This window comes from Rhinatrema bivittatum, chromosome 1, assembly GCF_901001135.1.
Source record: "Rhinatrema bivittatum chromosome 1, aRhiBiv1.1, whole genome shotgun sequence".
Lineage (NCBI taxonomy): Eukaryota > Metazoa > Chordata > Amphibia > Gymnophiona > Rhinatrematidae > Rhinatrema > Rhinatrema bivittatum.
The window spans coordinates 94,363,043-94,507,221 of record NC_042615.1 but is presented as its reverse complement, the minus strand read 5'-3'; the positions used below and the strand labels follow the sequence as shown (position 1 = coordinate 94,507,221).

The 144,179-nt window shown below is 43.0% G+C and overlaps 1 protein-coding gene and 2 long non-coding RNA genes across 4 annotated transcripts; 2 read left to right on the top strand and 1 right to left on the bottom strand.

The window, feature by feature from the left end:
- Positions 1-45,006: 45,006 nt before the first annotated feature.
- Positions 45,007-48,421, bottom strand: LOC115075671. Its single transcript, XR_003852576.1, has 3 exons — positions 48,135-48,421; positions 47,738-47,853; positions 45,007-45,299 (listed from the first exon to the last, which is right to left on the bottom strand). It is a non-coding gene; the product is annotated as an uncharacterized LOC115075671 (long non-coding RNA).
- HAND2 (heart and neural crest derivatives expressed 2) lies at positions 46,018-49,497 on the top strand. Of its 2 annotated transcripts, XM_029576201.1 has the most exons (3): positions 46,018-46,224; positions 46,555-47,261; positions 48,772-49,497. In XM_029576201.1, exons 2-3 carry the CDS (start codon positions 46,737-46,739, stop codon positions 48,868-48,870), a joined length of 624 nt encoding a protein of 207 aa, XP_029432061.1. In that variant the 5' UTR covers positions 46,018-46,224; positions 46,555-46,736; the 3' UTR covers positions 48,871-49,497. The 2 variants fall into 2 exon arrangements, with proteins under 2 accessions (XP_029432061.1, XP_029431979.1); XM_029576119.1 differs by having other exon boundaries at positions 46,018-47,261.
- A 7,497-nt stretch (positions 49,498-56,994) lies between these two features.
- Positions 56,995-126,569, top strand: LOC115080014. Its single transcript, XR_003853484.1, has 3 exons — positions 56,995-57,421; positions 101,329-101,479; positions 126,469-126,569. It is a non-coding gene; the product is annotated as an uncharacterized LOC115080014 (long non-coding RNA).
- Positions 126,570-144,179: the final 17,610 nt, after the last annotated feature.

Here is a 144,179-nt window from a genome sequence, read left to right as displayed (position 1 = left end):
TGCAGCAGCTAACCGCAGCCAGATAGCCGAATAAATCCATACTTAACCGGCTAAGGGGGTCATTTATCAAAGTGCTATAATGGCGTTTTTGCATGCAAAAAACACCATTAACGCATGCAAAAGCACCATAACGCATGGTGTGATACAAATAAGAAAAAGGGGAGGATATTGGGGAGGGATTTTTGGCCAAGTGGGCTGGGCTCACAGTTTTGCAAAGCCCTATCGCACAGCTTTAACGCGAATTTTAATTAAGTACACCTTTTTCATTTGCGTAAAGCTGTGCGATAGGAATTTGCAAAACTGTGAGCCCACAAATCCTTCCCTCTTTGTTATTTGCATCGCATCATGTGTTATGGTGCTTTTGCATGTGTTAATGGCATTTTTTGCATGCAAAAACACTATTATAGCACTTTGATAAATGACCCCCTAAGTGACAGCAACCACTGCCACTTAACCAGATAATTATGGACTTATCCGGCTATCTGGCCACAGTTAGTCACTGTCACTAAGCTGGATAAGTAATGTCTATGTCCGGCGATACATGTTTCAAGGGACTTCCTCCCTCCTTCCCAAGTCAAATTGTGTGTTTGGCCTGTGCTGAATGCATATTTGCCAGTCAATGTGCTTTTTTTAAACTCCTGATGCATTAGCATAGCATTAACTTACTGCATCTGGGGTTTAAAAAAATTTAAATCTGTGCCTTCCATCTGTCTGCTGAAATCCAGCACACAGTTTCTTAATACACAGATTAATTATTGCATCAGCCTATGAGAAGTCACTTTGCATCTCAGTGGCTTCATGGTGGCCAGGAAACATTCTTCAGTGCAAAAACACCATTTGGGGATATTTGTCATAATAAGCTGCTGGGGAGATGGGGGGAGGGGGTGGTTCAGGTGAAACAGAGAGAGAAAAAGTTACCAGGGAAAGTGAAAGACTTAACCCAACCTCAAACCACAAAATAAAGCATGAGGCTCTCAATCAGGCACATGCAATATCGGCATGCGTTAAACGGGCGCTCATGATTGAGCGCCCAGTCTCTTACTGCGCGCCAATTCACCTCTCCCAGGTGCCTGATTGAATATTTAAATGGGCTGCCGCGGTAAAAAGGAGGCGCTAGGGTAAATTGTGTGTGCCTAGTATCTCCTCGGCATCAGGCGCCCATGAGAGGTGGCTGTCAACGAGTTAGGAAAACGGACGCTGGCTTTTATGAGCATCCGTTTTCCTAACCTGTGTACAGCCACAAGTTAGGAAAATGGATGCTTGTTAATTGAGTATCCGTTTTCCTAACCTGAACGCCAGAGACACTTTTTTTTTCGGTTCCTTCAACTTAATATCGCCACCATATTAAGACAGAGGAACAACAGAAAAGCAGTATTTTCTGCTTTTCTGTAAACTTTTAGGGTTCCTCAAGAATTAATGCCTGCTCCAAGGCGCACAATTTTTATTTTTGCTTTGGGGTGTAATAGGTAATAGCCTCAACAACGTGAATTTGCTTGTGATGAGCGCTATTAGCCTCATGCTGGTTTGGAAATGCGTGAGGGGTTTTTGAGTGCGCGTCCAAGCACCTGTAAAGCCGTACGCTCTGCCGAGCGCACTATACATTGCATCGGCCTGAATATGCCCATGGGCTTCCTTGCAGCGTGCTCAGGGCAGGCGATGAGGTAGGAGCCAGGGATGAGGGGGGAGGGGGGGTTCTGTGCATCTGATGCCTTCTCCCGGGTCCCTGGAGCAGCAGCAGCAGCAGCCTGACGGAGCCCCTGTGTGGAAGGATGGAAGGGACTCTGCAGGCAAGATGGGCCGCCCCGCTAGCAGCTTAGCCAAAAAGGCAACCAGTAATTACAAAGCAAACAAGGATGAAATATTGGATCGTTCGGGACTGTGACAAGCTCGACGCTGTTCTCGCTGCCGAGTTGTTTGTGCAGCTATACTTAAAGGCACTTGATTGAGGAAATGTTGAAAATCGCAGTTAGGTTTTCCCTAATGAGTCCTCTAGAGAGGAAAGCGGCAGCATTTAGGGGCTCAGGCAGGGCCAGAGGGGATGGACGAGACGCAGTTAACCCCTGAAAAGCCTCGACTTCCAGCTTAAGCAGAAATGTCTGAGGCTGCACGAAGCTGTGTTTCAAGTTTATAGAAATAGTCACAGCTAGCTGTAGTTCAGGCATTTCTAAATGGTCTCTTCAGATCCTTTAAAAAGATGCTAAATTACACTTTTTTTCTAAAGTATCATTTTGTTGTAGCTCTAAACTTTCTTCTAAAATGATTAATAAACAATGTAAAAAAAATGAATGATGTCATTCAGGGCTTCCCTGTCAGCAAACGGCTTCGTTTCTACACATTTGGCCACAAATACAAGCAAGAGTCTTAAAGAAGGTTTGATAGACAACTGAATGGAAATTAAGGGATACAGAGGTTGACTGATGATAAGGTAAAATGAGATAATGAGGACAATTTCAAAATGCACTTATTCTGGTCAATAGATATTTCTCCAGGTGGAGTGCCCTGGCAGAAACTTGTCCCTTTTGGAGGTTGAGTATGCCTGAACTCTCTCAAGGCGGTCGATTTTAAAAGCATTGCTCACACTAAAATTCCAACATATGCTTATATGCGGGCCATGCATGATCAACACGTGTTTTAAAAGCTGTGATTTACTCATGTAGATGTGTGAGCAAAAAATAACAGGGTGGAAAAGGGGTGGGCATGGACTGGTCATGGTAATTTCAGGGTGGGGCCAACTGTTATGTGCAAAATTCTGTATTTTAAAACCAGAGGCCGCAGCGTACAGCGGCTTGTTAGCTGTGTAACTTTACTGCTGCTCCTGATGAGGAGCAAGCCTGCAGTTCTTGTGTTTTTTGGCTTACATGACAGGGTGAGGCTTCTGGGGGGCATGCAGGATGAAGAATCAGAGGGGTCTAGATGACCTCGAGATTGACCTTGCAAACTGGCGGACTAACTGGAAAAAACTGGAAATCTCCCTCACGGGAACATGTTTTAAAATCTGCTTACATAGGTGTGTTAAAGCTGGCAAAGTCCTATGGAAGATATGCAAAGTTGGTTTGCTCGAGTAACTGCATGGGGGCTGTCGTGATAGGTGTATTTTAAATCATACACATACAAGTGCACGCATGATTTAAAATTCAAGTATATCTCTACTCTTGCGTGTATGGGAGCAAGCACATTAGTTTTCAAAGTAGCCTGTCAGAGCGAGGTTAAAAAGAGGGCCTTCCTTGGGATGTATGTAGGTTAGGGGATGGGAAATTGTGCTCATAGATTTGATTTCAGATGAAGATCCATTGCTTTACCCCCTCCCCACAAAGCATGTCTGCCATTTGAGTGCATGGACTCTCACCTCAGTTTCAAAGGGATACTATTGGAGTAGTTTCCCTTTGAAAAACAGCCACAAGGTTTAACCATACAAAAGGGTGTGAGTGCCTTGCAAATAGGCAGACTATTGAGAACTGCCCCCCCACCCTCACTCCCACCCAAAACAAAAAGCAAACACATCACAAAAAAGTTAATACAACTCCTTTATATGCAGGTGAAGAAATTCTGCAATAATTATTACTCAAGCTTGATCAGGGGAGTAAGGAATCAGACCCATTAACTTGACCTCTGCTCTTCACCTGAGCAAGTGTAAATAGCAGAAGTAATGTAGATTATAAACTGTGTAGAAAGCTCAGTGAGATTCTGAGTAATTTATTGCCTGGAGCCCAGGATATTAATCTCCCAGAAGTGAAGTTTCAATAATTTAACTGCGTACAACATCCCCATCTACATAGCTTCTGCTGACAATGAGTATGACAAAAATAAATACTTAAAAGTGGGCATGGGAAAAATGATTGCTGCCGAGGACCACAATCCTGCTGGGTAGGGAAGGAGGATCCAAGATGGCATTTTAAGGAGAGGCTGTGCTTGAAGATCTATGGAGCCTCAGTTACTGTCTCTTGTGATTTTCTTTCTGTTTCATTAGAATTTTTTAAGCAGAATGCAAGATACGTTGGGTTCCCCTGTACCTTCTTCAGCAGGTCTTAATCAGTAGCCTAAAATAGGTATCCTCTTTGCATAAACAGCAATGGGAGCATCCCATGCTGTGTGTGAGGGAGTGATTCCACAGTTGGACCTGGAGACCTCCTTGAGTCTGGGCACCTCTACAGTTCCTGTACCTCTGCATGGCAAGATGTTGGACGAGTAGCTCGGTCACTCCAGATGATGTGCAGGAAGAAGTGACATGGGAGTTGATGTCTGGAGAAGAGCTCTTGTCTACCCTTGTGGGAGTTCCAGGTGGTCAATTGGTGTGTGGAGAGAATGGACTGCAGTGAGGGCTCGCCAATTCGAGCTGTGCAGGAAGGAGTGGAAGGGATTAGTTTCCCACCTTGGAAGAGCTGTTTCAGAGACTTTGTATGGTTTGGTAGTAACAACCCCTCCCCCACCCCCAGGTTAAGCTGACTGTTATCACAATGGATTCCCTGTGGAATATTCTGGTGTCATTAGAGCATGCGGTGGCATTAAATGTGGATATAAATCAGAAATTGCAGTCCAATTAAATATCCCTTAATTTACAGAAGGAGAAAGTTGTGAATGTAGAATGGCATGTGGAATGTATGTCTTCTGTTCCGATAAGAGTTGTTGCAAAGAACCTTGATTTCAGCATGTGAGATTGAAAACCTTGAACCTTTTACCAGACATTTGAATATTCGGGCTATAAATTTCCCTAGAACAGCTTCCAACACTCTCTTGGTATTTTTAGGAATATTTATTGGAACTATTACATATCCTGTCTAAAGCTGTGTCGCCTATAGGCAAGGCTTTTTTCCTCCCATCTGATGGAATGAGTGGAGGGCAAGTTCAAAGAGTCTCCCAGGAAGAGAGTCGTCTTTCTCTTGGTAGTCTAAACATCACTGACATTTTGGAGAAGTCTGTCAGTAAAGAAGAAACTCATGGGGAGGGACTCTTCTCATTACTTTTGTCTTCCCTTAAGAGAGAGATAGTGTTATGAAATTATTCTTCTGCAACAGGTCAATCTTGTTCGATGGACACAAAGTATGGTTATTTCCAGACATACTTAAACTATGCAAGAACATAGGAAGAAATTGCTGGCAATGCACGAGGAAGCTTTGGCTTTGGGCACAATGCTTGTAGCTCGTTTCCCATGCAAATACATTTTGTTATTAAATAATATGAAGTAGGTATTTTTTTAACCATCCCAGCTTTGCTTTCTCTTATCTAAGAAACCAAAGGGATTCTAAAGAACAGAGAGTCCAGTCTGGTACCATCTTATAAAGTAAGATTCGCTGATTTTCTCTTTTGGGTTAGTTTTCTTGGATAATGAATTCTTAATTTGTTTATGCTCCAGACCTAATTGTATCTGTGCAGCAAGGGGTACTGAACCAAGCACAAGTCTCTAGAACATGTGATCTTGCTGAAGGCTGCACAGCTTACCTGGTTTCTGTTCTAATTTAATATAACTTTATTCTTTATTTTTCCAATATATTTTGCTTTATCCCTGCTGTTTTGAATTTATTCTTGTAGGTGGCAGGAATATTGTTTTCCAATAGACAATGATTATTTATCCTGTCTGCTTCTGTCTTGTGTGTGTGGCTGTATAATATTTAAAAAAAAAAACAAAAAACTTTTCTCCAAAATACAGCGTTCTATTTCTGCAAGTTCTTACTCTGTCTTGTGTGTTAGGGTATTATATTGCTAGATAGTATTCTAAATTCTCTGTATGCAGACATTCTGGGTGTGGTATAATCAGTTGCATGCAAAGGTTATTGAAGCAAACACAAGTCTCTTGTACATGTGATCAATACTCCTGGGGGAATTCTGCGCACAAAAACTTAAAATTCTGCAAACTTTATATTGGTCAAAATAACACAACTTACATGACAGTCTTTAAGTAATTTTTAAATTTTCTAATTTTTTAGTTTTCAAAACAAAAACCCATTATCCATATACCAGGTATGGGAATGATAGACCTTCAAACCATCCCACGGTTTCTTGGACATATCTGCTCCATGTTTAAACCACTAACGGGATCATCTTTAATCATTGGTCTTTACTCAACTGATATTTGTTTTTCCTTTTATGTTTTTTTTCAAAAGTTTTTGTTAATATAAAATATATTCAAAATGATTCTCTCAAACAAATGTTGAAATTCTTTTATTATTTTGCTCAAAAGAGGTAAGTTCAGGATACTTTCCTTTAGCTGATAACAGAGTACAGTTTGACGTGATCACGTTTCACGTCCCAGCTGCCTCAGGAATCTCTCTGGTATCGGGTTCACTCTCCGCTGCTAATGGAATAGGGTTGTTCTTTGTTTCATGTGCAGGTTATTAAATCCGCAAGCGTTTTCATTACGTCATTACGTGCGGGAGATACCTTCATGACCCCCAAAGAGAGAATTTGAAAAGAAGTTGGCTGTAGAGGCAAAATCTCACAGTAAAATCTTTTTTTAAATATATCCGAAGCAGAAAGCCTGTGAGGAGGTCAGTTGGACCGTTAGATGATTGAGGGATTAAAGGGGCACTTAGAGAAGATAAGGCCATTGCAGAAAGATTAAATGATTTCTTTGCTTCAGTGTTTACTGAAGAGGATGTTGGGAAGGTACCCAAACTGGAGAAGGTTTTCATGGCTAATGATTCAGATGGACTGAACTAAATCACGGTGAACCTAGAAGATGTGGTAAGCCTGATTGACAAACTGAAGAGTAGTAAATCACCTGGACCGGTTGGTATATACCCCAGAGTTCTGAAGGAACTCAAAAATGAAATTTCAGACCTATTAGTAAAAATGTTTAACCTATCATTAAAATCATCCATTGTACCTGTAGACTGGAGGATAGCCAATGTAATCCCAATATTTAAAAAGGGCTCCAGGGGTAATCCAGGAAAATACAGACTGGTTAGCCTGACTTCAGTGCCAGGAAAAATAGTGGAAAGAGTTCTAAATATCAAAATCACAGAACATATAGAAAGACATGGCTTTACCCAAGGCAAGTCTTGCCTCACAAATCTGCTTCACTTTTTTGAAGGAGTTAATAAACATGTGGATAAAGGTGAATCAGTAGATGTAGTGTACTTGGATTTTCAGAAGGCATTTCACAAAGTTCCTCATGAGAGGTTTCTAGGAATAGTAAAAAGTCATGGGATAGGTGGTGATGTCCTTTCGTAGATTATAAACTGGCTAAAAGACAGGAAACAGAGAGTAGGAGTAAATGGACAATTTTCTCAGTGGAAGGGAGTGACCAGTGGAGTGCCTCAGGGATCTGTATTGGGACCCTTATTTTTCAAAATATTTATAAGTGATCTGGAAAGAAATACGACTAGTGAGGTAATCAAATATGCAGATGATACACAATTGTTCAAAGTAGTTAAATCACAAGCAGATTGTGATAAATTACAGGAAGACCTTGTGAGACTGGAAAATGGCAGATGAAATTTAATGTGGATAAGTGCAAGGTGATGCATATAGGGAAAAATAACCCATGCTATAGTTACATAATGTTAGGTTCCATATTAGGTGCTACAACCCAAGAAAGAGATCTAGGCGTCATAGTGGATAACACATTGAAATTGTCGGTTCAGTGTGCTGCGGCAGTCAAAAAAGCAAACAGAATGTTGGGAATTATTAGAAAGGGAATGGTGAATAAAACAGAAAATGTCATAATGCCTCTGTATCGCTCCATGGTGAGACCACACCATACAATTCTGGTCACCGCATCTCAAAAAAGATATAATTGCGATGGAGAAGGTACAGAGAAGGGTGACCAAAATGATAAGGGGAATGGAACAGCTCCCCTATGAGGAAAGACTAAAGAGGTTAGGACTTTTCAGCTTGGAGAAGAGACAGCTGAGGGGGATATGATAGAGGTGTTTAAAATCATGAGAGGTCTAGAACGGGTAGATGTGAATTGGTTATTTACTCTTTCAGATAATAGAAAGACTAGGGGGTACTCCATGAAATTAGCATGTGGCACATTTAAAACTAATCAGAGAAAGTTCTTTTTCACTCAACATACAATTAAACTCTGGAATCTGTTGCCAGAGGATGTGGTTAGTGCAGTTAGTATAGCTGTGTTTAAAAAAGGATTGGATAAGTTCTTGGAGGAGAAGTCCATTACCTGCTATTAATTAAGTTGACTTAGAAAATAGCCACTGCTATTACTAGCAACAGTAATATGGAATAGACTTAGTTTTTGGGTACTTGCCAGGTTCTTATGGCTTGGGTTGGCCACTGTTGGAAACAGGATGCTGGGCTTGATGGACCCTTGGTCTGACCCAGTATGGCATGTTCTTATGTTCTTAAATACTATCACTGCATTCTGCTAATTTAAGTGAGCTGAGAGAAAGAGCGATTTCAATCGCCAGACCCAAGCTATGGAATTCAATGCCAGATAAATTATGTGTTCAGAAGGACATAAAGCTGTTCAAGAAAGATTTAAAACCATGGCTATTTGGTCTTGCATATGCTGGCTAGGAGAAAGAGAGCAAATCAGAAGTATAGGAATCCATCGCTGGAGAATTGTTCTATGTATAATTAAATTTTACCAGCAATAGTGATTTTGTGATTTTGTAAAATGCTATTGTAATTACTGTTTTATTGATGTATTTTATTGTGAACCACCATGATTGTCTACAGAACGATGGTATATAAATATGAATAAATAAATAAATGTCATAAAAGAAAGCTGCTTCTCCTGAGAGACTTAGTCATGAGAGGTACCAGTTTGGGAACTCAATTTGATGGGGAAGCATTGGTTAAAAGTCTTCCAGGATCCTCAGCTAATAGAAATGCAAACCAGGTGGTCAATGCAATTATAGAAGAAAGTAAGAACTCTGATATCAATGTCATCCATCTGGGGACCAATGATCTCACTAGAAACTGTGTCCACAAAGTACACAAAGATTTCCAAATTCTAAGGAAGAAGATTAGAGTCATGGCAAAGACCTTTGCCTTTTCAGAAGTATTATCTGTTTATGGAAAGGGAACGTAAAGGTTATGCCATATAGATAATTTTAATATCTGGCTCTAAACCTCGTATAAGGAAAATGGTTTTGGATACATTGGAGGCTGGGGCTGTCTATGGAGCAATAAAAGACTGTATGGTAATGATGGCCTCCATTTGTCTGTGGCAGGAAAGAGGATGCTAAATGAAAAATTCAGATCATACATTATGAGGCATTTAAACTAGGGAGCAGGGTAGCAGGAGGTGGCCATTAAATTTGGCATGTCACCCCCAAGCAAAACAGGAAGAGGGAACAAACAGTAACAGAATCAATCAGTTCAATAAAGCATAAAAGGTGACTAGGAAGAACAGCTAGAAAGCTTTGAATAGAAATGCTCATAGTTTGGTCAACAAAATCCCAGACCTGCAGGCCCTAATAGTGGAGGCAGACTTGGGCATTGTTGCTGTAATGAAGACATAGTTCATGAAGTCTCATGATTATGATATGGCCATCCCGGGCCTTAACTTATTAAGAAAGGACAGAGAGGACAGAAAAGGGGGAGGAGTAGTTCTTTATGTCAAAAATAATATCCAAGCAACTGAATTGCAAGGGACGAGGGGTAGAAAAGAAGTATCATGGACCGTCCTAAAAAAAAGAAAATGGTGCTTCCATTTTTACTGGAGTGATCTACAGGCCACTGACTCAAACAGAAGAAATGGACAGAGAATTCAACTGTAAAGCTGAAAAGTCTGTACTGGACGAGACGGAGTCCTGGAGACCCAGGCGCCAAGAGGATCGAAAGTCTGACAAGGGGTGCCCAAGCAAGAACAGGCCAAAGCCTGAAAGGCCAAGTCCAGGACGAGAGCAATGGAGGCGTCGTAGAGCAGGCTGAAGTCAGGGCAGGCGGCTATCAAGAAGTGGTGACAAGGCAAGGCTGAGGTCAAGTCCAGGAGTGGAATGATTGCGTAATCAAGCGAAGCAGAAGTCTGGACTAGGAGATGATCCATAGCATGGTCAAACAAAGCAAAGGTCTGGACTAAGAGATGATCAGTAGCATCGTCAAGCAAAGCGGAGGTCTGGACTAAGAGATGATCAGTAGCGAGGTCAGGCAAAGTAGTGGTCTGGACAAGGAAATGATCCATAGTGTGGTCAGGCAAAGCAGTGGTCGGGTCCAGGAGACGATCAATAGCGTAGTCAGGCAAAGCAGTGGTCAGGTCCAGGAGAAGATCAATAGTGTAGTCAGGCAAAGCAATGGTCGGGTCCAGGAGAAGATCAATTGCGTAGTCAGGTATAGCAGTGGTTGGATCCAGGAGAAGATCAATAGCGTAGTCAGGCAAAGCAGTGGTTGGGTCAAGGAGAAGATCAATAGTGTAGTCAGGCAAAGCAGTGGTCGAGTCCAGGAGAAAGTCAATCCGTAGGGAAGCTGGGTAACACGAACACAGGAATGATGAAGATAAACCAGGAACAGGAACTTGAAGGGATCACCAGGAGGCAACAAAGTGCACGACCAGCATGGAGACCTGTTGCAAAGGTGACTAACAGAAGCTGAGCCTGGCCTTATATACCAGAGCTTCAGCGACGTCATCATCCAGGGCCGCAGCCAAGTTCCCACCGTGGGCCCTTTAAAAGACACAGTGATGCGCGCGCCTAGGGAGGGATGCAGCACTGGATGGTGGCATCTCTCCGTGGGCCGCACGGAGAGGCCCGCCACAGAACACAAGCGTTCGTCATAGTATCAGGAGCACCGGGGTTGGCCCGAGGATGGAGCCGGCAACCTACCGCCACGAGGGAAGTGGAGCCAGATGCTGGACTAGGATGTAGAGGGTAAGAGGGCTTGGCCGCAGGCCTGCCTCGGCTGGTACACACAACTGAAAAAGAAACTGATTTGGTTCTCTAAGGAGGAAGCTGAAAAATAAATGCAAAAAAAAACAAGACGTATAAAAGATCCCAAAAAAGTGAACACAGGGAAGAATATCTGTTAAAACTGAGGAGATAAAGAAAGAAATAAGGAAAGCAAAAGGTCAAGTGGGAAGAAAGGATTGCTAAAGAGGTAAAGCAAGGTGACAAAGCATTTGTCAGATATGTCAGAGAAAGAAGGGAGGCCAGAAATGGTATATTGAAATTGAAAGGTGACAAGGAACAATGTGTGGAAAAAAACCAAATAAATGGTGGAAATATTAAACAAATACTTCAGTTCGGTGTTCACTAAAGAAGACCCTGGAAATGAACCGTTGCTGGTTGACAAGACTATACATGGGGATGGGATAGATGAAACTCTGTTTACAGAAGAGAATATATGGGAAGAGCTAGGCAAACTGAAAGTGGGCAAGGCCACGGGGCCAGATGAGATACATCCCAGGATACTAAGAGAGCTCAGAGATGTGCTGGCTGGTTCGCTGAAGGACCTATTCAATAGATCCCTGAAAACAGAAGTGGTTCCACAGAATTGATGGTCCTGCTTCACAAGAGTGGTAGCAGAGGAAGCTGGAAACCTCAGGCTGGTTAACCTCAATTCAGTCGTGGGAAAATTAATGGAAACTCTGCTGAAGGAAAGGATAGTGAGCTATCTAAATTCTGGTGGGTTGCTGGACCCCAAGCAGCATGGATTTACCAGGATAAGGTCCTGTCAGAGAAATCTGATTAATTTTTTTGATTGGGTGATTAGAGAATTGGACCGAGGAAGAGTGCTCAATGTGATCTACTTGGATTTCTCAAAGCTTTTGATACGATCCCACATAGGAGGCTAGTGAATAAAATGAGAAGCTTGGGAGTGAGTACCAAGGTGGTGGCATGGAATATAAACGGTTGACTGATAGGTGACAGCATGTAATGGTAAATGGAACCTACTCTGAAAAAAGAACCGTGTTAATTGGAGTGCCACAGGGATCAGTGCTGGGACCAATTCTGTTTAATATTTTTATAAGCAACATTGCAAAAGGAATAGAAGGTAAAATGTGTCTATTTGCGGATAATGCTAAGATCTGCAACAGAGTGGACATGCCTGAAGGAGAATACAGAATGAAAAGTGATTTAAGAAAGTTTGAAGAGTGATCAAAGATTTGGCAACTGGGATTCATTGTCAAGAAGTGCAGAGTCATGCATCTGGGGTGCAGTCCAAAAAGCTTTATGTGATGGGGGGTGAACATCTGATGTGCACGGACCAAGAGAGGGATCTTGGGGTGATAGTATCTGGTGATCTGAAGGTGACAAAGCAATGTGACAAGGCAATAGCTAAAGCCAGAAGAATGCTGGGCTGCATAGAGAGAGGAATAACCAGTAAGGAAAAGGAGGTGATAATGCCCTTGAACAAGTCCTTAGTGAGGCCTCACCTGGAGTACTGTGTTCAGTTCTGGATCTCATATCTCAAAAAGGATAGAGATAGGAAGGAAGTGGTCCTGAGAAGGGCAACCAAAATGGTGTGGGGTCTGTATTGGAAGACTTCTGAGAAGAGGTTGAAGGATCTGAATATGTATACTCTGGAAGAGAGGAGGTGCAGGGGAGATATGATATAGACCTTCAGATACCTAAAGATTTTTAATGATGCATGATCTTTCAACCTTTTCCATTGGAAAGAAAACAATTGAACCGGGCACACAAAATGAAACTAACATCAGGAAATATTTCATAATGGAGAGGGTGGTAATACCTGGAATGCACTTCCAGATGCAGTGGTGAAGACAAAAACAGTCAAAGAATTCAAAGGAGCATGGGATAAATACTGTGGATCTCTACAAGGCTAGAGGATGGAAATGAAGAAATACATGCAGGAGAGTTACTTGCTGGTGCGGTACTACCCTTAGCAGAAAGCAAGGAGATTACCACCCTTAACCAATAAGCCTTGATACTTTTAATTCAATTGCAACATCGCTCCCCGCTTTGATGGCAGGGGGAAAAGGGGAATTGGATTCAGACAATAACCAAGAGGGCCCCGACTTCTATTGTCTGGGTTACTGATACACAGACATAAGGGAAAAATCATAGGACTTCTTCTACGGCTTAGTCCTAAAGAAAATTAAGAAAGTGTGCAGAGAGGTAACTTGGTGCAGCAGTTACTACCCTTAGTATAAGGCATGGAGATTACTAACCTTAACCAATAAGCCTTGAACCATTTAATGCAACTTCAACTTTGCTTGATGACTAGGTTGAGAGAACATTGCACAAATCTCATCTTTGGGTGAGTTTCCTCACTCGAAGGTCATCAAATCTTCAAAAGAGAGCAGTGTTCTGTCCGTACGTCTCACTTTGAATGTCAAAGTGGCCCCTAACCCCCTACACTAATACCTAAACCTCACCTCGAGTTACTAGGTGGGCCTCCCATAGAGATATAAATATCTCTCTCTCTCTCTCTCTCTCTCTCTCTCTCTCTCTCTCTCTCTCTCTCTCTCTCTCTCTCTCTCTCTCTCTCTCTCTCTCTCTCTCTCTCTCTCTCTCTCTCTCTCTCTCTCTCTCTCTCTCTCTCTCTCTCTCTCTCTCTCTCCTGCCCACCTTACCTTGTTGGTGACTCCCTTTGGGGTTGATGGAAGGCTAGCTGCTGCAGTGGCTCAATGCTGCAAGCCGCCATGTTGACCAGATGCCTAAGGGCACATGCATCCCAACTGATGTACCAGTGTTGGCACATACCTCAGGGGCATCCCCCTGAGATGATGTCACCAGCTTCAGATATTTAAGGTCTCAGTTTTCGCTAACAAGACAAGTTAGCAAGGGTTCCCTTCCTCCTGGTCACTGCGGATGGGATTCGTTCTCCACAAACCCAGCTACTCAGACTTCACTAGAGGTACTCGCTTTCTCTTTTTCTTTGCAGGTCACAGTCTGGAACCGGTACTCGCTCCTCGCCATGTTGACCAGATGCCTAAGGGCACGCGCGCACGCGTGGCCCGAATGATGTACCAGCATTGGCGCGTACCTCAGGAGCGTCTTCCTGAGATGACGTCACCACCTCCAGATATTTAAGGTCTCAGTTTTCGCTAACAAAACGAGTTAGCAAGGGTTTGCTTCCTCCTGATCGCTGCGGATGGGATTCGCTCTCCGCAAACCCAGCTACTCTGCCTCCTTGGACTTCACTAGAGGTACCCGCTCCTTGGGGGCCTCGCTCTCTCTTTTTCTTTGGAGGTCGCAGTCCAGAACCGGTACTCGCTCCTCGAGGGCCCACGTCCTGGACTTGCTCCTGAATACCACTTCTGTTAAGAAGTCATCGCTGCTTACAACATTGTGAGTTTCCATCTATCTCTCAGAGCTTTCCCTGGGTCCAGGTACTAGCTCCTCAAGGGCCTAATGCATACCATCTCCTGGGCTACCTTAATATTGTATGAGTGTTACCATCAAGGACTTGTTCCAGAACTCTGCATATACTGCCTACTCACTTTCTTAGTTTCTCTACAGCTCAGCCACCTGGGGATCGCTGGTCCAGTACCTGAGGGTCTACAGCCCAGCCGGGTGCTTCCAGCTCACTACTGCCACCTCCGGTGGTTTACTATATTGTCTAATAAAAGAACTAGTGTGTGTCTGTCTCATACACTAGCCTGACCAGTGGTCCCTCTCGGGATTTCCCCTGAGGTCGTGGTCACCTGCCACTGGTCCAAGGATCCACCGACAATTATTCTAAATAACTACAGATTGCTAAATACCAGCTTTAACAACAGAGCTTTCTGACAGATTGCTAACTCCCAGCTTTCTCTACAGAGCTTTGTTAACAGATTGACAACAGATTACTAACTCCTCACGGAGAACACATCAGATTGCTAACTCCTCACGGAGAACACATCTCTCTCTCTCTCTCTCTCTCTCTCTCTCTCTCTCTCTCTCTCTCTCTCTCTCTCAATAGTTTGCACTTCACATACGTATTAGCACAAATTGTGAAAAACTGCCTTATTATCATAAAACACACCCCTTTTCCTATCACATGCAATATTTAGTGCATTTTGATAAATCCAGGCCTTAGATAGATAATTATTAAGTTATCCATCTAAATGAATTTTGAATATGGACCTCAAGCAGCTTAAAGTGGGGACATTAGTCATTGTTTCATCTGAGAATCTGTTCTTCCATGGTTCCTCATCAGTACTTAAAAGGTGCTTTCATTTTTAGTCCAAATAAGTAGAAATAAATTTCAATCAAAATGCTGGTGATGCCCTTTTATTAGAATAAGTTAATACGTTTGTGACTAACTTTCCAGAATTAAACTCCATCAAGGAGACATTTTAACAGGACTCACACTACCACATTGTTTTACTCAAGATGGCATATACCACATAAAGGGCCTGATTTACTAAGAATTATTCCCATAGACACAGAAGAGAGAAAAGCCTTAGTAAATCAGGCTCAAAGTTTAGTAAACAAGCAAATGAATATTCTCAATGAAAACAAATAAGGAACTGACAGGTCTTGAGCATCCTGCATCCCTCCCTTGTGCTCGTAGACTTGCTCTTGCTTCTTCTCAGTAACCACACTTCCAGCTTTCAATGTAAGCAGGTCTTTTCCTTATTTTTGTCCCGCTTACACAGGGACAAACAGGAATCAAGACATAAACAAAAAGAAAAGCCTAACTCTATTCAAGTTTAGTCTACACTCTTGGCCATGATCGCTGCCTTTTATGCTCATTAACAACAAGAAGTTTGCCCCCAAGCAATAACCAGTCTGACAAATATCCTGGCCAGGAAACCAGAGCGGATTTTGGTTCCTCATAGACCAAAATCCGCTCTCCCCTCCAAGCCAGGCTTCCTTCTCCCAGATATTCCTCTCCTCTAGGTTTCTCCAGCCTCCCTGCTCCTCCTGAGCTGGATGCCCCTGCTTCTTGCCTGTGCTAGGTTTTCCACGTTTACCCTAGATGGAGTTGGAGCCCGGTTCTTCTCGTTCTCAGAGCTCCATCCAATGACAACCCACCCCACCCCCACCCATCCCCCCCGCCACCTTTGCCTGCTTCCAAACTTTTCTTTCAGTTGGTCGACTTTATTCAGCCTGCTTTGTCCCTGGGCTAGCCTTGTCCAAATTTCAGTTGCTTCTTTTTCTCCCCCTGTTGTTATGATCCCAGGGAGAGTACAGTTACCCCAACACAAGGCAGACAGTTCTGAAAACTAGTCACACATGTTTTAATCTAATTTAGATAAATCACATACATCTGTACTTACAAACTCTGTACTAAACAAATTGTGAATTGGAGTAACAATTATGTCCTCAGACAGAGCATTTATAGTTATTTGTTTTCCCATAGAACATGACATGCCATACTGGATCAGACCAAGGGTCCATCAAGCCCAACATCCTGTTTTCAACAGTGGCCAATGAAGTCACAAGAACCTGGCAAATACCCAAACATTAAATAGATCTCAAGCTACTATTCCTTATTGGTTAATAGCAGTTTATGGTCTTCTACTCTAGGAACTTATCCAAACCTTTTTTAAATCCAGTTACACTAACTGCTGTAACCACATCCTCTGGCAATGAATTCCAGAGCTGAAATATGTATTGACTGAAAAATAATTTTCTTCGATTTGTTTTAAATGAGCTACTTGCTAACTTCCTGGAGTGCCCCCTAATCCTTTTATTGTCTGCGAGAGTAAATAACTGATTTACATGGTGATGGAGACCAAGATGGCTGCCATATAAGGAAGCTGTGCGAGAGCGCTGTGTTTCCCTGATGCTTTCTTTTACCTTTTTTTCCTTTATCTCGATGCCACACACAAAGCAGAAGGGGTAAGGGAGATTTCTTTCAATTCTCCCTTACTGGACTTACATCAGCCATGGATCGAGGGATTTCTCATGCCAACGCCAACTCCTCTTCCGGGAGTGAGTGCCATGGCAGGTGGAGCTGTAGAGCGGATGCCGAACCCGCTGGCCCACTGGCCCTCTTTGAGCCCCAGAGTGCCGACCACACCTTCTCCTCCCCATTGGGGGCTGACAGATCACCTAATGTCTCTGTCGTCTTCGCCGGGGGGTGAGTCCGTTGATGCTGGCATTAGAGGTAACAGTCGAGGAAGACGTTGGAGGTCCTGTATTATCCTCCACAGCAGCGGATTATGTTCCTGCTGGAGAGAAGAGCCCCCCCCCCCCTTGGTGGGGCTGTCTGGAACAGTTGGCCCTCCAGCAGGAGCCTCGACGCCGGCCCCTTTTGAGAACTTGGGGGCAGGTCCCTGCACTGAGTCTAGGGGATGTGGTGCAGGGAACCCTAGCTGTGAAACCTCAAAGCCCTCTGTTATAACACTCGATGTGCTTTGGAATGCTCTGGTCTCTCTTGAAATTTCTATTTCTTCACTAACCAAGATTTCTTTGGATATTAATCACTGGATTCTTGCTATGGAAAAACAAGACCACTCTCACAGTGGGAAAATGGACATTCTGGAATCTCATATTGCCTCAGTTGAAAAAATTCAAAGTGGCTTGGCTCAATCTGATTTTATTTATACTAAAATGTTTGAAAATATTGAAAATTCCCTGAGAAGTTTGAACTTGAGAGTTCTAAATTTTCCCTTTACTAAATTGATTTCACCTTTAGAATTGTTCAAGAATTATTTATCTCCTGTTCGCAAGATAGCTGCAGTTGCAATGCCTGTTATTGCAAAGGCATATTTTTTGCCAAAAGTTTAAGAAGTTGCCAGTGGAAATCAGTCTCAAGATTTAACCCTTGATTTGACTAATATCTTTGAATCATGGTAAGAGCTTGAGATTACTAATAGAGCCACATTGTTGGTGTCTTTTGCTTTTCTGGTTGATAGAAATATTGTGTTTAGATATTATCTTCGTAATAGATTACTTACATTTATGATCAGAAATTGTGGATTTATCCTGATATAACTAGGTTGACTCAGGATCGAAGGAAAAAAAATTGTGTCTATAAGATCAGAGGTTTGATCAAAGGGCACCCAGTTTATCTTACGATATCCTTGCAAGTATCTGATTAAATATCTTAATGCTAATTATGATTTCTTTGAACCTTCACAGCTTCGGGGTCTCTTAACTCCCAAAGCTAGAAGATACTCTTGCATGTATCGACTTATTGATATATAGCGGTGATTGCTTTCTCATGTACTTTTTTTTATTTTTCATGTTTTTCCGCTTCTTTTTTTTTCCTTGGCTTCCCATTTTTTTCCTTTAATACCAAGGGGAATGTATAGATATAACAATTTCCTTTTCTTTTATTGTTTATTGGTAATGTATTTACCTCCTATACACTTCTTTATCTGAAACAAGAGATTCTTGTGTGTTATATGTAAATTGCAGAAAAATAAAATAAATAACTGATTTTCATTTAAATGTTCAAGTCCTTGCATGATTTTGCAGTCCTCTATCATATTCCCCCCTCAGCTGTCTCTTCTCCAGGCTGAATAGCACTAACTTTTCTAGCCTTTCCTCATAAGGGAACCATTCCATGTCCTTTATCATTTTGGTTGCCCTTCTCTGGTCGTTATCCCCATGTTTCTCCAGTGGAACTATGACGGCCCGATTTTAAATGGCCGGCGCACGTAAAAAACGGAGGTTAAGTGCGTGGCTGGGCCTTGCGCACACCGTGGTAGATTTTCAAAGGGTTACGCGCATAATATACGCGCGTAACCATTTAAATCCCCCTCTGCGCACACAGAGCCTATTTTGCATAGGTTCGGTGGCGCGCGCAAGCCCTGGGACGCGTGTATGTCCCGGGGCTTTGAAAAAGGGGCGGGAAGGAGGCAGGGTTGGGCGCGGGGCAGCGGTCTGAGGGCTATCCCGAGTCCTCCAGCACAGCAGCCGTGCCGGGGGATGGCTGCTTCGGGCAGGTGTAATTTAGAGAACAAAGGTAGGGGGGGGAATTAGGTAGGGCTGGGAGGTGGGTTAGATAGGGGAAGGGAGGGGAAGGTGGGGGGAGCGAAAGGAAAGTTCCCTCCGAGGCCGCTCCGACTTCGCAGCGGCCTCAGAGGGAAAGGGAAAAGCCATCGGGCCTCTCCTAGGGCTCGGCGCGCACAGGTGCACAAATGTGCACCCTCTTGCATGCGCTGACCCCGGATTTTATAACATGCATGCACAAATGTACCCCACGCGTGCTACTTTAAAAATCTGCCCCACCACACGCATTTTAGAAGAGGCCTGGCCACACACATAACCCACGTTACTTGCACAAGAGCCAGGCCTCTTCCAAGGGGCGGTCCCAGAGGCGGGGAGGGGGGCAGGCCAGGACAGCATCATTCATCGTTGTCCCAGACCCTCGCACGCCAGCCGCCTCCTTCTAAAGCCCCTCCCCTTTCACAAAATATCACCCACCCTTCAATCTAATCCCTGTCAGTTCCAACCCCCACCTACGATCATCCTTCCCAATTCTGACTCCTCCCCGGACCCCTGCCTTCCTTAGTAGTCTAGTAGAACCTTCCCTATCCTATCCCATGCCCTGGATCTTCTCATACTTTTCAATAGTGCCCTAGTGGTCTATTGGGTATCCATGGTATCTATTGGGGCCCAGAGTGCCCCCTAGGCTCTTATATGATTGATGCCATCTTTCAAAATGGGGCTGGCCAGCATTTGCCCCATCACAAGGACTCCCACTTGTCTACCAGGGCTTTATCTAAGCTATAGGGGAGATTTTGGGGAGGGCTAGGGTGGTTTCATCTCTATGCCCCACTAGTGAAATCCAAAGATGGACTGGATGTCCAGGAATAGTGAAGGTAATGGTAGTATCCTTTTGATGTCCACCTCCCTGCAAAGGTGAGACAGAAAAGTATATTTGCCATTCAAAAGAAGTTACCTCAATACCATTTACGTAAGGGTATGGAATTTGTAGAAGAAAGACGCCACCCGACCTCCATGCCTCCACTGAAACCTTCCTAGGCTTGTGCCACTGAGCTATGATGGAAACCTCAGGGGCGTCCCCGAGTGATGACATCACAAGCTGGGGTTTATAAGCACCTCCCTGGCCCTACCCTAATTGACTTGGCAACGAGTTCCTTCGCTACTGGTGCTAGTTCCTATTTATTTAGATTTATTTAGATGGTTTTATATACCGACAACCGTTCGCACATCATGTCGGTTTACAAGTAACTTACAACTAATTGTATATATAGACATGGCCTTTACAAAGAACAGTGAAACAGTAAAAGCAGTAACAGATAAATAATAACTAGATAAAACTAGAGGAGGGGGGGATTAACTGGGGGTGACATGGGGAGGGGCAGGGAAAGGGTAAACTGTGACAACAGGGGGGGGCAGGGGAGGGGTAAAATTGGGGCACTGGGGAGGGGGGCAGGGAAGGGGCAAACTGTGAAAACAGGGGGGAAAGATTAAGCACTGGGTTTGGCGAAAAACATTTGTTATGTTCAGGTTATATACATGGTAATAGAACCCTGTATATGACCTGTCTCCTTGGACGTCGGTGTCAGACTTGAATCTCTACCTAAGGTTCTGGACTCTGGCTTGGGTACCCACTCCTCGGGACCCTTCGTGCGCTTCCTGGGAGACATGTCTCCAGACCTCCCCGCTCCTTGGGGTGGTCCCTGTGCCTCCCCAGAGGTCCTGCCTGCTGGTCTCTCCGTTCCTCGGGGTTGCCTTGAGAACTGCCTTGCACCAGTGACTTGCCTTGCACTTCGCCGCTCCTCGGGGCAGTGTCTATGTCTCCACATCAGTGACTTGCTCCGCACTTCCATGCTCCTCGGGGCAGTGCCTACGTCACTACTGCCATGACTGACTGCGCTTTCCCGCTCCTCAGGACAGCCTACGTCACTACAGCCAAGATTGACTCTGCACTTCCCCGCTCCTCAGGGCAGCCCCTACGTCATCATACCAGAGACTCTGATCACTACGCTGTCCTGCCCCTCGGGACAGTCTCTGCAACTCACCTACAGGAGATCCTGTCCTTGTGCTCCCCGCTCTTAGGGGTCTGCGTCACGGCACAGCTCTGGGATTGTCTGTGATCACGTGGTATTGACGCAGGACATTCTCTCTACTGCACTATTACCTTGTTCACTGCTACAGCTGACCTCACCTCCCGACGGTGTGGGCCTGTGGAGGCTCCACCCCTCAGGCTGTACCAAACATCACCTCGGGCCAAGGGCCCATGAAACCCACGAATCCTAACACCTGGTTTAGAAGAGAGGTGCTTCAAGGAGTATCCTGTCCCCAATATTTAAAAAGGGCTCCAGGGGCGATCCGGGTAACTACAGACTAGTGAGCCTGACTTCAGTGCCAGGAAAAATAGTGGAGACTATTCTAAAGACCAAAATCGTAGAAGCATATAGAAAGACATGGTTTAATGGAATGCAGTCAACATGGATTTACACAAGGGAAATCTTGCCTAACAATCTGCTTCATTTTTGAAGGGGTTCATAAACATGTGGATAAAGGTGAACCGGTAGATGTAGTGTATTTGGATTTTCAGAAGGCTTCTAAGGAAACTAAAACATCATGGGATAGGAGGCAATGTCCTTTCATGGATTACAAACTGGTTAAAAAACAGGAAACAGAGAGTAGGATTAAATGGTCAATTTTCTCAGTGGAAAAGGGTAAACAGTGGAGTGCCTCAGGGATCTGTACTTGGACCGGTGCTTTTCAATATATATATAAATGATCTGCAAAGGAATACGACGAGTGAGGTTATCAAATTTTCGGACAATACAAATTATTCAAAGTAGTTAAATCACAAGCGGATTGTGATACATTATAGGAAGACCTTGCAAGTCTGGAAAACTGGGCATCCAAATGGCAGTTGAAATTTAATGTGGACAAGTGGAAGGTGTTGCACATAGGGGGAAAAAAACCCTTGCTGTAGTTATACGATGTTAGGTTCCATATTAGGAGCTACCACTCAGGAAAAAGATCTAGGCATCATAGTAGATAATACTTTAAAATTGTCGGCTCAGTGTGCTGCAGCAGTCAAAAAAGCAAACAGAATGTTAGGAATTATTAGGAAGGGACTGGTTAATAAAATGGAAAATTCATAATGCCTCTGTATCGCTCCATGGTGAGACCGCACCTTGAATACTGTGTACAATTCTGGTCGCCACATCTCAAAAAAGATATAGTTACGATGGAGTAGGTACAGAGAAGGGTGACTAAAATGATAAAGGGGATGGAACAGCTCCCCTATGAGGAAAGGCTGAGGAGGTTAGGGCTGTTCAGTTTGGAGAAGAGACGGCTGAGGGGGGATATGATAGAGGTCTTTAAGATCATGAGAGGTCTTGAACGAGTAGATGTGAATCAGATATTTACACTTTCGGGTAATAGAAGGACTAGGGGCGTTCCATGAGGTTAGCAAGTAGCACATTTAAGACTAATCGGATAAAATTATTTTTCTCATAATGCACAATTAAACTCTGGAATTTGTTGCCAGAGGATGTGGTTAGTGCAGTTAGTATAGCTGGGTTCAAAAAAGGTTTGGATAAGTTCTTGGAGGAGAAGTCCATTAACTGCTATTAATCAAGTTTACTTAGGGAATAGCCACTGCTATTAATTGCATCACTAGCATGGGATCTTCTTGGTATTTGGGTAATTGCCAGATTCTTGTGCTTGGTTTGGCCTCTGTTGGAAACAGGATGCTGGGCTTGATGGACCCTTGGTCTGACCTAGCATGGTCGTTTCTTATGTTCTTATGTTCTTAAGTTTAGGAGACAACTGGAGTTTTTCTTTAGTAAATTAATGTTGGAGGAACTGCCTTTTACTGGCTATGATGTAAAAGCTGTTCTATTCTTCTTAGTTATTTTCTTTACTAGGGAAGAAAGTTGATGTTAAGGAGCTATGAGGAGATACAACCAACCAAGAAGAGTGAGGATGCTATTTAATGTCAGGCATTTACCAACACTTCTTTTTTCTCTTTGGGAGCAGTGTGATTGTATAAAGATTTATTTTCTGTGTGTGTGAAAAATAAGGATTATATTTGCCAGTTACAGCAGGTTGCCACAACTAGTTACCCTCACCTCTCAAGTTTGAGATGCCAACGCCTTGCTGCCATGCTGCTTTCCCAGTCCCTCCTTAGGCACACATGCATGGCACATAATGTATCTATAGGCCCTATGGTGGGAAAGACACTTGGATGCTCTGTGATGACATCAGTGCGGTTGGGTATTTAAACTCCAGGCACATTCCAAACAAAGGTTCCAGCAATGGGTCCCGTACCTAGCCAGCAGATTGTGTTGCCACATCCAGTCTAGACTCATCCAGCCTTGCTTCATCCAACCTGTCCTGCTTGCCACATCCATCCTTGCTCTGTTCCATGCCCTGTCTCTTGTTGCCTCCCCCTGTCTACATGCCTTGTCCTTGTCCTCGGAGACTTCATTGCTTGTCTATCTTGTCCTGTCTTGTCCCTCTTTGTCTTGACTGTCTTGGTCTGATCCTTTGGTTCTGACCTCAGTTACAGACTGATTACTCCCTTACTTGCTTCTTGGAGCTGACTCTTCTTGTATCCTGACTCCATCCTGTTTGCTGCCTGCCTTGACTCTTGACCCATCTATGTAGTATAGTAGGTCTCTGCTCTCAGAGGAAGAGAAACTGAGCCAAAGACAACATAACCTCTGTCTCTATTGTACCATGCAGGGGCATTTCGCTAGCCACTGCCCCGAAACGTCCAGAAACATTCTTAACCAGCTTCCTCTCTGCAGCTGGTGGTACCTGTGTGCCTCACTTTCAGGAAGCACACTGATCAGACCAAGGCATTATTTGATTCCGGAGCGGAGGCAATTTTATCCAGGAATCACTGCTGCACCAGCATGGCTGGCCTACCACCACCTTGACCACAGCCCGCAGCATTTCTTTAGTCTATGGTGAGCCCCAGCCTGGCTACATGACCTTGGCCATCTTACATATTACCGTGCAGATCGGTTCACATCAAGAAAGCCTCAAGTTCTATGTATTACCCAAGGCAGTTATCCTGGCTCAGACTCCACCAACCTTCTACATTGCAGATTATCCATTGGGGCCCCTCCTGCCAAGAGCATTGTGCCATTTGGAACCTGCCCCTGGTTGCAGTGGCTCGGACCACCTTGCCTGATCTGGCTACCTATATCCCAAAGGATTTATTTTAAGGCACTTAAAATAAGCATTTTATGTTGCTTCACATCCCTTAGCTGGAAAATTGAAATGGTATAGGCCTATACACTCGTTGAGATCATGCACTCAACTGTTATTGCATGTGCCATCTTTAAGTTTATGTCACCTCCATACAATAAGAACAAGAGCATTCTCTGCTGCAATTCCAGTTGAGTGGAATGTATTATCTATAGAACTGTGGGAAGAACAAGATTATCTAGTGGTTCATAAGCAATTGAAAGCAGTTTTATTTTGCCAACCTTATAACAACATGATACTTTAGTGTTCAGTTTAGTTGCAGAGATAAAGTACTATACATGTTTAATTTTATATAATGTTCCTGTGTTTTAGAGTAATAACTGTTTTAATTTGTTTTATTTTGCTTCAATGTTTTCTGTGTATTGTAATTGTTACATTATAATCTGGTTTCTGTGTATTTTAATTGTAATATTGTAAAATGCATTGAACAATGTTGATTCGCAAGATATAAGATGTTTAAATAAATAAATAAACATGTACTAAGGAACAAAGCAAAAAAAAAGTTGTCAAAAAAATTCAGAAAACCATCAGCCACACTCTTGGGCTCTTTTACAATTCCTCAGTGATAATGCTACTAAAGAAACACAATTTTGGAACCCAGGGCTGAAAATGAAAAGAATATTTAACAGAGATCTAATAATTTACATATTTATTTATTTGTTTGTTTTATTTCTTGCACATATCAACCACACTACTGTGAAGAACCAAGGCGATGCAATTTGTGAGCTAACTGGGAAGCTTCCTGGTGCAACATAATTTTAATATTTCTACCAAGGCACACCAAGATGTACTGAAAAAAAACGTGCTAGCCAAATCCTCTTTGTCAATCAATAAGTTCCTCAAATTTGAAAAAAAATGTGTTCTTTTCAACATTTCAGATATGCCCTACAAACATGTCTACTTGGGACAGGTGTATAAGCGTCCTATCATTTCAGATATTGGTGGAAACTCTCTGTTTTCCCATTGATCACCCATCTGCAGCACTGATACTAATACCAGTGCTATTTGTGGCACAGGCATCTGATCCAGCTCCTTCTGTTTATGCAGTGATTGCCCCACATATAATTAATTTCTCCCACCTGTATAAATTGCTGACACTAAGGAATAAATATTCAAAAGGGTTTCACAAGTAAAAATGTCTTTTATGCACATACATTGAACATAAATGTACACTTGTAATTTTAAAAGCAATATCAGTACCCATGCATGCATGTACACAAGTGGTCACAAGAAACAGTGAGCGTGTGCAATGTGGTCTTGTTTGAGATGTATCAGGCATGGTTTAGAGGTTTGTGTTTACCTTGGTATTTTATAATGAACATCAGGAATAAACCAGTTCATCACCTCATTATGTATAAGGAGAAAACACATCAGTATATATTCTTCCAACATAACAGACAGCAACAACAGCAAATTATGACAGACTTCTACAAAATGGAAAGTTTCCACTTGGTTTTAGGGGTTATTGATTGTGCACATGTGGCTCTTAGGACACTTGCTGGGAATAAGGCCACATTTTGAGATTGCAAGGCCTCCCAATACCTCAACATGCAGGTAGTCTGCAATGCCAAGGGTATCATTAGGAACATAGCACCCAGGTTTCCAGGATCCTGCCATGATGCCTACATTCTCTCGTCAGAAATTAATGATGGCTTCCAGATTGGCTATATCACTTCTAGGTATGTATGCTACTCTCACAACAATTATTTGAAACTAGCCTCTCTCTCTTTCTCTAGATGCTTTGGGCCAGGAGGATTACACCAGCCTCTACCATGGGCCAGTCACACAGCAAAACACCTAGGGATTTCTCACTTTCTCCACAGGTGATAGAGGATAGCCACTCAAAAGCTGGCTCATTATACCCCTTGCATACCTGAGACTGAGGCAGATGAATGCTCTAACAGGTCCACAGGCAGACTAGAGCTGCATTAGATAGAATTTTTGGCCTACTCAAAACACATTTCCATTGCCTGGACAAACCAAGGGGATATCTTCTCTACAACCCTACAAATGTCTGTGACATATGTTTAGTTTGTTGCATGCTCCATAATCTTGCCAAAATCCATGGCCAGCCTTCTTCTGAGGGTGATGATGACTCCCCAATGATGAGAAGAAGGCGGCAAATAACATGAGCGAGGAGGAAATACAATATAAGACTCATTACCAGGCTGTGTATGACAGAAGCACTTTGATACAATGAAATTTTCAAGGTGAATGTGCATTTATTAACAACTGAATGTACATTTATTAGCAAGCCACTGGATCTCCACTAAAGCTGTACATATCAGCCAAAGGAGTTCCTCCTAAAGGCTTCCTGCTACTAATCTCCCTCCCTTCAAAAGCCCTATACCCTTGACTATCAAGGCAAAACAAATGCTGTTATAGACTGTTGTAAAGATATGCAAGAAGGTTCATACCATGCATACAAAGAGCGTTTATCTTGTCTGATTCTTGATCATGAGATGTCTTGCTGTCCAGCCTCCCTTGCACTGCAGCCTCTGCAATGGTGCTCAAGACCATCCATTCAGCAGATGTAAAAGTTATCTGGTTGAAGGGCCCCTCTGACCTCATCTTGGCTTGTTTTTCCTTCACCTCTGGAATATCTCCACTTATAGCTAAGTCTTGCATATATCTCTTGCTATGGAATATGGAATTCACTTTGTATTGGAGTTTCTCCAATATCTGTTATTTGCAATAAGAATGCACTTTCCTTGAGGCCTTCCCATAAAGTATGTTTCGTACTTTCATCACCTCCCTGTTAGGATTTGTGAGTTCAGTGGACCCTTGGCCCGAAGTGAGAGTTGTTATAGCCTGAGGGGAGAAGCCCCACAGATCCTCACCATCGGGAGGTGTGATCAGCAGTAGTAGAACACACAACTGTAGTATAGCATGGTAACAGAGTCTCTGGTGTAATGATGTAGGGACTGCCCTGGGGAATGGGGAAGCACGGAGTCAGTCCTAGCAGCAGTGATGTAGGCTGCCCCGAGAAGCGGGGAAGTGCAGGGTCAGATAGAAGAAGTAATGGAGACTACCCCAAGAAGCAGGAAAGCAGGAACAAAGTCACTTGAGCAGAGATGTAGACGCAGCCCTGAGGAGCGGGGAGGCATGCAGGTTGCTGATGTAGCGATGTAGGCCCTACCTCAAGGAACAGGGGAGAGAGGAGCAAGTCGCTGATGTGGAGATGTAGACACGGCCCCGAGGAGCGGGGAGTGTAGACCAAGTTGCTGGCATAGGCGTAGGCACTGCCCCGAGGAGCTGGGAAGTGCAAAGCCAGTTGCAGATGTAGAAACATAGGCACTGCCCAGAGGAACGGGAAAGTGCAGCGTCAGTTGCTAATGTAGAGATGAAGACACTGGCATAGACATGGCCCCGAGGAGTGGGGAAGTGTGGAGCAAGAGTCTCTGTAAGGTAATTCCAGAGCGACCCCGAGGAGCAGGGAGGCAAACAGGCAGGACCTCTGGAGAGGCACAGGAACTACCCCGAGAAGTGGGGAGGTCTAGAGACAAGTCTCCCGTGTAGTGCACACAGGCCCCCGAGGAGCGGGTACCCGAGCCAGAGTCCAGCAACCGAGGAAGCGATCCAAGCAGGAACAAACGTCCGGGCAGACAGGCACAAGCACCAGTAGTGAAGGAACTCGTTGCCAAGTCGATTAGTGCAGGCCCCGGGCAGTGCTTAAGAATCCCGGCTGATGATGTCATCAATAGGAGACGCCCCTGAGGTTCTCGCCATAGCATCATTAAAGATAGAGTCAGTGGCGTGCGCGTGTGCCTAGGAAGGCCCAGAGGAGGCATGGAGGTCAGCGTGACCCAGCCACCATGAGAAATCCCAGGAGATAGGCAGCATGCGTCGGGAGTGGCTTGCCACAGCCGCGAGTTCGCCTGGACAGGAGAGCAAGCAGCACACATGAGTTTGGTCAGCCATGGCTGCCCACGGCCGATGGCCATAACAGTACCCCCCCCCCCCCCCTCCTAGAGCCCCCCCACCGGGGGTTTGGGTTTTTGAGAATGTGTGGCATGGAACTGCCTGATAAGATCCTTGGTCGAGGCTCCCATCTGTTCTCTTCTGGTCCAAAACCCTCACAAGATAGAAGGTACTCCCACCTTTTTCCATGTTTCCTCACATCAAGGACAACTTAAACTTGGTATGTCACGTCAGCCTCCAATGACAGTGGTTAGGAGGCTGGCGGTTTCTTAGAGAAGTCAGACAATACCAAGGGTTTCAACAATGAAATGTGGAAGGCATTGTGGATTTTGAGAGAGGAGGGCAATTGGAGTTTGTAGATGTGAATCGGTTATTTACTCTTTTGGATAGTAGAAAGACTAGGGGACACTCCATGAAGTTAGCATGGGGCACATTTAAAACTAATCGGAGAAAGTTCTTTTTTACTCAACGCACAATTAAACTCTGGAATTTGTTGCCAGAGAATGTGGTTCGTGCAGTTAGTATAGCTGTGTTTAAAAAAGGATTGGATAAGTTCTTGGAGGAGAAGTCCATTACCTGCTATTAAGTTCACTTAGAGAATAGCCACTGCCATTAGCAATGGTTACATGGAATAGACTTAGTTTTTGGGTACTTGCCAGGTTCTTATGGCCTGGATTGGCCACTGTTGGAAACAGGATGCTGGGCTTGATGGACCCTTGGTCTGACCCAGTATGGCATTTTCTTATGTTCTTATGTTCTTATGTAGGTTACCGGACCCAACCAGTGGAGCATCGGGAAAGGGCCAATGTATCTGGGAGCAAAGTGAGACGATGGCAGTTTCAGTTGGATAAACCAGGTGCTGAGCCACACCTTGTCACCCGGTTTAAACTGGGGAGCTTCACGATAGTGCGCATCAAAGAATTTCTTTGACCTTTGGGCTGCTTGTTGTAGTAGCTGTTTTATGGTATTCCACAACTGATGCAGTTCCTGGGCGGTCGACTGGGATGTTGGGGAAGGAATGGACAGTGGAAGTGGAAGCGGTGGCAGAGGCTGACATCCGTAAACCACTTGGAACAGGGATGAGCCGGTGGATGCGAACTGATGAGAATTTAGGGTGAACTCTGCCCAGGGCAGAAGGTCAGCCCAATAATTCTGCCGTAGATTCATTTATGCCTGTAGAAATTGTTTCAAGGTCCTATTGGTTCTCTCTGTTTGTCCATTGGCTTGAGGATGATAAGCCGAAGTGATCTCCAAAACTGGATAGTAAATTGGACTCCACTGTCCGAGAGGATATGTTTAGGAAGCCCGTGGAGATGGAACATGTGGCGGATAAACAAGTTCACCAGCTGCGGTGCTGAAGGAAGTCCAGGTAGAGCCATGAAATGGGCCATCTTTGAAAAATGGTTGACAGTGACCCAAATGGTGTTGCTACTACCAGAGGAAGGTAGATCCACCATGAAATCTGTCACGATATGGGTCCATGGCTCACTCGGAACAGGCAACGGTTGCAAGAGTCCCTACGGATGACTCACCGGGGGCTTATGGCGGGCGCAGGTGGCGCAGGACTCGACATAGGCCTCTGTGTCTTTCTTCATGGTAGGCCACCAGTAGAACTGCTGAAGAGTGGAGAGCGTTCTAGACTGCCCAGGGTATCCAGCAGTCAGGGAGTCGTGGGCCCAACGGAGAACCTTCTAGCGCAATTGACGAGGGATCACAGTCTTCCTAGATGGCACTGGAAAGGTGGCAGAAAGGAGGACCTTGGCAGGGTCAATTATGTGCTGTGGCTTATTGGAAACATCCTCTGGAAATATCCTCTGGAAACATCCTCTGGAACGAAGGACCTGGCGGGAGCATCGGCTCGGGAATTTTTGTTCGCTGGTCAGTAGCGCAGCAGAAAATTGAAGCGGGCAAAAAAGAGGGCCTAACAGGCCTAGCGGTGGTTTAGGCACTGAGCATTACGTAAATACTCGAGATTTTTGTGGTCAGTATACACTGTGATCTGGTGTTGGGGTCCTTCGAGCCAGGGGCGCCATTCTTCAAAGGCTAACTTGACAGCTAGCTGCTATGCTTTAGACATTGAGTTGTGGACCCCTGGTCACTATAAGAGATGACTCCTCCCACAGAGCTCCACCCTGTGGGGACTTGTAGTGATAGGCTGGTTCTCAGCAGTAATACACACAGCGGAGTGATAGACTTTATTATACAGCAATGTAGTTGGTGGCCCGGGGAACGGGCTGTGAACCCAGTCAGAGGAAAAGAGTCTCTGATGGCGTAGTCCAGTCTGCAGTGCAGATAAAGAGTCTCACCAGGGTAGGCCGAGAACTCGGGTACAGATGATATGCCAGAGAGGGTAGATTCGGTAGCAGTCCACGATGCAGGATAGGCCAAGAATCTACAATAGCGGAGGTGAGACAAGGCAGAGATAGACCAAGAGCTGAAGTACTCACTCTGAGGCTGGAAGATGGTGTAGAGAGAAACCCCTTGAGGGCGGAGGTCCGGGACGGAGCAAGGTCCCCAAGGAGCGGGTACCTTAGGTGTCCTTGCAGAAGCTGGTAACCCTGAACGGTAGGAAGAAGCGAGGCAAGGCCCCCGAGGAGCGGGTACCTTGAGAGTCCTTATAGGTAGCTGGTATCCCCGAAGAGAAGGTAGGAGCGAGGCAAGGCCCCCGAGGAGCGGGTACCTAAGTCGTTCCGGAGCAAAGGTACACAGAGCGAAGGCGTCTGGTAGCAAGCAGAGATCAGCAGGGAGATTCCTTGCTAACTCGTAGCTGGAATGGAGAGCGGAGGCTAAATACCCGGAGGTAGTGACGTCATGCGGTGGGGACGCCCCCAAGGTTCCCACCATGACATATTCAAAAGGAGGGCCAAAGCGCGCACACGTACCCTAGGTGACCTCAGAGGGAAAATGGCGAACACAATCGCCCATGCTGGACCGGGGACACCATAGAGGCCGGTGAAGAGAGGCGGAGGCAGCCATCTTGCCCAATGGAGCAGAAAAAGAGGAAAGAGAGGTGAGGCAGAGAGGGCGCAGCAGTCTGCGACCAATGGTCGCAACACTAGCAACCCCTTATCCCCAATCACGTAGTTACATTCCACTGGGGAAAAGCATCGGGAATAAAAGGAGCACGAGTGTAAGGTGGTTGAGTGGTTGAGTATTGACTTAGAACCGCCCCTACTCCCACATCAGAGGCGTCGACCTCGATGATGAATGGTCACCTAGAATCCAGATGGCGGAAACACAGCTCCCAGAGAAAGGCAGCCTTGAGATCCTAGAAGGTGGTTATGGCTTCAGGCGACCACTGAGGAGAGTTGGCCGCCTTGCGAGTCATGGCTGTAAGTGGTGCGGTCAGTGTGGGATAATGGAGAATAAATGACCGATAGTAATTGGCAAAGCCAAGGAATCTCTGTAAGACCTTGAGACCCGTGGGTTGAGACCAGTTGCGAATACCCTTCCACTTCTGGGGATCCATCCTGAATCCTTGACTGGAAACCACGTAGCCCAGGAAAGGAACAGACTCCTGCTTGGCATAGAGCTGACACTGGAGGACACGAGCGACGTCATCGCGATGACTCTGTAAGTCCTGGGAGAACACCAATATGTCGTCAAGGTGTACCACCAGGCATTGGTACAACATATCCCTGAAGACCTCATTCATCAAATTCTGGAATACCGCAGGGATGTTGCAAAGGCCAAACGGCATCACAAGGTATTCAAAGTAACCGTCTCGGGTATTAAATGCGGGCTTCCATTCGTCACCTTTACGGATACGAACCAAATTATAGGCACCTCTGAGGTCCAGTTTGGAGAAGATCTTAGCCCCCTGAAGTCTGTCAAAAAGCTCCGAGATTAAATGCAGAGGGTAACAATCTTTTAAGGTGATCTCGTTCAGACTCCGGTAATTGATGCAGGGGCGGAGCGAGCCGTCTTTCTTCCCTACAAAGAAAAAACCCGCTCCAGCGGGAGACTTGGAGGGTCAAATGAACTCTTTTGCCAGATTCTCGTGGATGTATTCTGACGTGGCCTGAGTCTCAGTATGTGACATGAGTAGACCCTACTCCGAGGAGGTTCTGTGTTAGGCAGCAGGCTGATTGCGCAGTCATAGGAACAATGCGGGAGTAAGGTGTCCGCAGCCTTTTTTGAGAACACGTCAGTAAATGATGCATATTGCGGAGGAAGGATGGAGGTGAAAGCAAAGAGGTTAGGCAAAGCAGAGGTGAGTCAGAATCCAGACACTTGGCGCGGCAGGCGGAGCCCCAGCAGGAGAGTTGCAAAGTAGCCCAGTCAAACTATGGGGTATGCTGCTGTAACCACAGTAGTCCTAGCACCACTGGATGTATGGCTTTGTCCAGAATGTGGAAGGAAATGGACTCCATGTGCAGTGACCCCATGCAGAGCCGGATAGGAGCAGTGGTATGAGTGACCTCATCAGATAGTGGTGGACGAGAGAAGTAAAGGCACTGGGGAGTGGATGGTGGGAATTCGAAGATGCTCAGTCAATTGTTTAAGGATAAGGTTCCCACCAGCCCCCGAGTCCACTAAGGCCAAAGTATGGAACTCCTGGTTATCTAATTTGATAGAGATGGATAGCGTCAATGGAGGAGAAGGTGAAGTCAGGCCTAGGAGCAGTCCTCCTGCTGAACCTAGGCCTGGAAGTTTCCCAGACAGACTAGACATGTAGCTATGGCATGTCCGGGTTGGCTGCAGTATAAGGAGAGGCCCGATTGCTGGCAGCGGCGTCGTTCCTTGGAAGAAAGTCTGCTCCAACCCATCTGCATGGGCTCATCTTTCGTTTTGCTTCAGTTAGATTCACTGCACGCTACATTGGACCCTTCTCTGTCCTTCGCCGCCTAGGTCCTCTGACCTAGAGTCTAAAGAGAAAAGAGAGAATTTGAAATGAAGTTGGCCATAGAGGCAAAAACTCATAATAAAAACTTTTTTAAATATATCCAAAGCAAGAAACCTGTGAGGGAGTCGGTTAGACCATTAGATGACCGAGGGGTTAAAGGGGCTCTTAGGGAAGATAAGGCCATTGCAGAAAGACTAAATGAATTCTTTGCCTCCGTGTTTACTAATGAGGATGTTGGGGCAATACCAGATCCAGAGATGGTTTTCAGGGGTGATGAGTCAGGCGAACTGAATGAAATCACTGTGAACCTGGAAGATGTAGTAGGCCAGACTGACAAACTAAAGAGTAGCAAATCACCTGAACCGGATGGTATGCATCCTAGGGTACTGAAGGAACTCAAAAGTGAAATTTCTGATCTATTAGTTAAAATTTGTAACCTATCATTAAAATCATCCATTGTACCTGAAGACTGGAGGGTGGCCACTATAACCCCAATGTTTAAAATGGTAGAGCATATAGAAAGACATGATTCAATGGAACACAGTCAACATGGATTTACCCAAGGGAAGTCTTGCCTAACAAATCTGCTTCATGTGGATTAAGGTGAACCTGTAGATATACTGTATTTGGATTTTCAGAAGGCATTTGACAAAGTCCCTCACGAGAGGCTTCTACGAAAACTAAAAAGTCATGGGATAGGAGGCGATATCCTTTCATGGATTACAAACTGGTTAAAAGACAGGAAACAGAGAGTAGGATTAAAAGGTCAATTTTCTCAGTGGAAAAGGGTAAACAGTGGAGTGCCTCAGGGATCTGTACTTGGGCCAGTGTTTTTCAATATATATAAATGATCTGGAAAGGAATACGGCGAGTGAGGTTATCAAATTTGCAGATGATACAAAATTATTCAGAGTAGTTAAATCACAAGCAGACTGTGATACATTACAGGAGGACCTTGCAAGACTGGAAGATTGGGCATTCAAATGGCAGATGAAATTTAATGTGGACAAGTGCAAGGTGTTGCATATAGGGAAAAATAATCCTTGCTGTAGTTACACGATGTTAGGTTCCATATTAGGAGCTACCACCCAGGAAAAAGATCTAGGCATCATAGTTGTTAATACTTTAAAATTGTTGGCTCAGTGTGCTGCAGCAGTCAAAAAAGCAAACAGAATGTTAGGAATTATTAGGAAGAGAATGGTTAATAAAACGGAAAATGTTATAATGCCTCTGTATCGCTCCATGGTGAGACCGCACCTTGAATACTGTGTACAATTCTGGTCGCCACATCTCAAAAAAGATATAGTTGCGATGGAGAAGGTACAGAGAAGGGCAACCAAAATGATAAAGGGGATGGAACAGCTCCCCTATGAGGAAAGGCTGAAGAGGTTAGGGCTGTTCAGCTTGGAAAAGAGATGGCTGAGGGGGGATATGATAGAGGTCTTTAAGAATAAGAGAGGTCTTGAACGAGTAGATGTGACTCAGTTATTTACACTTTCGAATAATAGAAGGACTAGGGGGCATTCCATGAAGTTAGCAAGTAGCACATTTAAGACTAATCGGAGAAAATTCTTTTTCACTCAGCGCACAATAAAGCTCTGGAATTTGTTGCCACAGGATGTGGTTAGTGCAGTTAGTGTAGCTGGGTTCAAAAAAGGTTTGGATAGGTTCTTGGAGGAGAAGTCCATTAAAGGCTATTAATCAAGTTTACTTAGGGAATAGCCACTGCTATGAATTGCATCAGTAACATGGGATATTCTTAGTGTTTGGGTAATTGCCAGGTTCTTGTGGCCTGGTTTGACCTCTGTTGGAAACAGGATGCTGGGCTTAATGGACCCTTGGTCTGACCTAGCATGGCAATTTCTTATGTTCTTATGTTCTTAAAGTTACCATCATCCTTGAAGATACACAATGTTTTCCACGTTTAACTGCTGAAACCTCTCATCCTCTCTGGATGTGCGTAAGAGGAAAGCATTGGGAGTACTTAATTTCATGGGAAGGATACGGCCCTGAGGAAAACAGCTAGGAACCTGCCATCAACATCCTTGACAAAGACATGTTACATCGTTTCCACACCCAAGGAAGCTGAAACCCCCTGGGAGGGGCCCTAAGAAGAGGGTACTGTTGCACCCATTGATCGCAGATGGCTGTGACCTTTCCTGCTCACCTCATTTTACCCAGTAGCCTCGATTCTGGCTAAGATGACCATCTCTGCCTCTGCACGCTGACCTCCTTGGTGTTCCCGGAACGGTGAGGGCGATCCCAGTCGCCATCTTAAACCCGGAATGACCTAGGGCACACGCGTGCCTGCCTCCTTCTTGTATACATCATGGTGGGAACCTCGGGGGCGTCCCCTCCGCATGATGTCATTGCCTACATGTATTTAAGCTAACCGGACTTTCCTACCTACGAGTTAGCAAGGATTTCATCTTGCTATTCCTTTCTCTGAGACGCTTCGCATCGCTGTACCGGCGTTCCTGGCTGAGTGACTCAGGCACCCGCTCCTCGGGGGCCTTGCTGAACTCAGGGCTATCCGCTCCTCGTAGAGCCTCTCCTGCCTGTCTCACCTTCTTCAGCTAAATGAGTTCTCCTGCATCGGATCTCCACTTACTGCTACTACATATTCTCTACTGCATTGTGAGTACAAGACCTACTCCTCATTACCTCATCTATCCTGTTGTGTGGGATCCTCGGTTTACCCCGCTCTGTAGACCACTACCGGATCCACGCTGTCTTGTGCCAACTGCCAACACCTACCTCTGGCTTACCCCGCGCTGCAGAATACTACCAGAGCTACAACCCACAAGCTATATATGAAGCAATTACTTTCCGGGTTACCCCGCCTTGCGTACCACTACTGGATTTACGCTGTCTTGTATCAGTTACTCACATCTGCCTCCAGCCTACTCCACATGATGGATCACTACCGGAGCTACCATGCACAAGATTATCAAGAAGCAAGGATTCCCGGGGTTACCCCGCTCTGCGGACCACTACCGGAGAATCCATCCCAGATCTTCTAATTCCAGGACTGAGTTAACAAACCGCTCCTCGGGTTTCTCTTAGCTGTATAATAAATATTCTCTGACTTATGTGTCCATCACTACTGAGACCCCACCTGTCGTGGAGAGTCCCCACAGGGCTTCTCCCTGCGGGTGGAGTCAGCTCTCTCTATGACCCAAAGACCCACACCAAGTTAAAACATAACATTTGCCAGGTACTTTTATCCTGGATTGGCCACAGTTGGAAACAGGATTCTGGGCTTGATGAATCCTTGGTCTGACCCAGTATGGTGTATTGTATGTTCTTATGAAGTGACTGGGAGGCAGCCCCTGAGAGAAGCAAAGCAGGAGGTAGCACTCCAATGCCTATAAAGAGTTGACACGAAATACAGTTGCCTATGTTGCCTATGCCTAAATCAGACCTGGAACTACAAAAGAACAAGAGGAAACTGTCAGGCACAATTCTGGTCGCCGCATCTCAAAAAGATATAGTTGCGATGGAGAAGATACAGAGAAGGGCAACCAAAATGATAAAGGGGATGGAACAGCTCCCCTATGAGGAAAGGCTGAAGAGGTTAGGGCTGTTCAGCTTGGAGAAGAGAAGGCTGAGGGGGGATATGATAGAGGTCTTTAAGATCATGAGAGGTCTTGAACGAGTAGATGTGACTCGGTTATTTACACTTTTGAATAAGAAGGACTAGGGGGCATTCCATGAAGTTAGCAAGTAGCACATTTAAGACTAATTGGAGAAAATTCTTTTTCACTCAACGCACTGTAGAGCTCTGGAATTTGTTGCCAGAGGATGTGGTTAGGGCAGTTAATGTAGCTGGGTTCAAAAAAGGTTTGGATAAGTTCTTGGAGGAGAAGTTTGGCTAATTGCCAGGTTTTTGTGGCCTGGTTTGCCCTCTGTTGGAAACAGGATGCTGGGCTTGATGGACCCTTGGTCTGACCCAGCATGGCATGTTCTTAGGTTAAACTGAAAAAAAAGTTAAAGAATACAAATATCTAGCTGGATCACAGAAGATGCAAAATATCTAACAGAAGTGAAAGAAGAATTACAAATTAAAACAAAGGTTTTTGACTCGGTAAGGAACTTAGAAGGAACTTAAAGCTAAACAAATTAGCTGCTGCATGCAAGCATCCCAGAAGGGATAGTAATAAACACTAGCTGAAGAAGAGAGTATTAGCTCTAGAAAGCTAATCAAGGAAAATAGAAAGCTAATCAAGGAAAATAGTTCAATAAAAAGGCATCATCATACATATATGTATATATATATATATATATATATATATATATATATATATATATAATTTGATAACCTTTATTTCTATGCATGATCTAGGATGAGAGTATATGAGATGAAGGAAGGTGGAATAACCCTGGTAGAAGACACAAGACCATTAGCCAAAACGAAGATGCAATTCGCTGGTCACCTACTCAGAGACTGGTTGCAAATTATCCTAATACTGGAGGACCTGATAGAAGGCAGAAGAAATAGCAGAAAACAGAGCTGGCTGAAGTGATCCCATTTTAAATATAGTTACAATCTTGGAAGTTGAACAACACAAAGATCGCACTTGATGATGATACGAGGAGAGGACCATGAAAAACGGGCAAATCTGGTCCTATTGTTTTTACAATTTTCCTCAACTTAAAACAAAAATCTTTTTTTTCTTCCAAAATTGGGGTTACTATACCAAAGTAGCCCACATTGAACAGCTTAGAGATCCACAAGAAAAAGCTGTGCTCCCAGCGATCTCTAGGGTAGGTGGCTGAGAATCATGCTGGTGCTAGATAGTCTAGGGGCACTGGAGTGGACTCTGCTCTTTTTCGACAGTGCATGAACTGTATTGCTATGCTTAAGAGTAATTTGCAGCTGCTTTGTAAATAGGCTGAATGCTAAATTTAGTGCCAGCGATGCTCAGTACTGCACCTGGCACTATTTGGCTGGAGTTTTTAAATGAACTCCCTTGCATTGAAACGTGGTTTGTAATACGATTTGGGGTTCAGAAAGAGAAACTGCAGACCAGTGCGTGCTTGATTTTGGGAGGCACTATACTGCAAGTAATCTTCAGCCCCTTTAAAACCCCATTTCCTTTGATAAATGGTCATGGGAACACTTCTGCGCTCATGGTACGTCATTTAATATATATTTTTTTTATAACTCCTGCTGATGGACTGCCTTGATTTTAATATTAAACTGGATGTAAATATTATCAATAAGACGCAGGACTGTCCACTTCAGTTGAAAGGCAATCTGAGACCTCTGTTAAACCCTAGGCTAATTTCAGCGTTCATTCTGGTTGTTACTGGCTGCTATATTGCTATAAAAAAAAAAAAAAAAAAAAAAGCTTAGCATCTCTAAGACTGATGCTAAGACTCCAGCGCTAATGATTTATAAATGAACTTCCAATATTTCAACATAATATGAAATCCTATAAGTTACAGTTCCTGCAACCAACGTTAATATGGAAAAGCAAGACAATTTTTCCGTTGTTACTCATTTCATTTAGATAGATGATTGATTGATTGATAGATAGATAGATAGATAGATAGATAGATAGATAGATAGATAGATTTACATTTATATCATTTGCCCCTTTCTTGAAGAATCTTTGGAATGTAAATATTTGAGATCATTTTTGAAGCAAAGTTCCTTCGCTTTCCATTGGCAGCACCGCTGTAAAACTGCATCTCCTTACCCCACAGATTTGAGTTGCTCGTCTCCCTCTTCCCTTCTAAGCCTGACTGCCACGAGTAAGAAAAGCCAGTTTTTGGCAAGATGGAGTTGTGTAAGCAGCGCCTTTGGCGACGTGACCTGCACATGATAGAGATGTACCTCCCCATTCCCCTGGCTTGTTCAGCTACTAAACAGCGATGAGTTATGAGTCAAAACAAATTATAAATCTTGTGCGGTTTATTTTTTTTTTCACTTTCAACTAAGAGCGCAAAAGGGACAACCTACGATCTCCAGTTTACCTCCCAACCCCTAATCAACACACCCGGGTATCATTTTGCTTTTCTCTGGAGTTTTAGGAGCGGTAGCACAGTTAGAAAGAAGGCCAGGACTGCATGCATTGTCCCCAGAGCTTAAAGCCCAACCACACAACACAAACATAAAGGTTTGACTATATAGTTATTGAATAAAGTTTACAAATGATTCACAGACCTTCATCAAGTATCCGCTTTACTATACATTTACTAAATGTTATCACCTTATAATTCCCTACAGGTTGTGTTTTTTTTTCTGATACCCTATACAACTTTCTCTGTTGTTGTGTTGGCCTTCGGTTGTTCTCACAGCCGCGCTAGGATGAACGCCGGAATCCTATTCCAGCGTAAGCACCCGCCTTTAGTAGCATTTGGTAGCGCCTTATTATTTTAATGATGGACTATCCATTGGGCTGAAATATGTTACAAATGTAAGTCATGCAATATGTTACCTGTTGACAAAAGAATATGTGCAAAAATGGTTTTATATGGCTCGTGACGTTTTAATAGTGTTTGCTTAAACGCTTTATGTGCTTAGAAATTACATCAGAACGAAGATAGGTAGATGGATGGATAGACGGATAGATGGATAGAGAGAGAGAGAGAGACTGGTAAAACTGATTTACTGGATTATAAAGTGAGATTCCTACTGTACCTCTGCTAGAGGGTTTTTGTTGTTGCTGTATTTGTTGTTGAGCTTTTTTGGGGGGGTGAAATGTTGCTTAACACACAAATAGTAAATGAATCTCATTTAAGAATCCAATGAAAATATTTGAGGAAGTTGGAGAGAGTTCCTAAATAGCTCTATTTTCTTTTGCAAAGGTTTGCTTTATACATGGAATATTCCTTTCCTTGTTTACCAAAGACGAACCTTAAAATTACTTAATTCATTTTGTGTATTCGGATCCACTTATTTTGGTCATGCCTGGAAAATTGCTATATGGGTGTTTGCTACATTAAATTTTGTTATCTCACTGTGTTCATATGCTATTCTCGCAAATAAATAGATAAATAAATAAAAACTTGATTGCACTGCCAAATAAAACAAAAGAAATCAAGCCTTATAATTTGTAATGACAAAATAAATTGCTAAGTGCTCATTCTCAGCAAATATTCAGAGTTTACATTACAAATTTTTTGCAGTAATTTGTATTTCAATTTTATACCAGGATAGGGAACTAGCGCCTTCTTTGTTTGCTACACTGTGCATTCTTTTTAATAAGGCACCCTTATTTAGGATTTTAATGTTTTGAGTTCTTTATTATTGAGATATTCCCAATATTGTTCTCTCTTGTGGAAGAACTTGTCCCTGTCTTGTTTTATTTATTTGTGTGAAATTCAGTTTGAAAGGAGATCAGAGAGTGCAGGAGGGGTTTGTAATAAGAGAATGACCAAATGACCTAGAGACTGATTATGTGTCATTAACTGGAGACTCGGTATATCCAAATTAGGAAAAAAAGACCTCACTCAGCCAGATCAATTACGTTTAGACACATATAGGGATAGTTCTGTGCAGCTTAAGATCGTGTTTGTTGCATTTTGGAGCAAGTTGTTCAGTAGTATTAACTACGTTATGGGATTTTTAGAGCATTAACAACGTAAAATAGCATCGAGTTGGTCAGTAAGCTCTGCAAACCCGTCTGTGCTGTATAATTTACAGATAAATTATAGTCAACTGGCAAAAGTCTAGCGAGCATCGTTTAGTCAAATTGGGTTGCATTGTGATGTGCAAACCCCACCAAACACTTCAATGGCATCTCGGCGCCTTTACCTCGCTCTTAACATTAAACGGAGTTTCTTTCAAGTTCCTATTATTGATGGATGAAACATGACTCTGTGAGCTCCTTTTCCAGACACGAATAAAGTTAATACCAGAGAAAATAAAACTGCATATCCATGCAAATATTTCACAAACAAGTCAGATAACAGAATGTAAAGAAAAGTGGATACATCTCCTGTGAATTGCATTATTTTCTGCAGTTTGAATTTCTGGACTTAGCTATAGCGCTGATATATATATTTTTTTTCTGTTTAAAATCATATGAAGCTATTTCCCAAATTAGAGAAACGTCTACAGATGCCTTTCAATTATTTGCCTAGACTATGCGAAAGTAAAATGTACGTATCCCGTTCTTCATTATATGTTGCAACGCTTCTTATAAATGTAGGCATGGGCTTAATGTTTCTATAATGAAACTTTCAATGATGAATCAACTTAACCTAGAACATTATGTATCACCTACTGTATCTATAGGCTCATATTTTCAAACCGCTTTTGCCAAAGTGGCAGAATATTGTTATGTAATTAAAAAAAATAGGATTTATGACAGTAATTCTAAAATTGTTCTTACCCGAAATTTCATCAGTATCCCTAAAATGAATTCTTGTTTCAGTGAAGATTAATTAATGCACTGACTGATGGTGTCAGTATAGGTTCTGTGCCAAGGATCCGCGATATCACGTCATTCCTGAATACAGTAATAAGCTCGATTTGTCAAACACTGGTCTAATGACGTCATCACCGTCTAAGCAAGCACCCAAGAGAATTCTTCAGGACATGACACCTGGAGAGCACCGAGACAAAGGAACTCGGAGGGGCTAAGAAAAAGAAGAGGCAAACCATCGCCAAGGCTGCTACAAGAACCAAAGGCTTCACAATAAAATAGATTTTAGATCCCATCCCTCCCATGATATAAAGCCAGTCTCCAGTTTCAACCCCGAGATTTGTGTCTACACTTGCGTATCTCTCACGTGTCCGGGAATTTTAAGGGTCGCCTTGGCCCTGTCTTCTCTGCCCAACCATGGCCTCGGTTCTTTCCTCAACAGGGCAGCGAACAAGCAGCAAAGAAACAAATTGCATTTTCAAACAATCTTGCTCTTTATAAAAGTATTCCTTATTAAAAAAAAAATAATAATAATAATAATAATGTTGCATTCGGAATGTTAAAAGCTGTAACCACTATTTGCAAATATCCCGTGATTATGGTTCTTCAGCTACTAATTCACAGGACTAAATGCTATTGATTTTTCTGTTTAGTAGCGAAGATGTTATCTATTATTGGTTAGATTCAGTTTTATGCATATCGAGTCTACTAGATTTTCGATAAAAGTTAGCATGAAACTTTAAAGTTCACAACGAATTAGTTATTTGATACTGAACGGATAAATGAAAATATGGAACTGATCATTTTTAGGAATAATGAAAAAGATTTCTAACTTAGAAACAATGCAGGTAAATATTCAAAACATAAAATCTCAAAAAGGAAAGTGATAAAGCTAAACTGATATTCCGCTATATTGGCATTTTCGGTTTTCTAAAAGTTATTTTGTCTACTGGAATCGATGAAGGATTCTTTTGAATCATTCTTTGAATTATTTTGCATCTCTGAACCAAACTGATAGCTAGTGATTGATTCTTGTTTTTATAGTAGCTTACCTTCAGTTTGAAAACGATTTTAAAATCTCATAATAATATTTCTAATTATATCTAGTAGTAGTTTTATGATTCAGATGATGATAATGATGTAATATCCTAAAAAAAATAACCAAACCCATTAAGTGATAATTATTCCTTTGTCTTAATATGTTTGCTGGAGCCTATTTTTGCCTGTTGTTCTGTCAATTTTGATATACAAAATAGAAATAAAGGCTATTGTATTTCTAACTGAAGACCAAATATACAAACCATATTCCCATAGGAACACGATGGGAAAAACCCTGTAGCACGTCTGGCCTAAAATGTGAAAATCTGAATCTTCAGAGAAAGATTATTATTTACAAATTCTAAAGAGGCCGCTTATAAAAATAAAACACTGACAAAGAAACTGATGTATAGAATTTTTGCAGTTATTTATCATAAGCCATTTGTGTCTGCCAAAAACAAAGACAAGTAAACTGGAACATATTTTAGGATGCCTTTTCTGTAGATGAGTTGAATGGATCAAAAAAAACAGAATTTCTGGCTGAATGAAATGCAGATAATTGTCTAAATAAACAAAAACTTGAATATGGAGCACTTGCTTTTGGGGGGGGGGGGGGGGGTTGTCTAGAAATGAAGCAGCTTCAAAAGAGATGTTAATGAATCAATATGAGCTCATCTACCCTGGAAAGTACTGCAAACGTTTTCTGCTGAACTGCGCCCCCCTTAGCTTCAATGTTAAAATTAAGGAAACTTTTGGTGTAGCTGTGTGTGTGTGTGTGTGTGTGTGTGTGTGTGTGTGTGTGTATGTCAATAGAAAGAAAGACCCACATAAATATCTGTACAAGAAGGCTAGATAGATAGATAGATAGATAGATAGATAGATAGATAGATAGATAGATAGATAGATAGATAGATAGAAAATCTTCCGTTTCAGCTTGCCAACTGGACAAATAGGAGGCAGCTCTTTACAGAAGGGAGAGTAAGCTAGAACTGGAGAGAGAGGGCGAGAGAGAGAGAGAGAGAGAGAGTGTGTGTGTGTGTGTGTGTGTGTGTGTGTGTGTTTTAAGTCACATATGTAAGATCTATATATGAGGTAAGATATGTAGATGCTGATTTAGTGGTGAAATTATATACTGTATAAAGAGTAAGCATATGAAAACATTTCTACTTCCACTTTTCTATCTCCTTATAAGCACTGATTCGATCATTTTAAATATACATGCAGTCAGTCTGAAAGAGAAAATACACTATGGCAGGAATTTTAATTTTGCTGGTTTTGTAATACAAAATCAAAAACAGAGATTTCGTCCTAAAGCAGAAATTCTACAGCGTTAACATTGTTTTGCTTGATGTTTTATTTAAATCCTCATAGACGCTTAAATCTTAACATAATGATGCATTTATTGCTCTGAAAACACATGAAAGCATAACGGCATTGACTTAGCGAGTCGATGTTCAGATCGGTATCTCTAGTATCCTTTATTACCCCAGCTACATTTTATATGCCTCATTTTTTCCGTTTCTCTCGTCACTTGAGATATTATCTAAACAAGGAAGCAGTTTACCACTATAGTCATCAACTGCATATTGGATATAACCATGCTTTGTAAAGAATATAAGGATTTGCTTATGAAGGAAATTAAAATGGAATTTGAATAACTAAACATTCTGGATAAAAAATATAACCCAGACCAGACATCCCTATAACCCGTGCACCTTCCCTACAGCAAAATGTCCTAAACATGTATGATTCACAAAGTACTTAGAAAAACAACTCAGCTTTTCCATTGTCAACTTAGCTTTCTATATTGAGAAAGTGTCCGAGTTTATAAATCTCCAGACAACGCAGCTCTTATAGTTACATTATTACGATTTTATGCACGAACTAGTTAAGAATATTACATTCATTTAAATATAGAAAATACAGACTTCAGTGTTGCATTAGCAATCTTTTGCTTTAAATCTGGAAATGTCAATTAGCCACATATTTCCTATACATTTCTTTGCATTTATGCATTATAAACATGTTTCTGGTATGAATGTGTTTTTCAATCTATAAACAGATATATTTGAAATATTTCAAGATGCATACTTAATGGATTTATAGCTATAGATGTTATACCTCAAGTATGCAAACATATATATATGTCATGCTATTTTCAGAGTATTGCTTCTGCGATGCTAATTTTAAGTAAAATTACACTCAATTGAATGCTCTTTGTTTTCAGTGTTGGATTTGAATGTACTATCAAGAAATAAAGCAAAAGATGAAGAAGTATAACAGAACAAAGCATTATGTTTAGTATCTCACACACATCAATATTGCAACTATTATTCTTACAAAGTAATCCTAAGAAAGTACAATAACAGTTTTCCTACCATACTATCCGATTTTGAGTTTTTAGCTTCATCAACTAATTATCATTCTGAGTTAATAGGGTAGGTGGGGGGCGGGGAATAATCTTTCTAAACACAGGTCCTCTGGTCATTACCCCAAGCTACAACACTGCTTTCTCCGTAATGGTTTGCAGCCGGACATAGGTTCCTTTCTACTTATTTAGAGGAGCCGAACCTGTCCTTTTTTTCCATTTTCTCGGTGTACCACTCTACAGTATTTTTAATTTATTGCCTAGAGGAGCCTAAGCTTGTTGACACCGTTGTCTATACTAAAACAATTATATTATTGCATTCACATATCTCTCTTGCAAACCAGCCTACACAAACTCAAGACATTTGTGAGTAGATATTTCATAAATAAATGTATTGATCTTCAGCAATTTTGGCCTTGTCCCACGAAGTTTCAGAAGTAAATAACAGCTCAAGATCTGTTTATCCTTTGCCTTCATATTTTAGGTTAATTAACTCAAAATGCCACATATTAATTGGCTTTTATTCTGGTTATATGTTAAATAACAATTAACATTTTGTTAATTACTATATGCAGACTAACACACCTCAAGGTGACTGGCTAAGAGGCAATGTAAGTACATGTGTATAATTTAATTACAAACAAAGTAAAATATAAGCGCTCACTAGAGTAGCATTTGTCTACACTTTTTCAGTATCTAATTTAGTCATGTCCCAAGTTCAGATGATGTAACATATTGTGTTTTGCAGTTTAAGAACGTGCGTCAGCTCATTCTTCAGCTCCCATAAAAATATTTCCCTGTACAAAAAAAAAAAAACAGCATAAACACATTTGAAAATGTAAATGTCAGTCAGATCTAAATATTTTACCTTTTTCTTGAAATCAATTTATCTTGATCAACAGCGAAAGTTTATATGCCTCCTCCATCAAACGTTAACATTTTTCTAAAGGCTTCCGGATGCATATTAGCAATAAAATTAGCACAAATGTATTCCTGGTATGTAGCTATATTCAGATGTCTCTGTATAGGTTCAATACTGTTATTGCCGAACAAAGGCCTAAATCAGGAAAATGTATTTCTCCTGCACGGATTATATATACAACCTGTTTTTCAAAGTATGAACACAATTGATCGCTTTTTTTTTTTTTTTTCCCTTTTTATTTTGCCATCAGATCCCTTTCGAAGCATACTCTACCTGGTTTAAGATGATCCAGTATTAAAGACCAGTATTGCAGTGCTTAAAAAAAAAATTGCTATATTAATGCATCTGCTAAACACTTCTATTAACCTCTCTGATTTAAAAAAAAAAATCCTTTTTTTTTTTTTCTTGTTTTAATTATATTATGGTTATGAAGGGTTAGCCAATCCTTCATGAGGAGTCCAACAATTAGCAATGTGAAGATCAGGGGGAAAAAAAAAAAAAAGTTTGATTGCAGGCTGCAGAAGTGCCGGCCCCTGGCGCGCGGCGATTGGCCGGCACGGCCTCTGACGACATATATTAACCCAGGGCTGCCCTAAAGATGTAGCTGTACATGGAGATGCGCCTTGGAAATCCTGCCGGAGGGGAGGCCGCGCCGCGCAGGCAAGAGCAGAGCGCAGCGCCCTGCAGCCGCCGCCGCCGCCGCGGACGCTTCATGGCAGGGGGGAGCATGGAAGGCGGCCCTCAGTGAGAGCGCAAGGCGGCCAAGCAGAGCCGAAAGGGCGCTATGGACGAATCGACTTGTAAGTAGCACATTGGGAGGAGAGAGAGAGAGAGAGAGTAAAAAAAAAAGCTCTCCTGACGTTTCAAAAAGCGAACTGTGATCTTCATGTTACATTTTAAAGAAAAGGAAAAAAAAAGGATCAGTATGGGAGAAAACTGAACAACTTGAAGAGCAAAAAAATAATAAATAAATAAAGAGGAGAGTTGGTGCGGGACTTTCAGAGCTACTTCAGCTGCTTTTCATGTGTCACTTGCATTCCCAGAACCTGAACTACGGATCCTGTTATTGAGCTGAACTTTTTTTTTTTCTTTTCTTTTCTTGTTTTTTCTTTTTTTTAATTTGCATTAAGAGACAGGAGATCTCCCGGGGGAGAAGCATAGCCAATCCTATGGAGAGCGGGAGGCTGAAGAAACTGCAGCAATCATAAGAGAACGACGACGACGACAAAAAAAAAAGAGCAAGAAAGACCGAGGCAGAGAAGAAGAGGAGAGGCGGGGGCCAGGGAGCGCGGGCCCACTCCTTCCCCGGGCCATGAGTCTGGTCGGGGGCTTCCCTCACCACCCGGTGGTGCACCACGACGGCTACCCCTTCGCCGCCGCCGCCGCCGCCGCCAGCCGCTGCCATGAGGACAGCCCCTACTTCCACGGCTGGCTCCTCGGGCCCCCGGAGCTGTCGCCGCCGGACTACAGCCTGGCGGCGCCCTACAGCCCCGAGTACACGAACGGCGCCGGCGGCCTGGACCACGCCCACTACGGGGCCGGCGGGGGGGCCGGCGGGCTGCTGGGGCGGCCGGTGAAGCGGCGGGGCACGGCCAACCGCAAGGAGCGGCGCCGGACGCAGAGCATCAACAGCGCCTTCGCCGAGCTGCGCGAGTGCATCCCCAACGTGCCCGCCGACACCAAGCTCTCCAAGATCAAGACCCTGCGCCTGGCCACCAGCTACATCGCCTACCTCATGGACCTGCTGGCCAAGGACGAGCAGCAGGGCGAGGCGGAGGCCTTCAAGGCGGAGATCAAGAAGACGGACGTGAAGGAGGAGAAGAGGAAGAAGGAGCTGGTCAGTGCAGGCGCAAGCCCCGAGCTCCTCTCTCTCTCTCTCTCTCTCTCTCTCTCTTTCTTTCTCTGTCTCTCGCTTCCTTGGCCCCTCTGTTTGCAACTGCACTTTGCTGTGGCAGAGATGGCCCCAAGATAAATGTTAACAGAGAAAGAGCCGCTTTTGCATGATTTTTTTTTTTTTTTAGTTATAAACGGCCTAGGGTTGTAATTTTGTTCTTTTCCTGAACCCAACCCGACTGCAGAATCTGCTTTCGCTCCCTCCAAAGCCTGGCCCTATCGGTTTTTAAGCTTGGTGATTTGGCTCGGAGCAATTATGGTTCTTCTTTGAAAATGTGAGCCATTAATCAAAGGAGATCTATGATTATTTTTTTCTTCGAAAACTGTGTGGGGGTGGGAGGGGGGGATCCTATCATTTACTCCTTCTCAGAACTTATATATTGCGGAGGACAACATATTTAAAAAAAATATATATATTACCTTTGCAAAGACAGGCAGATGGGTGGACTTTTCTAACGTTCAGGAATTCATTTCCACATGCCGTGCACCGTGAAGAAAACAGAAGTCTCTTGAAACAAATCCACCTAAATTGTAAGCTATTTTAGAACCATTTACAATCAGTTAAATTATGTATACATATAGGCAAATTCATTGCAAAACGCATGTTTCCTCGTAATATATTTGCCTGGATAAACACAGAACTAGAGGTCCAAAAATTATTGGTGATACTTCTTTTATTGGACTAAATATATAGCTACACTAACAGGCGTCCATACAACCTTATTGAAGATATCAAAATGAACCAAAACCACAGCCGCACACCTAGATATACACAAAAGATGTAAGAGGTTTCAAATTATTCTGACGCGGGGTTTACCTTTTCGGCCTGGTTACACCAGGATACTTCTGTTTTCCTGGTACTGCAGGATGTGCTGATATGAATTCTTGGAAGTTATAAATGCCCCAAGCAATTTTGGCTTTGCTATTACATTTTCCTGGCAAAGAGAATCTCGCAATGTGCGTGATTTTAACCTTAGACTCTGACTAGAGAAAAGGGAACAGTGCGAAATGCCATCAGAAGGCGAGGATGCTTCTAACAAAGTGTCCGGTCCAGAAAAGAAGACACATTACACCAGCGGAAGTTGAGATTTCAGATAATAACAGGGTTGTGAGTTTAAAATGAAAAAAAAAAAAAAAAAAGATCCCATAGGGCAGCACGGCGGATATAATGAATGTAGGCGATCGCAAACGGTGGCGTGGAGCTTGAGAAAATGAAGCATTTTCCTCATTTTCCCTGAGCATTATTTTTTTTTTTTCTGTCGTGTAATGTTTTTCGTTGATATTTTGCTGAGCAGATCTGCGGCCTAGTGCTGATCTTCCATGTTTAGTGGCTAGTCTTCTTCGTTGGCTTGTGGTGTTTTTGTGGAAAGTAGAAGTACTGCGACTTTAACATGTCTTTTTATTTGTTTATTTTTCTTTTTTGTTTTCTGCTTGTTTCTACCATTGCCTCCCAGAATGAACTCTTGAAAAGCACAGTTAGTAGCAACGATAAGAAAGCCAAAGGAAGGACTGGATGGCCACAGCACGTCTGGGCTTTGGAGCTCAAACAGTGAGAGGCAGGACTCGGCAGCCAAGGAAACCTGCGAAACTGATTTTACATATCTGCCCTGCAAACGTTTTGTATGTGGAATCATCCAGTTTATTTATGTGCAATTTCTCCCCTACACGCTTCCCCTTCCCCCTCCAAAAAAAAAAAACCCAAAACAAAACATGTGGATAAAGCATTCCGTGTTTTCATATGAAGAGGAAACTCCAGGTTGGTAAGGAGTTCTGTCGTCTGGTAATTTTGTGAATGTTATTTCTTTGTTTGTATAGAAAACACTGCAACACAACCAGTAACTGCAGGAGGGGGATAAAAAAAAAAGACTCCTTGGCATTAGTATATGTATGTGAGTGTATCGTTAAAAGTCCTCATTTTGGATATGAATATTCATGGAATTAAACAAGAGTTATATTTCATGAGAAACAGTTGCACCAATGTTTCAGTTGGAATTGGCATTTTAGTGTTGTCGGTTTATTGTTTTTTTGGTTTGTTTTTTTGTGATCCTTCAGTATTTGAAAGTGTTTTCTACAGTTATTTGTCTTATGTGCACTTCCGCTCAGCAATGTGGAGTTTAATTAATATTTGAAGGTGTAAACGTTATAAGTGTTAAATAAACCACTGTGGGTTTTGGTTTGTTTTTTTTAGTATTTTTGTTTTGATTTTATAGATCAGATTTCTAAAATAACACTATTGGGCCTTATTTTTTTGTAAGATTTCAGCGGAAAACCAATCTATGGTATTTATTATTACAAAAAAAAGTGATAGTTCATGAAAACAATTGGTTCATTTATATTCTAAGGTTTTCAGATCTATAAAATGGCACCGATAGTTATGCACACGTTTCACCATCGGCACAGCATGAACTCTGGATAAATCAGAAGGAAGTTTTTTTTCAGAACGCTTGTTATTATCCATAGAACAGAGAGCAAAAAAATCAGATTTTTTTTCTTTTGTCCGCATACCTATTCAGAATTGCCCTCCTTTGAGTACAAAATGAAATAATGGTATTAGTATGAAAAGCTCACTGATATGTGATTAGAATAAAATATGGAGCTGGATATGTATTATCAGACAAATAGACAGATCATCTTTGATGTTTCTAGAATCCCATAGCAATTATTCCAGTGTTCCATATGGGGCAACCTTTACAAAAAATGTTGAGTTTAATATTAATAAATGTAATCATGTAACAGATAATTCTGGGTGAAATAACTAACGGTAGACAGTACAGAAAGCGTTGGCAAGCGGGAGGAACAAATATATGATTTACAGCGAGCTTCGGATCGTTTTAGTTTCCAATGTAGGCCTGAGGTGCTCACTGTAATTTACAGCATTTTGTATCCCATTCCTGGCTACTCTAGGCAAGACAGACCCTTAAATTCCAATTTCTACCATTTTGTGCTGTTGGTAGAAAAATACTGCAAAATAGGACCCTTGGCCTTCGGTACTATATAGAGTTTATTTTAGTCATGTCTGATGCCTTGTAACTGCTTCTTGGAAAACAACGGTCATCATGGCATCAAAAGAACGACAGAATAGACACGAAAGACACGAGTTCTGACAAGCGTTACAATATAGCGTGCAAAATACTAAACCTAAAAACGGAAAGAGATAGATTATTCCTAGGTCACATTATTATATAAAACCAATGCATTTATTACTGAGGAGCTGAAAAGTTCATTGGTGCATCTCGGTTTTAGCATTTAAGAGGGTTTTGGTGATTTGTGACAAAAAGACAAGGTAGATTTGCAATTGCCCATAAAAAGATAAGAAGAGTCTTACACCGTTCCCCAGTTTCTCATACAAAAGGAAGGTTGAAGGGTTAGAACAACTAGACAAAAGTGATGTGCCCCGGGGTCAGTCAACCTGGGTTGGGCTCTGCATGACTCTTTACTTTCCGACACTTGGTTTTGTTGATAACACTTAAGAGAAGAACCGTTTTGTTTGCTTACTATTTGCTATAATATACTCATAAAGTAGTATGATACCCCCAGATATGATTCTTAATTTCTTACTGGAAAAGATGCACTTAGCAGTGCACAGATCGTATTTTAACAGTGCCAAACAGATATAATCTTAGAACTTACCCGAAGCCTTACCCCTTGAAGATCCAAAGGTTACATCAGTCCTCTGAATACTGATTCTCTACTTTCCATCGAACATGGATCGCCTAAATTCGATGTATTTACGATGTTAAAACTTTCTTAAAGGTTTTGTCCATGAGTATAGAGTTGAGGCCGGTGGCGAGCCTCTAAAAATGCAGTCCTTGACCCAGAATACACTAGCGCTCTAAAAATAAAGCGAAAGTGCTTTTCTCCAGCTCTTTCCAAAGTCTGCATACGGTTATCCTACTGATTTTTTTTGTTTGCATCTTGATTGAGAAATACAGAATTTGGTGTTAGGTAAAGGCCGCTGTCTAGTTCCTCTTATACCATAATCATCAGCCAGTCATCCTGACAGGCTTGGAGTTCCAGATTAAATGCAGTGCGTGGGGAGGGGAAGGAGGGAATTCGATCGCAAATGCAAATTATTAATTCTGTATTTTTACATTTTCTTGCATTCTGCCAAACGATTGCAACTGTTAGGGCAGCTAAAAGGCATCTGTTTTAATTGCTTGGGTAATGTGGACGCTGCTATGTTCTAAAGAGCAATCACTCTCGAAGCTAAATCACAAGAGCCCTAGACAGGCCGGAGCCGACAAAAATGTAGCTTTTGACGTTAAAAGCTAAATGGGGAAGCTGGGCGGTGGAGGTAAATTGATGGTAGATTGGGATGTCAGTGCTCTGGCCTCAGATCGCCTGGCGGAGTGAGCTGTGTGGAGATAACATGTGTGTGTTTCGGGGGGGGGGGGGGGTGAGGGGGAATCCTGACCCAGAAACCCTTCTGAAGCCACATTACCAGCTCTCCTATCGGGGATAAAGAGATTTTAAAAGCTGCATCAGCCAGGCTTTTAAAGGCCTTATTACTACTGGTTTCCCATTTTTCTAATCATATCTCATGGCTGTTCAGCTGGGTACTTCCAGGAACAAAGGACACTACCAGTCCCTGAATGCTGAGAACGGTAGAGAACAGAGCAATTTAAAAAAAAAAGATATATTAGCGCAATATTATAACTCGAGCTTTATTTTCTTCCACTTAAATCCTGTGGCTCGGTTTCTAAAAAACATGTTTTCCTTTTCTATACCTATGCCTGTGGGTGGGTGGAGTTGCCTAGGAACCTTTAGCAGGCAGGACGCTTGGCATTCAATGATACTCAGCTCCTTAGAAATAATGCTGATGCAAACTCGGAGCCTGGTTGAAAACACGAAGTCAGTATGGATGCCTGCTTTAAATATCTTTACCGCACCCTGGCGCATACTTTCCAGTGAGGTAAATGCATCAGGGTGTAGATAAAAGTGGGAAGACCTCATATCGCACCTCCCCCGCCCCATGATGCTGTAGATGCAGGGAGTATCAGTATTTTGATATTTTTGCATAAATTGTGGCATTAGACATCAGTAAAAAGAAAGAATGAAATTGACAATCTTCTAAAGGACATTTGTGAACCTTGTTTCCATGGATTCACGATGTGCAAGATCTTAAAAGATCCTTAGAGTAATTTGGTAAAATCCTTCAATTTTATATGTAGTTTTATTTCATATATGCAGTTTTACAGCAAAAGTAAAGAAGGATTTAAAAGCATGAACTTTTCTTTGTTACTTAGGATTTATTTATTTTTTTCATTTTACAAAGGTTAGGTTTATTTTGGCCTCAGTGAAATGATTTATGGATTTATAATAGCATCGACATATATAGTTGACCAAAAAGGGAAATTATGTTTACAATGAGATAGTAAATGAAGGATATTAAAGCTCTACAAACATTATTTTTAAGTTAATTTTTTAACTCGGTTAATTGTGCTTTTTTCCGACTCAGTATAAATTAACTGTACGAAAAGGCGTTATTGATATGCCTTACTAGCAAGTTTTTTTTTATATATATATGCAGTTAAAAAAAATGTCAACGTATTTACCCCTAGGCACAGACTGAAAGAAAGCCCTTGCAAGCAATACACGGTATAAATTGTCATTTATAAATGCACATTTGAAAGTGGTACATAACCTTATTTTAACTAGATAATCTAAACATCTTCTATTTTTCTATTATTTATTCATGCACATTCAGCTAAGTCTGCATAACAGGGGATACAGGGTTTCCATCTTCTCTTAATTTTTACCCCAAAATTAAAGTTTTTAAAATTTTAAAGATACTTGGAAAACTGTTACTTTAGTAGAATGAAACAAGTTTCACAGTTACTTCAACTGGTAAAAGGTTGTATTTTTTCCGTGATTGTACATTTTTTTAGTAACCTAATTTTCAAAGTAACTTTGTTTTTATGCCATATTATTAATTTCTAAGCAGAAGATACAAGACGGTAGGAGTCCCCGAGATTTAAATAATATGATAAGGAAAATAGATAGTCTTTCTGAAACTTCTGACTGCCATTTGGACTTGTTTTAGGAGTCCCTGAAACAATTAATTTTGCTCATTTCTATTGCATGAAAAGGTGAAACAGGTTTTTCACATATCCCTATCTTAATGCCTGTCATATCTAGATAAATATTGTAAATTTGCTATCAGTGTCAAGATAACATATTAGATGAGTCCAATGGCCCTTAGCCATTGATTCAATGTGTAAATAATGCAAACTAAACCCATAAACAAAAAGTTATTTTAAGTATGCATGTGTATGTACAGATATGTAAATATATATACACACAGATATAAATGGATGTGTGTATGTAACAGAGAGATGTGTATATATACACACATAGGTACACATGTACACATATCCATGTTTTGGCCGGTTTTTTTTCTCTCTATACATACATATGTGTATTTCTTGTTTAGTTTCCTAACCAAGTCAGATATGTAAATAATGCAATCTAAAACCATACAAATACCTGTACAGATAAAATTACGTAAGTATGCATGTTTATGTATAGATAGATATTTAAATAAATATATATATATATATATTTATACACACAGATATAAATGAATGTGTGTATGTTACAGATAGATTTGTAAATATACACACACAGGTACACATAGCCATGCTTTGGCCGTTTTTTTCTCTCTGTTCAGTTTTCTAATCCATCCATAGACACCCGTACACATACACATAATTTGGCCGGTTTTTTTCTACTGAAAAATTATGGGGGATTTTTTGGGGAAAGATATAAAGCCAACATTGTAACAAATACAATTCCAGCTATTCCAATTTAGTCTGCCACCCGCACATGTAGTAAAGCAGTGCATGGTCCCTTAACAAGCAAAGTTTCTGATCCAGTTTGCAATAGATGGCTTTGGCTTGTATGAATACTGAAATATTGTAACTGGCCGCGTCGGGGCTCCATTCATACGGCATAGAAGAGGTCGGCAGATAAGGACCACTTGGTCCACCCAGTTCTGCAATAATGCATTGCATTTCTACATAGAAACATGACAGCAGAAAAAGACCGATGTCCATTTAGTCTGCCCATCCGTCCAATGAATTTAGCATTAGAATTCCCATCACTTCCCTACCTATCCCATGCTTTCTTGAATTCAGATACTATTTTTGTCTCCACAACCTCCTTTTGTACTCACCCCTCCCGAAATAATACAATATGATGGGGGGGGGGGGCGTATTTTCTTCAGGAGGTTATGTTCCTTTGAGCGGTAAACAATGGAGCGCTGATTGCAAATGTATTCTTGGGCACTATATAAAGTCTTCATATGTACGATTACAGGCATCTGGGAGTGATTAGAGGCCATAGCTGCTGCCTCTATCTTTGCAGTGAGTCTCTATAGACATGTTGACGTCAGATCAGACGGCTAGGAGCCATCCTGCTCTTGAGTTGGGTGTAATCAAGGCGATGCTTTCCAATCCCATCTAAAGTCCAGTTCACCCTCTGGAATGCGGATGCTATGGTACTGAATTCAACAAATATTTTTAACCCAGAGGAATTTGCTTTCCGTGGTTTCCAGCCAAGAGTAGTTTCTTAATTTCAGCATCAAAAACGGAGGAAAAAACATCACTGCATTCCATACTGAAAAGAAACATCGCACGAACCTTTACCTTAATTATTTTATCTAAATATTTTTTTCTTTAAAACATTTTAATCGGAGGTGGCAGCTTACACCCGAAGTTCATATCGGATCAATGCGTTATGTATTAGCCAATGACAGCAAATTGAAACTTTTACATGCATGGTTGCTCTGGGAAGTTGTGTTTCTACCGTCCCTAAATTGTTCTCCCAGCAGTAGTCAAAGATTGTAATGAGCAATGAGGGAAAACTGACCAGTGTGAAAGGGGATGACTTCCTTAAATTAATTCAAACATGGCTGGCACACATGCCATCTTGCACCTGTTATTAAATCCTAATCAATCACTTTGTTGTTTGTATATTTACAGGGTACTAATATAAAACTGCGCATTTTTTACACAACATTTTAAAATAATTAACCAGCCATGCATTGTAATGTCTCCATAAATAAAACTCTTTCAACCGATTCTAAATGAAACAAGTATTAATTCTTGCTGGGATAGTTAGCAGAACCCTAGTGATAAATTCTGTAAACACAGAAATGGGAAAGAATTGATTTCTAATTGTATCCCCTACCGGAGCAGACAGGTTACAGCAGAGTAAGTCTTGAAGTGTAATCATCATACAATCTGTCTGTGTGGAGATGTCGTGGAGAAGATCACCTTTAAGCAGCCGTAAAAGGCACCTAAATATAATGTAATTATATAATGTAATTACGGCAAAAGTAAGACTTGTATGCGAATGAACTTTGTATAGTTGGCTTTGAACCTAATTTTAAAAGTACAAAAAAGGAAATGATTATTTCTCTGTGGTTTCACTAATATTCAGTTTTTCAAATGTGCCCATAGGCTCCTCCATAGAACAGTACCCAATGCGGTGCCTTTCTTGTTTGAATTGCAATATACATAATTCATAAAACGATTGTACAGGTGACAAAAATGCAGACATGATAGATCTAAAGGAGTAACAAAAAGGGCCAAAACAGACATTAGATTCCCACATAGGTAGAGACAAACCTATAAACTTTGTAAGCTAAAACTTCCACGGTTCTTGGATATTTTGGGTCTGAATGTAAACAAGAGAGAATTACAATGGCTTTTAAAAAAGTTATATGGCATTCTTGTTGCCTCAAGTGTGTGAAAAACACCTATGTACAAACCCGCCTTACATATCTGTATGCCTAATATTCAACGTAATTATATATATATAGCATTATCATTGTCTTTTTTTCCCTTCTACCACTAAGCATAAATGCAAAAGATATCACAAATAAACCCTAAATGAAATAAGAACGTTAATTCAAGTTAATTCAAGTTGACAGCAAACTTATTCGCTCCCACTGAAGAATATTTCAAATAAAATGTCACTTTCTTCCCATCCTCACCCCCTAAAAATCCCTGGCTCCTATTCTCTAATAAATGTTCCCTTGGGGCGAAATAGGAGAAAATCCTTAAGAAATCAGACTGTTAGTTTATGTTTTCAAAGGAGAATTGGAGTAAAAGCTGGGAATCTTCCTCAAGGAAGGTAACTGGCCTTTTTTTTTTTTTCCACACACACAAGATAAAACGCGTTTATGACCTCGGTCATCCAGTCTGACCAGTTCAAGGTTTAAGCACGTTAACGTTTTGGATACGGACATGTTTATTGCCCACGACGTAAAGCAGGGCCTTCTAACCTTCCGATAGACGTGGTCGAGTAAAATCATTCACGAGAAGCAGTAACCGAGCTCAGATTTTATGCAGGGATATTTTTCCAAGCCCCGCGGACCAATAATGTGCTACTGTCACAGGTCCTGCTAGTCAACGGAATTGCTCTGGGAAGGACTTGTTTGCTTGCTCCTTAGCAGTTTCCCCGGGGCCCTGTGTGCTCCGCGCTTTTTGTTTTATTCCGGGGACCGCGTGTATACAGTTTAATGCTGTAACCGGTGGCGCTGCAGGCCTGCAGAGCGTCTGGGATTGAGTGGGGTACTTTTTTTTTTTTTTTTCTGGAGCTGCCTATAGTGTTGTGCAGAAGATCATGTCTGTGCCCCTTGGTGCTGTCAGCCCTGACAGATCCCAGATGGAACCGCTACTGTACGTGAGATTGGGTTTCCCAGCCGAAAATCTCTCGCTGCCTCCCTGCCTTAACGTCTTCCCCCAAATCTTCACCAGATACCCCGAGTCACTCGGGCTGCAAACAACAACAACAGAAGCCGAGCGGCAGAGGACTGCCCAGCCCGCCTGCCCGCATCCTTCACGGGAGTTTTCAGCTCCGGCTCTTCGCTGCCAGGCCAAGACCTTTTGCTGTTGCTGCTGCTGCTGCTGCTGCTCCTGTTTGATTTCTCTGGGATTGGAGGCAGGCAGGTTTTCTTCACCTCCAGAAAGAACGTATCCCTGCTAAAAAAAAATAAATAATAATAATAATAATAATAAAAAAATAAAACATACTTAAAAAACAAACAAACAAACAAACAAAAATCAACATTGGAAAGAAAGTGGAAACACGGTTAAGGTAAGCAAACTCAGCAACTGTCGATTGTATAGAATGAAAAACTCTTTGAGCCCCGAATGCTCATTGCATGCTCCTGCTCTATTTGTACGTCGAAAGCGAAGTGCAATCGCTATGCCTAGCAATTAGCCGCCGGAATCTCGAGACTGCCTCATTTGTCATCCGATCGCCGGCTCCAGCTGCCGGGATGCTGCTTCCTTCCCTGCTTCTGTTCCGAAAGAAATATCTGCGAGCATAAAGCGTCGGTGCGGGGCGTTTTGTGTCTCCCGTAGGACAGATGCGGGCAGGGCTGCTCGGGTCCAAGCTGAGGGAGGGATCCCTTCCTCGCACCTCTGCTGCCTTTCGCCCTTTAACTTAACCGGTGTAAGCGGACGGACGCTGGGCTTGGTGACAGGCTAGGGTCTGTATATTTTGCGAGAAATGAAACCTCATCAGAAAGAATTAAGTGGGCTGTATCGTCCTCCAGGTAGCTTTTCTGAACTCTCTTGAGATTTTTTTTTTATTATAATTCCGCTTGGACTAGCAACGTATTCCTACCAGATTAAAAAAACATGAAGAAAGCAAGTAACAAAGATGCAACAGCATCAGGCTGTCTTGTCTATTCTAAGAAAAATATTGTTTCAGCATCCAAGCAGAAACATTTGTGGCCTTCAGAAGGCCTACTAGCCTAGCTATGATGTGGATTCTTCGGTTTTTAAACAGGATCTTAGCTTTATAATTATTAAGCAATAGGATTTCCTTGAAATAGCTAAGGTGGTGCAGGTCAGCAAGTCTAAAACTATCCAAACCCCGAATTCCTCTTGCCTCTGAATGTATTTTGTAAGATGGTCTTCCAATGCCTGGGCGCCTCTGAACTGGCTCGCTTGGCTTTACTACGGAAGAGAAGGCTTTTCTTTAGGAGATCTGCAGAGGAAAAACTCGCCACCAGTTTTATTGCATTTTGGAAACGCGAGCAATGTCAGCTTTCCGGGGAACCCAGGGAAGCAAAAAGCGGTGGTCTATCAAAGGAGCGAGTGACCCAAAAGAAAGACCCATTCCATCTGCTGAAAATCCTGTAGGTCGTTCATTCTCCTTATCTCAGGCCCGACTTTTCTTTATTTTATATTAAGCAAAACGTGCACGACATAATCGAATGGCTAGAGTTTACTGTTTCCTTTTAGGAAAGCCCTGTCCTCTGTTGCAGAAAGCAAAAAAAAAAAAAAGGCAGACTGTAAGACTTAAGCTTTTACAAAGCATCCATATTATAAACAAGCACAGAGATCCCAAACCCAGATGTTTTCAACCTGCTTCTAACCAAATTGTCCAAATGTTCTGGGGCAGAGTGCTTGAGAAAGGATTAGATGTGATGGCCGAGAACACTGTAGTGGCTTGACAACTTTCGATCGGGCTTATTTGTTCAATTCTAGTTCATTTTTACACACACACACACACACACACACACACACACACTCAAAAATTACTTAATGATCCCCTTGACAGATCCGTGAGCAACACAGGGATAGCCTCGCATAAAATTGCAACACCTCTAAAGCTGGCAATTAAGCGTGCCAGACGAAAAGAGTTGGTAAAAGTTTCAGCAAACGTAGGTGCAATCTTTTCCAAGGTAGTCTGAAAACCTTCTCCTACGTGCGCTAAATTCCACCCCCAGCACTAGCACAGATGCCGGGTATCAGGAGCTTTCTGCGCGGGCCAGGGAATCCCCGCAGGGAGCAGTCGGTGGCGGTGACTGCATCAGTGCTAGGGACCTCCCAAGCGGCTGTGGCCTGAGTGTCACAGGCAGGGATTCTGCACAGTGTCAATTTTTTTTCTTTGTTTTGTTCTGTTTTCATAAATTTTCAGGCTTCAGGGAGCGATCAGTTCGGTTCTTAAATGTTTTGTAGACATGAGCAGCAGGTAGGATCTATTCCAAGATTTTTATTATTATTTTTATTTTATTATATATATATATATATAGATAGATATATAGATATATTAGAAAATAAAATCAGAGGGCATCTTGCCGCCTTTCAAAGACTGGAAGGTTGACAAACTTTTCCAACGCCCAGGATTTCATTTTCCAGTGATTTCTTCCCTAGACAAAACTTTTTTTTGTACAACAGAACACTTAAAAGATTCGGTGAATTCACCTACACATCCAAGTGGTCTGAACTAGGAACTGCAATTTGGCCATTTTTACAATGTGATTAACAAAAGCTTTATTTTACTGCAGCATGTCATTTTCCACAGGTAACAAACCCATCGCAAAGCTTTTCAAAATATGAAAGAAACAATTATGAAACATCTTATACTGTGTGCAAATATATTTTTCCCATCACTGCCCTGGAAGTAAATTTACACATACACCAGCACGCAAAGAGAGAAAGAGTAAAAGAGATTACAGTTTAGAATCGGGAAAAGAATATATTAATTTCTTACAAGAAAATACACAATTCTCTATGGGAACTGATAATAAACTACTCTTTGTATGTGTTCTTATGTATGTGGAGGGAGAAAGAGAGAGAGATGTGTTTTTATTTATAGTCATGTTACAAAGCGTTAATAGAAAACGCTTAACTAAAAATAATATACAATACCGGGTGAGAATAGTTGGCTTATTGGGGCTGAGTGAACCCGATATACCTTTAGAATCACCATGAATTCTCCTAGCAGACACTGCCGTTTTCAATGTGTTTATAATCATTTTCTTTTTAATATTTGGTTGCCATATTTTTAGTTTACGTAAGGCAGATTTATAGCGACTGAGACTATATATATATTACAGATCTTAACTATATCTGTAGGTCTCATTATACATATTATACATAGATTAAGCTATGAAGAAGGCAACAGGAGTCCGACTGCGTCTCACATGAAGCCTAAAATGTGAGCTACCTGCAGCAAATGGACATGAAATCAGCAGCTGTGGGCAGATGACTTGTGCACATCTTCAGGTTCGGGTACAGATATATTCTAGACTTTCAGATTTCTCCTTCTCTCTTTCTTTCTCTCCCTGTGTTCATATACTTACTGTGTTTTATGTATTTTGTTTATGTTTATGGTAATGTGTGGCTTTAACAATGTTGATGTTTTCGTTGTTATCCCCCTTCGGACTATCCTGCATAAGACGGAATATAAATGTTTGCACAAACACAGGGCTTAAGAAAAAAAATCTTAAAGTCTAGAACCTATGGGGAGGGAGTTTGGAAATTCCAAACCTAAATGCTTTCACTTATTTTCAAACTGAGACATGATACTAAAGCATTTAGGATGGACACCCTGGCTCCCTCTATTAGCTTTAATAGTCCTGTTATTTTTACTAAGCGGACAGAACTGACTCTAGGTGACCTCTGGCCCATTTAAAACCATTCCGTATCATAGCATTCGGGAAAATGCATAAGCGCAAAGACTGTCCTGCAAATCTTGTGATCTATTGCACCAGAAGCCCTTATTCCTTGAGACCACTTCGCGTGTAATCCATTCCTATAATGGCAACCCCCTGCCCATCGGCAAATTATTCAAGACATGGAAACAGCTACAGAAATCAATCGATTGCTGAAGCACCTCTCCATTCAGTATTCATGATATCCTTTTCTCTTTGGGAGAACAGTTTCAGAAATCACCGTCCAGCATTTAGATGACTTCGCTGTGAATGATTCGGCATTTCTAGAAGAAAAAAAACATCCCTAAATTCAAGGTGTAATATGTGTTCTACCGGATCGGCAGACAAAATCCAACAGATGGATTGAAACTTGGGCAGAAAAAGCATTTTCTTTGTTTGCCCGGATCATTTGTTCCATCTCTCTAGCAGTATCGAGTCTTAAAGTTTTAACAAATTTGATATGAGAATTAAACTGAACTTCTGAATGGACTGCCCACCAAAAATATTAATGATATAAACGTGCAATATACATCATCAGTTCCGGTTGACAAGTTTAAATACGTTTTTACTAGTTATCCCCAAAATATTTAACTTATAGTAATCCACATTTCACATACACTTTAAGCCTTTGTTTAAGATATTAGCATATCGGTTGCCTATTGTATTCTCCAGCTGACAGGCTTTGTTTACATAATGCCTTCGAAAACAATAATTAATGCATTTTTGCTTAATTTGGGGTTTTCCATTTCTGGAAAAATGTTTTCAAAGAAAAACCATTTTTTTTTTTTCTTGAAGAAGCATTCACATTGATCATCTGATTGCAAGTATGCAGAAGAAAGCGTTGTATTACTTGACAGAGTAATACCGGGCGCTCAGAAACATTTATTAAATAAAAACAGTTACAAGCAAAAATCGAGAATGCAACGTGAATGGCCTCCCAACTATGTGTTAAGTAGAATTTTTTTGAACTCTGCGTTTTCTTCTCAGAAGAAAAAGGTCTAACTCCTTTTTATGTCCGGTTATTACATTCCTAAATCTAAAGAGATACCAATCCAAAAGGAAAGGTGACATGGTCTTTGGAAAACAAATATGCTTAATCGCAGCCTCGTTTTATGGTCCCAAGCGAGATCTACCTGAGAAGTATTCAGAACTCTAGCATTTATGAAAAAAAAAAAATGAAATGACATGACATGAAGGGTTCTTGTAAACAGAAGGTTCTCATCACTGTTTGTTGGGTGGACTGATTGTCACTTTGGGCAGGTTTGCAAGGGCAATGCTTTGCCTAATGATAAAGTTAAAGCATTTTTCCCACACAGATCATTTTTGTGGAACAAGGAAGGATAGCTTGGTAAAGCTAATGCCGCCTATCTTCCTATAGTTTCCCCCGTCCCACCTTCGATCTCTGCATTTCAGGACATCACTCGCGCGCGATGGAAGGAATGGCAGAATCCAATAAGAGAGGACACGTACAAGAAAGTTTGACGTCCTATTCATCTTATAAAGCATGTACTTTGCGTGGCTAAAATAAACCCATAAAATCAGTTTTCCGAGATACCTCGATATCGCGCTGGTTATACAACTGCATGTCCAAAACGTTGTGTCATTTCAGAATACACATTTTAAAAAAACAGAGACTCATATAAAGTCACGTTATCTAAAAGAAAATCATGAATACTAATCACATTCAGTGGTAGATCGGACCTTGTCAGTCTCTGTTTTATGGGGTACCATGTCATTTTAATATCCAGGGTCATGATGCTGATAAGAGCCTAATTAGGATTAAGTAGGAGGGCTCACGAGATGCTGGTAGCCTTCCCTGCAGTCTAAAGTTATTCTAATGTTAAATGTGTAATGCTTCTGAGGGCATGGGGGGATTTCAGATACTGTTTTAGAGGGGCTTTGTTAAAAATGACAGAAAGGGAAAAAGGGGGAGGCGGGAGATGTCAGATGCTCTTGCACTGCGTTTCTTTCCTCTTTTATTCACCTCCAGTTGAGTAATTTATTGTTTGCCGGCGCTTTTAACGTGTTCTGCAGATACACAAATACCACAGCGAAATGTGTTCCAAACTATTATATTTATGAAATCCTAATCATCCATAAATGTATTCTTCTTCTTTTTTTTAACCCGGGAAAATGAAACACTGGAGATTAAAATCGTATCGATGTTAAATTAAACAAAAATGCTGGATTAACACTACGCTTTGCATCTATCTTTTGAAAGCAGACATAAAAGAACACACTATTTTCTATGTTAAAAGGAGTTTATATTATAGGGGGAAAAAAAAGCAAAGTTGAATGATTTGTTTGTTTTTTTAAAAATTATATCTGCAGGTACTCTCGCAAAACACACACAAGTATAATTAATCAACTGTGGGACATCTTGAATAATTGGTGTTCCCCTCCTTCCGTGAGGCTATTACTTCCATTATTTATAAAACAGAAATATAACAATTTAGTAGTTGTTAAACAAATATTCCAGGCACGTTATAAAAATTGAAAGATAAAAATCACGCATTGCTTTATTCCGGAAGAAAAAGTAAAAACAAGGAAAGGACGGAAGAGTATAAAAGCATATGGCTTCTATATTGTCGTGAACGAACAAAAAAAAAAACAACATTTTGAATTATGTGCCCGGTTTCTTTCCTGATCCTATTCTGCATGAAATAGCCCATTGTTTCCGGCTTCTTGGGATCCTGCACAGTCATTTAATGCACTGGGGCGCCATCCTGTGTCTTCTAAGGAACGGAGTGAACGGCTTCCTACACAGAGCAGTGAAATATTAATTTACAGTTATTTCACTACAGAACTTTCTTCTTCAGGACCCAAACGATGGATTTTGACTGAAAATGGATTTGCTGCTTGGGATATTATTTCCTGCAGGAGACGACATTTTAATTAAAAAAAAAAAAAAGTATCATTATAATAAAATATCGACAGAAATACAAAGCCCAAGCTTCCTAATAGGGCTCTTTTATCAAAGGATAGCGTTTAGCACAGGATTTTTAACAAAAGTGGAACAGGGCCATGGTGGATAGATCTCCGGCCTTTTGCCTTGATTTTAATATTTACAGTACAATCAAGATGGGCAATCAGTCATATATAAATTATGTGTAATAATGGTAGCGTAGGCGCTAGCGAGATTTATGAAGGGAAACGACTGTAGGGGGATTGTTAAAAGCGCTGAAATTTAGCGCCTCTGACAGCAGATCACAGTCTTTGACAGACATCCGGTTTTAAATCAGTAAAACGTATGAAGAGAAAGAAAACATTACTCCATTTTTGTATTTTATAGAATTATAAATCATCAATCTGTTTATGATTCATTCTAATTTTTTTTTATTCTAAACCGCTTCGATTAGCAATTTAGGCGTGTAATGCATCATAGGAGTCATTCCTAAACGAACACATTATTTTTCCACGATTTAAAATCTTCATGTTTTAACGTTTGCTTTTGCTTTCTGTCCAATGTCTTAATCAGGCTCCACGGCTACATTTCAGATGTGCAACTAAGGTCATTTTTACCAAATTATACGTACATTTCTTTGAAAAAAGCTTCACCAGATAAATTAAACCACGACGGGGAGGGGAGGATAAATATTTTCGATCCCTGTACATTGTACATTTCTCAGAACAGAACATACTGGTTCCGACCAAATTGTCCTTGCAGCCCAGAATCCTGTCTGACCAATCCTGGTCATTAGGAAGTCCCGCAGAGATTCCGAAGAGTTGATCCATTTTTTTGGATGCTCACTAGGGATCAACGATACCTGTCCCTAATCTACCTGGCTAATAATGGTTTCTAGTCTTTTCTTCCAGAACTTATTGTCCAACACGCTTTAAAACCCAGACAACCTCAGGGGCAAAAAAGCAAACGAATTACCACATAACATATAACTTTTAAACGCTCTAGTAGCACCACAGAATTACATGAACTGCACATTTCAATACCAGAGGACTCGTGAAATCAAACCAGAGCGTCTAATACTCACTAAAACTGTTATCTTTATTTGTACAAAGCACACCACCGTTCATCTTGAAACTCTGGTATAACACATTTCTTGAGGGCATCTTTTCCTACGGACACAAAGATGGAAGCACGTCTAAACTTCCGGAGTGACAAGTCCTCCTGGTGAATTGGAAGGGCTCAAAGACTCTTAAATGAAACTGGAGATTTTAATTGCCACATCCCCTTAAAAATACGGGCTTCATATCTGGTTTTGGCAAATAATTATATTATATATTATATTTGCCGAATAGTATAATCCACTTACGAAGTTATGGATAGCGCCAGATGTATGTAAGTGCGTTCAGCCTGCATGTGTCGTCTTTGGTCTGTGCTTGTGACATATCCTGGGGAAGCTATCGTTGACGTAGGGTTTGCTCCATAGGGAAAAGGCCTCCTAATTAATTGACTCCATAGAGATTTCAGGTAGCATTTCTGACTCGTTAGCCCTGGCGTCACTGCCATAGCCCAGGCGCTAGGACTAACGCAAGAAAGAAAAGATCTTCCAGAAAAGGTCTGGAACAGTGTTTACAGCCGCGCCCTGCTTTCAATATTAAAATCAAGGCGCGCCAGCAGGCAGGCTTCCTCCGCAGATTTACCCAAGACGTTTGTCCCTGCCTAACCCTGACCGTTGCCCATTGCCTCAGAAAAGCAGAGGCAAACTTCCTTGCAAAACTTCTACGCATGGGAAAGGGTTTTTGTTAAAATTCTTTTTCAACGTTTGAGGTTTACACAACAAAAGTATCCACTTGGGACATGTTTGTAGACTTTTGCCAGTTGTACAACCTGGTGAGGAAACCCCATCCTTGCATTTAGCCTCTCACTTAGGCCGCATATAATTTGTGCTGCTTCTGCAGTAAATTTGTCTGTGGTAAATGTAAGAATGATTAAACGCTAAAATTGTACAGATTCTGATTTTAGGAATCCTTAAATCTTCTTAAGTAGCTGGATAATTCTACGGAGCGAGTATTAGACGCCAGGAATTGCAATAAGCTTCCAATCCAGTTTTCTGATCAGTGACCTATACTTTTTATTTTACATATGGGCTAACATGGGCACTTATATCTGTTACTGCAACCTGTGTAGAAACTATTTATTTTGCCTTCTTCATGTTTTTGACAGTTTTGAGTATTTCTCACTCATTCTTTGTCTTTTTCTATTGTTGTTGTTTGTTTTTTTTTGTTTAGTTTACTGCACAGTTTTCTTTGTTTCAGCTCAATCAGAGCCTTCCTCCCTTGGTTTAGGGCACTATGAGCTTTCATTCCTAACTACACAGGGATTTTTTTTCCCCTCTATTAAATAACTCCCCCCAATTGAACTGACTCAGCCATCACAGTCCTGGGCTGTGGGTCATACTGCAGTGCTCTACCCAGAACCCTGCAATCCTGGACACTAGGTGTCACCCTTGTGCTAGGAATGGGACGCCCTCTCCCCTAGGGGCTGTGAAGTGCTGCCTTTGCAGCATCCCTAGCCAAGACCCACCCCGGGGAACAGGCCAGCTGACCCAGGAACTGAACCTAGGTCCTCCCCATGGCAGTTTTCAGCCTTGGGCCTGGCCATTTATTGCTGGTAATCTGACTATTAACTTTTTCAAATGGGGCTCATTTCATCCCACATTAGTGCTGGCTCTTAGCCATGCTCATTTTGCACCTGGGCTAGAATTGCCTGATGCATCATTAAATGGTAAATACATCCAGAGCTAAATTACTACAGCACAGGGCATTTTCAGGCTAGCTCAAGCCCGATTAAGGGACTCATTTAGAAAATGTTAAGGCAGTCGGAGCTTAGTCCAGCCATTAAGACTGGGGGTTTGTTTATAAAGCTATGCTAAATGCTTTAGTGATGAATATATCTCCATATTAGCCACACGGCACTGTTTGCCCACCAGAATTCTGTGATGTCATTTCCACATAGATTTGAAGGTGCATAAAATTTAATGATATAAAAATGAACTGGAGTGGGGGCAGGCAAATCTCCCCAGGTAATTCAATGAGATTTATAAAAGAAAATGGCTTCCTGCTTAGTGGACTTTTGCACTCCAGATTTACTGCTTCAGGAAAGCAGAAGCAAATTTGGTTGCACTCAGGGGCACTGGAAGGCATTTTTAATGGGGTGGGGGCAAACAAATCAAGCTCCACTGCTACCCCCCGTTTGCTGATTGCTATATGAGGCAAAAAGTTGGTGAAGCCATGGCCTCATTGACTCACCCCATTCCATTTCTTCTGGTTGCATTGCTGTTAAATCAATTCCTGAACTATGATCATTTTTTTTCTTTTCAAAGTTTGAAGGTTTCCTTTCAAAATGGTCCACTTCAGGATCCTTTTATTGTGGTCCTAAATGCCAGCCTTCTTTGGTGGCATTTTCTCCTCTCTCTGCTCCCCCTTAGGGCTGAGTCTATTTATAGCACAGGTCCGAGACCAGCTCATTTTAAATTGCACTTGAATTGCACTCTGCTTCCTCAGTTAAGCACTGGCTGAGAAGTGCATCCAGAATTAAACTACCCCACCAGTGTAGCACAGGGCATTTAAGGACCAGCACCAGCATGAAATTGTTTATTTTATTTAATTAGGTTTTTTATCCCAGCCTTCTGATCCCACTCAGAATAGGTTACAATACAACATAAAACATTGCCAACAAATAATGCAAACATCAAAAAGCATAAAACAGTATTCTCTGTAGCACAATAATAAAAAGTAGCAAATAGGCTTATCGTAGGTGGTCAGCAATACAGAACATATAAGCTCTAAATTCCTAAAAGTACTCTGGGATCTTACAAGTTAAGAAGCATAATTAAAAAGTTTTCAGAGAATCGGAATAGACCAGACTTGATAAATGAATCCCTTTGACTGCTATCAAGGGTCCTCTGTTGTAATAATAATTAAAAAAAAAAAGTCATATATTGCATTAGGAAATATTTAGTAATTGTTCCACCTGAATTATTTAGCTTGAAGGCATTAGCATCTTGCCTCACTCCAAATACTTATTATAATCCAGGAGCAAGCAAAGTATTGTGCTTTTTTTCAGTGTACTCTAATCACAACATGACTGATTTTTTGCACGGTTTACCACATTCTTAAAATCAAAAAGTTAGCACCAAGGAGTGCTAAATGTATCAACCCCATTAATGTAGTGATGAAAGAAAATAAGCCCTTGAAGTTGGGGCAAATAACACTGAATTCTAGAGGTATGCACACAAAAATATTTCAGTTCGGTTCAATCGTTCAATTCACTTTTTGTTTTTTTGGCACTTTTTTTTTCATTTGTCTATAAATGCTGTTTTGTGTGCATTGAATTGAATGTTATGTGCATAAAAAATTTCCGTACATATCCTACTGAAACAAATATAAACAAATGCACATCTTCAGACCTGCCTGTTAGAAATCAGTGGGAAACAGTTATTTTTCTATGAGAGAACTGTCCCAATAGAGTAGGTTTTGTATGGTAAGCTTCAAACTTAAAAAAAAAAAGAGGCTTTCATTGAAAGTTGAGAAATGTTTAAAACCAATGCAATGAAATTCGCCCCTTCTTTTCAGTCAATGCTAAATCTGGAGTGCAAGAAACCCCAATGTTGTCTGCAAAAGTTCATTGAGATGCTTATTGAGATTTTCCCTTCTCTTGCAATTCAGTGTCAAATGATTAGAATATTATACACGTTTTCATTTAATATGGAAATGGAAGCACAAGCATTCAGGCAGTAAAGCCCTTACTTCTGATTTTTTTTTTTTTCACAAAAGTGAACAATGCATTAAAAAATAAAATGAACAAAACACCGAAAAGATTTGTTGTCCCATTTTGCAGGCAAATTCACACATTTTGCCCCTTCTGCATAGTAAACTTTCACACTTACTCGGCTACACGTGAAGACTTATTTAACTTCATAAATAATGGGTCGCTGTGATACAAAACTATGTAAAGCAGTTCATTAACTAGAATTTTGCAAAACCTAACATGTGAAAACATCTTGGCGAGCCTGTTTTCACCAAAAAGTTAATGAGGCGCAGTTATCATTTTTCAGCAGTCCTGGGAGTAAAATTTTAAGGGCAATTTTGCTCCCCAACTCCTTTTCATGAGCAGCAAAGTTACACAGAAAGTAGGCCGCTGATCCCTGGGAAATCCCTCAGGTTCGTACACCAGCATCTGAGAAACACAGTGCTGTATTCAACACTAAAGTAAACCACACCATAGGGGAAGAAAAATATTTAGATAACTCAGGAAGCATTTAAACATTTTTAATAACATTTTATCCTTACTTTTATTTTTTTCATTTTCTCAAGCTTTCTTGTCATTGCTATTTTGCTTGTTATTGTTTTGCCTTTTTTCTTCATTTGCTCTTTTTTTGGGGGTTATATTTTTTTCTTTTCTTTTTTTGGTGTTTCTAAATTTTAGGTATCTGGTGCCAACTTTGGGGGGCTCAAGTGACTTGGCTCCTAGGAGTTTTCTAGCCCTGTTTGTAAATCAGCTCTAAGCCATTAGTGCTGGTATTACCACTTTGTAAATCAGCACCTACTGTGTTGCATACCACTTCAATCAGTACTACCTATTGCCCAGAGTCTATAGAATATATCATTTAAAAGCATGAATCTAAACTATTTGTGCGTTATTAACAGACGTTAACTGGTAAGGGGACGGGGAATCAACATTTTTCAAAAGAAAACGGAATGAAATTAGAACAGGAGATAGAAAATAACCCTTTATTTTTTTTGCTAACGTTACTAAAACCTGCCTTTGGTTAAAAACAGGCCACTTCCTTCTTAGCACATCAGTACAGATCAAAAATATCTGTACTATCTCAACCCTCACAGACTAAACACAAGGACATTGAGTTTCATTCACAATGAATCAATGCCAGCACTTAGGGCTTGATTCAGTAAGAATTTTTCCTGTAGATACAGAAAGGAAAAAGAGCTTTTACTAAATCAGGCCCCCAAGTCCTTAGATCATCTTTACAAAGCAGCCCTATTCCCTTTGGGGCTGATAATGGCCCTGCCTTCTTAAGAGAAGGCTTATATAGTGCTGCTTTACTGCCTGAATGCTATGTGCCATTATATGCAAATGAAAGTGTATCATATTCAAATGATATGTAAATATATTGCTAGGGAAGGGCAAATCTTCCCGTACAATTCAATGAGATTTACAAAATAATACAATGCCTTTTATGCTCCAAATTTATTTTTGCTGTAAAGCAGGAACAAACCAAAATTTAAGGTCAGATTACAAAATTGCCCACACTGAAATAGTTTTATTTAATTAATTAATTTATTTTAAAAATTTTGAATGCTGCTTATCCTAGGTCTAAACAGTTCACGGTTAAAATAACATACATAATCCCATACTTAAATTTAGACAGACAATTCACAAATCAAAAAATGCAAAACTTTCAAAATTATATTAACAGTTATGGATTAAGGAGGGTATTAAATTATCGCTTGAAGACAACATTTAAAACTTAACAGAATTATAAATTAAATGCCTCCTGGAATAAATGTGCTTTCAGATTCTTCCTAAAAACCTTGAAACTGGTTTCTTCGTGGATTGAAACTTGCTAGCGATTCCACCTCTTTCTGGTTTCTGCTAATCTGACTACCCAAAAACTTGGAATGTCTAAAAGCCATAGGCCTATTTTATAGGTTTCCTGATTGAAGAAGTTGAGAAAAAGCTCTTTGCCACCAAACTGTAATCTGTGTGGCTGAGGCCAGTTATTTCTAGTGTCAGCATCAGACCCAACTTGTTTTGAATAGTGGAAGAAGAGACCTGCATCTGATTAATTTGTGCTTTGTAAGTATCCTAAGTGCTAACTTCTGCACCTTGTGCGTAGCAGCAACTTTCTATGCTATGCCCTCAGCACTGTTAGCACTGGAGTTTGCAAATAAATGCTTATCCAGTTATGTATGCAAGGACTCCTGTACAACAGGCCAGCATCGGTGCTATAGGCATAGAGGTAACGAGGCGATGCTATTTCCAAACCAGCATGAACATGGTTCATGCGAGGAATTAAGATTTACAAATGATTGCAAATATTAAAATCAAGGCATATCAAGTGGGCGGACAATATACAAACAAAAATTGTGCCTTCCTATCCCAGGTTGCAGAAAAGCACTGGTGATAATATTTAACATTTCTATAGCACTACTCATTGTTTGCAGAACTGAATAGATGTTTAGTTTATTTAGTACTTGATGAATTGCACATCTTTGAATGTGATGTACATAAAGATGGATTAAGGATTTTGCTGCTCCTAGGCACTTTTGGGGTTTTCACAGCCTCACCACCTGTAAGACTTTGTTACAGGGTAGCAGAGGGCTGTTCTCTGCTGAATGAGCTTCAGCAGAGCTGGAAGACAGCAAATCTTAGCCAGCCTGCTGCCCCTAAATGTTTTGCTGCCCTAGGCACAGGTATAATGGGTGCCTATTGAGAAATCCAGGGTTGGATGTACAATAAAGTAAAATTAACATGGTATAACAAAAAAACAAAATGTAATAAAATGAACAGTACAAGAAAAACATAACATTATTAAAACATAATAATAATAAATATTTAAAGTAAAAATTAGAGACAACAAGAGCCAGAACACAATAAAATTGACAGAACCCTAAAATGAAAATAGTGAGGTTCAATTACAGAGAACATTTGAATACAAATAAGAAGCTAAAACCATTATAAAAACATTAAAAGAAAAATATATATATATATATACTGTCTTGATTTTAAGTAATTCTGCCAAGAAAAGTTTAATCTGAAGGAAAGATGTCATTAAGGTTTTCCTGAATTTGGTATAATCTTTCTCCAAACGCAATGCTAATGGAAAAGAGCTCCAAAGATTGGTGTTAAGGGAATGCTAGGACTGATCCCACTTTTGGGGAGAGTGGTGTGCCCTTGGACCACGACGTGACTGCAGAGAGGAGCTCCTTAGAGGCGCTGAGGCAGGTGAGATGTATCCCAGCATAGGCGGACAGGCAGAAGACCAGGGACTCGCACCTCCGCTGAACCTGACGCATCAGTAGAGACCCAGCAATACAATGCTGGTCTCTGGGGTAGCCCTCCTGCCACTTGATAGCCCTTTTGGACCTGCCATACAGGAATGGTAAATGTGCCAGGATGGACAGAGGTCGAGGGAAGACGATGGAACTGGAACAAGACGAGACTTGAAGACTGAAGATGATCAGACAATACTTGAAGATGAGGATCAGACGAGGACTTGAAGACAAGGTCAGACAATACTGGATAAGGATGAGGCTAGGATGAAGAGAAGAACATCAAGGACATTGATGAAGACACTTGCTGAGTGGAAAGATGACAGACAGAAGAGTTAAAACTCAGTATGAAGGTATCCGGCCATGACTCGTAGCAGCATCCATCCTGGAAAGAGCTTCAGGGACCAGGCGTGATCGACGCACCTGACAGGTCAATCGAAGGAAGATGAAACTTCCGACCCGGCGTGGAAGACGCATCCAAAGGTCATCCAAAGTTGAACTGAGGATGGCTCACTAGGAGGTAAAATCCGGAACCAGGATATCCGAGAGAAAGGCTACCCTGACAAGGGAGCCAAAGAGACAGAAGGCTTCCTAGACGTAGGAGCCCAACAGGGTCTGAACACTTGACAGCATAAAGGACTGAAGACGAGGACGTCAAAAGGATTCTGAAGATGAAGACAACTTGACATGAAGACATCTGGCACGTCAGGACATCTGGACTTCAACCCCTAGGACACTTAGTCAAGAGCATCAAGGAGGTGTCAAGTGAACTGGAGAACGAGACATCTGAGACATCTGGACATCTGGACTTCGAACCCCCAGGTCTCCCAGCCAAGAGCAGTGAGGAGGCTCCAAGAGGCAGAACAATAGGATGATGGACTTCAGGAAGGACATGACATCAGAAGATGAGGGCTTCAGGAACATCTGAAGGTGAAGAGATCAGGAGGGTCGGATGACGAAGACAAGGACTTAGGATCCGGCGAGAGACCAAACATGGAACAAAAATGAGATGAAGGATCAGAAACCACAAAGGAATTCCCACAAAGAACAGAGTTCCTTGAAGAAGCGGAACTGGACGTCAGAAACTCCTGGACCGAAGAGCTGGCATGGAGGATCCAGAAGCAGTCCGACTCCATGACTGACTCCTTGCGAAGGCGATGAGGAACTGAAAACTGAGCCCTTTTGAAGGGCCAAAGAGGAAATGACTTGATGACATCATGAGGAGGAGCCAGGGACTTCACCCACTGCTGGCCCTTTAAATCAGGAGAGGAGGCGCGGCCTCGCACCTAAGGAGGTAGGAGGCAGGACCCTGGAGAGTGGCGTCCCTGCCGCAAGTTAGAGCAGGAATGGCTCTAGGCCACAAGCCCAGGCCCAGCATCAAAGGTGGCTTCCTGCCGCAGAGCAGGTCCTGGAGAGAGTGGCTCCAGCCGCTTGAAGCTACCACAGCGGCCCTGCCAATGCAAGGAAGACATCGGCGATCACCAGGCCACATAGAGGCACAGCAGAAAGGCTCTCCATGAAGGAAGAAACGTAGGCGACCTCCAGGCCACAGAGGAGTGGCAACAGCGGCCTCCTGGCCGCAAGGGAGCATGGCCGCAGCGGTTCCGGCCGTGACAGGCATTGGGGAGCAGGCAGACTGGAGGTGAGAGGCTGCTCACTGCTAGGCCCGCGAGCAGAATCGTAACAGTTGGGGCTAGATATAAGATGTTCATCAAAGACAAGTGCTACTCTGTGAAGTTTACAACCCAGTCATGACACAGCATGGGGTGGTGGGGTTATTGGGTATCCCCTGGCGAGCAGGTCAGGCCACGTTGAACTCTCTACTGGAAGGGAAGACAAGGCATCTACCTTTCAACATGATGTGGCATAGTCTTGGAAGAAACTACCTCCCTCCCCCAGTTCTTGCATCTTCAGAAGAGACCACCCTCATTCCTGCTCTATCTCCAGCATCCTCAGAGGGACAACTCCCCCCCCCCCCGCCCCCCCAGGTCCATATTTTCCTACAATCTACTCCTGTACAGAGAAGACAAAGAAGAAGCTACAAGAAAAGCATTTATTATAGAAAACATGATTAAAATCAGCAACACTATGCTCAGGAAGATCCAGGAAATAAAATTTGAAAGTAGCCTCAGAAAGGTGGGCTTCTAGGAAGACTATGGATATGGCCAAAGAAGGGCCAATACACACCAACTCAGGAAGGCCGTTCCGGGCCCAGCATGCAGCAAGGTGCAAGGTGCAGTCAGGAGCTGGCAGTGAAGAAGGGCACAAGTAGGAGCAGCTTGCCCGAAGAATGGAGCTTACCAGAAAGGGCATAAGGAGAGAGAGGAGAAGATAGAAAATAAAAAGCTGCAGAGTGAATGCACTGAATATAATTAATTTCCAGCTTTGCAAGAAATTGGTCAGGTGCTAAACTTTCCACTTCTCCATACACCAGTTCTGTTCTCCACTGCTTTAGCATCTGACTTTGTAAATTAGGCTACAATGTTCCCAGTATACTTTTTCACCCTGTCCTTACTAGATAATTTTTTTCCTTTCGGGAGGAGGGATGGGAAAGATGACAAAGGTTTTGAATTTATATTTATTTTCCCTATTGGTCCTTAATTTTCACATGTGAGATACTAAAAGAAAGTCCCAAAGAATAGGGAAGATAATACATTTTTATCTGGGGAGAGTAGAGACTTGAGAATAGTGGGCGTTAAGCAGGGTTGCCAATTGGCTCTGAATTTTCAGAATAGGTTGAGCCAGTCCTGGGTCTTGGTTTTACCCCATTGCATGCAGGAACTTCTAGTTTTGATTGCCTATTGCATTGCTTAAGAAAGGCAAGGCTACAAGTTCCTGCATGCAGTAGAATAAATCCATAACTGGACTGACTTGTCCTGAAAATCTGGAGCCAGCTGGAGGTTTGATCATATTTTTGGTTTAACAAAGAGCACCATTCTGTGTACAACCAATAGGAGTACAGATTTTCCACTTACTAATATTAGTAGTGTCTAACAACATGTATGGGAAACTGTAGAGCCTACCATTTATTTACACTCGCAAAATTGAATCTTCCCATGTTTAGTTTAGAGATGTTTATGGAGCAATATATTCTCTCTCTCTCTTTTTCTCTGAAAATTCTAATTGTAAAACCGAAACCAAGATAAATATTTTGCCAAGGCTGCTGCCCGGAAGTGATATTTTTTTTTCCAGATACACTTGGACAAAGTACAATGATCTAAGTGCGTTCAATTTCAAACCAGAATGTAAAGGATTTTTTTTTTTTACCATATAATTATGTAGCATGAGGAAATCCACATTAAATATACAAACTTAATTGAATTCATTACTGTGCAGGAATTTCTTAAGATGTCAGCCTTGCTAATGAGAGTTTGTAATTCACAGACTTTTCTTTTATATTACACGTCTTTTGCATTGCTTGAATTTATTCTCCCTCTCACGAGAATTTACCTTTCTACTAACAATTAAATATAATAATAAAAAAAAAAGAATGTTGTACTGCACAGTGTGGATGTGATTTAAGCAGACTCTATGCAGTGGATTTGTTTGTATTTATTGTAGTTAGGTTATCTGCAGCAATATTTGTTCCAAAAGCAATGGACACAAAACTTTGATAGCATGAGCAACCTATGGCGTAAGAGAAATAGCAGGAAAGCTTTCCCCAGAAATTCAGTCATCTTGCCTTGTGTCTGCTAAGGCCTCATGCCCTAGGTTGTGCAATGGATGTAAACTAATCTTAGTCAATGATGACAAAGGCCCCGAAGCCGCTGAAATGTGGATGTTTTGTAACACTGCTGGCTTTCCCTTGGATGGGCTGCCTTGACGGTTCAGCGTTTTGGGGTGACTGCTGGTCTAAATTGGGCTTGCTATTGCTCGATCTATCTGAGGAAATGAAGAAGAAAATAGTTATTGAACCGTTCCCAATTAGTGCCTGAATTCTTCCTCCATAAATGCTCGCCACAGTGAAACTCTGTTCAGCCTTTGGTTATTTCTTAATGACAGGTTGGAACACAAGAAAAGATAAACCACCAGTTTGTAATAAGATGCCTACTGGTCACGTATCAGAGTCTATAACATATGACTACTGGAAAAAATGAGGAATCTCAAGAAAAACTTGTACAACTGCTTGCAAAGCAGGGTAGTTTCAGGTCTCTCCTGTTATATTTTGAATTGTGTCTCTGGCTTGGCTCTCTTTAGTTAATACCAAACTATAGTCCACAATCAAGGGAAGAAAACAATGCAATGCAAAATGAGGCAAAATTCTATCCCACAAATGCTCATCAAGCAGCAGCCAAAATGAAAATTGAAAAAAAAAAAATATGAATGGGTCATCATATCACTGACCAATATTGTGAAGACTGTTTTCTTATATGATGGTCCATTAATATTTAAAAAAATGTTTTTGAAGTTCACTTTGTTGTTTAGTTACTAACATCAAAAACATAGTCAAGATGCCTTATTTCTTTTTAAAAGTGACAGCTTGTGGGTTTTCAGATACATCAAGAATACCACTGTAAACTTGTAATTGATACAATTACATCATGAAATTATGGCTGGACTTTCCTACTGTATTAATAGGGACATTTTTGGGGGGTTAGCGCTCAATACTGACTTTCAGTGGGAGTACAGGGATTTAGGTTCACCTATTTAAATCTGGCAAAGAAATTAAAACACACACAATTATTTACCTTTCACAAACAATGTTTCATTTTTATAAAATGTTCCTCAAGGTACAGGGTATTCTTAAAAAAAATAGTTTTTTTTCCTTTAATGAATAGCATTTTAAACATTTGTAGATGGAAGTATCTGAAATGTGGCTTCACGGTTAGAAAGAGACTAATTTTCTCCCTCCTATAGACCAGTTTGATGCTACGACAGCAGACACTGAACTAGTCTGACCTGTAAAGGTCATTTATATTTCTAGAAAAAAAAAAGATCCATCTCTGTATCTTCGAGCTTTTTGTGAAAATGTAACGTTAGTCAGACCTTGTCCAATAAAATGGTAATTATTTCCAGTTCCAGTTTACCAGCTTCAGAGAGTGAAATTAATTTGTTATGAGCACTTCCTAATAAGGATCAATCACCGAAGTACAACATTCTTGCCGATAGTTCCCTAATGCTGATGGTGAATCACGTGATCTAGGTTACCTGCCAGTTTTAGTGCTGGCAGTGCATTGGGCTTGCATGCTAGTGAGATATCGAACGCGGTAGCATTACCATGGTTGTGGTAACACTGCCACACTCTGCATAAATAGATTTTCTTGCACTAACTAGTGCAAAGTGAAAGGGTCAATTAGTGTGGGGAAACTGCCCCTTCCCTCCACTTCTCATACCCCTCAAAAGTGAAAGTTTAGCCTCTAGAGCCCTCAGAACACCCATTCCCCACCACCAAAAAGTGAAAGTGAGATCTCTTAGCTTTCAAAACCCTCTTCTCTCTAACTTATAGTTAACATTGGGCTTCTGGGTCCTCAAATCCCAACATATTCACACTCCCAAAATGAAAATAAGGTTTAAGGTTTATTATTATTTATATACCGTTGTCTCGGCATAGCCTTCACAGCGGTTTACATATCAATAATTATGCAGCAAAGAAAATACAATCAATTATTAAATTAGAAGATAAAACAGCAAAATTAAAAGATAAGAAATAACTAAAAACTATTAGGTGTTAAAAGTATATAAAATAGATAGCCATAAATATTAAACCAATAAAAATACTAAAAACATAACTGTACGTTTCTAGCATTAGTTATGGTTAAAATAAAGCCTCCTGAAGGTATTAAACGCATGTCTGTTTCTCATTTTCAGTATAGGCCGCATTAAACAACCATGTTTTTAGTTCTGCTTTAAATTTACTTTTTTCTTGCTGCATCCTTAATTGAACTGGAAGTGTGTTCCACAGTTTTGATCCTGCAATTGATGGCACTCTCTCTCTAACTTGACTGAGATGTGCTGATTTGATTGTCGGAACTGACAAAAGTCCTTTATTGGGCTCCAGTTCCTCATAACCCACTCTCCTTCACCCCGGATACCATTCACCTGCATATGTGCCTAATGGATCTCCAGCAGAGGGAAGGTGTCCGTTTCTCTTCTGCTGGCCATGGCACCGATACCTTTTGGAACCATTAGCATGTTAATGTCACTATTTTGGATATCATTTATTATTATTAGATTTATATTCTGCTTTTCAGGCACATCACAGTACCTACAGTACCTGAATGTAATCCACTTTGAAATGCTGGAAAAAAAAAAGTGTGAAAAGTGGAATTTAAAAGTCTAAATAAACAAAAAAAATCCCAGTCTATAGCCTTTTCCCCTGGGAGAGGCAACCTAATACTGGAGACAAGGGAGGGTGAAGCAACTTACCCAGTGTCACAAAGAGCAGCAGTGCGATTTAACCCCTGGCGTGTAGCTTGCTGCTCTAACCACTAGGCTACTCTTATAACACTATGGCTGGCAAGAGAAAAATCTGTTCCCTCTTGTCAATGAAGATTTGTAGTTCTGTTTAACTAATGAGTTGAGGTCTAAGGCTGGTGGGAGTTTTGAAGGCCTAAAATTTACTTTTGAATGTGAGGGTAGGTGGATTTCAGGACCCAGAAGTCTGACTTGGGTAGAGGGGATATGGTTTTCAGAGGCCGATTTTCATTTGGGGGTGTGAGATTGGACTGATAAAGGTTGACTTAAGGCAACCTATTAAGGCCAGAGATGGTAACTACATCTTGTGAGGTGTAGTTAACTTTTGTAACATTAGTAGACTGTGTTGAGAGAGAGAGAGAGAGAGAGAGAGATTATCTATAAAACCCTTGAAGTAGTTAACTATTTATGCTACTATAGGAGGCCCACCTAGTAACTCAAGGTAAGGTTTAGGTAGAAGTGTAGGGGTTAGGGGCCACTTTGACATGCAGAGTGAGACGTGCGAACAGAACAGTGCACTCTTTTGAAGATTTGATGTCTTTCGGAGTGTGGAAACTCACACAATGACCTGCATGTCAAAGTGGCCCCTAACCCCTACACTACTACCTAAACCTCACCTTGAGTTACTAGGCGGGCCTCCTATAGAGCATAAATATCTAACTACTACAAAGGCCTTATAGTTAGGCTCTTGCTCTCTCACTCTCTCTCTTGTTCTCAAAACTTCCCTCTGCTTTTATCCTTGGGCCAGCATTAGGTGTGTCATAGAAATATATAGCAGTTCTTTATGATTCATTCCAACCATTGTGCTTGCTGTTTTTCTATATATCTGGTTGGTTTCCTTTTGTTTGTAAACCCCACCTGGATAGGGCACATAAAATATGAGAGGGTCTGACACCTGAATGAGCCAAGGGCTGGTCTCTTGAGAGGGTCCAGTGGGAACGTGGGTCTAACAGATGGTGTATGGACCTAAGCCCAGAGGCAAGACCTGGATAGGGACATCAAGCTTAAGAGAATCCCCTCTTTGAACCCCTTCTGACAACTATTTTCCCTGCTCAAATCATACCAGAAAGATGGAGCTCATGCTGTAAACACATTCAAACAACAAACTTTTATTTTCTGGTGGTAGCAGCTATCAGAGTGCATAACAGTAGACTGAAAGAATACACTGATCAGGGTATTTAGGTTTGCCCAGCTAGGCTGAGATGATTACAGAACAATATAGAAAGAGTTAAGCATACTAAGTCACTAACAGGTTATATGCGCCTTCTCCCAGGTTAGTTACATTTACTTTTCACCCGTTTGCACACCCATGATTCACCAATGCACTAGGTGAATCCAGCTTCCAATCCCCTTTTTCCTCAAGTCAAAGATACTACTCACACACTTCAGTACTCACTCTTGGACACATTGTAGCTCTCAGTAAACCAATGGACTCTGGCTTTATTTCAGAAGTCAATTCTCCATAGCTCCCATCCAAGCAGATAGCCAAGCACATTTCCCAGTGTCCCCCAACTCTCAGTCTTCTGAACCTTTCCAACTCCAACCTTTCCAACTCCAAATCAAAGCCTACCCCTGTGGGATCTCCTGACCTTCCTCCACTTTTTGGGACTCCAGGCCTAGTCCCCTTGACTGTCTCCCCTTGAGGAAAAACACATCACGCCTTGGACATTTCTTCTTGAGGAGGAAAGCCCCTACAGGATCCTCTCAATTGAGAGGACACCTCAGGCAGAAACCACTCCCTAGATGGGTTATCTCTGGCTACCCCCGCCAAAATCCTCAACCACCCCTTTTGCACTGGGAGAAACACTCCCTCTACAGGGCTTTGGGCCCATCCTTCTTAAAGGGAAACCCTCTCTCATACAGATCCACTTTTTTCCATTGGCACAATGCAAATGCGTTGTGTAAATTTAACAGAATGAAGGCCATCTAGTGGCCATTCAGAATAAACATCTTCCAAATGCAATTAACAGGAACAACTGCATCTGTTATTCTGCAGGATTTTCACACTCCAGAGGAGGCCAAGCAGTGTCCCCCCACCCAGATTTCTTACCAGGGGCTCCTTAGCAAAGAAAAAGGCTCCTGGTTGGGAGACCCATCACATTTTTGTCTCATTAAATCTATTTAAAGGTCACGATCTATAGATTCTCCCCAAAATATACTGAATCATAAGCCAATGTTGAACAAATAGAAGAAACTGATAAAATAAAGTATTTACCATGCAAATAACATTTTTGTCATTAGTAACTCCACTTCTCTGGTCCCCTATTGAGAGTCTCTAGATCTTCATGGCTTCTCCCCCTCCCCCCCCCCCCCCCCAAGCTCCTCCTTCCTTTTCCCTACCTCTTCACTTTCTCTGGGACTTGTGTTTGGGGAGTGACTCCTGGCATTGAGACAATGGAACCTAGATGAGGGGCGTAGAGGCCATTCCTGGTATATTTCAACCTGGCCCCTGCACTCACTGAAGGAAAAGTGGCTGACAGACGTTGAGGGTTTGAGAGCATGGGCTTGCTTCTTTAAAGATTACAGATGTGAAAGACTATGGGCTGTTTTGAAAAGTGTAAAAAACTTGGCTTTTAAGTTAGATATTAAATACTGCTAAGATAGGGGGACTTGCTGTGGAGGTTTAGGAACTGTTTGAAGAGGGCTGTGGCTGCTGATATTCTGTGGTTTTTCTTTTCTTTTCTTTTTTCGGCGTGTAACCCCTGGGCTGGTAGTCCCAGATATAAGATCCCAGAGACCACACATAGGCCAATTTTAAAAGTGTCACTTGTGCAAGAATCCCCACCTATGCATGTATGTGGGCCGCGTGTGAGCAACGCAGATCTTAAAGAGCTGCAAAATATGCACGAATGTACCCGTGTGCATGTGAGGAATAAGGGGGCAGAAAAGGGGCGGGGCATGGGTATTCCGGGTGAGGCCAATACTTGTGCACGTAGCGCTGAATTTTATAAATGAAACTACAGCGCTTGTATGCTAGATATTCGCATAACTTTATTGTGCTCCTGATGATCTCAATTTTTAGGGTTTATAGGATAAGATGAGGGGTCTGAGTTATCTGGGCAGCATTCAAGATGAAGAACCAGAGGGGGTCAGAAGGACTTCGCCATTAACTGGTGGATCAATTGTAAAACTGGGAATCTGCATTGTGCAAACATGTTTTAAAATTCGTTGCTATATGCTCGTAAAAACCGACATGATCCTATTGAAGAGATGCTCGCTGGCTTTGCTCGCGTAACCTCTTAAAACTAGGAGCATATTTATGTGTGGTTGGTGCATTTAAAAAACATATGCGCGTGAGTGCGTGCATGATTACAAATTCTAGCGTATCCTTGCTCGACCCCAATATGTATGTCTATGGGCGCATGCAAGCTCATTTTAAAATTGACCTCATGGGCTTTATGCTACAACTTCCCATGATGTAGGATCTGAATGGTCAGGATTCCCTGAGTGGGGAGGAGGAAGGGGGCACTGGAGACAATCTTCTAGGCCCTGTGCATTGCATGTACTTATTTCCCAGAATAAAGTTCTTGTATACAGCAGTGATGAGTGCTATTGTCACTATGCAGCAAAAACATACTGGAACCTGTACTGGTCTCCAACGATACTTTTATTAAATTGATGTGCAATGATGAAATTATCTTTACAGCTGTACTTTTCATGTCTAGATATTACAATCAAGTTCCTTAGTACATTTGTGACTTCTTCAGTCCTTTAATTTATTAATGGATGGTAAAGCCAATTATTCAAGATCGTGACATTTATCTTTTTTCTTTCTGATAGTAAGAGGAATTTGTAAGCTTCCCTTCCATTGAAATTTCTGTTTTGAGAGTCCAGTCTCCTACTTCTCCAGTGGCTTTACTTCTTCCTTTAGCCTCATAGTATCAGACAGATACTTGCTGTACCCCTCGTCTCCCTTTATCAGATGTATGTGAGCCCTTCTAGGGATCCACTGGAACACATTTCTCCCCTCTCTCTCTGTCCCCTCTGGATGGCTGTAAGTCATCTCTCCTCAGGATCCAGACAATCCCAGGTTCCTTCCCAGTGAGGGAACCTCTCCCTTTTTTGGATGTCAAAACAAAAGACTGTATAAACCACCCGGCAATAAGCACGGAAGGTCAGGCAAAGCCCCCAGCTAAAGGGAGAGTTGCATCTTTACAGAGACACTGACAGGCAGCCCAGAAGGCACATGTACAAAAGAGGAACCAAAGTTAGCAGAAAGCATGAAGCAGTTTGCCTGGGCACAGAGGTGAAATGCAGAACCAGAGCCGGGGCATTTGTGGACAGAAGGGGGGGCCCTACTGGCTTAAGGGCAGAAAGCAGTGCCCTTTTTTTTTTGGTGCATGGTAAATGACAAATTACAAGAAATCTAAGTAACACAAGATGGAGGAGGGGAGAACAGAGGAATATGGAGCCTATAGCAAGAATATGCTATATAAGGAAGAGATGTAATGGTTAGCTCTCTGAAGAAGTTTGGAGAGCAGTCAGACACTGTTCTCTTTCCTTCCACCAATACCTTGTAAACCAAAGACAAATTTTCCTTACAATAAAGATTTCATTATTGGCCATACTTAGTTCTCTTGTTTATTGGTATTGGGGCTATACACACAAGACTGAACCCCTAATTAATGATAACCCAGAAAAAATAAAACAAAAATATTTTACAGAAAAAGAGGAAAAAACACAGGAGTCCAGTAAGGTGGCAAAAACGTCCAGCTCAGAAAAACAAGTTATTAAAAGCGGATCTTCAAAATAACAGAAGGCTCTCTGACTCCATATTCTTCCCAAGTCTCACGACTCATAATCCCACTTTCAACATAATCAAAACATGGGACAGCAAGCAGCATATGTGACGGATATGGGGGTACGTGAGCCTTTAGTGCTGTGACGCAGTGGAGGCAACTTCGAAGGTGAGCCCTCGAGGCTCACACCAGCAGCTGGTGAACGTGCCCTGTAGCAGGACCTTCTGCAGCTTCATCTTTACCAGCAGCCTCTCCCACAGATTGGGCCCTTGGATTCTGGTGGCCGGCAGGGCTTAGTTAGGTCCCTAGGGCAGCAATGGTGGCTAGAAATGCCAGAGACAAGGTAGACAGCAGGCTTACAGAAGACAGAGGAGAGCCAAGGTCGGAGCAGGCAGCGAGCAAGAGTAGTTGAGTCAAGGTTAGAAATCAGGTCCAGGCAGCAAGCCCAGAGAGACGTTGACACACAGGAGACACTGAGGATGGGAGCAAAGATGACAGACTGAACAAGGCTTGACGGTGACAAGACGAGGCTGGGCTGGAAGACAAGGCAAGGCTGGATGAGGCAAGGCTGGACAGTGAAGCTGGAATGTTGGAAACACGCACTGCAAGGAATGCAGGAGACCATTGCTGAGGCGAGGTCTGGGTGTCCAAAAGGCCCTTTTAAAGGCTGAAGCCTATGACATCATCCAAGGGCATACCATGGCCTCTTTCTCACAGCGGGCCCTTTAAGCTTGTGTGGTCAACGAGCGTGCGCCTAAGGAGAGCAGGGCTGGTGCGAGGATGGTGGCCTCTGTGCTGCGCAAGCGAGGCTTGCTGTTGCAGCGTTTGGGGGTGAGTGCGCCAGCTCATGGGGATGTCCCTCGAGCCAGCAAATGTAACAGCATGCTGTACCTGCAAGGGAAACTAAATCCTTCTACAAAGTGAAATGGTGCTCAGAAGATTACATTTCACCATTTCACATCTCCCCACAATAATGGAGTGCTCCCTGTGGTTACTGGCAAAGATCTAACAGGATCTCTATATATGGTTTTATTGTGTGTGAAGCATTGTAGGGAGGGTGGAGAAGGATGATTTGGGGAGGTTATGGTTGCTGATTTTGTGTGGTTTGTTCTGTTTTTATTATGAGTGTTGTGCGTTGGCATGTAGTAGTAGTTGTAGTCGATTTGTTGTGAGCCACTTTGTCCAGGTTTCTTGAAAAATGTGCATTAAAGCTTTGGAAATTATATTAAATTCAATTCAATTCACTACTGACTGATGATCTCCCTCCTCAGGCCCAGAGAAAAGGTTAGAAGCAAACAATGCTGCTCATCTCCTGCCAGCTAGTCCCTGAAAATCAGGTTGCATGAGAGGAAGAAAGGAAGAAGGACAAGACCATATTGGAAGGATGAAGGGGGCACCAGGCCATAGAGGGAAGAAAGAAGGGAACTGGGTCACATGGCATAGGGAAAGAGAAGGATGAGTCCTTTCGGGGGAGAACAGCACCCAAGAGGGAATAAGGAAGGGAGCTGGAGAGCAATTTGGGGGAAGGGAGAGAACGAAGGGGAGGAGAAGAAGGAAAGGAGAGGACCCTCTAGAAAAGAAGAGGGGGAAATCAAGGAAGATGGGGGAATGGTTAAAGAGAGGATTCTGTGAGGATGATGCTGGGGAAAGGAGAAGGAACTGGGGGGGGGGATATGAAGGATCAAGAGGAAAACCAGGAGGATAGGGCAAGGGGTAAAGTGTTGAAGGCAGAGTGAATAAGGAGAAGTGGGAGGAAAGGAATCTGGTGGGCTGGGGAAAGGGGGAGAGGAGGATGCTGGCTGTATGGTGTGGTTGATCCAGGTATCCTCTAGCCCTTGTTATCCCTCACAAAGAGGGATCCTAGAGAGTAAGCCTGGAGTCAGGGAACCCAGTCTCCAGAGCCTAGAAATAGGGGCTGGGAGATCTGGGACCCAACAGGAAAGAGGTAGTGCAGAACCAGGGAACCCTCCACTGGGACTCAGATTTAGACAAATAGTGAGTGAGGCCAAAAATTCTTTTTTACAAACACTTCCATGCTTTTTCATAGTTACACTTGTTGAAAAGAATGGGATGCTTTTGCTGGATAAATCTGGTACAGTTTTCTTATTGAAGCAAAACCGACTCAGATCTTTAATAAATGAGCCCCATAGTCTTTGCCCATTTCCTATTCCCTGATGACTAGATTCTGATTGCCTTCGGTTTACTTACTAAGGGCCAGCATTTCCAATATTAGTGAACAGAAACGTATGCTGGTGGGAAAAGGGCCTTATAGACACCCTCAACAAATTAATTATCAGAAGTCAAAACAGCAAAATCTAACTCTCTCCTTCCCCCAACCCCTACCTTTTCTCTCTCTCTTCAGTCAGCCTTAGCAGAGAACTATTCAGAACATCCAGAGAAAGTGCTTTTTTCTTAAATTAGCAAAAATTTCAGATCAAGTTGGATTAGCGATGACACTTTCACCACAAAACTGGCAAAAAAGACTCTGATAACTCGACATAGTGACAGTTTTAGGGTAAACATAACATGGAGAAGGGCAAACATAACATGGAGAAGAAAGCTTGTTAAAATGTCGTCGGGTTTTTTTTAATAACTGGCAAAGGGAAGGCTGGGTTGCATCATGCCTATTTTTTTATACTCGTGCAAATTTGTGTACATCTTAGATCATAAGAGGCACAAAGCAGAGTACAGACCAGAACAGATTAGATGGCCCCTTACTATTTACCATTCCGAGCTAAAAAGCAAGCACATTATCCAGAAAAGTCTAGCTAGAGGGAAATAGTAAAAGGTGACCTAATTCTGGAAGCTCTCCATATGAATTTAGCACAATAAGTACCAGATGATAGTAAATGTTTCAGACAGCACTGTGGAAAAAAAAGTGCAACATAAATAAAACATTCCAGAGCCTTTACTATTCTTTCTTTCTTTCTTTTACTTTTTCTTTTATTTATTTACTGTATCTCCAATGCAAAGAAAAGATGTCTTCTGAGGTTCTCGAAAACATAATCCGATAACTGTTTGAATCAAATCACAACTTATAACAGGAAACTCACCTAATCAAGTCCTTTGTAAAATTCATCAAAAAAATCCAAAGCTGTACTGTGAATTTGAGAGGCCAGAAAACAGAAAACAAGATGCAAACATCAGCAAAAGATAAGAACAGAAGAAATTGCCATGCTGGGTCAGACCAAGGGTCCATCAAGCCCAGCATCCTGTTTCCAGCAGAGGCCAATCCAGACCACAAGAACCAGGCAATTACCCAAACACTAAGAAGAACCCATGCTACTGATGCAATTAAAAGCAGTGGCTATTCCCTAAGTCCCTAAGTCCCTGAGATCCCTTGTGTTACAAACATAGCCAATCCCCATTCCGGTTACAGGCAATTGAGGGAGGGGGTCCCTCTTAAGGGTTCATGAAGGTGTTGGATTGGTCCCTCAATGAATGGAATCATTGCATATAGACAAGCCATAAAACTGGCTGGTGTTCCCAATAGCTTGCATTTATTGAAGGTACACTTTGTAGACATTTGCAATAGCATGAAAAAATAATCGTTTGTTTTCAATCAGTTCTCCTGTTGGTGCTGAACAGGTATATTTCATTCTCTAGCTCTCTGCTCCTCTTTATTGGAGGTGTAGACCTCTGCAATGAAAATTAAAGTTTTGGGTGGCAGGTCCTGAGATCACATGGGGATATCCTTTTGTTTAGGGCAGAAAAATTCCAACAGTGTCTGACTCATTTGATTAGATCAAGCAGTGTGTTACCATCTGGGCACCATACCAAAACCAGGCATTTGTCACTCTCTTCCCATAGGAGTATAATTACTCCTTGATAATGTCGACTCACAGATCCCATGAATGTAGTTGCCACGGATTAGCAAGACTGCCCATTTTGTTTGCAGGCAACCTTTCTTGGTGCCAGTCCTATTGGTTAGGGCTGCATATGGTTAGAGGGTCCTGCATGTAAAATAGGACTGAGGTCACTCTGACTCCTCACATTGCTTCCTGATTCTTCTGGTATCCTTACGCCAGCATTTTCAACAAAGGACTCTCTGCTGCTCTCCTTTAGAAATCTCTGAAATTCTCTCAGCAATCCTAGTTCTGCCCCTACTGGGCAAACATCACTTCTCATTCCATCCAGGCTAGGATAATGGATTTGTCGAGCTGTAGGCAAAGGGGCCTTACATAAAGGCTGAAATCCACAGACCCACGGTAGGCCTTGGGAAAACATGGCTCTGTCATCTTAACTGCAACCAGGCACACATATCCAGTCGAGTTTTCAGGATTTGCATAGCCTGGGTCTCCAATGTATGCAAATCTTTCTCATGCATATTCCTTATGGATATCTTGAAAACCCAACTGGTTAGGTGTGCCAGCAGGAGAAGGTTGGGTAACACTGAGGTCGGCAGCTTTGCCAACTGTTTGCAAAACTCTGCCTTGGTAACATCACTTCTGCATACTGTAAGACATAGTTTTCAGAGGTGCAAGATCCATTTTCTGAAAGGACATGAAACGTGTGTGTTTGTTCATTCCAGGGAAACAGACGCTGCTGGAGCAATGTTTAAGAGATGTAGATTTTCCATACCTTTGACGACTGACATAAACCAAACTTGATGAAATGAGGAAAGCAGAAAAGTGAAGGAATTGTTTGCTTCATTTTCTAATTGCACACCTTAAAATGTTTAAAGGCAACTGCCCAGATCGAGTTGCTGTGTAAGGAGTCTGTATTCCACCCATTTTTCAACAGTACCAAATAGGAAGATGTTTTTGGAAAACAGGACCATAATTGCTTTTATCTGTCAGACATTTGTTAAAGCTTTGCAGGAGTTGTGCTGTGGTGCAAGAATAGTACTTCCCTTTGTTTCACATGTAGCCCACCCCCCTCCTGGTCAGCTCTTGGGCATGGGGACATATGGAGAGGATTATGGTCCATGTAAGGCCCCATTACCTCCCGGGGTTCCCCCCACAGGAGATAACCTTAGACAGTATCTTTTAAACAGGCGCACTTGATGCACATGTGCACAGGTTCGTTGGCTCGTGCCCGGCATGCATCCATTTTTCTAACGTATATGCACAAATGCTATAAAATAGCCTGGACGTGCATACATGTGCGTGCAATTTTAAATGGACGGGCGCATGTGCGCGGAAATCCCGTATCTATCACATAAGTGGGGAAATTTTACAAGGGACGCATGCTGATGCCATTCGCTTTTTTCCCAGGTCCTGCCCAGTTCGCCCAGTTTAAGGATAGGACTTGCAAACCCTCCTAATTTAGTAGCCTCCCTTACTCCCTGTTAGCCTCAACCCTTAAAAGCCCGCTGCTTTGCCTATGTTTTTTTTTTGTTTTACTACTTACACGCCATCCATAAAAGGAGTGCATTTACGCGGCAGGGGACTCTGGCATGTGCAAGGATGCATAAGTATTTACGCGCACAACTCTTGGCTAGGCCCTGACATGCCCCGCCCTTGTCCACGCCTCGCCCATGTCCACACCCTGCCACATTTTACTTGTGCGCACAGTGGGAAATACGCGTTTTTAAAAATCCGCTTGGCCTGTCTTGTGCGCGTTTCTCCCGGTTTAGGGGCACGCAGCGCTTTTAAAATTCACCCTTTAGAGTTTTCTACTTCACACAGGGACTCTTCATGCGCACCAGTCCAGCAAGCAGTCAGTCACCAAAACCACTGTGCAGACTCGAAGACTGCTGTACAAAAATGAAGTCCTTTACTGTATTTATTTAATTTATTTATTTATTTAAGAAGAATTATAAATCGCTTATGACAAATAAATTGAACTAAGTGGTGTACAAATGAACATAAATCATCTGCATCACTGTTAAAAACATCAGAAACCACATTGCTCAAATTAAATATTGACAAATGCCTCAGAAAATCAATGTGCCTTCAGGGCAGGGCACAACAAACAGTGGATAGTGCACCCTTGCAAAGTCCAAAAGCACTAAAAATGAACCCAGTCTCTTTCCAGACCATTCCATAAAGTCCTTCAAACTAGTAAGTTCTTTGGGACAGGTCTCCTTTCCTCTCTGAGCCCTCCCAGGATGCTTTTGGTAGAGTAGGGTTTCTTCCTTTTTCCCTTTCTTTCTCTTTTTTGTCACCACCACATAGGGAGCCTCCTTCTGTACTCCTTGTCAGTCAAGTACCCCTTGGGGTCCTCCTCTGGCAAACAGCTTTTGATCTCCCAAGGATAATCCTCTCACTCTTTCAGTCTCATCTTCTTTGGGCTCCTCAGAATTCAGTATTTCCTCTGTAACACTTCTCTCTGCACAGATTGGACCCCGAAGGGACTTCGCTCCCTACTGGAATCCCCCCTCCTTCCTCCCAGAAAGGCCTGGCTAACCTCTTCCCTGAACAGGAACAATTCTTCTCCTGGCATTTTGCCAGTGGAGGGATAAGGCCCATTGGCACCACTTTGTGGGGAGATAGATATTCTGCAGAACTCCAGGTCTTGGGTTCCTCACCACAACTGCCCTCAGCACCCAGGGCCAATGCAAAGGTATTAGGTGCCCTAGGCGAGTTTTCTGCCTTGTGTCCACCACCCTCTTCAGTCGCACCTGCCTCTCCCATCGCACCCCCCCCCCCCCCCCCCCCCATCTCGGCCCCGACTCCTACCCATTCGTGCCGCTGAGTGTGTGCTTCTCTGGGCCACAGGCAGGATGAGCACTGCTCGCGGCCTGCCGAATCTCTACTCCTCTGCCGCAAGCGGGATAGGCTCTGCTTGCAGCCCCTCATGGCTGCTCTTCGGCACCTCCTAAGGGTCAGCGCCCGAGACAACCACCAAGTTCGCCTAATAAGGCGAGCCAGCCCTGTCAGTACCACATCAATGCAGTTGTTATACATTCTCACAGCCCCTCCCAATAAGGAGTGGTGCACTTTTCTAACACACTCAGCTCACAATAGAGGCAGGGTCTGGATGAGACATACTGACACAAACTGAGAATACTCAAACCAGCTGAGACCACTGTTTCCATGTAAATGTAGGACAAAACTGCTTACAGGGGGCAGAATTTGAATCCTCTTCCACAAGTGGAGGATACCCGGGTGCACAATTTTAATAAATGAAATGATTCTGTCCAATGTGTACCTTGGCCCCTTGGGCACCATAATTAGGACCCTTGGGGTGAAGGTATAAATAGGGCCCTTGGGATTTAGATATGTATATATGCAGATATCATCCATATTTTGGTTCAGTTTTCACAATCTTGGGAGACTCTGGTAGTGTTTGGGAGACGTATAGAAGTGGTACCTGAATATACCAATAAGCACAGATTGAAATTAAATAAGTGAGATATGAGTTGGAGAAAAGCGCTGGCAAGAGACCTGGTTTCCATTTATGGTGGCTGACACACAATACGAACTGAGGATGGAGGTTAGAAGTTGGGGGGTTATCTTTGATTCAGCTCTTCTGTTTGCCCTCAGGCTGATCTTGTGGTCAAGAATTCTTTGGTAAAGTTATAGGGGATGAGTCAGCTTCAGCCCCGGCATGGTCTGCCTGATCTGAGAGTAGTTATGCAAGCAGAGGTAGTAAACCACTTAGATTATTGCAGTTCCCTTTATGTGAGATTACACCCAAACCTCTAGATCAGCTACACCCAGTTCAAAAAATGGCAGTAAGAATTTTGACTGGAAAGAGACGATGGGAATCTGCCACACCACTGCTGATCAACCTTCATTTGTTATCGATTTTGTTTTGTATTAAATTTAAACTATTGGCCTTAACTTTTAAGGCGCTGAGATATGTTAGTCCCTCCTTTCTGAAGCAGAAGGTAGGTCGGTATTTTCTGTCCAGGCCTTTGTTCTCAATTGATGAGAAAAGATTGATTGTTCCTTTAAGTAATGGTCTAGAACACAGGCTTGTTCTTTTGCTGATATGGTGCACGTGGTGGAATCAATTGCTGTTAAAGATCAAAGACATGGTAGAATATTGATTATTTCAAAAAGCCTCAAAAACCAACTTTACTATCAGTTTGTAGGGTGAGGTGGCCTTATTTGCTAGAGTGGCTTGGTATATCGAGAGGCTGGTGATGATGGCAGGTGGGCTTGGATATAATTGAAGGGGGGTTTTATAAAGTTGTTAAATTGGTTGAGGTTTGTGTGGGGGTGAATGGGTAGTTTAGGTAAGGGGTGAGCTGTGTGTGAAGTGGAAGATAATTTGTGACTTGATTACTATGTTTGTTCTCGCAAGTGATCTGATTTGTCCAAAGTTCTTTTGACAAATTTGGAAATTAAATTAAATATTATTAAGTAATAATTCTACTTTACTTCTACGTTGCTTCTTATCTTCTAGCCATAAAGATATGGAAAAATACATTAGAAAGATCCCGTCAAGTCATCTTCTTGTATATATAAATATAGGGACCTTCATTTATAGTTTTTTCTTCCCCATGGGAATTCATTGTTAAAACAAAAAAAAAAAAGAGGAAATATGAATTTTTCCTCTGATTTATTTTCCTGTATGTTATAACAACATTATTTTTCCAATGATTTTTTTTTTTTACAACTTTCAAATTCTCAGGGAAATAAAAATATAAACTGACAACGAAGTTCCTTACATATATACAATGTTCTTAGGAGGAAGTGGCATCTGTCTTTTGACAGCAAAGGACTGGAAGGCTCATCTGCCTAAATCTCCTAGCAGCCCCAGCAGAGGACTCCAGAGGACACTCTGAACCCTCTAGGCTTCATCTTCCACAGCCCCCAAACTCTTTCCAGCAGCAGAGGACCCAAAGGCTCAGCTGCATTCTTCTCCCAGCAGAGGACTCCAGAAAACACCATGAGCCCTTTAGGCTTCAGCTTCCACAGCTCCTGCTCTCTTTCCAGCAGCAGAAGATTGAAGGTGTGCACCAAAACACCGTCTCCTATAATTTTTCAATAGCAGCTTTATTTGTTTGATACAATAACGGAATAAGGTCAAAACAAGAGTTAATAAGATGCATTACCAGGTAGTTCTAAGTAGATTAATAGTAAACTTTGGAGGATCACAAACAGACAAATATACAGAACTTTAGGTTAGTTTGAACATTGCTAATCTCTTAGGAATTTTAATTAGTAGTAACTGAACAAAATGGTGAGAAGAACAGTTGGTGAGAAGTTGTGTGTTTGCACTCAGTGCAAAGAAAATGAGTCTGATATCTGAAAGCTAGAGTGACTAAGGCTTGGGTTGTTGGGGGGGGGGGGGCAAGCTGTGCTGTGGCTGGGGGAGGGGCTCAGCCTGGGGGAGCAGATTGTGCTGGAGTTGTGGTGAGAGGCTTGGCCTGGGGAGCAGGCTGTGCTGGGGCTAGAGGAGGGGCTTGGCCTGTGGCAGAGGGATAGGTGTGTTGAGGCTGGGGAGCAGTGCAGGCTGTGCTGGGGCTGCTGGTGGGAGGGCAAGCTTGCTGGGGATGAAGGAGGGAGGGCAGACTGCTGGGGCTGGGCGGATTGTGCTAGGGCTGGAAGGGAGGGAAAGCAAATAATAGGAGCCTCTGGGGAATTTCAGTGGGTGGCTGTGCTGCTGGGGCTGGGGCTGGGCTGAGGCTGTGGGTGAGAAAGCAGGCTGTGCTGCTCCTGGGATTGCAGGGGAGGAGGGCAGGTTGTGATGGGGCTGAGTAGGCTGAACTGGGGCTCAGAGCAGAAGATCAGGCAGTGCTGGGGCTGGGGGGGGGGAGGGAAATTCCTCTTTGGAATTCCTGCGAGTGTCAGCTAGTTCTTCAGTAACACTCTATGCACAACTTTATAACACTAACAGGCTGATGCAGAATTGGCGCACATTAAACGGGCGCTCATGACTGAGCGCCCACTCCCTTAAAGTGTGACGATCCACTTCTCCTGGGTGCCCAATTTAAAAAGGAGGTGCTAGGGGAAATTGAGCGCCCCTAGCGCTTCCTTGGCAGTGGATGCCCGGGAGAGGTGGCTGTCAGCAGAAAATACTGCATTTCTGTACTTCCTCTGACTTAATATCATGGCAATATTAAGTTGGAGGAAATAAAAAATTAGAATGTCCAGGAAAAAATAAAATTTAAAAAAAAGGTGCATGTCAGCAGAAAATATGGGTGTTAGCATGCCCAAAACATGCGTCCAATTGTGTGCGTGGGTAATACACTCTAAAATTGAGCGTCCATTTTCCTAATCTATACACAACCACAGGTTAGGAGAATGGATGCTCTTTAATTGAGTGTCCCTTTTTCTAACCTGACAACGGCACCTTTAACTCCAGGGAGGAGACGTGGCCCTGCGCCTAAGGAGAGGAAGCAGGAAATCTGCAGGACCCTGGACAGCAGCCCTGAAGACGCCGACACTGAAGCAGGGGCTGGGCCGTACAGGCCCCGACGTGGGAGGTGTCTGTCTGTTCCTGATATCTTCGCTCAGATGTCTTCAGGAGGGCGCCTTCGGTACTGGCCTTAGAGTCTTCGTCTACTTCCAAGCCTGAGTCTTTGTCTACTTCCTATGTCTGAGTCTTGTCTTGTATCAGATGTTCTCTGTCCGACCTGCTGCTTCCCGCCGCTCTCTAGCTGCAGTCCAAAAGGGCTTGGAACGGTCGGAGGACCATTCAGAGAACACCATTGCATTGGTGGTCTCAAGGAAGCGTGCAGGTTCGGTCGAGGGTCAGGGACGTCTCACCGCTTGGGTACACATCTCTTGTCCCGCGCTGGGGAGCGCCCCGTGGCGTTCCCTTCCATCTGCAGCGCAATATTAAGGCATGAATAAATTGGCTAGATTTAGCTCCATGTATTAAGCGTGCTAACAATTTACATATCCATTCCTAAATAGTTTACTCCTAAATCAATAATATTTCTTAACCATTCTCTGGTGTAATAATTGGTTTAAAATGCACCTTACTTCCATCATTTGAGTTTTTAACCCCATATTAAAGAAGCATATGTGTAGACCTAAGTAAAGCAAGTTCCTTCATTAAGCGCAAAATTTCTGCATCAGCGGCCTTATGCTCCTGGCTTCATAAGCAATTATTTCTTCTTTAACTACTGTCTTACCAGCCTCCCATAAAAGTCCAGGAGAAATATCAGGAGAAGTATTATTCTCAAGATACTCCTGCCATTTACCAGTCAAAATGTTTTAAACTGTGGATCATATTATAAAGAAGAATTCAGACTCCATTTAAAGGCTCTAGATGGAGTGTTGTGTCCGTCGGTGCTAGACGGCTTTGCCCCGTTTGCCTCACCTTGTTCACAGCTACTCCCGCTTACCTAGGAAAGATGGCTACTGCCGCGTCTACAAGCCGACCTCTCCGGCATCCCCGGAACGGCTATGGTGCAGCCTCCCGCCATGCTCCTGCCAGGTATCTACTAGGGTGGGCGCGCACGCGCCACCCACGTCTTTATTCCAACCTTGGCGCGAACTTCGGGGGAGTTCCCCTTTGCTGACATCATGCCATCTGGGTATATAACCTATTCTCATTTGCTAGCTCGTTGAGTTAGCAAGGACTTGAATCCGTTCCTGTCTACGCTACTCTGCCGCTTCCGTGCTGCCGCTGGAAGCTCGCTCTCTGCCCTTCGGGGTAACTGCTAACCTGGGTACCCGCTCCTCAGGGGCCCTCTGCTTTATTTCAGGTGCCTTACAGGGAAGAGGTACTCACTCCTCGAGGGCCTGCTCTCCCTGCCACGGTGCCTGCACTATAGGGATGTGAATCGTTTTTTGACGATTTAAAATATCGTCCGATATATTTTAAATCGTCAAAAATCGTTAGGGCCACGATACAATACCAATTCCCCCGATTTATCGTCAAAAAATCGTAAATCGGGGGAAGGGGGAGGGCAGGAAAACCGGCACACTAAAACCCCCTAAAACCCACCCCCGACCCTTTAAATTAAATCCCCCACCCTCCCGAACCCCCCCCCAAATGCCTTAAATTACCTGGGGGTCCAGCGGCACACTAAAACACGGCACACTAAAACACGGCACACTAAAACCCCCTAAAACCCACCCCGACCCTTTAAATTAAATCCCTCACCCTCCCGAACCCCCCCCCCCCCAAATGCCTTAAATTACCTGGGGGTCCGTAGCCTTAAATTACCTCCGTAGCGGCGGTCCGTAGCTAAATCGGGGGAAGGGGGAGAGCAGGAAAAGCGACACACTAAATCGTGTAGTCTTCAGCCGGCGCCATTTTGCAAAATGGTCGCCGCAAATGGCGGCGGCCATAGACCAAAACGATTCGACGCAGGAGGTCGTTCCGGACCCCCGCTGGACTTTTGGCAAGTCTTGTGGGGGTCAGGAGGCCCCCCCAAGCTGGCCAAAAGTTCCTGGGGGTCCAGCGGGGGTCCGGGAGCGATTTCCTGCCGCGAATCGTTTTCCGTACGGAAAATGGCGCCGGCAGGAGATCGACTGCAGGAGGTCGTTCAGCGAGGCCGCTCCGATTTCGGAGCAGCCTCGGAGGGAACTTTCTTTCGCCCCCCCCCCACCTTCCCCTCCCTTCCCCTACCTAACCCACCCCTCCGGCCCTATCTAAACCCCCCCTTACCTTTGTCGGCAAAGTTACGCCTGCTGAATGCAGGCGTAACTTTGCGTGCGTCGGCCGGCTGCCCCGCTCCGTGGTCCGGTCCCGGGGGCTATTCCGGAGGCCGCGGCCATGCCCCCGGAACGTCCCCGGGCTGAAACCACGCCCACGTCGCCGCCCCCGAAACGCCGCGCCCCGCTCCCTAAACGCCGCGTCATTCCGACACGCCCCCCAACACGCCCCCGACAGGAAGCCCCGGGACTTACACGCATCCCGGGGCTTTACGCACGCCGGCAGCCCTGCGCACGTAAATCCTGAGGGATTTACGCGCGCGGGCCTTTGAAAATCCGCCCCATTGAGTTTCAGACATGCGGGCGGATTTTAAAAGCCCTGCTCGCGTAAATCCGCCCGGATTTACGCGAGCAGGGCCTTGCGCGCCGGCGTGCCTATTTTCCATAGGCCGCCGGCGCGCGCAGAACCCCGGGACGCGCGTAGGTCCCGGGGTTTTTGGAAAGGGGCATGTCGGGGGCGTGTCGGGGGTGGGGCCGAACGATGCGGCGTTTTGGTGGCGGGACGCGGCGTTTCGGGGGCGGGCCCGGGGGCGTGGTTTCGGGCCGGGGCATTCCGGGGGTGTGGCCGCGCCCTCCGGAATCGTCCCCGGGTCGGGTCTCGGCGTGCCAGCAGCCCGCTGGTGCGCATGGATTTACGTCTCCCTCCGGGAGGCGTAAATCCATGGATAAAGGTGGGGGGGGGTTTAGATAGGGCCGGGGGGGTGGGTTAGGTAGAGGAAGGGAGGGGAAGGTGAGGGGAGGGCGAAAGAGAGTTCCCTCCGAGGCCGCTCCGATTTCGGAGCGGCCTCAGAGGGAACGGAGGCAGGCTGCGCGCGCCGATCCAGGATTTTAGAGGATACGCGCGGCTATGCGCGTATCTTATAAAATCCAGCGTACTTTTGTTTGCGCCTGCTGCGCAAACAAAAGTACGCGATCGCGCAGTTTTTAAAAATCTACCCCTTGGTCCTCAATTCTTTCCTGTAGGAGCGCATTTTCTTTTTTGAGATCAGCCAACTGTGTAGAAAGTTGTTCTACAGTAATTTCTTGTGTGGCCACCCTATTATCCAAATCTGAAATTTTTATTTCCTGGGCTGGCCACTCACTTTCTCAGTCATTTCTTCCATCATCAATGGTAACTTGTTCAACTGATCAGTTAAAGTGGCAGTGACATTTTTTGAAATGTCCCACATAATATCTTCTTTGAATTCTGACAAAGAGTGTTCAGGGACAGTCGCCATTTTGATATCAGCCAACACAGTTTTCTCGCCATCTTTCCCTTTATCCCTGATAATTCGGGAGGCTCGTGACAACATTCCAAACTGAACAATGTACAGCACAGATATCTATGTAAGAGCTTTATCAAATTCCACCCAATTCGAGACACCTAAAGCACAGTTGAGGTAAAAAAGATGTGGACCCTCATGGAGTTCCTCTCAACTGCAACCACTCAAAATGCATAACTGGAAGTCCTTTAAAGTGCTAGTTGACCTTAATTTCTAGGAATCTAGGTGACTAACATGGCAACCATACTACATATTGTGAGACCCTGTTGGGCAATTCTTTCCTTGTGCCAGCAGAGAGCCTTGATGGGCCCCTTGGATGCTTTGGCTAATCCTTCCAGCTCTGTGGTTCACATTGCTTGCTGGCAGCCATCTTATTTGGGCACAGTGATATTCCAGGCTTAAAGTCGGCACTTTGCTAGAGCTTGCTCCTATGTTTGGTCTTTGTGATCCTAGACTTGGTCCTACATTTCATGTTCCTGATTGCTTCACATAGCCAGTGTTCCTGTTTGGTCCTAATTTGCTTCATGAGTCCAGTCCTTCTGCAGTGGTCTTACATGGTCTCTCTGAGTACTTTCATGTCTCCAGATTTTCCTGCAGTGGTCCTGCCCTGTTTCTGTGGGACCCTTCCAGTTTTCAGTTCTTCATTGTCTTAGTGTGTGTCTTGTGTTTCCTGTCATCCTTGCCCAAGTCCTGCTCTCCACCATGTCCTGAGGGCTCAGCCCAAGGGGGAGGAGGCTGAAACAGGCAGAGGATGTCCTGCTTTTGCTCCATTTAGAACCCTCCAGTCTCTGTCTGTGCAGTGCCTGCTCTTGGCTTTGGAGGTCTCACCTTTAACTGACAATGTCATGACACAATGAGAGAGATGGAAAATAATGTGCATTTAAGTATCTATCCTTAGCGCTGTATCTCTATCTATTGACCAAGACTTTCCTTTACACAATTAATAAATTTAAACGTCATTTACAGCCTCAAAAAATTAAAGTCATGGTTAAAAAAAGCTAAATAAAATGGCATGTGTCCCACCAGATATCATTACACACTGAAATCATATAAATGAAATAAAATTAAGAATAAGAAAAAGTTGTTCAGAATTGCACTGAAACAATTCTAATAATCTCGGGGGTATTGGAGCAGGCAGTTGGAATTGTGAAGCTGATGTACCAAAGTTTAGCACCAGCATAAAGGCGTCTGCACCATGCTGTATCCATACTAAAGTGTGAGGGAGATAGTGGAACCATGGCAAGTAGCTGATTCTGGCGCTATTTAGTTCCAGCATTAAACTGTCAGAATTGCTAATACTTGCCTTGTATTTACATTGGACTATCTGTAGCCCTCCCTTCTGCTGATCTTATGGAGACAGGGAGGGGTTTTTGAGGGGGAGAAGGGATACTTTCCCAATGGAAAGGAGGACAGATTCACTTCAAGGCCTACTGGGATCTGCTATCAGGACCTGTTTGCTCAAGGAAACAGCATTCTCCACATAGGATTTGTTATTCTAAAGAAATAAAACTTTACTATAAGTAAATGTCTTCTATTGTGACAGTTTCACATAGAGTGAATCCACAAGAAAGTGAAGTTTTCTGGGTGATAAAATCTTCTATGTCAACTCTGCCACAGTTATGGTTGGGTGATTAGTTCTTACAAATAAAAGAGGTTACAATTCTAGGAGTCACTTTTAACTCTAAATTGACTATACAAACACAGATTAATATGGTTAATATTCAGGACCCTGTTTGAGTCAGACCAGTGTATTTAAGGAGCAGGGTATGACTCTACACTGATGAAAGCTTTACATTCATCACAGGGCACATCAGAGGTGAAATATAATGATGACACCATTTTTCCACGTCAACCCTACATTTTGAATCTTAGTTTCCAAAGACGATAAGGGTCACCCATGATTATTTAGATTTAGAAAGCTATGCAAGACATGTTTTTTAAAATATAGCTTTTAAGTAGTTTGGTTGGTTAGTGCCACATATTCAGGGATGTGGATAGTCTATTGTTCACTTTTAGCTGGGATTTTGGTTATCCATCTTTGGGACTCTATTATGCTTTTTGTAATATTTATAGTCTGTTACTGTAGTGTCTGTTGTCTTGTATGTCTATTGGTAAGTGTATTTTTATGGATTTTTATTTGCTGATATTATAATAGTATGATTACATGTGCTATTATTATATGTCATCCAGAGCCTTCCTATAGGATAGTTAACTTAGAAATTCAATTCATTAAGTAAATACATTTTGCAAGTGATTAATCAGTATAATTCATCCATAAGATTTAATAACATCCAAAGCAGTGAGCCATCTTTAAAAATGACGCGGGCCATCCAGTGCTCCTACCATGTGACAGGGGCCGGCCAATGGCACGGATACCCTGTCACATGGTAAGGGCAAAGGCCATCGGCACCATTTTTATTAGTGGCAGCCGACAGCCCAAGAGTGGGAGATCACTCCCGGGACCCCCACTGGACCACCAGGTACCTGTAAAACGTTTTTTGGGGGGTCGGGAGGGTGGGGGAAGCTAAGGGATTAGTTTTAAAGGGTCGAGGTGGGTTTTTGTTTATCGGCTCGGGCGCAGTCGATAAACAAAACCACAATCGGGCCGGATGAAAAAGAAAACACGATGTGAATCGGAAACGGAATCAGAACCGATTCCGGTTCCGATTCACATCTCTAGTGGATAACACATTGAAATCGTCAGTTCAGTGTGTTGCAGCAGTCAAAAAAGCAAACAGAATGTTAGGGATTATTAGAAAGGGAATGGTTAATAAAACGGAAATTGTCATAATGCCTCTGTATCGCTCCATGGTGAGACAGCACCTTGAATACTGTGTACAATTCTGGTCGATGCATCTCAAAAAAGATATAGTTGTGATGGAAAAGGTAGAGAGAAGGGTGACCAAAATGATAAAGGGGATGGAACAGCTCCCCTATGAGGAAAGGATGAAGAGGTTAGGGCTGTTCAGCTTGGAGAAGAGACGGCTGAGGGGGGATATGATAGAGGTCTTTAAGATCATGAGAGGTCTTGAACGAGTAGATGTGACTCGGTTATTTATTCTTTCAGATAATAAAAGGACTAGGGGGTATTCCATAAAGTTAGCATGTAGCACATTTAAAACTAATCGGAGAAAGTTCTTTTTCACTCAACACACAATTAAGCTCTGGAATTTGTTGCCAGAGGATGTGGTTAGTATAGTTAGTGTAGCCAGGTTTAAAAAAGGTTTGGATAAGTTCTTGGTGGAGAAGTCCATTACCTGCTATTAATTAAGTTGACTTGGAAAATAGCCACTGATATTACTAGCAACAGTAGCATGGGATAGACTTAGTTTTTGGGTACTTGACAAGTTCTTATGACCTGGATAGGCCACTGTTGGAAACAGGTTGCTGTGCTTGATAGACCCTTGGTCTGGCCCAGAATGGCATGTTCTTATGAAGTATACTGAGGAGCATTGTCTGAGACAAATTCTTCTGGAATTCCATGGCGAGCAAAAATTGATTTTAGCTTATCAATTATACTAGAAGCCAAGGTGATTTTTGGTATTTCTAGTTAAAAATGACGGCTACAATAGTCCACACTACAGCATAGTTTACAGATTGGACACTTGAGCATCGTCTCCTCAATGACAGCATTCATTCCTTGCTATCTCTGGATCTATTTTTGCATTTCTCAGCTCCTATGTTACCTTGATGGATTTATTTCATTAATTCAGCTCTTATGGATTTGGGTATTACCAGTCTTTCTCCTTTGCAGATGAGATTGTCTTGAATAACTAATTCCTCATGAAAATTCCAAACTTCTGCCGCATGCAGCAGCATGAGTGTTGTGACTTCGGCCAGCCATTGAGTATGGTTTACGTAATGCTGACAACTGAGGATCTATTTATGTTGAATTTTTTTAGTTGTCTCAATTTCTTGTCTGACATGGTAAGCTGGACATAATTAAATGCACCTGCTCTTCAAATGCCTCTTCAGTGTTGTCCTCGTCCACCAGAGGTAATTTCCTTAGGGTGTCAGCAGCTGGAATAGTGCTCCCTGGCAAGCATTTTACAATAATGACATATTTCTGTAGCCTGGCTGGTGCTGCTTCCAGAAGTTTCTTCGCGATCATTTCCAAAGGCTTGTGATCTGATTCCACAGACACTTGTCATCCATCTACATATTGATGGAAACATTTGCAGCCAAAAACAATGGTGTACATTCCTTTCCAAATTTTTGTGTAGTTGATTTCAGTGTCTTTCAGTATCTTGGATGCATGAATGACTGGCTTCCCTTCTTGCAATAATACTGCTTTGAGTCCTTGGTTTGAAGCTTCAGCCTGACTTCTTTTCTCTTGTCATAAGTGAGAGCACCAGTGTTTGAAATTAGCTTTTTTTATCTTGTTAAATGCATCATTTTGTTGTGCCTCCCCACTGAAAATCTGTGTGTTTCTTTTAAAATGCTCTCAGGAGTTTCAAAGTGTCAGCAAGGTGTTGTTTGATAAATATGCCAGCTCTAAAATAGTTTCCAGTTCTGATGTATTTCCTGGTGGTCTCATGTAAGAAATTGCTGCAAGTTTTGCTGCATCTGGCCTGAGGTTTTCTATTGACAGTAGGTGACAAAAGTACTTTCATTTACTAGCTCATAATGTACATTTCTCTGTTAAATTTGACAGCCTTTTTTCTGGATCTTTGAAGCAAGGCTTTTACGTTGACATCAGGTTCCTTCATGCTTTGCCACATTGCTAACAATACATGAAGATCTGCCTATGTTTCATCTACTTTTCTCTGAAAAACTTCCTGAGCTGAGCTAATGCGAAATAGCAGGTGAGTAGAATGGTGTCTTCTTTGTGGGGTGTTAAAGGTTGTGAGCAGGGAGCTTTCCTGGTTTAGTTTTATTTGCCAGTACATCAAGGACCCTGAAACATTTTGCTCCTGCAGGCTTGGAGGCGATGTCCTCTAGTGTGGGCTTTTGATAGTGTTTCCACCTTACTTCCTTCTATAAGTCACGGGAGTCCAGACAAATTCTTAGCTCCCCTATGCATGGCTTTTCTACCATTACATTGAATTTACCTATTCTTTAGGTCATAGGCTCAGAACGAGGAGGACGCATGAGCCATGCCCCCCCCCCCCCAAACAAAAAAAAATCCTCAGCTGGCAAGGCCCCCTCTCCTTTCTGCCTGCCCTGGAACAAGAAGACATTGGTGGCAGTGAACGGTGCAATCCTCACTCACTGGCTCGTATGAATTTGAAACAAAGAAGAGCTCCTCCGTGGGGTCCTCCCTCCAGAATGGTGCATTTTGAACCAAGTGGTTCAAAGTCCAACACTCGGCCCCACAGGGCAGGAGGAAGGAGGCAGGACCCCCACGGAGCAGCTCTTCTCTATTTCAAAATTATATCAGCCAGTGATTGAGGGGATCCAGAGGGGGCAGGGAGGGAGTGACTGGGGATCACTGTGGGGTAAGGGGAAATGAACCAGGGTGAGCGAAAGGTTGAGGGGGAAAGGAGTGAACTGGAGAAAGTGAGGAGTTGGGGGGGGGAGGGAAGAAACCAACTTTGTTGGCGAGGGAGGGAAAATACCCCACCAGCATCCCACCTCTCACCACCATCCACCTCTCTTCAGCCTCTCCCTTCAATCTCAGTCTCCCTCCACCCTTTCTTCCTTTGGCCTTCCCTCTCTACTTCCTCCTCTCTTTCAACTCGCCTCCTCCTTCTCCTTGCCCCTGTTCTCCCACCCCCTCCCTACCCCTACCCCACACAAGAAAAATCATCAGAGGCAAGGCAGGACCAACAGAGTACCATATTATGTTAGGGCTACAGAGGCTTTCTTGTTTTTCTTGGAGGCAGCCTCTCTTCCTGGCCCTCCAGATCTCTCCTCTTTCTATTCAACCCCTTCCTGTTTCTCTTTAGCACCCCACCTATATCTCCATCCTCCTTATACTTCAGCATCCTACCTCTCTCCCTATCCCCAGTCCTTGCTTTCTTCCCATCTCCCTCCTTTCTCTTCTTCAGCCCCTCATATCTCTCCCCATCCCCATTCCTCCCCCACATCCCTCCCCATCTCCACTCCCTCTTGCTCTCACTCCTTTTCACGTCCCCCTCTATTCCTTCAATCTCCATCCTCTCTTCTCCCTTCTCCCAATCCTCCTGTTGCTTTCTACTTCCTGCCCCTACTCCTACCCACCTCCCACAAAAAAAAAAAAAAAAGAAAGGTTCAATCTCCAACATAACATATTATGTGGGCCCTGCCAAGCCTTTGTTGTTTTTCTTGTGGGTAGTGTTATATAACATAATAGTCCTCATGCTGGAGAAAAAGACCCCATACCTCCTGATTCTCCTCGACCTATCAGCTGCGTTTGATACCGTAAAACACTCTATCCTGATCGACCGGCTCTCAGACATAGGCATCTCAGGATCAGCCCTGGAATGGTTCAGATCCTTCCTACACAATAGGACTTTCAAGGTCAGAATCAGCAACAAGGATTCCCTCCCAGTCAAATCCTCTTTCGGAGTTCCCCAAGGATCCTCTCTCTCCCCCACCCTCTTTAACATCTATCTTCTCCCCCTATGTCATCTACTCTCAAGTCTTAAGGTCACACACTTCATATACGCAGACGATGTTCAGATTCTGCTGCCAATCACTGACTCCATCTCCAGCACCATCAACTTCTGGAACAATTGTCTACAGTCCATAAACTCACTCCTATCTAGCCTTAACCTAGTACTTAATACGTCAAAAACAGAACTTTTGCTTATCACTCCAGATGAGAACCTTCAGCCTACCAACAACCTAACCTCACCACCAATGATCAATTCCACTCAAGTAAGAGACCTGGGGGTCACCTTAGACAAAAGGCTGAACCTCAAAGAATTTGTCAAGAACACAACAAAAGAATGCTACTATAAACTACATATTCTGAAAAAGCTGAAACCTCTCCTGCATTTTCAGGACTTCAGAACAGTCCTCCAAACAATACTATTTTCCAAGATCGATTACTGCAACTCTCTGCTTATAGACCTTCCAACCATAACCACAAAACCTCTACAAATGTTGCAGAACTCCACCGCAAGGATTCTCACTAACACCAGCAGAAGTGAACACATAACACCCATACTAAAACACTTACACTGGCTCCCCATCAGATCCAGAATCATTTTCAAAGTGCTAACTATAACACACAAGAACATCCATTCACAAACGTCGCTAGATCTAAGCCTTCCACTTCGCCTACACGAGTCTTCAAGACCAATCAGAAACAGATACTTAGGCACCTTACACATACCTTCAGCCAAGTCCTCACTCAAGAAACGTGCATTCTCGACTGCCAGCCCCCTTCATTGGAATGCCCTCCCCACGGACATTCGCCTCGAAACGTGTACTCGAACATTCAAAAAGAAACTCAAGACCTGGCTCTTTACAAAAGCCTACACTTAAAGGTCTAGCTCAGAACCACATCCCAGAACTTGAATCATTCTCGCTTTTATAATCATATCAAACAACTCCTAATTTTTATCCTTGGTCTCACAATTCCAAATCATTAAATATTTGAGCATGCTACACCAATACCTCTTAATCCAGATGTAACCTCAGTTTTTGAAGTCTTCACTCCTATAGAAATAACCGCCAGTTCTTATTTACTTAACCCTATTCTGTAGACGTAAACTTTTCATGAAGACTGTAATCTGTAAACACCTGTATTTATTATAAGAATTTGTATTTACTATTTATATTTATTATTTAGCTATTAACATTGTTCTGTTACCACTTGGTACTATTTCTCTCCTTTACCTCAAACTCTAAGTTCCTACTAAGTTAGCCATGTTATTTATACCCAATTGTTAGATGTAATTGTATATATTTGTTTAATTGTTCAATCTGTTTGATGTAATTTTCTGTTCCTTGTTCTGTGTAAACCGAAGTGGTATGCACAAGTGCATGAACTCCGGTATATAAAAGCCTTTAAATAAATAAATAAATGCTTGGTACTTGATGATCTTCTCCATGCAGTATGAAATAGTTGCTTAGCACTGATATTTCTATTAGTAATGCTGATTTTGTCATTTTCTCCTTTACCACTGTGTCTGGTGCTTTAGCATCAAGCATTTATTTTGTCTGGAAATGTGAGCAGAGCTTGGGTTGGAGTTGGGGGCGGAGCTTGGGTTGGAGTTGGGGGTGGAGCTTGGTTGGCCTCCCCAATCAGAATCACGTTCTGCTGCCCATCTTTTGGGTTCATCATCTTCGACAGCTCCACCAAGTTTTTCCATTCTCTTGATGTGTTTGTCAAGTCCCTCTCTCTCAATGCAATTGGGTACTCTACAAGGAGTATTCACAGCTGAAGTTGTTGTTTCATCCACTTTGATTTTAGAATCTCCAAGAAATTGCCATTAATCCATCAAAAAAAAATCTTTATATTCTAAACTATCATCAGAGTAGTCACTGTGATCTCCATACCTATTGTAGTAGGCACTGTATTGCTTTCTCTCCTCTGCTGATACCGGTATGTCTCTCCATGTATTTTAAATGTCCCTACCTTTCTCTCCAGCCCATAATGGTAGTTAACAGCAGTTATCAGCCTCTTCTTAGCAATATTTCTTGAAGACAAGCTCAGCATGTTGTTTGAACTGTTTCCATTCCTCCCAAAGGGTATTGTAGTCCCAGTCCCAGTCCATGTCTGGAAACTCCATGATAAGGTGGAAATGCCATTGGTGATTTGTGGGTGCTTACAAGTCTATAGACTGCAAACTCTTCCAGCTTTTGATACCATGTATTGTTTTGCTTGTTTAGCATGTAACAGGCTGTGAAGTTTAAATTGTTAATAAACACTCAGGAGACATGTATACTCAACTTTTGTCATTTTAAAACTGAAACTGAAGAACACAAAATGGCTCCCTTAACTCTTTCCTTCCAAGTCCCAGAATTTTAGATAGCTGCATTAAATATAATGACTCTTAGTGAATATCAAAATGTTACAATCCTGATGACCCTATAACCAGTTGGTTTTCAGGATTTTGTATTGAATACACACAAGATAAATCTGCACTGATTTGAATACCTATTGTATGAAGATTTTATTTATTTATACTGACATCTGATCTGAGATATCACATCAGTTTACATTCAGGTACTGGAGGTATTTCTCTATCCCCAGAGAGCTTACAATCTAAGGCCTGGATTTATCAAAATGCGGTAAGTACCGCATGTGATAGCAAAAGGGGTGTGTTTTATGCTAATATAGTATTTATTGCATTTTGTGATAATTACCTGTGTGAAGAGCTAAGTTAGTGCACATTGTGATACCATTTCATATTCTGTGATAAGTGCCAAACCTGATGTATTTCCTGCATTCAACCAGACACATATGTGTGAGAGAGAGAGTGCACCTGGCCATAATAGCATGTCCCATAGATAGGTATTTGTATCCCTAGGATAGGCCCACCTAGTAACTCGAGGTGGGGATTAGGTAAGAGTGTAGGGGGTTAGGGGCCGCTTTCACATTCTACATGAGACGTACGAACAGAACAGTGGTCTCTTGTGAAGATTTGCTGGCCTTCGGAGTGAGGAAACTCACTCAAAGATGAGATTTGGGCAAGGGACTCTCAACCTAGCTTGATGGACTACATCAAGCTAGGTTGAGAGTCCCTTGCCCAAATCTCATCTTTGAGTGAGTTTCCTCACTCCGAAGGCCAGCAAATCTTCACAAGAGACCACTGTTCTGTTCGTACGTCTCATGTAGAATGTGAAAGCGGCCCCTAACCCCTACACTCTTACCTAATCCCCACCTCGAGTTACTAGGTGGGCCTATCCTAGGGATACAAATACCTATCTATGGGACATGCTATTATGGCCAGGTGTGGTAAACACATTTTCGCATGCGTTAAAGGCCTATCGCATGCGAAAACACCTTACCGCATTTTGAAAAATGACCCCCTAAGATCTAAGTTTGTATCTGAGGTAATGGAGGGTAATGTGACTTGCCCAAGGTCACAAGGAGTGACAGCAGAACCCTGGTCTCCTGGTTCATAGCCCACTGCTCTAACCACTAGGCTATTTCTCCTCCCCTTTGTTATTTATTTCATATATATTCATTATGGGTATCCTGAAAACCTGACTCGCTGTGGGGTCACAAGGATAGGTTTGGGAAGCCTTGTACTAGAGCTCTCTATATTTCTTGGTAGGAACACTATGTTCATTTCAAAACACAGGGGTGGCTTTAAAACAGAAGAAACCATTGCAGTCCCTTTACTAGAGATGAAAATTTAGTGAGAAACCTGGTAAGGTTCCTACATATATGTAGAAGAAGGTGGGACAAATACTGGGGCTCATTTAAAACTCTGTAGTGCCAATGATAAACAAGTATAACAAAAGCTATGATCCCAAACAATCCATGCAATTAATCGTGTAAGTACACAGTGTAATGGTTGCAAGCAGACCTCATATCAAGGCATACATATTCATTGCTATTTAGCAAAAGGTATACCGAAAATATAATCATAGGTCTTAGTTGTATTTTTTAAGCTTATTTTGTTGCTAAAGTGCAATAGTGCATAGTCCATACGTGACCTATATTAGGTTATTACAGAAAGTTTTAACTTAGCTTCATAGGCAAAATGGAGAATCGCCAGAGACATGGTCGTGAGTTCTTACAACCGGATAGCCCGACACGGACCGCGTTTTGGCGTCAGTAGCCTTCGTCAAGGGCGAATAGTATCTATGAATGCAAAAATTGAATTAATGACAATATAGCAGTAATAATAGTTACACATCCAACAGGTCCAAGGTACTAACGTGAAATAGTAAGTGTAGCATATCAGAATAGTAATGGTTCTCCTCTATCCGAGGGTCCGTTTTCGCGCCATTTTTAAAGGGAAGAATTAACCAATAGAATCCAACCTAGACCGGAAATGACACAAGTTGTTGATAAATTGTCATAGCAACGAATACCACTCGATGGCTGCGTTTAAGCCATCGGGTTGCATAGTTTTTAACTGGAAAATCCAACGTTGCTCACGATAATTAAGAAGCTTCTGAGGATCACCACCACGAGATGTCAAAAAAATACGGTCAATAATGCGCCACTTTAGTTCCACGAAAAGGTGTTTCTTATCGAGGCAATGCTGAACGATGGGAGCATTAATCTTGCCCGTGTTCAGGCAGCTCCGGTGTTCAATTACTTACACGATTAATTGCATGGATTGTTTGGGATCATAGCTTTTGTTATACTTGCTTACCTTATCGCTATTCCCTGCTCAGTATTATTGCACTAGAGGATACAATAATTTTTTCCGTGCCAATGATAAAGCCATAGCACCAGTACTATTCTGACTAGATCTACAAAGCACCAATAGGACAATTTACATTTGAAATATAACTGCAGGTGAGGAAGCAGAATATAAGTATCTATAAATAAATAATATGGGTTATACAAAGTCACTAATAGCAACCTCAGAATATTCCTGGAAGCTGGATCTGGATTACCCGATGGAAATGGAGATACTCAGATCAGCAGAATAACTGAATATAAAGAAAGCAAAGGTGGTCTGGTGTCACTCTAATGGGATTTAGTCACATTAAAGTACTTTTCAACTGGGCAGATTGGCTGGGCCACTTGGTCTCTATTTGCAGTTATGTACATTTTGAATGTCTTGTCTCTCTTCGTCCTGTTTGTGTTGCAGACCCTGGATCATTTTACTAGCCTTTTTCTGAACTGCGAGCATCCTCTCACAGTCCTCACAAAGGAAAAGACTCCAGAACTGCACACAGTACTCAAATTGGGTATGCACTAGGGGCTAGGGATGTGCATTCAGTTTTAAACAAAAGAAAGAATACAATGAAATACTTACGGTGCATGTCATTTTAAAAGCAACCCACCCTCCCCTCGGAAATTCATTTCTTGTTGACTTTTGTTTGAGAAAATCAGTGAAAAAAAATGAAGGTCTGAAATGTACTACTACTGCCATCACCCCCCCAGGGACCTCACTTTGCCTTCTGCACCCGATCACCAATATCAAAAAGGGAGAAACAATCCCCAGTCACTCCTGCCCAGTTGGCTCTGCTTCAAAAGTGATGCTGGTGCCATTTTTTGAGAGATGCTAGTGGGGCAGGAGCAAATGGTGATTACGTCTGTCCCCTTCGCCGTCAGAGATCCCCATGGAACGGTGTGGTCCAGGGAGGGGGTAGCCTAGGGGGACCATTTCTCTTTCATTACTTCATCGTTGTTTGTTTAATGTAATGTTTATTTTGGTTTGGCAAACAAAACATCCTTAAACAAAGCAAAACACAAATAAACCCCTCAAAACTGCTCTCTGCCCTCCCCACTGAAACAAAGCAACCCGAAATGAAACAAAATGGGAGAGGTGGATAGGCAGACTGGATGTTATCTGCTGTCATGTTCTCTGCTTTTAGGAATTTCATTTTCCTGCACATCCCTACTAGTGACCTATAAAAGGGCAGTACCATCTCCTTTTTCCTACTGAAAATACCTTTACTTATGCAGCTGAGAATACTGGTAGCTTTCCCAGTTACTTTATTATATTGACTAGCTACTTTAATGTCATCAGAGTTGAATAATCTTAAATGTTTTTCTTGTTTAATACCTGCCAGTTCTTTGCCTTCTAATTGAAATATGGCTTCCCAAATGCATGACATTATTACATTGATGCTCATTTTCCAACTCCAGAACATTCTTCCAGATTTTACAAGTCCCCTTTCATTTTTATCTCCCCTTCCAGTGTGTATTACCAAGGCTTAAATGTAGATAAAAAGGAAGAAGTGCTCATCAACCTCTGGCTGTTTGTCACCCACAAGAAATGGGTGGGCCCAAGCTCACATGGAGCCCATCAGTAACTGTGCACCGAGTGTTGCGATCCGAAGTGGCCTGGAGCCATGGTAGGGGAGTGACATCAGTGCGGTGCACACTGCCTTCCTTCCTCCTCCCTCCTCCCCGCAGCCGTGCTACCCATGAAGAATTGCGAGATATGATATGGGGGGTGGGGGGCAGGAGGATGAGCAGTGGGTGCCCGGTGATGATATCAGGGCACCATATATAAGGGTTAAGCTAAGACCAGCTGCCCTTTTTTTTTGATTGAGCCATGCTTGGATAGCTCAGCCTGGAGCAATAGTCACCATCTTCCCTTGCAGCTTGACCTTTCTTCATCAGTTTGAAGCCTGAACCAGGACGGTGGAGAAGGTGATCCCTCCACTCTTACAAAAAAAAAAAGTATACATGGAGCTGACAGCTTCTGGTGGTTAGCCTTAGCCAGGACCTTTAAATTAAAGGGGAAGAGCAAGCAGTGCTTTAATAGCACTATGCTGAGTTGGCCTTGTGGGATACTCAAAAGAAGGCTCCCCTGCAATGCTGGGGCTGTGGGCTTGAATCCTGTATCAGCCCATCTTGTCCATCTGGTGTGGACAGGACAATTCTCCTTTTTGAAGCAGGGGCATCATTCAAGTGATCCCAGGATCTAGCAGGAGGCCACATGGTTGCAGTTCAGGAGAAAAGACATGAATTCCCCCCCCCCTTCCCCCCCCCCCCACCTCCAGGGACGGACATCGCACAGATGGCAAGAATCAAGATAGCTGTAAGATTAGGAATCAATTAGACAAGGGAAAGCAGTGAATCCAGGGGGTCACAACTAAAATGGCCGAGACATCCTGCAACCTGCCTTCCGAGGAGATACATGCACTTGAGCCCAGGAGGACTCTCAACCCACCTCCCGGGGACTGGCCAGAGCAAAAAGAGCAATTGATTCTTGTGAAGCCAAACATCAAGAAGGAGGAGGTGGGCAAGAAGATAAAAACACATGTAAGGAAGATCAAGCCGCAGGCAAAGGAATCCAGCAGCCAATCAGAAGGGGCAACATGCAACAACCTTTCTATTGGCGAGACACCGTTAAACAACATTCCTGTTGATGGGCAAAATCCACAAAGACCACCAGTACACCACGAGAGTGAGGCAGAGTGTGGCCAGCAGCAGGACCCCCCGGTTGGGCTCCAGTTCAGATGAGCTCACACCTGTGCCCTTGCAGGGAAGCACAGCTACAAGGCATTCAGGACTCATTGGCAACACAACTGCATGAAGTCCTCATCCCTAGTTTGATGGCATGGCAGCCCTTGTGACACATCCCGCCCCCTAGCCCAGGATATGGGGGCATCCCAAGCGAGGCCAATGCCTGGATTAAAAAGCAGGACCACATAGCTCCCAAGAGGTATGCCGGATCACTTGTTTTGGCAGCAGGGAGCAAACTGGCAGCATGGGGCAAGCTGAACCCATGGTCCTCTTCCCCCCACAGGCTGGGGGGACAGTCCCTGTCCACCTAATGGGGCTAATTATTGGAATGTGTCTCCATTTCCAACTTACGCTGGTGCTTAAACTCCCCCCCCCCCCCCCTCTGCATCCTTGGGTGTACTGGCCAGTTCAGATGCCTGGAGCGCGTCCTGGATTAGTAAGGCCTGCAAGCAACAGGGAAGCAGCAGTGGAGAACAACACTGCAGTGACACAGTTACCCAAAACCACCCAAGAGAAGGCAGCACCTACTGATGCAGTGTCGGACATTCCTGTCCCTCAGGGCAATCTAGGAGCAACAGCGAAACAAGGCGACAGCACCAGTTGAACCTGCAACAGCAGATGGTGAGTCTCAAGCAGATACTTGGGATGGTATATTTATTTATTTATTTATTTCATGTATTTAGCTCACGCCTTTTCATTGTAGCTTAAGGCGAGTTACATTTAAGTAATGTACGTATTTTCCCTGTTCCCAGAGGGCTCACAATCTAAGTTTGTACCTGAGGCAATGGAGTGTGAAATGACTTGAAAAGGGGTTTTAAAAAAGGGGTAGTCCAGTGAGTTCGGAGAAAGAGAATGTGGTTTCTTCACGGACAATTAAAAGAAATGGCAGTCAAAAATGCAAGTATAGGGACAGCCATAGCACGAGCAGCAGCTCTATCATCAAAGCCAATTCTGACTCCTCCTCGGACTGCAGCACATACTGCCCATCAGTTGAGGCCGGTGAGGCCTCCATGAGTCCACCAGCCCTGACTACCTTATCCCAGCTGTGGGAAAATGTGCCAAGAACTCTACAAAAGAAAATCAGAAAACACTTGTACATCGATATATTCAGGATCATGGAAGGAAGTCATAAGCAGTCAACACAGAAGAAGGAAAAGAATGGAGACATGCTGCCCATCGCAGATAGGAAGGTCCTGAGGAACATCATCATTTGGACTCATGTGTTTCTCCAGATGATGAGCATCATTGGACAAGACGACCCTTCACAGTATGGTCCTTCAGCTCCTTCCTACACTGGGTGACTGCAGAGCAAGCCAAGTCAAGTAACATCATCCACTACCTTGATGACTTTTTATTTGTTGGCACAGTAGGGTCCAGTGCATGCGTGTATTCTAATCCATCACTAAAGAGTTTGGTGTGTTCCCCTTGCACACAAGAAGAGAGAGGGTCCATCGATGATCAACAAGTAGCACATTCAAAACTAATCGGAGAAAATTCTTTTTCACTCAAAGCACAATTAAGCTTTGGAATGTGTTGCCAGATGATGTGGTTAGTGTAGTTAGTGTAGCTGGGTTTAAAAAAGGTTTAGAAAAATTCATGGAGGAGAAGTCCATTAACTGCTATTAATCACATTTTCTTAGAGAACAGCCACTGCAGTAGTAGCATGGGATCTACTTAATGTTTGGGTATGTGCCAGGTACTTGTAGCCTGGATTGACCATTGTTGGAAACAGGATGTTGGGCTTGATGGACCCTTGGTCTGACCCAGTATGGCAATATCTTATGTTTTTATATTCTTATCTGTTTCCTGGGGATTGAATTGGATTCAGTCAACATGGTCTCTCATTTGCATGAGGACAAAGCCGCAGATCTGACAGTCTTACTATACTAGGCTTCAAAAGCAAAGAAGCTGACTGCATGGTGCAAGCCATCCTGGGCTCATTAAACTTTGCATGCAGAGTAATCCCTATGGGACAGGTTTTCCTGAGGAGACTTGCCACTGTTACAGTAGATGTCAGGTGGCCACTTCATTTCATCAGAATATAAAGTGATATCCATGCTGACATTTGGTTATCCTTTCTGAACGATTTCAATGGTGTGTCCATGTGGCAGGAGCCTCCACTCTCCAATCAGGACCTGGCCATACATTCAGACACTTCTGGCGTCTGGGATTTTGGGGTAGTCTGTCAGGGCGCATAGTGTGCCACGCCATAGCCGGATTCCTGAGTGGAGGCAGGACTAACTCGGAGTATCATCTTCCTGGAATGGTTCCCTATCTTAGTAGCGTTGGTGCTCTGGAGTGAAAAGCTGCAGAACAAGCACATAACACTTTGGTGCAATAACCAGGCCATAGTCCAGATTCCGAATAGGCAGTCGTCAAAATGCCCCAAGGTTGTCAAGCTATTGAGGGAGGTGCTTTTAGCAAACCTGCACATTAACACCACAATCAGAGCACGACACGTGCCAGGGGTTAATAACAAGATTGCTGATGCTTTATCTCGTGCTAAATGGGATGTGTTTTATAAGCAGGTGCCCTCGGCTGACACAATGGGAGCCTCAGTACCAGACCGCTTATGGACGACTGGTCTCAGACAATCCGGAACCTACTGTAGGGAGCATTGGCATCAGCCACCTGGGCAGCCTATTGTAAAGCTTATGAGCGCATGAGAGGATTTCTTTGTCAGTACGGTTGGGTCACTGGGCCTGTGCAAAAGGACTTGCTTGTCTGCTACATTTCTGCAGCAAAGGAATTGAGAGTATCTAGAGGCTCGGTGGTCAAGCATCTAGCAGGGCTGGCTTTCTTTGCAAAAGTGCGTGGTTGGGAGGATCTTACCAAGTCCTTTCTAATCAAAAAGATGTTGGCTGGTTGGGCGAAAAAATTGGGCCGGTGAACGACACTCGCCGGCCGATCATGCATGATATGCTGGTGAAGTTATGTGCAACAGACTTCGAAACCAGTCTGTTTCATCTGCCATTTTCTTTGGCCTTCTTTGGCGATCTGCACATGAGTGAGCTGGTGGCCTCTGCCAAAAGCAACCCGGGTTCTATCGGTATACTGATGAGGAATGTCTTGTGCACGGATCAGGATATCCATATATGAATACACAAATCCAAAACTGACCAGGCCAGAAAGTGCATAATCCTCTCCCTGATATGCATCAACTCGCAAGTCACATGCCTGCTGTAGAACTTGGAGAAATACCTAGCAATTCAGCCCTCTGGCGGGGCTCACTTGTTGGTGCACGCTGATTTAGTATTGTTGCCAGATACCAGTTCTCTGCCATTCTCAGGTCAGCAAAGACCAAGACTCAATACAGGGAAATTCACCCCACATGGATTGGAGCTGCAACTAGTGCAGCCCAGGTGGGATTACAAATAGATGCCATTCAGCAGATAGGAAGGTGGAGGTCTGCTGCTGTTAATTCCTAGTTTAGACTGGATGGCACAAACTCAGCCACTCACAGCAATTAAATGTTTACAGATATACCCCAGTTTTGATGGGCCACATGAATTATTGGCTATTCGTTTATGCACTGGGCTGCAAGAAGAGCTATCATTTCCCGGTATGGCCCACACCTTGAGTTGGCATCTCATGGCATTTGGGTGACCTAGATGGGCAATCGGGGCATGCGGTGGGAACAGCTATTTTCATTGTTGTATCATTTGAAGGAATCGTCAGCCACTCCCGACACTCTGATAATTCATCTAGGTGGCAATGACCTTGGGGATTTCCCTGCTAAACAACTGATCAACAGAATCAAGGTGGACTGGGCAGAATTTGCTGCAAGGTTTCCAAGGACTTGCATGTTATGATCTGATCATCCCGCGACTGAAGTGGAGTGACTCGCGTTTATGGGAGCAAGGTCACAAGAAGGTGAATCATCATATTGGGTGTGGACCAACAAGTTTGGGGGTTGACAAATCAAGCCCAGATGTGCAATGTGAGGGCCTGTTCAGGCCTGACAAGGTGCATTTGTTTGACATAGGATATGACTTGCTCAATAATGATCTGCAGGAGGCTTTAGAAGAGCGTCATCGGGGAGGGGTGTCGGGGGCGTGACGCGGTCGGCGCGTCATCCAGGGGCAGTGCTGTGGGCGTGGTTTCGGCCCGGGGGAGCGTTCCGGGGGCATGGCTGTGGCCTCCGGACCAGGCCCCGGACCAGAACATGGTGCGCGGCAGCCGGCCCGGAGCGCACAAAGTTACGCCTGCTCGAAGCAGGTGTAACTTGTGCGACAAAGGTAGGGGGGGTTTAGATAGGGCCGGGGGGGGGGGGGGGGGGAGGTAGGTTAGGTAGGGGAAGGGAGAGAAAGGTGGGGGGAGGTGGAAGGAAAGTTCCTTCCGAGGCCGCTCCGATTTCGGAGTGGCCTCGGAGGGAATGGGCAGCGCGCGCAGGGCTCGGCGCACGCATGTTGCACAAATGTGCACCCCCTTGCGCGCGCCGACCCCGGATTTTATAAGATACGCGCAGCTACGCGCGAATCTTATAAAATCCGGCGTACTTTTGTTCACGCCTGATGCGCGAACAAAAGTACGTGCGCACGCTATGTTTTAAAATGTACCCCTGTGTGTGTAGATGTGAATGCTAGTTAATGTTTTTATGCTATCTAAATGTGTGGGGGTGGGGGGGTGAGCGCAGTCAGTGTGGCAACATGGTCACAGCTGCTAGAGTTATTGATTTACACTATCAACTCTGCTCCACTTGCTCAGGTCCTGGAAAAAAAGGAAATTAAGCCCTGGGCAACAGACCTCAAAAGACACTGATTTAGCACAAGTTTGAAACTTGGGAGCAGTAGCGTAGAGGTCAGGGTTGAAGTCTTGATGATTGGCGCTACTTCTTCCAAATTCAATCTCTTTTTGTGTCTGTTCTTTAGACTGCAGTGTCTGCTGCAGGATCACACCCTCCCCTCCTGTTCTCTGCACAATAGGATGGGAGGGGGCAGAATAACAGGAGGGGAATGGCTGAATTAGGGAGCAGAATGGCTCTCTGTGTTCTTTCTGCTCCAGGCTAACCTTCCTGGTCCCTGCAGCCTGCCTGAACAGGAGGGGCTGGAACTCCTGCTGTTCTGCCTCTTAAATCTGAAAATAAGTAGTGGAACTCAATTCCAGGCAGTTCCCCCACAAATTAAGCCCTGTCTGTTACATATAATTACATAATCTGCAAGCAAGCATATCTTTTCCTCAAGTGCCTCAGCAATCTCACCTGTAAAGATAATGATAAGAAAAGATCCCAGTTTCATGCTGTGATACTCCCTTGGTCATTTTTCTTTTACCAGAATGAACTCCATTTCCCATCACACTCTCTGCATCCTATTGCTCAACCAGATTCTCACCTAATGTAAATCTTTCTGGCCTACTCCCTTACCATCAAGCTTGCTTCTTCAGTCTGGAACAGTTTCAAAATCTTTATTGAACTCCAGATAGGCAACTTTTACTGCACGTCCCTGATACACCACTGTGTCACCTCTTTGAAGAACTGAGTCATCTTTGTCTGACAAGATTCTCTCTTTCTGAAACCATATTGAATGTTGTCTTTTTCTTTAGTATAGTTTCCATCATTTTGCTGACTGAAGCCTGTAGTTTCCTGCCTCTTTCTTGTTTCCACTGCATTTCCTCCTTTAAAATCCCTTGGAATCTCCCCTGTCCGTAAGGACAATTTGAACAGAGATGCAAGGGGCACAGTCAGCACATATTTTTAGCTCTTTTAGTATCCAGGAGTGTACACCATCAGGTCCCATGGCCTTATGCACTCTCGTTTCTGTAAGTACTTCAAGTACCTTCTGCTCTGGAATTTGGTTTGTAATCATTTCACATTTATCAATGTCATTTCCCAAGTTTGCAGAGGAAAAAGTGAACCACGAACACCCCATATGGAAAATAAAGGCAAACTTTCCTCTTGATCTGTAGACCCTCTCTCTGCTTCTTCCAGCTCTCTTATGACTAACAAAAACATTGCTGCCATTTTCAACAATGATTTCTCTCTTCCCACCCCTGTTGTATGTAAATCTGCTCCTCTGGAATAGTTTGTTTCTGATTTTAAATGGTGGAGACTTGTCACTGAAATGAGTTTTGCACTACAGCATTATTACACAGAAACACGGTAATCACTGGAGGAAAGGGTATGAGAGAAACAGTCTTCAATAAAGCACAGGAAGATGGAATTTTCCTAGTAAAGGAAATTCAAAGACAAAAGATCATGATGTGAAGCTGCAAGGAGAAAGATTCAGAGGAAACGTGAAAGAATACTTCTGAACTGAAAGGATGGTGGGTGCCTGGAGTAGCCCGCCGGCAGAGACAGTGCAAAATCGGGCAGAATTTAAACATGCTTGGGACAAACCTAGAGCACACGTGTAAGCACGTGAGAGGAGGGTAGAAGGTAGAAGAAAGAGATGTGCTTCGTTGTTCGCCCGAAGTAGGAAATTGCCCGAAATTTCCTACTTCGTTTTTTTTTCGGAGGCCCGAAACCCGAAAAGAATTTTCCCCGACTTTCGGGGAAATTTCGTTTTTCGGGTTTGCCTGGGGGAGGGGCACACATTTTTTTTTTTTTATTAAAACCCACCCCAAACCACCCCAAACATTTACCTTAACTATAATTCACCACCCCCCCATCCCGATCCCTCCCCAAGACTTACAAAGTAGATCCCTGGTGGTCCAGCGGGGTCCCGGGATCCATTTGCCCTCCTCCGTGCCCATGTTTCTGCAGCTGTGCTCTTTAAAATGGTGACGCGCAGCCTCTGAACTACCATGTCACAGGGGCTACCGGCGCCATTGGTCAGCCCCTGTCACATGGCCATCGGCGCCATCTTGTGCTCCTGTCATGTGACTGGAGCTGACCAATGGCGCCGAAAGCCTCTGTGACATAATATGGGCAAAGGCTATCGGCGCCATTTTGATTACTGGCAGCCGACAACGAAATGGCTCCCGGACCCCCGCTGGACCCCCAGAGATTATTGGCAAGCCTTGGGGGGGTCAGAAGGGGGGCTTTACTCCATCACAGTGCCGATTGGTCAGGCACCCAGGAGAGGTAGATGTGTGCACATTGAGGAAACACGTGCCCAGTTTGGCTGCATGGCTTTTTTGTGCTTGAAATTGCATTGGCCCCAAAGGTGGAATTGGGAGGGGAACTGATATCAATTTAAGTATGGATATTTATATGCTAATCTACCCAAGAGAGAGAGATCCAGAGAGGAGGACAATGGGTATTTTTTATTTATATTCCACCTTTTGCAGCACTTCAGAGTAGATTACATTCAGGTACTGAAAGTATTTCTCTATCTCCAATCTAAGGTGGTACCTGAGGCAATGGAGAGTAAAGTGACTTGCCCAATGTCACAAGGAATGACAGCAGGACTCAAACCCTGGTCTCCTGGTTCATAGCCCACTGCTTTAACCACTCGGCTACTCCTCCACTATGTATATGCTAACCTACCCAAAAGAGAGAGAGATCCAGAGAGGAAGACAAATGGGCACACTGGATGGGTCACTGTCCTCATATACTGTATTAATGTAGAATGTGATGGCACTTAAGGAGCACAAGGCCCATCCAGTCTGCCTCATTTCATTCCTCTTACAATGCCATAGACCTCAACTAATTTCTGACTCCCCTCACTTCTCTGCATCTAGGGATCCTATGTGCTTATTCCATGCTTTCCTGAATTTTGTTACTAAGTTTGTCTCAACCACTGCCACTTTTGGATCTTTCCATGCATCACCACACTTTCCATGAAGAAATATTTTCTCATGTTGCTCATACCAAGAGACTTTTATTCCAGAGCACTCTTTCCTCAGATAAAAAAAAAAAAGTTTCTTTTTCTGGATTTAGATGATTTTTGTTTTATCATACCCTTCCCCCTTCTCTCCCCTAAGGTATACACCTATTTAGGTCCTAATGACTCATCTCAAATGGTGTCAGCTGCACCATTTTGGGAACCTTTCTCTGGCCCACCTCCATCCTGTCTAGATCCTGTCCTAGATAAGGGCTCCATAACTGGCCACATATTACTTCATGAGTTAATACTCTGATATTACAGTGCCTCAGCCCAGACTTTACAATCAATACTGCAACCTACCTCTGCAAAAATAAAAAGTGCAAGGAAGGAACAGTGAGCTGTGCTCAGGGGCTTTGACACCCGAGGTTGGAAATGGATCCCCACTGTAAATGTGGCTGATTAGAAGGGAGCTGGGGTTGGTTACCTGGGCTCTCAGGAAACATTTTCAGCCCAGACTTTCCCCTCTTCAGACCTGATGTACTAAAGGGGTTTTCCCATCGTGTGCCTGCCTATAGGAAGAAAGCTTAGTACATCTGGCCCTTGGACAGTGTAACACCCTCCAGACTGCTTCTGCTAGAGCTCTGCACCTCAATCTGTCAAACAGGCCGATAAGTACAGTGCACTCCGGCGGAGCGCACTGTTAACCCGCGTTTGGATGCGCGTTTTTGACGCGCTAGCTTTACCCCTTATTCAGTAAGGGGTAATATGCGTCAAAAACGCACGGCCAACCCCCCCCCCCCCCACCCCCCCCCCCCCCCCCCCCCCCCCCCACCCCCCCCCCCCCCCCCGAAACGAATAGCGCCTGCAACATGCAAATGCATGCTGATGGGCCTATTAGTTATTCCCGCACAATTCACTAAGTAAAATGTGCCTCCAACCCGCACATTTTAATTTCTGCCGGCACCGGGAAAGTGTACAGAAAAGCAGTAAAAACTGCTGGCTTTACCCCTTACTGAATAAGGGGTAAAGCTAGCGTGTCGAAAACGCGCGTCCAAACGCGGGTTAACAGTGCGCTCCATTGGAGCGCACTGTACTGTATCGACCTGTTTACCCGTTCTGCAAGCCCAGCACCAGCACCTTGCCTGATACTTTTATATCTGTGCTTGAATATTGTTCAGTCTCATTATTTTAGAGTATGATGGACAGATAATGTTCATCCTGTGCCGATATTAGATAGATAGATAGATAGATAGATAGATAGATAGATAGATAGACATGTTCAGCTCACAGTACAAAATAAGCTCTGCACTCTCCTGAAATCATACCCCGCCGCGGTCTCTCCAAGTGTTCCTGGACTTTTCGAGTAAAGTGAGAACGGTCTGATCTACCTGTCCTGGATGCATTTGTACAATACTGCAATGAATGATGTCAAAAGATCTGGAAATCATGCATTTAAGTACTAAGGCGTTATCATCATCCGATCGCTGTAAAGGGTTCTGCTTCAAAACACATTCTTCCTAAAGGGAAAAAATCAATTTCAAGAACAAGCAAAGGAACAAACCGAGAGATCTCTGCCGATGCATTGCGTCCAGGTGTAATGAATATTAATATCATGCAACGTGTGCTAATCAATGGGACAGACAGCAGGTCGGACCGTGGGCTCAGACTGCCTGTCCACGTGGGTTTCGGGCTCTGGGTACGTTTAATAAGCAATCATGTGCATGAGCAGCCGGCTGAGACGAACCGGCCCTTCTGCATCGCTGCCAAAAACGCGAGAGAATATAGCCAACAAAAGTGTATTTACATGAACGGAACCATTTTATACAAATATCTTACTGCACTTAAGGATCTGTCAACCAAGAGTACCCATAAAAGTAATATATTAACAAATCAGCAGAGAATTCGCAAGAAAAAGAAAACATGGGAGAGGAGTTGTTTCATTTTTTTATTTTAGCCTTCATGATTTCAAAAGTTACTTTCTTGAAGCTTTTGTCACATCCCCTAGGGTTGTAGGAAAATACTTGGCTATAAGTCCCTCACACTATTTACCCCACCCGCGCAATGTAACGCTGCGCTAATGCGCTACTCTTCGCTCATTTACTGGCACATTGTTCATTTTAGGGCCTTACTTTCTGCAGCTTTTGTCCGTAGGTTCAGATATGGAGAAAATAAAGTCGTCGGGAATAATGCATCCCCGAGACCCTGCGGTAGAGAGAAGCTAGACTGAAGGAGTAAATGAGAACTGGTGCGCAGTTTAAGCTGCATTCGTTACTCAAACAAAACGGACAATATCTTGTCCCTCGGAGTCTGCTTTGAAACCATTTGGTACTACCTTCCTTCTGCCTCTCAACCCTTCCCTTCCCCTTTTATTTATCTATTTATTTATTTATTTATTTGCTTACCTTGATGTCCTGTACTCATGAACGGGAACCAGAATAAACTGAAAAGTGAGAGCTCGAGTTTTTAATCCATTCTGGTTGATATGAAGCTGTATCTTCAGTATCTGTAATGTCTCTTTATCGAAGGCCGTGTCTTTAATAATATATTATAAAGTGGTTTTAGTTCCAAAGTAAAGTAGTGCATTTGTGATGGAACATTTCGTATGGGTTTGCGTCAGTTCCAGCCTAGTATTCTGCGGTTTGGTTTGCGCAAGGCAATGCATCTTCACAATAGTTTATATAACCCCCCCCCCCCAAAAATCGTACACACGAGCATTTGTTACTGCAGTCAGACATTTTTCTAAAACCACACCTCTCTTTGTAACAAGTTCCTTCGTTTCCTCGCCGTTAGCTGTAAAGCGGACCGAAATTGTAAGGTTTCTGATTTTGTGAAGCTTTCGATTTTTTTTTATTGATTACAGAAATGCAAAACGATGAATCAATTGGAACTGATTTAAAAAAAAAATCACGGCCTTATTTCTACCCTCTTACAAAGGTTTTGCATGTCTCAGCCTATTTTTTTTTATTATTATTTAACCTGGCTGATTCCTCAGGTAATAAGCTATTATTTTCAGCAGATTTGTAGCAGTGCCTTAGTTCTCTAGAAGGTCCGCTTATCACTGATTTAATAGTTTATTTAATCTATCTTTGTTTCTTTAAAAAAATATATATATCCTGACAAATAACTTAAAAAAAAGCAAAAGCAACATGTTTTATCTTAGAGGAACAATACACCCCAGGCAGGATATTTGCTGTAGGTTTTGTTTGTTTGTTTTTCACAGTTTTGTACGTTGACAATCAATGAGTGAAAAAAAGGTCCCGCACACACTGTTAGGGGACAGCACAGCAAGGGCCACTGCGCAGCAGAGTCTATTTCTTAAAGAAACCACCATGTCCCCCAATCCTTTACATTTAAAAGACCCTGTTTCCTCTTGATTTTCCCTAGCTGCGGAATGAGGGGCAGGTTGATGAATTCTTATGGCGACTGTCTCTTGTTCTTCAATTACTGAGATCGAAACTTTCAGGGCTTCTAGCTAAGACCGCCGGAGAATAAAACCTTGCCGCAGAATAGTCCCCGAGGATCACAGGTAATGGCGCTCACCTGGGTCTCACGCTAAATAAAAAGATCAGGTCCCTTCGGGAGGCAACATCTGCATTTGGTGAAAGTGGTAGGTGAAAACGCGCGACGAGGATTTCTTCAGAGCTCTGTCCTGAGGCAGAGGCGAGAACGCGGGTAAGAAATCTCCCGAGGGACATTTTCTAAGCAGGTCGGAGGAGCCACCAGTTTGGGGAATAGTGAAGAGGCTTCCTGTTAATGGTCAAGATCCCTCTTTAGATCTAAAGGGATAACGATTTTGAGTGAGAATGAGATATGTAAATAGGGGTCTCGGCTGCCCTTTCCTATCAAAACGTTTTGCATATTTAACCCTTTTTTTTTTTTTAGTGAAAGCAGGCGATTAACTTCGCTACTAATCATTCGAGAAAAACTGGAATAACGCTACTGATAAATTCTTAGATGCAGCAATTCGTTTCAAGACTGGAATATCCTTCTCTATACCGATGCCGCTGCCTATGCGAATTTAATTATTACCGCGCCTTCTTATCACAAGAGAATTAAACAAAGGAGATGTCTGCTGGGTAGTTTTACATTCAATTTTTAATCAAAGAGTACACAAAATATTGCCATTCCAGACAATCCCAAGTCAAAAGCAGCCGTGAATTGTCTGATAAACATATTCTAGAAGGCATTGGCGGAAGAAGAATCGGGATTAGGAGAGAAGCTCCTTTCACTTCTTGCTGCTTGGGACCCTACTTCCCGAGGCTGCTAACTAAAAGATAAGATTTACAGTCAGGATGAGATCCCCGGAGCAAACAAAAAGAATTGATTCGTTTTATATCAAGTTGTAGTTATTTTAAACTAAAATGGAGATGCTTTTTTTCCTTACCGCAAACATCTCGAGCTCCTTTAATAAAACAGAAGCCTGGAATTTGAATCAAAAGTAGGAGCTTCTCTCTTTTAACTTCCCATAATCAATCGATAAGGAAGAGGAGTATAGTATCTGTGGACAAGAGAAGAGCCCATTCCACCTGCTCTAGATGATGTCTGGAAGATTATGTGGCTCACAGAATAACAAAGCTTTTCTCGAGCCGTTGTAGACCGAAAACATATTTTTTGTTTTCCTTGTACGTTTCCACCTGTTCTCCAAGAACGAACTTGTGAAAAATGTGTTTCTCTTAGAAGGGTGCTTTTACTGCTCTCTGGGTTTGTTGCGGGGAGGGGAAGAGGGGTGCTTGTTAGGGTTTGTTTTGGGACGGTTTATCTGTTGATTTTTCTTTTTTTTTTTTTCTTTGTTTTACGCACCTTTAAAAATCGACTACAAATTAATCGATTTGTAGTCGATTACAGATTAAATCGATTACAGATTAATCGATTACAGATTAAATGACCCGAAGGTTTCGCTTGCCTAAAGCACTGTTGTGCGATACCCAGAACAGCCAAACCGCTTTTGTTTGAATAGGATATTTTGGTGCTGGCTGATTTAAATCTTTTCCGCTGCAGCAGAAGTTAAAAGCTGGGCTGCAGCAGCGGTTAATGAATTTTTGAGAACTGTGAATCTGAAATCCCCGCCGCCGCCGCCTTGTTCTTATAATAGGGGAAGACTGTCCAACCATTCAGCATCCCATAGCCTCACAGTGACTCCAAGGCTAAACTAGCGCCTCCAAAAACGCCTTCTTTTTTTACATCTCTGATCAATTTGTTTTTAGGATGAAGTTTACGGGAACACATCTGGATCATTATTTACATTTTGAGGTTTTTTTTTAAGCACTTCAGCCCACAGAAGTGAAATGTATGGGCAGCGGATTTAGGCTCCTCGGGAGCCCCCTATTCAGTCTCCCCAGCGGCAGGGACACTGGCAGCCGAGACACTTTTTTTGTCCCCCTTTAGAAACTGTCTTTGCAATAAATGAGCATTTTCCAACGAGTTAGTCCTCAGGGACAGCATGGGATGAAGCTTTTGCCAACAATAACTCTCGGCGATTAAACCTAATAATACCAAAGGGAAATCCTCAGGCCTATTTGCCCTAATATTCCAACCGAATTATTTCTGATTAAACAAAACCGCCCTTCTTATTTCGAGTCTTCCCTTACATGCTCACATGTATAACTTCCCTTCCTCTTGGCACATTGGTAATGGTCTTAGTATGTTGGACCAGGCATTGTTTCTTTGATCGAAATATCTCCGAAAGGACAGCTTCCTCCCCAAATAGCAGTTACCTTTCCATACGATTATTTTCAACAGAGATGCTTCTGTTGTAAAGCTTGCTTTTTTTTCACACCCTAGTTTTCTCCATTCTTTTAAATTCCTAGCTATAAAAGTAAAATAGAACACATTTTTTGGATTGCTTGAGAAATATATTTTGGAGCCAATAATAAATTGCATAAAAATAAAAAGATCTAGGGATGTGAATCGTTTTAGGACGATTAAAATTATCGTCCGATAATTTTAATATCGTCTTAAACCGTTATGGAACACAATACAATACAGATTCTAACAATTTATCGTTATAAATCGTTAGAATCGTGAGCCGGCACACTAAAACCCCTAAAACCCACCCCGACCCTTTAAATTAAATCCCCCACCCTCCCGAACCCCCCCCCCCCAATAACTTAAATAACCTGCGGGTCCAGCGGCGGTCCGGAACGGCAGCGGTCCGGAACGGGCTCCTGCTCCTGAATCTTGTCGTCTTCAGCCGGCGCCATTTTCCAAAATGGCGCCGAAAAATGGCGGCGGCCATAGACGAAAAAGATTGGACGGCAGGAGGTCCTTCCGGACCCCCGCTGGACTTTTGGCAAGTCTTGTGGGGGTCAGGAGGCCCCCCACAAGCTGGCCAAAAGTTCCTGGAGGTCCAGCGGGGGTCAGGGAGCGATTTCCCACCGCGAATCGTTTTCGTACGGAAAATGGCGCCGGCAGGAGATCGACTGCAGGAGGTCGTTCAGCGAGGCGCCGGAACCCTCGCTGAACGACCTCCTGCAGTCGATCTCCTGCCGGCGCCATTTTCCGTACGAAAACGATTCGCGGTGGGAAATCGCTCCCTGACCCCCGCTGGACCTCCAGGAACTTTTGGCAAGCTTGTGGGGGGCCTCCTGACCCCCACGAGACTTGCCAAAAGTCCAGCGGGGGTCCGGAAGGACCTCCTGCCGTCCAATCTTTTTCGTCTCTGGCCGCCGCCATTTTTCGGCGCCATTTTGGAAAATGGCGCCGGCTGAAGACGACAAGATTCAGGAGCAGGAGCCCGTTCCGGACCGCTGCCGTTCCGGACCGCCGCTGGACCCGCAGATTATTTAAGTTATTTGGGGGGGGTTCGGGAGGGTGGGGGATTTAATTTAAAGGGTCGGGGGTGGGTTTTAGGGGGTTTTAATGTGCCGGTTTTTCGATTTTTCGATTTTTAACGACCCGCAGGTTATTTAAGTTATTTGGGGGGGTTCGGGAGGGTGGGGGATTTAATTTAAAGGGTCGGGGGTGGGTTTTAGGGGGTTTTAATGTGCCGGTTTTTCGATTTTTCGATTTTTCGATTTTTAACGATTTTTCACGATATTTTACCCCCCCAAACGGCAACAATACGATTCCCTCCCCCTCCCAGCCGAAATCAATCGTTAAGACGATCGAGGACACGATTCACATCCCTAAAAAGATCTAATTCTGGACCCCCAAATAGCGCCCCTGGTCTGATAGAAGTTGTTATGTGAAAGAGATCTTAGGATGGATTAGTCGTAACCAGCCCGGGTAAGGCTTCTGGGCCTTAGTTACTTACACACCAGTGAACTGCATTTCTTTAAAGCTACTGCATAGTGGCCATGTCAATCCAGGGCAGATGCACTATGCACTGCGCCCAGGAGCCGCCGTTTATCTGCGATCACGGCACAAGGACTATCCTATTGTCCCTTAATTCCAGTTCAGAAAACAAATATCTATCTACTAAGAACATTTTCATTATTCAACTAGGAAGTGTTTCCAAAAACTGATTTTAGTTGGTTAACTGGCAGTCAGAAAGAGGTGAAATAGAAGCAGCACAAAGACTTATTTGCGAGGTGTGATTCATTAATTGAAGCGGCTAAAGAATAATCAAAAGTTCATGAGCTTTCAAGACCACATAGAGCCCTCCTTCAGTCTTCAGACCATTACATTTGGCTTAATAAGAGGTATATAACAATGCAGAGAGTCACTACAAGTTAAAACATCAACGAGTTACACACCACCATTGATATCGGCATTAAATGAAGTTGTTTGCAATATTAAAACCAATGGACCATAGTATTAAGCACTACTGGTCTCTTCCACCTTCATTGCTTTACATCTAATCATAGGTCTAAGTGCCCAGTTGTTTGTTTTTTTTTTTTTTATTTTTTTTTACTTTTCTTTGCAAATAAAATTCACTTATCTTGTTTCATATGCTGGATTCATCAAATTGTATCCCCCAAATGTAGTCCCTACACGCACCCTGTTTCGAGCTACAGCTCAATATTTAATGCTGAAATAGAAAAAAGGAGCCCGAGTCGGCCTGGAGCCCACGGCACTGTTTGAAGAGGGAGGTCTGGTGCGTGTGCCCTGTCATTCTGAACTATGTGCTAGTATTCTAGTTTTATGTTCCTTTTTTCTATTTCAGCATTAAATATTGAGCAACATTATCCCTTGAGGCAGAGCTGTAGCTCGAAACACGGCGGGTGTCGGGACTACATTTTGGGGATACAATTTGATGAATCCAGCATATGAAACAAGATAAGTGAATTTTATTTGCAAAGAAAAGTATAAAACATTATTAAAAACTGGGAACTTAGACCTATGATTAGATGTAAAGCAATGAAGGTCGAAGAGACGGGTAGTGCTTAATATGATGGTCCATGGGTTACAATATTTAATGTGGATATAAATGGTGGTGTGTAACTCATTGATGTTTTAATTAGAAGCATCACAGCCTACAAAGAATAGTTTTCTCCAGGATCAACAAGGCTACTAGACCTTTGCATTTACTTTACACACAGTAACTTTTTTTTTTTTTGCCTCTGGAGGGTCACAGAGGAGAATAAAAAGGTGATATAGCAATAGCATTTCTCATTGTGGTACTATTCATGCTGACACTAGCACAAACTAGACCTGCACTGCATCTCTATGAGTGCTGTAGTGGAGGATAATCTCCTGGTGCTGAAATGAGGCAAGGGTAATTATCTTTTACTAGGACTGGTGCTGAAGTTTGATAAATAAGCTTTGGGATGATCTTGGATGGATGTTAAATGCACCGTTGACATTGAAAATATGTAAGAGTCAGGACTGGATTTGGGGTTAAAGTTAAAATTAGGTTTTCAGTAACTTGTGGGACGGAGAACTTTAATGAATGCAGCTGTGGCTCAGCACCTTCTCTGGACCTCATGGGAGGAAGAAGGAGGAGCACAGGGCTCTGAACTATAGCCCAAGGCCCAGATGCAGCCCCTGGCTGAATTTCCTCGGGCTCCCCAGCAGCAGTGGCAGATGGGGGTTTGATCCAGCCCTCAGCAGTGACAACAGGAGTTTGATCAGGCCTGCAGTGGTGGCCGAAAGAGGGCATTCCACCTCTACGACCAACTCAGATACAGACGTGCAAGTGGCGGCACTTCAGCGTGGCCTGCGTGGGGCGCTGATCGGATGAGTTATTCATCCCTGGTGCTGGTGCTGCTGGTGCAGGTGGAGTCACCTGGGCCAAAGACAGGAGGAGAGGCTCTAGTACAGTCATAAAGACTTTCTGGCTGCTTTGAAGGCCCTGGGTGGGGGAAAGGCACTGGCAGCACCAATCCATGGCTTCTGCAGGGCAGCCAGGAAAAGCCAGATAAGGATGGCGGTTCCTGGAACCCCTGAACCATGCCACCATCTCTTCAGAGGTAAGGGGAGGGGGCAGGGACATCGACCCTTAAGGATGCAGGTTTTGGAGGTGCAAAGTACAGAAATTTATATTATTATAATCCAGAAACCAGGTCTGTGAGCTTCGCTGGTACCATGAATCTGGCATCTTGCAAGAGAGAAGAGGGGAAGGGAGAAAGCATGGCGGAAAGAGGTGAGGAAGGGAAAGGAAAAAGAGATGGAGCATGGTGGGTACGAGTGAGAGAAAGTGCACCACAAACATCCCGTCCCACCATCCATCCACCCTCCACACTCCCTACTTCCCTAAGCAGGCAGATTTTGGGGAAATGGGGGGAAAGTGGGGAGCAGTTTGCTGGGGGTATGGCAGGGCTATCAACCGTGGAAACATCTAGAAATATTATTGATACCGTCTGCCACACACCTACACCCTTGAAAACCCTTCCCCTTGTATTCCCCTTCTCCAGCATTTCAAATCACCAAAAAGATCCTCCCCTTCATCCTTATCAAACAATTCCGAGGGGCTCCCTCTCTCTCTCCCCCACCCCCCCTCACTCCCCTCCTTCATCCCAGCCCTCTCAGTGATTTCAAATGTCCTGAATGACCCTTCCCTTGAAAAATTTGTCATCCCCCTCCCCCCCCCTCGAACATCTCACTCCCAAGCCTATTATTCTTCCATCAGCCAACCCCTCCTCCTCCCCTCTCCTACTAGGTCTCCTCATAAAGTGCTGGCCCCCTAGACTTCTTCTTCCTATCGGGCCGATACAGTACAGTGCACTCCGGTGGAAAGAAATGGGGAGAAGAAAGTGGAGAAATTTGAAAAGGAGAGAAGAAAGAAGGGGAATGAAGGAGGTAAATAAAAATCTAGGCAAGTGGGGAGGAAGAGAAATGGAACATCACATACAGGGCAATTTTCAAAGGAAACTGTAAATGTAACACCCCACCAATCCCAGGGTTAGTAACACCCCCCCCCCCAAAAAAAAAAATTTCCTGGGAGAGGAAGATTGTTGCTCTTTCCAGGACAAAATAAAAGGGGACCCAGAAATTTTGTTAGATGCCAAAGAACAGAACAGAATTTGGGAATCACTGGAATAAAGTGTAGAGATCCAATTTGTTTTATTTCAGAGGGGCTACTTCTAATCTAATTTCAGAAATCAATCCAAAAATATTTTTGCATATAGAACCTGTGCTGTTTGCATTATTTTATTTTTGGAAATTAGTGTGTTTCTCCAGTGCCACATCAGGAACTGAAAAGAATGTAAATAGTATAATGTAACCACAATTTTCCATAAAAAGAATAAACATTTCTGCTCAGAATTTTAGATTAATTTTCCTAAGCTGTTTGTTTAGATTAAATTCTCATTCTGTTCCACTCAATATTTGTTTAATCAGTCTATAAAGCACTTTGGAACTTAGTGCAGAGAACCTTTGGTTTCCCTAACTGAAAGGAGAGTACCAATTGATTGGAGGGGTTTTGTGTAGACATTTGTGAGAGGTTTGGGTTTTGCTCCCCTATATGGGAACAGCAGATGGTGTATCCTTTTTGTTTAACATCCCAAAGCACCATATAACTTGTGAATTTTTAGTTGAAGTTTCAAGCAGAAAGGAGCCCTCTTTCTGTTTGTTATTTTTTCTCTTAATTTATGGGAAAGAAATAAGAAAGTTTTCCCATTTAGGGGTCAACCTCCCATTGGCCTTTAAGATTGATTTTGTCTCTAAGCCAATTTTGGACTATTCCCTGTGTCAGCCAGTCTCTCTTTTTACAATGGATTGGGGCATCCCTGTATTCAAGGCTGGAATTGGGGTAAAGAAGACCTGCAGTGTGCCATCTCTCCTTCAGAGGATAGATCTGACAGTGACCTGATGCAGAGGAATTTCTTCCTTGAAGTAACTGTCTTTTTGCACTATCTCCTCTGTCTGGCGGCCCTTCCTGTTTCTGGCTTGATTTTTCCCCTTTTTGGGTTCAAAGACTATTTTTGTTCCACTTGGATCTGATGGTCCTTGATACCTGGGACTCAATAACCAAACCATTGGGAGAGTGGTGATTTCATTCTGAAAGACCTGTAGGTGTGGAGAAATTCATCTGGAAGAAAGGATCCCTGCAAATGGCACAAAGGGAAGGAGGCCAGAGGATATAAGTAAAGGAACAAGAACTTTGTTGTTGCTATCTTAAGTAGAACATCAAGGAGAGTAAAGTGCCCACCAGGCACTGCCTAAAGAGTTAAAGGATTAATATTAATGAGGTTTGGGAAAAGTTTAAAACCTTGGTCTAAGTTCTGATAAACTATTGGGACTGCATTCTAACCACCAGTGAGAAGAGCTCATAAATGTCATTGGGGCTTGAAGAAGGATTGAACTAACTTCAATCTGATAAACCTGAGAATTTGGAGTAATTGGGGAGAAGAAAGAATTTAGTGTAAATAAAGTAGAGACTTTGCTAAAGAAGTGACACCACAAGTTTATTAAATCGTTCTTCTGTCTTATTAGCTGTTGACTTTATCCAAGAAATGAATTGAAGCTGCAAATATTATTCAGCCATGTAATCAACTATCAGAAAAGAAGATGGAAATCAACAATCTTCTCATGTGTGTTTATTGGCTGCAGAGACAGTGCTAATTATCAGTGCTTTGTACAGAGGATGAAGAAAGGGCCAGTCTTGCAAAAGCAGGGTATAAGAACTATTATTATGCCCTCACACTGGAATTCTGGGACTCAAGAGTGTTAAATTATCTGTGGGGTGAAGGAGAGAGTGAGAGATGATGAGTTTTGTGCAGAAAGATCCATCTGTTTTCTTTTCTATGTGCCCCTGGGTGCAAATCAAAGGATCCATCCCGCCCAGGGCTTACATTAGGATTCTACATATTATTTATGAATTGTAAAGTATTTATTATATTTTATTGCATGATATTAACTCTTTATCTGTATTGAATTTTCAGTCATAACAAAGTAATCCAAATACATAAAATGTAAACAGATCATCAGATGTCATAGAAACATAGAAATGATGGCAGTAGAAGACCAAACGGCCCATCCAGTCTGCCCAGCAAGCTATCACAGTTATTTTTCTCATACTTATCTGTTACTCTGACTGCTGAGGTCAGGGCCCTTATTGGTAACTTTTTGGTTCTAATGTCCTTCCACCCCTGCCATTGATGTAGAGAGCAATGCTGGAGCTGCATAAAAGTGAAGTATCAAGCCTAATTGGTTAGGGGTAGTAACCGCCGCAATAAGCAAGCTACTCCCACGCTTATTTGTTTACCCAGCCTGTGCAATTTAGTCCTTGTTGGTTGTCTTAATATAAATCCTCTTTTCATCATTCCCCCTGCCATTGAAGCAGTGAGCTGTGCTGTTTATGCATTCAAAGTGAAGTATCAGGCTTATTTGGTTTGGGGTAGTAACTGCCGCAATAAGCAAGCTACTCCCACACTTATTTGTTTACCCAGACTATGCAGTTCAATCCTAGTTGGTAGTTGTCTAAATGTAAATCCTCTTATCTTCATTCCCCCCTCTGTTGAAGCAGTGAGCTGCGCTATATATGTATTCAAAGTGAAGTATTGAGCTTAATTGGTTTGGGTTAGTAACTGCCGCAACAAGCAAGCTACTTCCACGCTTATTTGTGAATGCAAATCCTTTGTCCCACATTTCCTCTTGCCATTGAAGCATAGAGCAATGTTGGAGTCACATTAACCGTATGCATGTTTATTGAATAAGGGTATTAATCACCAGGTAGTAGCCATCATTCCTGCAAGCCACCCCCATGCCTCTTCTCTTCATTCACATCCTTAAGACTTTATGGATCCACAGTGTTTATCCCATGCCCCTTTGAAATCCTTCACAGTTCTGGTCTTCACCACTTCCTCCGGAAGGGCATTCCAGGCATCCACCACCCTCAACGTGAAGAAATACTTCCTGACATTGGTTCTGAGTCTTCCTCCCTGGAAGTCCCAACATTACCATAAATGGAGAAGATCCAAATTTCAGCTCAGACCAATAAGATAGCAACATATATAATATATTCCAGTAGTCACAGAAGAAAGTAGGGATAAAAAAGTCACTTTCTATATGTATTAGATAAAAAGAGGAACACAAAAGGCACCACCAGATCACTTCAGGCATGCAAAAGGAATTTCAATTGTGTAAAATGAAAATTATTAATGAAGTAAGAGCCGCATCTGCAAGCCTGTCAACGTGTTCAAACTCACCAGGTTGAACCGTCCGGTCTTTTCTTCATTTGCTGCTCTTACCGGGCTGTGAAGCCTATTGTAGTTGTTGACAGCGGCCAGTGTTTCGCTGCACAACTTGCAGCTTCATCAGGGGTGAAAACCTCCTCTATCCGGATGCAGGTCTCTCAAAAAATGTTCAGAAAAACGCGGACAAGTTGTGCAGCGAAACACTGGCCGCTGTCAACAACTACAATAGGCTTCACAGCCCGGTAAGAGCCGCAAATGAAGAAAAGACCGGACGGTTCAACCTGGTGAGTTTGAACACGTTGACAGGCTTGCAGATGCGGCTCTTACTTCATTAATAATTTTCATTTTACACAATTGAAATTCCTTTTGCGCGCCTGAAGTGATTTGGTGGTGCCTTTTGTGTTCCTTATTTGATTTCAAGGACCTATTTAGTGCTCTTTGTTGTTTTGCCTTAGATAAAAAGAGCCCACACTTCATTAAAGGATTGTGCCGCGTCATTCATCTTGTAATGACTCTTTCATAGAATGGTACTGCCATTTTCTTGAACCACACTTCAATTAATGGCACCCCTGGTGATTTCCACACTCACAATATGATTTGCATTGCACATAGCAGAGACACTGTGTGCCACGTCTTCCAGTGTCTATTGAGGAAATGCAGATGCAATACTGATTCGTGCCTGTAATGGAAGACCCTGCTGCAGGTTCCTATCAATCCATCTGTCAGCTCTATTCCACAATACTCGCACTTTTCAGCCGTCTCTCAGAACGTGGAGCAGGAAGTCGGTTTCTTCTTAGCATCACTGGCAAACCTTTGTTTCACCTATTCACACTTTATACACCTCTCAGTGCCATCTATATTCTAAATGAAATTTGCATAGCTTTTGTTTCTTTGATATTCTGCATGGCATTAAGCTTCATATTTTCCCACTGGTTGCTAGTTATAGTCTCACCAAAACTCAGCTCCTCGTTGTTTTCTCAGTTTCTTCTGTGTAGTTGTAGGGGTAATCAAACTCAGGCTCATATTATAGAAAGGTTAATACCCACTATCGCTGAGATTTCATCTTCTTTGACGCTTATATGAAAATAGAATTTCCAGAGGGGATCTGCCAATCTGCAGATGTCTTTTCAGAGTCACTTCATTTATTTCTATTCATTTATTTACATATTTATGAAGCTGAGTGCCTGGAAGACCATACTCTGATGCTCAGTCTTATGAAGTAGATGCCCCAGCTGGTAAACTCCTTTTTGATCCCATTTCTTCCAGAACATCTGTTTCCCACCTATCTTTATATCCGAGTTAGCCCAGATTGTGTTATTGTTACATATAAACTACCAACAGTTATTGCTTTCAAATCCAAGACCCTCTGGTTAGTCTCAGTATGGGATTTTTTTGTGTATGAAAGTATACACAACTCATCTGTTGACCATCAGTTCTCATTTTAGTGGGATCCAGTGCTTGCTACTACTTTCTTCAGATAGTATTTCTTGGAAGGGTATCAGAAAAACACCGTTTTGTAGAACTCTGTCTGGTAACCTAAGGCCTATTTGGGATACTGGGATCTGCAGTGACTGATTTAGGATTTTGTACCCTTAGGCACTATTGATGCTGCCACCCCCCCCCTAACCCCCCATCCCCCCACATAACCATAAAGTTGGAAAACAGGGAGCAGAAGGCTAAGGAACAGTCCCCCCAATTTCCTGAAGCATCTCAGGGGTAGATTCTGTGGCAACATTTTGAAAATTCTGAAGCAAGTTGCCACACATTTTCATCTTTTATTTTACATCACTTTGCTTGTGTCCATATAATTTATTTTCCTTTTAGTGAGTTAGGAAAAAGAATCTCAAGTATCAGTAAACAAAGGAGGTCTCAGGGAAGGAGAGAGGAGAAGGAGAAGAGGGGAGGACCAAGGATGGAGAGATGAAGGGAGGAGGACCAGAAATAGAGGTAGGAAAGGGAGAAAGGACCTAGGAGGGGGAGGATGGGAGATGGAGAAGATCAAGGAAGAAGGGACAGGGAGATTAGGAATCTGGGTTGGAGGAAGAGGAGGGAGAGGAGGGAGAGGGAGATAGCTAGAGAGGGAGGTTCTAGGACTGAGGAAGGGGAGGAAGGAACAGGAGGGGTTGGGGGTCAGTTCCAGGATCTGGGGAGAAGGGAAAGGAAAGAAGGAAGAGCAGTTCTGGGATTTGGGGAATAGAAAATGAGATCAAGAGAGAGAGGATTTGAATCGTGGTGGGGGTGAAGTGAGGGAGGGAGGAGGTGGCAGATGCTCTGGTCCTGTTCCCTCTTTCATCCCCTCTCTAACCTCCCACCTAATATGGCATACACACACACACACACACACACACACCTCTTGTTACCAATCCCTTTTCTCTAATAAACTCATATTGTGCCCCTCTCTCTGTTCTCCTTTCTCCACATAGAGATACACACATACCCCCAGCTGATCCCCTTTCATTCCCCCAGGTTCTCTCCTGTCCCATCCAAAGATCCCCTATTCAGCCCTCCTAATCACCTCAAAATGATGCCCCTTTGCTCTGTCTGCTCCAAGCTCATGCCCTCCCCTTTTGTCCCTGAATGAGCAGAGGAGCTCTTCTTTGTTCTGCTCTGTCTGCTCTAGGCTCATCCCCTCCTCTCCTCTCCTCTTCCCTGAACACTGCCTGGCAGGAGAGGAGCTGGATCAGTAAGCAGAGGGCTTTTCTCTGCCGAGTGGGATTCAACACAACTCGAAGGCAGCAAATCTTCAGCAAGCCTGCTGTCTCTGGATTTTGGTCGTCCTGGACCCTGGCCTAATATGCGTACTAACAAATCCAGGCCTGGGGGGGTCCGTAGTGTGGAAAAATCTTTTGAGGAATATTTGATACGCAGTATTCAGAATGATGGCAATGTCAGCAAACAAATGCAAGTAACACATTTATCATTTCTAGAACTGCAGTGCCAAATAGCTGTCTGAGCACTTTTTTCCTACTGATGCATGCACCAGGTCAGAATGGAGCCAAGGGTTTGCTTGAAGGAGTACATGAAGCCCTGAAAACATGTGGTTCAAATATGAAGAACTTACTACAGATGGAGAATTGACAAACACAGGGAAAAAAAACAAACTCTGGACTGAAAATTTGGAGGTGACCAGTGCTTGAGAGATACTTTGGCTTTTTGGTGTTGTGCTTATTGATCAGATCTTGCTACAAAGGCTATCATTGCAACAGTCCCAGAGATGAATATTTGGAAGGCAAACCAAGTAGCTTTGAACACTTCCCTCTGTTAATCAAAGAGTAGAATGAAGCTGCAGCACTCTGCCTTTTCTAAGGCAAAGCAGGTTCCGTGGCATCATGATGTAAGCTTTACACAGCATCGGTCCACTCCATTGTTGTAGTGATGTACAATATGTCTGGTTGTCGGGAAAACTAAGGGGAAAGGAGACTGAAAAGAAAAAACAGATATTTGCGGTTTTCTAAAAACATGGAATGATAAGCAAATGTTATAATATAATTTATGGGAGATATTTTAGATATCTAACAGGCACTCAAAAAAGATGGAAAAGCTCCCCTATGAGAAAAGGCTAAAGAGGTTAGGGCTGTTCAGCTTGGAGAAGAAGTGGCTGAGAGGGGATATGATAGAGGTCTTTAAAATCACAAGAGGTCTAGAATGGGTAAATATGAATTGGTTATTCACTCTTTCGGATAATAGAAGGATTAGGGGGCACTCCATGAAGTTAGCAAGTAGCACATTTAAAACTAATCGGAGAAAATTCTTTTTCACTCAACGCACAATTAAACTCTGGAATTTGTTGCCAGGGATGTGGTTAGTGCAGTTAGTATAGCTGGGTTTAAAAAAGGTTTGGATAAGTTATTGGAGGAGAAGTCCATTAACTGTTATCAATCAAGTTGTCTTAGAGAATAGCCACTGCTATTACTGGCATCAGTAGCATGGGATCTACTTAGTGTTTGGGTACTTGCCAGGTTCTTGTGGCCTGGATTGGCCACTGTTGGAAACAGGATGCTGGGCTTGATGGACCCTTGGTTTGACCCAGTATGGCAAGTTGTTATGTTCTCACTACAGAAACAGCTATGGCAGGATAACCTTTTCCTTCAAGATATAGGGACTGCTTTATTAAGCTTATTTTATTTAATATTTATTTAATAACTTTTATATACCGACGAACGTTGGGAACATCTCGTCGGTTTACATAGAACAGAACTTAGCAACAGGCTTTACAATTATTGCATAATTAAATAAGGAACATTCAGAACATACAAATAACAGATTAGATACAGAGCACAGTAACATAGTAACACGGTAATGATAGTAGAAAAGGACCAAATGGTCCATTCAGTCTGCCCAGCAAGCTTCTTATGGTAGTAGTATCTGCCGTGCAGTTCAGGTTACCCCCATGTTTCTCTTAAGCATAGTAACTGCCATTCTGTGCAGTTATCCCCAAGCCTTATGATAACCCATAAACACTTTCTGCTAGCAACATTTTTAGTGGATTTTGAGCCTTCTTGAAAATCTAGACAGTGCTGCTTGACGTGATTTGCTTATGGACTTACTCGTAGAAGCAGTCCTGTGCTTTTTCCCCTTATGTCTACATATCAGTACCCCAGACTGTAAAAGGCAGGGCCCATGTTCGTTGTCATCTGAATCCAATTCCCCTTCCCCCAACCATCGAAGCAGAGAGCAACTTTGAAACTGCGTCAAAAGCATCAAGACTTATTGGTTAAGAGTAGTAACCCCATGCCTTGCCTTCTGTTAAGGGTAGTAACTGCTGCACCAGCAAGTTACCCCATGCACTGTTTTCTTCAATTTTGTCCTCTAGCATTTAGTGATCCACAGTATTTATCTCATGCCCTTTTGAATTCTTTGACTCTTTTCTTCTTCACCGCCTCCTCTGGGAGGGCATTCCAAGCATCCACCACCTGCTCTGTGAAAAAATATTTCCTGACATTAGTTCTGAGTTGTTCCCCCTGGAGTTTCATTTCATGATCCTTATTTCTATTGATTTCTTTCCAAAAGAAAAGGTTCAAAGTTTGTGCATCATTCAAACCTTTCAGGTATCTGGAGGTCGGTATCATATCTCCCCTGAACCTCATCTCTTCCAGGGCATACATATTTAGATCCTTCAGCCTCTCATAAATCATCCGATACTGACCCCACATCCGTCTTTGGACTACCTCCATCCTGCCTCTATCCTTTTTGAGATATGGTCTATAGAACTGAACACAGTACTCCAGGTGAAGCCTCACCGAGGACCTCTACAAGGGCATTATCACCTCCTTTTTATACTGGTTATTCCTCTTTCTATGCAGCCTAGCATTCTTCTGGCTTTAGGTATCACCATGTCACATTGCTTTGCCATGTTCGGATTATCAGACATTGTTACCTCAAGATCTCTCTCTTGGTCTGTGCACATCAGTCTTTTATCCCCCATCATATACAGCTCTTTTGGATTACCACATTACAGATGCATGCCTCTTCACTTCTTGGCATTGAATCTCAGTTGCCAAGTGTTTGACCACTCTTGAAGCTTTCTTAAATCACTTTCCATTCATTCTACTCCTTCAAGCGGGTACACTCTGCTGCAGATCTTAGCATCATCTGGAAAAGACAAATCCATATAGAACAATATATTTGGATCATGTGGTATAAAAATATTTTAAAATAAACAAATAAATTCTATCCCTTCCGCAATGTCACTCACAAAGATATTCGACAGAACCGGTCCCAACACCAATTCCTGTGGCACTCCACTTAACAAGCTCTCTTCAGAGTAGGTTCCATTTACTATTACTTGCTGTCTCCTATCAATCAACCAGTTTGTAACCACCACCTTGGCACTCACTCCCAAGCTTCTCATTTTCTTCACAAGCCTCCTATGTGAGACCACTTCAAAAGCTTTGCTGAAATCCAGGTAGATCATGTTGAGTGCTCTTCCTCGATCCAATTCTCTAATCACCCAATCAAAAAAAATCTATTAGATTTGTTTTGCAGGACTTTCCTCTGGTGAATCCATGCTGCCTCGGGTCCAGCAAGTCTCCTGATTGTAGATAGTTCACTATCCTTTCCTTCAGCACAGTCTAAATTAATTTTCCCACCACTGAGGTGAGACTAACTGGCTTGTTGTTTCCAGCCTCCTCTGCACTATCACTCTTGTGAAGCAGGACAACTACCACTCTTCTCCAATCCCATGGCACCACTCCCATTTCCAGGGATATATTGAACAGGTCTTTCAGTGGACTCCTTAGCAAATCTCTGAGCTCCTTCAGTATCCTGGGATGAACCTCATCTGACTCCATTGCTTTGTCTACTTTGAGTTTTCCTAGCTCTTCCTATACTTTCATTCTGTAAATGGAGTTTAGTCTACCCCATCCCCATCTTGGGTCTTGTCAACCAGCAATGGTCCTTCTCCAGGGTCTTCTTTAATGAGCACCAAACTAAAGTATTTGATTAATATTTCTGCCATGTCTTCATATATCTCTTCACAGAGCTCCTCATCACCTTTCAATTTCACTATACCCCTTCGGGCCTCCCTTCTTTGTCTGATATATCTGAAAAATGTTTTGTCACCTCACTTTACCTCTTTGGCAATCCTTTCTTCCACTTGACCTTTTGCTTTCCTGATTTCTTTCTTTGTATCCCTCAGTTTTAACAGATATTCTTTCTTGTGTTCCTTTTATTGGGATCCTTTATACTTATTGAATGCTGTTCTTTTTACCTTAATTTTTTCAGTCACCTCCTTAGAGAATCAGATTGGTTTATTTTTTCTCTTAATTTTGTTTTCTTTCCTAACATATAGTAGATGTGTTGTCTTTGTAAAGCTCTTTTTAATTTGGCCCACTGTTGCTCCACTTCATCCATTTTCTCCTAGTCTTCCAGTCCTTCCTCCAGGAATGTCCTCATTTTGACACAGTCTGTATTTGTGAAATTCAAATCTCGGGTCTTTGTGTGACTTCTCTGTACCCTATTTGCGATATCGAGCCATATTGTTTGATGATCACTGGTGCTCAAGTGAAACCCTACCTGAACATCAAAGTTATTATCCCCATTAGTGAGCACTAGATCAAGTATCACACCCTCCTTCGTGGGTTCCGTTACCATTTGTTTGAGCATAGCCCCATGAAGAGCATCCACTATCGCTCTACTTTTTGTAGATTTCACAGAAGGGATGTTCCAATCTACATCTGGCAGATTAAAATCTCCAACAAGCAACACTTATCCCTTCTTTCCCATCTTTTGGATGTCCTCTATCAGATCTCTGTCCAGTTCTTCTGTTTGAGTTGGAGGCCCATAGTTGTAGAAATTCAGCTGTCAGAAAATGACAGTTGATGATGAAAGGACCTTTTCATAGAAAATGTGAGTCAAGATCCAAATGTGGCATCATCAGTTGTACTGGAGAAAGCAAAAGACACAAAACTAATAAGTTTACTACAACCCACAGTCAAAACGCATGGACGTTTCAAGTGAAAAGCATGCAGCAGCAGAACAATTTTTTTAGTAGAAAGCCTCCTTACTGAACAGAACACCAAGCTATCTGCTGTCTAAGATCTTCTTTCAACATAGTCATTCTCACAGTTTGTGAAGACAGGAACAGCATTGTCTGCCAGGGTCTTCCTAGGAAACGATGGTGTGTTTGCAGGTGAAGCATAGCAATAGTGGAAAGTGATTTCTGAAGTCCCTTCTCTCCCATTGGAAAGTGAATTCGGAAGCTCTACCTCCATGCACCTTCGCTTGCTGGCACCCATAACGTCTGGCACAGTGCCAACACTGTTGGCAGCATTTGTAACACTCAATGTTGGATTACCCGATAAGCACAATAGGGCATATACCTAGGGCAGGGGTCAGGAACCTTTTTGGCTGAGAGAGCCAAGAACGCCACATATTTTAAAATGTAATTCCATGAGAGCCATACAATATGTTTAAAACTAAATACAAGTAAATGTGTGCATTTTATGTAAGATCACACTTTTAAAGTACAATAAGTCTCTGAAAATATTACACCAGGCCTTAAGACACCAATACATCTCCTATTAGGAAAACGGACCAAGTCAGGCTGCTATAGAGTCCTACACAGAAACTACACGCCAGCAGAAAACCTCACCTGAATCACGTGCTGTCCCTCACCTAACATTTATTTATTTATTTATTTTTGGCTTTTATATACCAGAAGTTCCTGTATAATATACATATCACTCCAGTTTACAAGGAACTGATTAACTATCGCCTGGATGGCGGTTTACATGGAACATATAGAACAATTAAAACCATTAGAAAACAAATTAAAAACAAGCAGTAACAATTAGTAATAACATTATTGCTGTAAACAGAACAACGGCATGAAGGCACAGCGGGGCGATCGTGCAACTCAAGTGAACAGAAAATATCTAATAAGTAAAATTTCAGTAAATGAATTCTTCAGGAACTTGTATGCAGTGGGGGAGGGGGGCAGAGGGGAGATAAAGAGACCAAAACGCATAACAAGAAGCATGCAGAAAAAACTGAATTGGAAACTGCAACAAGCCAGAGTCTCTGTATGCAGTGTAACAACGGAAAAAAGAAACATCACCCATCGTTATAAAACAAATCAAGAAATATAAAATCATCAGCAGTAAAACTGTACTAACAAAAAGAACATATTTCGAAACAGCTGATGAGTGGAATATCCAATAATTAAAAACTCATATAAACATTTCCAGATACCAACAAAATATTTCAAAATAGCAGACACAAAGACCCAGTAATGAAAAATAATAAGGATGCAAAAGTTTTTTTGCTCTGCATACCTGGGAACGTTTGATATCCAGGTGTCCTGAGATTGTTCTGAATTAGCAGGAGGCGGGGTAGTTTGCTTGGAACTTTCTCCTCTCTCAGTCACATACCAGCGCTCTCTCTCTCACTGGCTCTCAATGACACACCTATACACACATGCTCTCAGTACTCACATATACACATGTTTTTTCTCTCTCACTTATATAGGCTCTTAATTTCACATTTACACACATGCTGTCTATCTTTTCACACTTACAGACACACAGGCTTTCAATCACATAAATACATGCTGTCTTTTTCTCTCACACACAGACTCTCATTCACATGCTTACAAACATGTCCTCTCTTTCTCTCATTTACACACAGGCTCTCATCACATACTCACATGCTCCCTCACCTAAATCAGCTCTCAATCACACACAGACACACATGGTCTCTCTCTCTCATTTAAACACAGGCTCTCAATCACATACTCACATGCTCCATCACCTAAACCAGCTCTCAATCACACACAGACACACACGATCTCTCTCTTACTTATACACACAGGCTCTTAATCATACATACACATGATTTCTCTCACACACAAAGGATCTCAATCATACACACATACTCTTTCACACAAACAGGTTTTCAATCACAAACTTACACATACAGGTTCCCAATGGTAAACTTACATTCATGCTCTCTCTCTCACAGGCAGGCTCTCAATCACAGATATACTCTCTTTCACATATACAGGCTCTCAATCATTCACATACATGCAATCTCTCACTCGCACACACAGGATCTCAAACACACATGCTTGCTCGCTCATTCACTCTCTCTCCCCCACCCCGGGAACTCGTGGCAGCAGCAGCCTCCTCCCAACGCTAACCTCCTTCATTTTCAGCCCTCGCGGAGGAGGTGTCCCATCGGCCGCGGTTGAAGCTCTTCATTTTCCTCCAAGCCGCGCTGCAGTCTTCTTTTCGTCAGACCGACGCAGACCACACTAGCGTGGCCTCTTCTTGCCGCGCATGCACCCGATGCTCTCCACTTCCTCTTCCGGGCCGCGGGGGGGGGGGGGGCGGGAAGAAGAGACCACACTAACATGGTCTCTTCTTCCCGCGCACGCATCCGATGCTCACCACTTCCTCTTCCGGGCCGCGGGGGGGGGAGGGGCAGGAAGAAGAGAGCATGCTGGTGCCGCCGACTCCAGCTATTCTGCCGCGTTCCGCCCGGGCTGACAGCATTTTAAGCCCGGGCGGAAGAGGACCGGGGAGCAGCTGGGTCAGCGGGGGACTGGAAAGTGTGGCGACACACTGATTTAGATTTGTCTGCGAGCCAGATGCAGCCCTCAAAAGAGCCATATCTGGCTCGCGAGCCATGGGTTCCCGACCCCTGCACTAGGCTATTCCTCCATTTCAGGTGTCACATTTTTCAGCCTTCTCAATCCATGAGCCTCTTGCCACAATTGGAACTTATTGGTAACACTGGACAGAATGGCTAGAATATCAGTTTGTAGAGATGAAGAAAGATAACAATAAACAAAAACAAAATAAAAAAAACAAGCCATGCTCATTCACTTTGCAGGTGATGGCATATACCATATCTTCAAGACCTCACGTGAAAAAGGAGACAATGTTATGAAGGTCCCAACTGATATGTCGGTATAGAAAACCAAATAAACCTTAAACCTTAACCTTAATGTTAATTGTACCAAAGTTAAGGCTGCTCTGACAAAGTACTTCAAACCTCTTTAAAATGTAGATTTTGAGTAATATATGTTCCCCCAAGCCCATCAATATGAAAATGAAAACGTCTAACCAGTTTCCCCAATTTTTGCTTTATCCTTCACAAAGGGGTGGTATAGGTCCAGGTTCAATCCGGACGGTGAGAGAAGAGTAATCTTCTGGGGCCCCTGGCGTATCTGTACGTTCTTCACTCTCAGTGCTCACACTGGAGGTAGAAAACCTCCAACAGGTGCCAAACAGTCCAGAGACGGAGCAATGAAAAAAATAGCAGCCATAAGGGTATATAACTAGATCCAAACTAGACATGTGATTTGGCCGAACCTTTTGGTTCGGCCTTCGTTATTGGCCCGTCGCAGGAAATTTCGTTTTCCCGCTGTTCGGGCCGATTTTTTTCGGCTGCCCCGAAAAAAAAAAAACCCCACCCCAACCCTTCAAATTCAATTAACTACAACCCCCCACCCTCCCGACCCCCCCAAAACTTGCCAAAAGTCCCTGGTGCTCCAGCGGGGGTCTCGGGAGCAATCTCCCACTTTGGGCCATTGGTTGCCAGTAATCAAAATGGCGCCAGTGACTCTTTGCCCTTACCATGTGACAGGGGCTATCAGTGCCATTGGCCGACCTCTGTCACATGGTAGGAGCAATGGACAGCCAGCACCATCTTAAAAAATGGCACGGGCCATCCATTGCTCCTACCATGTGACAGGGGCTGACCGGTAGCCCCTGTCACATGGTAAGGGCAAAGAGCCATCAGCACCATTTTGATTTGTGGCAGCTGATGGTCCGAGAGGGGGAGATCACTCCCAGGACCCTGCTGGACCACCAGGGTCTTTCAGCACATCTTGGGGGGGGGGGGGGTCGGGTAAGTCTTGAGGGGTCGGGAGGGAGGGGGTTACAATTAATTAAAATTGAAGGGTTGGGGTGGGTTTGTGTTGTTTTTTTTTATGTGCCCTTCCCCCCCCCCAGAAAACCACATGAAAGGTCAGTACAGCATAGGCGATGACAAGGCAAGGGACAAAGTCAGAATCAGGAGACGTGTTCAATGGCAGCCGAGGTCAGAATCCGAGGATCAGTCCGAGGAGTAGTCAACGAAGCAGAGGTCAGGTTCCAGATGTTAGATGAGGTCACAAGGCAGGCAGAGGTCAGGATCTAGGCAGTGAACAGAATGATCAAGGAGCAAGCCGAGGTTAGTACCAGAGAGACAGTCCGAAGGTACTATCTGGGGAGACAGGACAGTCAGACGCTGGAACAAAAGGAAGCTGGAACAGAAGGATGCTGGAACAGTAGGATGCTAGAACAGTAGGATGCTGGAACAAGGCTGGAATAAGGCTGGAACAAGACTGGAACAAGACTGGAACAAGACTGTGAACACAGAGGCAAACTAGTACACTTACAGTGCCAACCCGATTGCCAAAGCAGGGAAATGCAGGCAGGGACTTCCTTATATCATACGTTCAATCAAGACACGAAGGAGTGAGCCTCGATGCCCAGATAGATTGGAAGCAGGAGTTGGGGGCCGGTAACAGTAGCACCTAAGCTCGGGACCCCCGCAGGGCTCAGGCGTTGCAGTTTTCTGGACGGACTGGACAGGTCTGCTGTAAAGGCAAAGGTCTTGCAGTAAAGGCAAAGACCCTCCTTCCTCCAATGGAGGCGTTCATTTTGCAACAGTCGCCCATGGTTCGCCTCCATAGGTTCCACCATGGGAAGAGTTGGTGGTGATGGAGTCTTGGATGGAGGACACTGGACACACGTGGGACGCGGTGTAGGAGAGCGGGAAGCGTTTACTTCTAGGCGCCTCTAGAGATGTG

Bases quoted from the DNA above. Each gene is read 5' to 3' on its own strand.
- HAND2 (XM_029576201.1), top strand. From the start codon at position 46,737: ATGAGTCTGGTCGGGGGCTTCCCTCACCACCCGGTGGTGCACCACGAC. The intron at 47,262-48,771 runs GTCAGTGCAGGC...ATTGCCTCCCAG, and splicing joins AGAAGAGGAAGAAGGAGCTG to AATGAACTCTTGAAAAGCAC.